Genomic DNA, 126,056 nt, shown 5'->3' on the forward strand with positions numbered 1-126,056 from the left:
GGGAAAGTCCACACGAGGTCAGACAAGCACGTGTGGGGAGGTGAGTGCGTCCGTGCTTGAGGTTGAAGCAATAACGGCCCATTCCTGACGCTCTTTCTGCCCCTGCCAGTCTCTGCTTCTGTGGTTCGAGCAGAGGAGTCTGGGCATTTGTCCAACCACTGCCGCTGTGGGTGCGGGGAGTGTTTCTGGGGGTGCTGTGGGACGGGCTACTCATTCTACAACCCTCCAACTCAGCCCATTTCTCAGTCTCCATAGAGTATTACAGTGTTTTATTTTCTAAAACACAAGATGAACAGTCAGTGACAAAACCAGCATCTCATTGTCCAGGGCTTGAGGGGGAAAGAAAGTGCAATTCAACATATTGACACTTTATTGGTTAAGAGGATGCTTCTGAGCCAATCAAATCGTCTCCCATTGACTGTTGCTGGGGAAAGCTAGTCACTGCCCAAAGCCTTGGCCAGCTGACAGCAAGGGAAGTCACCAGTTGTCAAAACCTCAGAAAAGGGGGGGAGGGGCCCCGCCTTGGGAACAACTTCCCCAGAGAGGACCCTCCCCGGAGGCCTCGGTGCCGCCTTTGGAGGGAAAGGCCGGGCGGGAGGTAGATTTCAGTCTCCCACAGCCTGGATGGCCAGCAGCAGGCCCTGCAAACGCTGTAAAATACAACACACGTGACACACATGTCCAACTACATACAGACACACTAGCACATTATCTTGATAACATAAATGAAAATAAGCTTTGAGCTGAAACCGGTTTGGCTCAGTGGATAGAGCGTCGGCCTGCAGAGTGAAAGATCCCAGGTTCGATTCCGGTCAAGGGCATGTACCTTGGTTGCGGGCACATCCCCAGTAGGGGGTGTGCAGGAGGCAGCTGGTCGATGTCTCTCTTTCTCATTGGTGTTTCTAACTCTCTATCCCTCTCTCTTCCTCTCTGTAAAAAATCAATAAAAAAATATATTTTAAAAAAAGAAAATAAGCTTTGAGAAGCAGGACATATGAGAATTTTGACCTGAAAGTGGGTCTGAGGAAAATATATTTATTGACATAATTTCCTAAGTAGAATGGACTGTTTATCCCACTTATTTGTTCAACAGATACGCCATTGGTTACAGAGTGAAGTCAAATCATACTGTCACAGCATCTGGAAAGGGTGCAGGTTTTTGGAGTCAGACTGAATCCAAGCTTTGATGTGATCTTAAGTTGCTCCATCTTGGTGAGCCTCAGTTTCTCCAATGTAAAATGGGTCTATTGCCTGCCTTAAGGAGAAGTCAGACTTCAGAACATACAATGGGAATGCATGGCCCTGTGTTTGGCTTCTAGGAAGTGTCCTGCCTTGGGATTCCCTTCCCCTCCAATCTCTCTTTCCCTGGCCCCTCCCACTCCTGTATTAGCATGAGGAACAACAATTATACCAACTCTCAGGTCTGACCTGCGAGGAGGATGGCTATTTTGTAGAATGTGTGTCCAAAGGTCTGGGTTCTATTCAGGGAAGACCTGGTCCCTGTCCTGAGTTCACAGTCTGGGAGCGGAGTTAGGTGGGACCTGTGTGGTGGGTATGTGATAGAGCTTCCCCCAGTCCCCCCTGTGCTTCCCCCCCCCCCACACACACACACACACGGAGGGGGCACAGTGCACTCCTGCTACAGTGTTGCCTCCACTTCCCGAGTGATGCTGGCACTGGGCTTCTGGAGAGAAGGGGAGCTGGAGGAAGGAAGCAGTCTCATGGGCTCAGCTCCTAGTTTCTCTGTCCCACAAAGCCAGCGTGACATGAGAGCAGGCTCAAAGCTGGAGGTGAACTGATGCGCTGAGCAGGCCCCATCCGGGCGGAGATATTGGCGGACACAGTTGTAGACTTTGAAGTGTGCACCCACGCGTGCTCCTGCTCCATCCCCTCGCCGCTGATTTTCCTTGAGAAATGGAATAGAGATTTAACTTATTTTAGGATTGTTATTTGCTTTATTTTATTGTTTAAAGTATTACAAATAGTAGTACATATGTCTCCTTTTTCCCCCCCCATTGAACCTCCCCCGGCCTCCCCTATCCCCTGGCACATGCTGCTACACCCCTCCCCCCCTTATTTTAAATTACCGTAGTTTGCTACTACAAGGCTGGGTTTCTTCTACTGCGTTGGCATCTGTCATGAGGTGTCATGGGGCCTGGGATTTATTCAAAACATAGAAAGGCAGGAGGCTGTGGTGGACACCGGCACATTAGAATAGAAATGTTCAGAACGTGGCGGCTCGGCGATGAGAAGTCCTGGTGAAATGCAGTGGAGAGGAAGTTCTTGGAAAGAGGACGTAGGGCAGGTGTTGGAAGGTGGCAGTAGAGAGGGAGGACGGGAGGTGACAGGCAGCTTTACAGGAACAGCAATGATCTACGTCATCCTTTCCATGACACCGGCTCCTTAGAACCAGGCTCTGCCCTGGTCGGTGTGGCTCGGGTGGACAGAGTGTCGGCCTGTGGACTGAAGGGCCCCAGGTTTGATTCCAGTGAAGGGCACATGCCTGGGTTGTGGGCTCGATCCCCAGGAGGGTGTGTTCAGGAGGCAGCCGATTAATTATTCTCTCTCATTATTGATGTTTCTCTCTTTCTCCTTCTCTCCTCTCTGAAATCAATAAAAATATACTTAAAAAACATAAAGCGAAGTGAAGAAAAGGCGGTCCTGTATTTCCAAGACCTATTTCAGATTTAAAAACAAACAACCCCCCCCTCAAATAAAACAGGAGACTTTGGCTAGAAATAAATGATAAAGACTTATGTAAGGGTGTAGTACTGGAGTTTGCAAAGTAGAAACAATACCCAGAATGTTCCAAAGGAGAAAGAAAAGTTCAGAGTTCTTATAGTGAAAAGTACACTCTTGAGAAGAACCAGCCCCGTGCTCAGTCTCTTCACTGCTCTGGTGGCAGTCCTCCGCGTGACCAGTGTCTGGACCGATAGGGTCAGGGAGCTCGGGTAAGCAAACGTGAGCATTCTTTTTTTAATCCTTCAGGGATAATCAGAGGGCTACCTGAAGGTTTGATGTATAAACAGGCATTTTTGCAGGACTGGAAATTCAGACACAGGCTAGTTAGAACGAGAGTAGAGTCATTTCCTCATGCCTCAGTCTACCTGACTAGTAATTTAGCACCTCTGCCCTCTGGTCTCACTAATAACACCTTACGTTGCATAAGCTTCATCTCACTTAGTTTTCTACAGGAACCTCCTAAGTGGGGTCTCTGCTTCCAATTGCAAGCTTCCTAAAGTTCTGACCTTTGGCTGCCCGTCACAGCACTTCAATGGCTTCCTCCCGTCCTCAGGATAAAACCCAACTCCTGTAATGTGGTTTATGGAGTCTTTTGTTGTCTGGTATCTACTTACCAGCCAGTCTCACATCTCACTATTCTCTTCACTCTGTTGTCCAGCTTTACTGATCCATTTTTAATTTCTCCAATTCTTAATTTCTCCCTCATTTCCAGGCTTTTGCCCTTATGGTTTCCTCTGCTCAGAAGACTATTCATCTGTTAGAAGATCTTTTCAGAAAAAGGTAAAATTCTGACTCACACTAAGAAAAAATTATTTTGATACTTATTAAAATAGTAAAGAAGCCAAAACCGGTTTGGTTCAGTGGATAGAGCATCAGTCTGTGGACTGGGGGGTCCCAGGTTCAATTCTGGTCAAGGGAATGTACATTGGTTGCGGGCACATCCCCGGTGGGGGGTGTGCAGGAAGCAGCTGGTCAATGTTTCTCTCTCATCGATGTTTCTAGCTCTCTATCCCTTTCCCTTCCTCTCTGTAAAAAATCAATAAAATATATTAAAAAAAACAAAATAGTGAAGAAGACTTCATTCAAGATTATTGCAATCTGAGAGAGATTGGGCTCAACTCTGAATATAGTATGGACAAGTGGGTATGTATAGCCAATGAGCAGAACTAGAGGGCCAGCAGATAGAAAATTACACTGAGGGTAGGAAGAATCTTGCTTACCAGACATAAGATTTTTGTTAAAGGCAGGCCAGGCTGATCAGATATTAATATTGACAGGATTCTTGGAAAGTGGCTAGAGGCCTGAGAATGAGGCCTATTTGAAAAGACGGTTCAGACAAGTGGGGGGCCCAAGCCTGTCTGAAGTTTGGTCACATTCTTGTCAGCACACATATACAAATGAACACGTGTTAAAGGTTCTATGTAACTCATTGAGGAATAGGAAGACGTCACAATTGGTTCAAAAGGAAATCTAAAGAGCAGGCTTACAGGTCAGGCATACAGAGATGAATATGAAAGTGGAGCAAAAGCTGTTTTTTACAATGTGGGGAGTCCTGTGTTATTTGAACCTCTCGCAGAGAGGGCAGAATTTGCCAGTCCATCAGCTGCGCCCAGAGCTGTAAACAGTCCCACGGAGAGCCTTCTACGCAGATGGCTGTGCTGTGGACAAGCTCCTGGCTCCCATTCGCCATCACTGCTCCGAGAATACTCGGTCCTCAGCGCGAAACTCTGCTCCAAAGCAACGAGGCGCCAAGAGCAGAGGGTCACCAAACAGACTGCCTGTCAGCAGAGCGACCTTTCACCCCAAGATCCAGAGAACATGTCACAGCCCTCCACCCACACTGCTTCCTTCTTTGATAGCAACAGTTCCCACTCCCAGGCCTGCATTGATGGGGGGGGGGGGGGGGGCTCTTGATTAAAAATTTGGTCTACATGATAAGATCTACTCTGGAGAGGATCCAAGATGGCTGCTCGGGTAGACACCTAACCGCAGCAGCACACAACAATTTCAATGGAATACAACTAAAATGTAGAGTGGACATCGCCCAGAGCTACAGGTAGTCAACTGACTGAAAATTCTACAACAAGAAGGAAAGAGAAAACCAGAAGGAAAATCAGAGGAGCTGAAAAAAAGCCTAAGGTACGGAGACATGCTGTGCACTCGCACGAACGCACCCGCGGAGAGGTCGCAGCCAGAGAGGAGGAGAGGGCTGGATGCTGCCTGGCGATCCCTAGCAGGAAGGAAATAAAACCCCCAGCCTGGGCTGAACCCCCGAACTGGCGGCGCTGAGCCCCAGTTATGGGCCAGACCCTGGGGACCCAGGTTCCGGCAGGGGGAGACGGGGCTGTGAGGAGGAATCCCAGGCGAGCAGCGAAAAGCAGGGCCCCCGGAGTCGCATGCACATTGTGCGCAGAGGACTGAATGTTGACTCTGATGCTGGATTACCCTAGCTGGAAGGAACAGGGCCTCCGGCTGAGCCTCAGTCCGGACTGCTCTGAACCCCAGTTCTGGGCCAATCCCTGGGGACCCAGGCTCAAACAGAGGGAGACGGGGCTGTGAGGTGGAGTCCTGGGAGAGCGGCGAAAGACCGAGCTCCCGGAGTCCCGCACATTGCTTGCAAGGGAAGGAATGTTGACTCTGATGTGGGATTGCCCTGGACTCTGGAGGGAAGGAAACAGGAGCCCGGGCTGTGTTGGGCCCCAGTTTCGACTGCTCTGAACCCCAGTCCTGGACCAGACCCTGGGGACCCAGGCTCGAGCAGGGGGAGACAGGGCTGTGAGGCGGAATCCCAGGGGAGTGGCGAAAAGTGGAGCCCCCAGAGTCGTGCACACTGCTTGCAGAGGACAGTCTGTTGACTCTGATCCTAGACTCCCCTAGCGGGAAGGAGAGAAAAAAGCTCTAGACTGGAGGAATGCGACAGGGAGCAGGAGCCCCTGCCGGACACCGGCCTGCCGGGCACCGGCAGAGAGCCGGGCGACGGAGTCCCCGGGGGGGGGGGGAGGGGGTGCCCCTGAGCCTTCAACCTCTGAGCGCAGGCAAAGGAGCCAAGGCCATGGGCTGCTTCCTGGGCGGGGCCGACCCCGGCAACAGGCTGGAGCAGTGCGGGAGTCCGCGGAGAACAAAGGGGTGCCACAGGCCAACCTGCTGAGCTCCCAGGACAAGGAGGAAGAAACCAAAGAAGTTCTCAATGTGAAGAAATCAAGTGAGAGCAAAAGATAGTAAAATTACTTAAGAAAGAATACAAAGAAGATCTTGAAAAATCAAAGACTAAGTCAGAACTCAACTCACCAGCCAACATTGCAACATATATGCGTTTAAAAAAAAAAAAAAAAAAAAAAGGACAGAATGTTGGAACAGCGGTGGCCAGGCCTAGAGTGCCCAGGCACAAGGCAGTGGCAACCGGGCCCGGAGCAGCAACGGCCAGGCCCCAGAGCAGCAGCAGCCAGAACCAGAGCAACAACAGCCAGCACTGGAGCAGCCAGACCTGGGGCAGTGGAAGCCAGGCCTGAGGCAGAGGCAGCCAAGCCCAGGGTGGCCAGTCCAGGAACACCCAGACCCGGAGTGGCCAGGCCTGGAGAAGCCGGGCCCAGAGCAGCCGGGTTGGGAGCAGCCAGGCCCAGAACAGCAGTAGCCAAGCCCGGAGCATCCAGGCTGGGAGCGGCCAGACTCGGAGCGGCCGGGCCCGGGGCAGCCAGGCCCGGAGCAGCCGGGTCTGGTGTGGCCAGGCCCGGAGCAGCGGCTGCCAGGCTGGGAGCGGCCAGGCCCGGAGCAGCCGGGTCTTGTGCGGCCAGGCCCGGAGCAGCGGTTGCCAGGCTGGGAGCAACCAGGCCCGGAGCAGCCGGGTCTGGTGCGGCCAGGCCTGGAGCAGCGGCTGCCAGGCTGGGAGCGGCCAGGCCCAGAGCAACAGCTGCCAGGCTGGGAGCGGCCAGGCCCGGAGCAGCAGCTGCCAGGCTGGGAGCGGCCAGGCCTGGAGCAGCAGCTTCCAGGCTGGGAACGGCCGGGCCCGGAGCAGCTGGGCCCAGAGCAGCTGGGTCGGGTGCGGCCAGGCCCGGAGCAGCAGCAGCCAAGTCCAGAGCAACTAGGTCGGGAGCGGCAGTGACCAGACCCAGAGCAGCTGGTTGTAGAACGAACCAGAGCTACAGAGGCCAGGCCCGGAGCAGCCAGGCCCGGAACAGCTCGCTTCTCGCCTGCCCCTACCCCACGGCTGCCTCTCAGACATGGCTGGAAACTTTTGTGGGAACTTGAGGGTCTGCTGAATCAAGTGATGAAGGCTTAGATCTGGATGTGTTGAGTTAGTATAGGGCTGGGGTGTTGATCTGTGAGTGCCTTGGGTGGGGCCTGGATGAGGCTGGTTGACCTATTTGGAAATGTCTTTTTTTTTAAAAAAATATTTTTTTATATATTTTATTGATTTTTTACAGAGAGGAAGTGAGAGAGATAGAGAGCTAGAAACGTTGATGAGAGAGTAACATCGACCAGCTGCCTCTTGCACACCCCCCACAGGGGATATGCCCGCAACCAAGGTACATGCCCTTGACCGGAATCGAACCCTGGACCTTTCAGTCCGCAGACCGACGCTCTACCACTGAGCCAAACCGGCTTCAGCTGGAAATGTCTTTTGTGTGAAATGTATCATTGGGCATGTGGAGGTATTATTGATATGAGAAAATGCTAAGTAACTGATTTACTATCTGAAAAGGGATTTACTATCAGGGAAAGGGAGGGAGGAAGAGACTGAACATAAACTGCACCTATGGATGAGGATAATGGGGGATGGGGAGGGGGCGGAGGGTGGGGTGGGAACCTGGTGGAGGGGGGAAGAAATGAGGAACCTTTGTAATAATATGAACAATAAAGATTGATTTTAAAAAAAAATTTGGTCTATATGGAGCAACAAAAATTTTCATAGAATGCAAAAATAGTATTGTAATATATTTTTTAAAATTTTAACATAAGTACAATTTACAAATATAATAAAAAAATTATGAAAATTATGTATAGTATTATTTTATTTGGCATATTTCTCATTTGAGTGAATTTTTTTTAGTAGATTGCTGTCGTTTAAAAGGTCATGAAATTTTTCACAAGAATTTGTTAAATTATATTTCACACATAAAATGGCTTTTAATTGTAACGTAAGTCGTTAAGTGTCACTTTCAAGGCCGGCACTAGACTTTTTGCCGCTACTATAAAATATAAAGTACTGTCCGCTAAATTCAAGAAAATTTATGTATTTATGAAATAAGTAAATAAATTACTTATCTAAATTATCTGAATAGCTGATTTGTAATGACATCACTTTTTTAGCTTACTAGCATGCAGTATGATGTGTATCGTTTGAGAGACAATAACAAAATGTTTTCGTCGTTGTGAACTTTGATTAGCAGTTCTCGATAATCAGTTCTCAAGAATTGTTATTATTAAAGTTTAACATTATAAAATTAACAAAAATAATATAAAACTCATCCTGCACATGGCCGTCAAAAAAGTATATTCCCTTCCCGTTCTCCTGCCGTTCCTTAGTTTGTGGTGCATTCTTTTCAAAAATCGGGACTTTTTAAAACGTCGAGGGACGAGGACCAAATTGTTAAAAATCGGGACTGTTCCGCCAAAAGCGGGACGTCTGGTCACCTTACACTAAAACTTGCGCCAGGTAGCAGGGGCGCCACTGAGAGCCGCAGGGCCCGCCTCTGGGCCTGGCTGCGGGTTTCCAAGGCTAAAGGGTGGGGGACGCAATGCTCCAGGCGCGGTCACCCCGGGAACCGCCCGCCCCGGGCGCGGCCCCGCCCCGGCGCGGCCCCGCCCCGGGCGCGGCCCCGCCCCCGCCAGCATCCAAGATGGCGGCAGAGGCGCCTGCCCGGCTGTCAGGCCGGCGGTGACCACGGGAAGCCGCAGAGCAGGTACGGGCCGAGGAGGTAGGGACGAGAGGCCCGCATGAACGTGCGGCGATCGGGAGGATGAGAAGTTTGGAGCAAAGGCTGCAGACAAACTCGAGCGGAGCGGGTCCCGGGCGGAGTGTGGACCGGCCGGGCGGGCGCACCAGTAAGGCAGGGCTCGTGCAGGAGTTCGGGTGGGAGGGGTGCCCACAGGCACTGGGTGGTAACGCTGGAGGCACAGGGTGGTAACCACACCCTCCGGGGAAGCTAGTCCGAGTGCTGCCCCGCGTTTCCTCCCGCCCGCGGAGCCGGGAAAGGAGGCTGGGACGCCCCCTCCCCCCGCGCCTGGGCGTGTGCTTGCAGCTCCCAGGTGGTCACGCTCCCTGCACCTGCGGACCTAGTTCCCAGGCACGTGAAGAGCGGAAAGTAGCCCGTTTCCTGCTCCGCCCTGTTCTCTAGAGACCACTCCACAGAGCCGTCCCTGCTGCTTCACCCCCTGGCGGACATACTGTCTCCATTAGCGGCCCTGTCCCCACTCCCCGAACAGGTTGGTTCTGTTGGGTGCGGGATGGGTGAGCGTGGAATGGACACTCCAGGGTCTCCAGTGGGAGAAGCCAGCATCTTCCCTCACGTCCCCTGCTGGAAACCCGCTTCGGCCCTTCTGCGCCTCTCCGCGGGCGGCCAGTTCATCCTTGCCCCCTTGTGTTCCAGCTGGTCCCAGGAGCTCCGCTGGCCTGCCGCCCTCTGCGACATTTCCAGTTTTAGATAATGCATCACATCTCTGCTCCCCCGGGACCCCCAGGGCCCCCATGATCTGGAAGAAGACAGCTTGAACCTAGGTGAGTCTCTTCCTCTGAACTGGAAGCGAGGTTCTCCAGAGACTCCTCTGCAACGGACCTGAGGGTGAGGACTGAGAGCAGTGCAGGAGCGGGTAGGAGAGCTGGAGGAGAGTGAGACCTGGGCTGGGAAAGGTGGTGGGGCTGTTCGTGGCAACAGCCTGTCTCTTCCCCATGAGGACTGCACACCCGTGTGTTCCCTCGCGTGACCAGCTCCTCTGTGTGTTTTCCCTCTTCACCCCACCGCCATCCCTACATGATGCTCTCTGCTGCTGTGCTGCCCCTGCCTGCCCAGAGCTCTCCTCTCTCCTCACAGACCTCAGCCCAGGATGTTGCGGCGGCTGCTGGAGCGGCCCTGCACGCTGGCCCTGCTGGTGGGCTCCCAGCTGGCCGTCATGATGTACCTGTCGCTGGGGGGCTTCCGAAGTCTCAGTGCCCTGTTTGGCCGAGAGCAGGGGCCCACATTTGACTATTCTCATCCCCACGATGTCTACAGTAACCTCAGCCACCTGTCAGGGGCCCCTGCTGTGGCCCCGGGTGGCCCTCTGGCTCCTCAAGGTCTGCCGTACTGTCCAGAACGGTCTCCTTTCTTAGGTGAGTGCAGAAGGAAGGTGAAGGTGAGGGGAAGGCCAGGAGGGTTTGAGGGTCAAGAGTAGGACTTAGAACAGAAGGCTGATGTCTTTGGAAAGTGGGCTGAGGTTGAGATGGACTTGGAGTTTGGATTGGGCTCTGGAGTTGAGTCAGAGCTTTCTGTGGCCTGCTCTCGGACAGGCCTCTTCCTGCCTCTGGTTAGGAAGTGCCTCCTTTGTGGATGCGCCCTGATGTAGGTCACTGGTTGGAAGCCCATCTGTTCTCTCCAACCCCTAACGGCAGCTTCCACCCCTGTGAAGGAGTCTTGAGACCTACACTGAGAAGGTAGGCTCCGCCAGGAGCCTGCTCCTTCCAGGTGTGGCGAAGCTGTCCCAGCGATGGGAGCTCAGGCTTGTGCGTGTTCTGCATGAGTCCTCCGGGGTTGTGGAGCCACAAACTAGAGTGCCAGGGGCAAAGGTGGTCCTGATCTCCGGTGTCCTTCTTTGCCCTCTGATCCTCTAACCCGTGACTGTCATTTCTTCCAACAGTGGGTCCCGTGTCTGTGTCCTTCAACCCAGTGCCCTCGCTGGCAGAGATTGTGGAGAGGAACCCCCGGGTGGAAGCAGGGGGCCGGTACCGCCCCGCAGGGTGTGAACCCCGCTCCCGGACAGCTGTCATTGTGCCGCACCGGGGCCGGGAGCACCACCTGCGCCTGCTGCTCTACCACCTGCACCCCTTCCTGCAGCGCCAGCAGCTTGCTTACGGCATCTACGTCATCCACCAGGTACCCTCCCCCACGGAAGCCTCACGTCAGTGCCACTCCACTTGCATAGTGGTCCCGAGGACCTTTAGAGGGTTTGGCTGGTGAAAGTGGGAAATCCCTGGCTCTGCTGGCCATGCTCGCTGCCGGGTGTTCCTGGTCCCACACACTGCCAGGACTTTCCTTTGTTACGTTTTGAATTGTGCCAATTTGGAATCGGACAGATTTGGGCTAAAATTTTAGTTCTGCCATTTGTTCCATATGTGACCGTAAGCAAGACACTTAACCTCCTGCAATGAGACGAGGGGTGACTGATAAGACACCCATTCACATGGTTGCTGGTTGTCAGATTTAATGCTGAACAGCAGCATGTAAGTATCAGGCACACACTGTTGCTCAAAATACTTTTTGTTGAGTGAAATTTTTAGATCGTCTTTCTCTTCATTCTCTTTGCCCCCCATCCCACTTTGATTTCTTTAAAAAAAAAAAAAAAAAAAAAATATATATATATATATATATATATATATATATATATATATATTTCATTGATTTTTTTACAGAGAGGAAGGGAAAGAGATAGTTAGAAACATCGATGAGAGTCATCGACTAGCTGCCTCCTGCACACCCCCTAACTGGGGATGTGCCCGCAACCAAGGTACATGCCCTTGACCGGAATCGAACCCGGGACCCTTCAGTCTGCAGCCAACGCTCTATCCACTGAGCCAAACCGGTTTCGGCTAGGGCCCTCTTTTTACTTTTATGCTTCAGTGCCTCTCCATGCCACAGTCAGTCAGGCCCTCCGCACTCTTTCAGGCTGGAAACGGAACTTTCAACCGGGCAAAGCTGCTGAACGTGGGGGTCCGGGAGGCCCTGCGTGACGAAGAGTGGGACTGCCTGTTCCTGCATGACGTGGACCTCCTGCCGGAGAACGACCACAATCTGTACGTGTGCGATCCCCGCGGGCCCCGGCACGTGGCTGTTGCCATGAACAAGTTTGGATACAGGTAGAGGCATTAGAGGATGCTAGGAAGCAGGCGAACTGAGGGGATTGTGGTAGGGATGTATACCAGAAGACCTGTGGAACCCAAGGATCTTTCTCTCCCCAGCCTCCCATACCCCCAGTACTTTGGAGGGGTCTCAGCGCTCACTCCCGACCAGTACCTGAAGATGAACGGCTTCCCTAACGAATACTGGGGCTGGGGTGGTGAGGATGATGACATTGCTACCAGGTCAGCCCTGCCTTTCCCCAGCCTGCATCCCCGCCCTCTGGGGCCCCCCTGGCTGTAGCCCGTTAGCACTAACCTTTGCACCCAAAACCTGCACTGTGCCATGCCTCTCCTGTCTTCTGCCCTCCCTTCCCCCACTGTCACCCGCAGCCTCCTAGATCAACAGGTGGCAGTATTCTGGGACCCCCGAGCAGAAAGGGGCCACTTCCTGTGTGGCCAGGGAGGAGGCACTCAGGACCAAGAATCACTCTGTTTCTGTGGAACATGTGACCTTCAGTCTCAGCTGACCCAATTTCCTACCTGTGATTTGAGCATTTGGGCTTTGATATACGGATCCATTGCCTCCTCGCCCTGGAGTCCTGAATGGCATCTCTGAATTCTTCTTAAGTGTGAAGCGCCCAGCAGTTTCTAAATGTGCGCTTCCCAGGCCCCCTCCGCGTCCTGCTCCTGTGTTAGAGGTGGGGCTGGGCTCTGTTCAGGTCCTGGTTCCACCCTGCACATTAGAGGGGGCAGGGCAAAGGAGGCCGAGCAGCTCAGCCTGACTTCTAAGGAAGAATTGCTGGGCTTGACCTGCAACTCCGACCTGTCCTGCACGTCAGACATAGAGGCTGCTCAGCGTGCCCTTCCCGCCGGAGAGCAGCTCCCGGACCGTTAGGGAGCAAGCAGGGAGGTGTTGACAGAGCGGCCAGATTCCGAAAGGCCCAGGGCACGGGTGCAAGGCCCTGAGGGCTTGTGTTCTCTTCAGCCATCTCCTCCTTCCCATTTGACTCTCTCCCTGCCAGTCTGGCACTAACGAGAAACAGTCCGCTCTCTGCCTGACTGCAGTAGTGTTCCCTTCCTGCTGGCCCGGGCTCCCCTTGTGCACCCCAGCTGTTCCCACCAAGATCCCTCCCTCTTCCCACAGGGTGCGGCTGGCCGGCATGAAGATCTCTCGCCCCCCCACGTCTGTGGGACACTATAAGATGGTGAAGCACCGAGGGGACAAGGGCAACGAGGAAAACCCACACAGGTAGGCAGGGGGGCTGCTGGGCAGTGGGACGGGGCCCTCCGGTTCTGTACTCGAGTCAGAGAACCCCCACAGGCCCCTCGATTCCTGGCTGTTCTTCCTGGGTCTTAGTCTCTAACCTCTAACCCTCAGATTTGACCTCCTGATCCGTACCCAGAATTCCTGGACACAAGATGGGATGAACTCACTGACATACCGATTGCTGGCTCGAGAGTTGGGCCCTCTTTATACCAATGTCACAGCAGACATTGGAACTGACCCCCGGGGTCCCCGGATTCCCTCTGGCCCCCGTTACCCCCCTGGCTCCTCCCAGGCATTCCGCCAAGAGATGCTGCAGCGCAGGCCGCCAGCCAGGCTGGGCCCTCTGCCTACTGCCAACCACACAGCCCCACACGGCCCACACTGACGCCTCCTTCCTGCCTACCTTTAGTCATGAAACTGATCCAGAGGGGTCTGCTCTCCCTCCCTCAGCTCCCCACTGCTCTCAGAGGACTGGGGCACCACTTACGCTGTGCTGGGCCAGGGCCTCTCCCTGCTGGACTGGAGTTGGGCTCCTCTAGACCTGGGGGCCCTTTGTAGGGCGCCTGCCAGGATTATGACTGTGAATCTCTGATGTCATGATTGTATGTGGTGACTCCTGGGAGCGCTGCTCCTGCAATGGGAGCAGGGCTGGACCCCAAGTCCCTTCCTCTTCCATGGAAAGAAGAGTGCCCCAGCTTCTCCGGGACCTCTGTGAATATTTATTCTATTTATGGTCCCCAGGATGTGAGCCCTTCCCTGGACACTTTCTGCCAGGGCTGGAGCAGCCCCTCTTCTGGCTCTGGCTCTGGCTCAGGGGGCTGGATTTTGATATATTTTCTAATAAAGGACTCAGTCTCGCCTTTGCTCCTGCTTTCTGCACCTCAGGCACCCTTTGCCTGTCTCTGTACCTCCTTCTTCCCCATGCCCATGACAGGACATCAGACCGAGCCAATCTCCCACAACTTTTATTTTCCCGGTGAGTCCCAGCCAGCAGGGACAGCAAGGTGAGGTGTGGAGATCATGGGTCAAGTTCTAAGCCCAGGGCCCGGGCTGCTGCCTGGCGCCCACTCTCTATACAGTCATTGACAGCCACTCCGTCATAGGAGGCTCCAGCCAGGGTCAGGGGCAGCCTGTGAACAGCCAGGAAGTGGGCAGCTGACTCTGCAGAGGACAAGGAGCATCAGCGGGCCGGAGCTCCTGGCTCCCCTCAGCCCAGCTGGTCCCCAACTCACCCAGTTTCCTCCAGTGGCCGAGTGTATACTGAGGGATGCAGTGCTGCAGAGAGGAGATAAAAGAAGTTTATTTCTGACGTCACAAGCCTTGGTGGACATTGACAGAAATGCCAGGTCCTGCCTTTGATGCCTCCAGTGGGAGCTGAGGGCACCCGTCCGCTCACCCTGTGCAGATGGACCAGACAGTGACTCGGGGGCTCTTTCAGTCCTAACTGTGTGGCAGCTGCTTCCTGTGCCTGCTGCTGGAACAGCTCCTGAGAAAAGGCACAGCCCCTGGCCTCCAGCGCCTGTAACCAGGAACCTCCCAGCATCACCTGGGAGAGAAGGGAGTCCTGACCTCACTGGGCACACAGGAGCCCTCTGGACACCCAACTAAGCAAAGCTGCCTCCTCACAGTCACTCTGAGGCCAGGGGGGCTCCCGTCCTGCTCAGGAAAGGCAACCGAGTCGTACACAATCCCCAGGACGCCTGGATCTTCTGAGGATGGCACCAGATGTCCAAATCCCTGAGGAAGGAGGTGGTCAGGGGGAGGACTCCACGGGGCCCTCGCCTCCCCTTCCCGTGTCACACCTGCACTGGCAGCTGGGCTCCTTGGTACTGCAGGTTCACCACGGCCACAGACACAGCCCGGATGGTGCCCAGGATGCGCGCGAGAGGTGTGGCCTCGGCGGGGAGCAGCTTGCTGAGCACTAGGGGAGCCGGCAGAGGCTGCTCAGAAGGCCTTCCCTCACAATTCCACCCACCCTTCTTGGGACTAGCCTTCCCCAGGATGCGCAATTGGCACATGGTATGGTCCTACTGGCCCAGAAACCACAGCCTGCCTCACCCTGGATGGGGAAGGGAGGTGGCTACCTGAAGCTGGAAGAGCACTAATCACGTGGTCGGCCTCCAGGCAGCTGTCCCCCAGAGACACCTGAGTAGGAGCACATTTGAAACATGGGAATTTTGCCTCAGCTTCCTGGGCGCACACGTGGCAGGAGAGCCTGGTAGTTGGCACAGAAATCACCCCCTTAGTCAGGGAGGGGGGCCAGACAGCCAGTGTGTCCATGCTGAGCTGTTCAGTGGAGCTGTCTACCCACAGACTTGGAACAAAGGGTCTCGGAGGAAGGTCCACAAATAAGGCCCACATTTAAACAGCTTCTAGGGCAGGAAACGAGCAGCTCCAGTCTGCCAGCCTGGGCTTGGTTAAAACATTTAGGCAAGCCCTGGCCAGGTAGCTCTTTTGGTTGGAGCATCATCCCCATGTGTCAAGTTGTGGGCTCCATCCTGGGTCACAGCACATACAAGAACCAACAAATGAATGCATAAATAAGAGGAACAACTAATCGATGTTTCTCTCCATCCCTCCTCTAAAGTCAATAAATGAAAGTCAGCTTAAAAAACACAACAGAACATTTAGGCAAAGATGGAAACTACCACACAGGCTCATTGCACTCCACGGGGCACTCCTACCTTCCAGCGTCCCGCCTGGAGGCTGAGCCCACAGGCCGGGTGGCCTCTGAGAACAGTAACCCCCCTCTCGGTGAGGTGGGTGGTAAGTGCCTGGGGCAGCATCTCCAGCCCTCCTCGGAGTGACCACTGGCTCCAGCGTTCAGCTCGGGCCTGGCGAATGAGTGCCGAGTCTGGCTGTGAGCTCTGCCCTGCAGAGGAGAGGAAGGAGAGGAAGGAGAGAAGCAGCATGACAGCCCTTCCGGCCTCCAGCCCGCGAGCCTCGCCCCTCACCTGTCCCCAGCAGCAGCCCCAGTAACACGGAGCGATGGGCTTGCTCGGCTTGAAAGAGGCTGGGAAAGCAGGACCGCACGCTGAGCTCCCGGCTGCTGCCTGCGAACACTCCGCGGCAGAGACTGTCCGCGGCCAGAGCCGCCACCTGCGGTGAGAGGGCACTGAGTGGCCAGGGGTCGGCGCCCTGGTTTTCACTGTCCTGCTGAGCTGCCCCGGGGCAGCCGGGCTTGGGCTCCGAAGCAGCCCACCATCAGAAGGGGGAGAGGGTCCTGGAGGCACCCGCCCTCCAAAGTTGAGTTTGAAATGACAAAGAGACACTCCCAGGGACATGGGGGGCGGGCAGGCCTCCGGGCAGCGGCACCTCCGGTCCCAGGCGGCGCTCGGCAAAGCTGTGCACCGTCTCGTCAGGGTCTCTGCTCTGCGGGGCGGTCAGGTCCCTCAGCCCGGCCCAAAGCAGAGGCTTGGAGAAGGGAGGTGACGGGCGGAGCAGCCCCCTGCGGGAGGCACGGGGTGAGGGGCAGGGAGGGCGCTCACTCCCATCCGCTGGGGCGGGGGCGGGCGTCACCTGAGGCCGGCCGGCAGCGCGTGCAGGGCCCCGCCCGCGTACAGGAACCGGTTGCGGGCAGCCGGGTGGTCTCCTCGGACAGGTAGCACTTCTGAGGCCAAGCCCAGCTCAGACACCTGCTCCCCGAACGTCCCCGGGGGGAGAAACGAAGAACCGACCACCAGATAGGCATCCCCCCTGCCCTCTGGAGGACCGCTCTTCTCCGGGCACCCCACAGCCTCACCAGGAGCAGAGTCCGGGCTCCCCGCGCCCCCGCGGGCCGAATTCCTCGGGGCCCGAGTTCGAAGACGGCGCCGCCGGGCCCTCGCACGGAGCGGATCCAGCCTCCCAGGCGCTCGCCGCCCTCCACCAGCACCACCTGGAGCGGGACTGGCACTGTGGCCGCGGCCTCCGACGCCGGGGGAAGGGGGCTGGGCCGGCCACGGACCAGGGGATCAGGGGCTGCCTCCGCGCCGGGCGCTCACCTTGGGGGCTGTGGGGGCGCGGCTCAGGTGGTAGCTGGCGACCAAGCCGCTGATGCCTCCGCCCAGCACGACCACGGTCCGGCCCATCGGGAGCTGAGGAGAAGGGCGGCACGGAGGGCTGACCGGCTCCCTCTGCAGCGTCGGACCGCGCTCCCCGCCCCGGCCACTGCTTTGCAGGAAACTGAGGCAGGGTCCGCGGACACGGTGGTGGGAGCGCGAGGCCCCGTTTGGGGCACAGACTCACCCAAGAGACGCACGAGAGGAAGTGAGGGGACCTCGGGGGTGCAGGCCCGAGGCTTCCCGCCCGCGCCCCGCGGGAAGATACGGCCACACCCGTGCTATCGGCGCGCCCCACTCAGCGCGGGTCGCAACCGGCGCGGCCCCCGAGCGCCCCGCCCCCACGGCCCGGCTCTGAAGGTCGCGCCTGCGCAGCAGCCCGCTTCCCATTGGCGGCCGAGGGGTGACGCTGGCCAATGGAAACCCCGCTGGGCAGCGCCGGCGCCGGGCCCGGGCGGAGCGGGCGTGGCAGCGCGAGGTCCGGCCGCGGAGGAGCCTGGAGGCGGCCCCGCGCACCTGCGCTGCGGGAAGTGGCTGGGGGCGCGGGGCAGCCGGGGGACGCGGCTCGGTAAACAGCTCCTGACGGTAGCGGCAGCCGGGCCTGCGGGAGCGAGGGCCTCGGGCAACGCACCCCGCGTTTGTCACCCCGGTGCGGGGGGCTGGGGCCTCGAGGGGCCGCCCCTTCGCCCGTACCAGTCTCAGGTTTGCCTTCCCTCTTTGGGCCCCACGCGCCCACGAAGATCCTGCCCCGCGAAAGTACAAACAAGGACATCCTCTTTTCTTAATAAATTTATTCACAAAAAGTGAGATTGTAGTCCGGGGCTGTACACGGGCGGGGCCTGGGAGCTCTGTACAGGGGGCTGGGACACAAGGGGCTCTCCAGGTGGAAGGGTACTTTTTAATAATAAAAAAAAAAGGGAGCTACAGTCACCCTCCGCCTCCCCATGAAAAAGACACAAAAATAGACGTCTGTGAGGTAAGGGGAGCTGGGCTTGGGGTGACGGCTTCACAGGCAGCGGGGCGGCTCCGGCGCCAGCTGGTAGAAGAGCACGTAGCCCTCGCTGGACGCCACCTGGTTCTCACTGACCGGAGAGACCCTGGGGAAGGGGGCGGGAGGGCTCTCATTCCCGCACGTCCTTCTGGCCACAGGGTCGCCCTTGGCCTCGGGAGGGAAGGGATGCAGACCTCCAGCCACACAGGAAGGAACAGCCCGGAGGGGACCAGGAGCCTGTCTCACCGAGAGTCGTTGTAGACGTGCCAGCCCGTCTGGCAGCGGCACAGGGCGGTGTAGTGGCCGTAGTGGACGCTGCCCGAGTGGTTGCACAGGGCGTACAGCTGGTAGACGGGGCTTCCTGCGGAGGCAGAGGCCGGGGTAGCTGCTCGCCGCCAGCCGGCCGGCGCCTGCGCCCCCTTCTGGCCTTCCCAGGGCCTTCCCAGCACTCACCGGCTTGGTCGCTGGCAAAGTCCCCCAGGCTCAGGCGCTGCAGCGGGAAGTCCACACCCACGGAGCTTTTCTTGATGGAGCCTCGGGAGGCGGAAAAGCGATTCAGATCTAAGCTCTGGTTAAGGAGCAGTGAGAGGGGGTGGGGGTGGGGGCTCCGAGGGGACTGAGGTCTTGAATGCTGTCCACTCCCCTCCCCCAAGGAATACCGGGAGCATGGCAGGCAAGGTGTTTTCCTAAGGAAATTCAATTGCCAAGTATCCAGCCTCTGCAAACATGGGGAATGAGAAAAAGAATGGATGGAAGAAATAGAATATGAAGATTAGGATACGAAGTACGAGGATTCGGGGGAATCTCTGTACTGTCAACTTTTTGGTACTTCGGGTTTTCTGCTGACATCGGTCACACACCTGAATAAATATCAAATAATGTTAGATTGTTATGCTCCTCACCTCTAGTGGCTTTTCCAATACTCTGGCCACATACAATTTACTCCTCCCGTTAATTCTGTATCCTCTGGGCCCCTCTTTGCCCCAAGCACTAGGACTTACCTGAGACCAATAGAAACCCAGACATACATTATTCCCCATAGTAAGGTATCATGCAACCCCTGTATCCCATATGGAACACACACACACACACACACACACACCCCCCCCGTCCTCAATGTTACCACATCCCGTTTGAACCCCACATACTGGGGCATTTTCCGACTCTAGCTCTTCTTCCTTGGTGAAGAGGTTGAAGCAGTCCCGCAGAGACACTTTGCCCCCAGCAAATCCTTTCTGGAGGGAAAGGGGAATGAAGGGACAGCATGTTCTACATTCCCTTTCCCAACTCTTCTTAACCAATCCAGGCTTCATGTCTCCTCCACAGACCCGAAGGGCTCCCCCCAACTCTGGGGGCAGCTAGGATTGGGCCTCCAAACCCATGTCCCATCCACCCCTGGAATCCTCTGAAATCCCACCTTAGGGATGGGCAGGGACAGGTCACAAAAAACCTCGAAGGTCGTGGAGCGATACCCACAGGCCTGGCACTTGAGACAACTTTTCAACTGGCCCACAAACAGGTCTAGACAAGCAGAGGCAGGAGAAAGTCACTGGGAGAGGCCAGGGTGCTTGCTAGGATTCTACTCTTTCCACCCCTTTGCCTGACCTTCCTTCCCAATCACCAACACTCCTAACAAGCCCCTCACCCCTTTCCCATGTTTTTATCACCCAGCTTGTTCCCACAGCCCTTGCTAGTATCATGTTCTTTCTCCCGGCTTCCAGGTCCCCCACCCCCTCGCGGACTTATTTCCCTGTTGCTGTGCCCTGTTCCATACCCACAATCTTGCTGTCCTCTCGCTCCAGGTAACGCTTCCACATTAGGTTGGCCCGGTCATTGTCACTACCACAGAAGGGAAATGGGAAGCACCCCTGAGAGCAGGAAAAGTGGGCGCCCAGACACCCCTGAAACGATCCAGAGCCCTGTGCCCTACCCATACCTCCACTTCTCTACATTTCAAGGAAGAGGACTTTCTGGGGAAAGCCAAGAGGAGAGGAAAGTAAAGGGATGCAGACAAAAAAGAACATGCTGTCTCCCTCCCCCGCTTCAGGCTCTTTAGTGCCTTGTTGTAAAGTACCTCTCCCTCCTCCTCCATGGGGACATCCCAGCACTGCTCTGCCTCCGTGCGCTCCAGCCCCCGCTCTGCACTGCTTCTAACCCATTTCTAGGCCATGCGTTTCCTGGACCCTACACCTCAGCCGTGACTAGCTCTGTTCTGTGAAGGAAGTGCGCTACTGGTAAACCACTGGGGAGAAAGGGGCGTGGGAGCAATCCTACCTTAGGTCAGGTTCTTCTGGCAGAGCCCCTCCACAGAGGGGCGGAGAGGGAGCCGGACTACTGGCCCGGACTGGGGGAGCCCGGCGGCCCCGGCGGTTGATTTCAAGGTGTAGCCGCTCCATGAGGAGCTTCAGAAACTCCTGGGCATCCTGCTGGCTACAGCCAAAGAGTATGAGCAACTGGTCCCCTAGTCCACAGACACTGTCCCCTGCCCGCACGGGCCCCACTTCCTGGATTAAGAACACCTCAAGGCTCAGGACAATGCTGCCAGGACCCCTGCTTGGTCCTATCCCCAGACACGGCCAGAGAGAAATCCCACACCCTCCAGCTCTCCCACCTGTATCCAGAGAAGGAGGGCACGTATTTCTGGAAGACAGCTCGGAATCGAGTAGGATTTACTGCTTCACAAGAGTCAGGGTGCCACAGGGCCCCAATCACATCTGCAAAGGCTATTGGGAGGGAGTGGGGAAGGGAGACACAGGTTAGAAGAGGCAAGCAGGAGGCTGAGGCAGAACAGCCTTTACACAGTGGTACCAGGAAGATACAACTGCCAGACTGGAGGCTGGGGCGGCATTGGCAGTTGGACCTGCAAGGGGTTGGGGGGAAGAGGATGTGAAAGGCAGCAGGGACAGGAGTTATTGCCCCACCTTCAGTGAGCTCTTGGGCTCGGCTCCCTCCAGGCACCTCTTGCCGGAAGTCCCTTCGCAGGCAGAAGTCCCGGAGAGGCCGAGTGCTGCTCAAACACTGCAGCACGGCGTTCAGGAAGCACTAGGGAGCAGCAGAGACACTGCCATTATCTCTCCAGACCAGGCCCAGGGAACCTAGAGTTGCAGTGCCCCTCCCCCCAGCCAGCACATCCCGCCCTGCACACTCCCCATTTCTGTGAGGGAGGAAGGGCAGGAGAATGGCTCTCACCGTGTTCCCCAGATTTCGGAGGCCAACATGACCAGAGCCCAGAAGCAGTGTGTGATGAGCCTGGAAGGTCAGAGTGAGTCAGCAGGTTTCCACATAGCCCACGTGACCCTCTAACCTTTCAACGGCATGTTGCTTTTAGCTGCCCATTGCTTTTACCCCCCTCTCATACCTCACCCCAAACTCTACCCTCTTTCCCTCTGGGTATGAGGGTCTCCCTACCTCACTGGACATGAGCAGTAAGCCCATCACAGGTGTGTGCACCACAGGCTGAGCCATGCCAGTCCCACTGTTCTCCACTTGTTCCTCTGCCCAGCTAATTGGCAAAGTAGCTCAGGGGCCCAAGCACTGGCATGGTTGCCCAGCTGCTCCCCACCCCCACCTTGTTGTGTCCAAAGTCTCCTCCTGCCCCCATGGCCCCTCCTGAACCCTCTCCTGATGGCTTCAAATGCAATAAGCCTAGCTCACTTGCTCAAGAAATGGGCGACCACACTAGCTCAGATTCCTGAGCCCGCCCCTCCTCACCTCCAGAGATTAATTAGGCCTAGGCAGTGTCCTAGGAGAGAAGGCAAGGGAGATAGGGGCCTGGGGGACCTAAAGGGAATGCCAAATGGCTGGGATAAATCCCTGGGGACTGAAGTTGTGCACCATGTGGGGGAGTGACAGACAACCCCAAAAGATAAGGAAGGGAGAGTACAGTCCAAATGCTGCAATGAGGGGCTAAGAAAGGAACTTGGGACAGGGGGGTAGGAAAGCCATGTGATTATGATGGCAAGAAAGCTGGAGGGACATGGGAATGGAAGGCCACATGTGCTGACAAATCCTCACCATCTTGTCATCGGAGTAGAAAGGCTTGGAGGGCCGGGCAGATACCACGCGGAAAGTGCCATGGGAGGTAGGGGGCTCTGTCCGTATGCTGAGCAAGGTGGGGGGCCCAGGAAAGCCCCCAAGGCGGCGGAGAGAGGTGCTACGTCTCAAAGTGGGTGGCTCAGGCCGGAGCGCCAAGCGGCTCAACGCAGCCCCTAGCTCTCCAGCGCCTCGATGCCCTCCCAAGGCAATCCCCATTGGACGCAAGTCCCCACTGCTCACAGACTTGGACCGGGCTAGGTTGGTCCTGATTGGGAGAGGCAGAGCCACAGCTGGGGGTGGTGAGCCAGGCAGGGGAACTCCATGATCTGCCCGAAGGGGGCCTCTGGGACGAGGGCCTGAGGTCCGTGTCCGTCCCAGCTCCAGTTTCTTGAGCCGTTCCTCAGGTGGACCTGGCCGGGGAGGCAGAGGCCGTAACATGGGGTTCGGCCCAGGGGCTGGGTTTCGACGCTCCTTACTGCGAGCCCGGGGGGCAAATGGTAGTTTGGATCCCACTCGGGGCTGGACATTGACAGATGGCTCTCGGGTCCGGCCCAGGCGGTGCTCAGAGGCCTGGGGCATTGTGGTCACCACAGATAGGACCTGGGAGAAGAGAGGGGCAGCATATGAATATGGACGGAGGGGGAACCTAAGCTACCATACATAGAAGCTTCTAGGTGCGCTGAGGGCGGAAGCGAGTTGTCCTATCCGTCACTGTATCTCAGTACCTCACAGAGTAAATGCATAGAGAGTTGCAGTGCCCCTTCCCCCAGCCACTATACGGCACACTGGAACCTCAGTTCTTGAACTTAATTCCTCTGGAAAGCTGTTGGAGAAGTGATTTGTTAGAAAACCGAATCATTTGTTCCCATCAGAAAGAATGTAAATTGAATTAATCCGCTCCAAACCCCCAAATGATTATGTTTTAACCTTTCTTACTAGTATATACAGTACATGTCTAATCTATAAATAAGCACTTCTTTTCTTAAATTTATCAAAACACCCTCTATTAGCCTTAAACAAATTTTTCATATATCACTGCCTCTAAAGTGCTACACTGCTTTTCTTTTATACAAATTTTTCTACCTATTCAATTGCCTGTGATTGTTATTATGAGCACTTTCACACCCTTAGCAACATTAGCACTTTCTGTTTTAAAAATGTGCTAATCACAAAAGCATTCTTTCCTTTGCTGCCTGAGAGATGCTTTTTGTCAGGTAGCGGTATCAGCATGAAAGGGTTGTCAGGTCCAAAACTGAAGTTTTTGGTCGACAACCCAGACTTTTTTCTGTGACAACTTGGTTGAGAACCAAACTGTTGGAGAGGGGAGGCGTCGGAGAAGTGAGTGTGGCTGTATTCATTGAGTATAAATGAATGGGTGACAGCAGCCCACGGCTTTGACTCCATTCCTCACTAGCTTCCTGCAGAAACAGCTTTCCTGAGGCTGCCGCAGCCCTCTCTCTGGGATCACTGCACCTGCGGCTGACAAGCCTCACACCGCGGAGGCAGGCGGGAGGTGCCCGGCCCCTTGGGCGCTCGGGCCAATGGGGTGGGTGCAAGGACAACAGCCCGGAACACAGCTTCCCACCCTCAGCCCCTGCCCCTCCCAACTCAATGGTGACTTGCGACGCTCTCCCTCCCCCACCCTCGAGCTCCAACGTGGTGTCAGGCTCAGGGGTCGCGACGGAAGGCGGGCGGGCAGGCCTTCCGGACCCCGGGTCGCCTCGCTCGCCCGGCGGCAGGGCTTCCCGGGTCCACCCCCCTTGAGGGCAGGAGGGCCGAGGCCGTGATTGGCTCCGGAGCCCGGGGCTGTATCCCCCACGGCCCAGGACACGGCCCCTGCAGCCCGTCCTCCCAGGCCCGCCGTCCCCTGCGGTGGAGGCGTCCTCCCAGGTCCGGGGCATCCCCCCCACACCGGCCGTAACGCCGCGGCCCGTACCTGTCCCCGGGGTGCGGCGGGGGAGCCCCGCCGGGGCCAAGCCCCAGCTCAGGGCTGCCCCCCCCGACCCCTGCGCAGCACCCCCGCAGGCCCAGCTGCAACTTCAGGCGCAGCTGCCGCCCAGGTCGCTACCGTCGCCCGGGCCGCCGCCATCTTTGTTGGTCCCGCCGCACCGGCTTCAGCGTCGCTCACGGCGCCTGCGCAGCCGCACTCCGACTGCGCGCCTGCTTCCTCAGCGCTTGCGCGACCCAGCCCCCCGACACCATGGCAACGCAGCCAACTTTAGGAGCCGGTTGCCAGCCTTGCCCAGAATTGTCTTTACACCGTCACTGCCATCCACGTCCATGAAGTATGGGGTCCCGTCACCTCATTCTGTGGCCCACAGACATGTGGGTTTGACAACGGGAGCGTGGCCCGGAGGCGCAGGGAGGATTCAGCGGCAGGCATGGGAAGGTGTCTGCGGGTGGGGAAGGCTGGCTGCTGTGAAGAGCCACCAATGAGAACCACAGGCCGCGGAGGAAGCAGCTTTTATTGATGAGTTATCTCCGAAAATCAAAAGACCATGTACCCACTTTCCGTCACCTGCTGTCCTTCAGGACCTCACATTGCTCCCCCTGGGGAGGGGGCATAAGTGGCCTTTTGGTATTCCAAAGCCCCAGGCTTCCCCCTCCCTGCTAGACATTCAGAGCAATACTGTTTGTTGGTTTTTTCAGCAATACCTGCTGCAGCTACTTAATAACAGTTGTGGGTGAAAGAGTGTGAGGGAAGCACTGGATGAGTAAGGGACACACAGGAAAAAGGATTGTAGCCTCTCAAAGGTCCCCTGTCCAGCATCAGTGGCTTGATCCTTCAGATGCACTTCTCTTTATGCTGAATAACACCTTTCTGAATCAGATCGGGGATTTCCACTGCCAGCCAGGGACCCAGCTGTAATACAAGGGAGACTTGTGAGCTTACTGCCACTGAGGCAGTGCATCTTGTTCTATCAGAAGCTCTTTCCTAGAGAGATTCTAGGGGAGCACACCCAAGGGAAAACATTGTTATTCCTTGTTTATTCTCAGTTACTTTCCCTTTTTAAATTTCTATTGATTTTTTAGAGCGAGAGAGGAAGAGAGGGGACGGGAGAGGGAGGGAGAAGCAAATAACCCAAACTTACCCCCAGAGCCATAAGATGAGCCAGTCCAAACTTGGGCACGTTCCTGGCCCACAAAGGCTTAAAGTGATCAGTCAGACATATTTTGCCACCCCTGTGAGAGGGACAGAGGGAAGAAGGTGTTGACATGCAAGGTTTACCATGAAACATAGCAGCCTCTTGGGAGCACAAGGCTACCAGTGATCCAATTTGGAACAAGGTCAGCTGAGTGCAGTGCGTAGGCTTGGCAGAGGGCGGCCTAGAGCCCCCCTAGGCCAGCAGGCTCTGGGAAAATGCCGCCTCCCCAAGTTCCTCCCAAGCCCGTTTTTGACCCTTTCCCATCTCCTATTCAGTCCTACCTGTACATCTTGGCTGTTTTTCCATCCAGTTCAGGAACTGCAATTTCTGGCGCAGTAGTGGGATATGTGATAGGAATCTAGAGGAATTATAAAGGAAAATCAGCATATACAGAAACTATTGTTACCTCACATACATTTCTCAGGTGAACTGACATGTTTGGCAAACTCCCAAGCAGCATGTGCAAACCAGAATTCTGGATTTGCAGATGAGTAAATAACTTATGCTTGCTTCAAATCTCAGTTTTTCCCTCCCATTGGAAATTTTCTTTGGTCCTTTCAAGAAATGTTAGCTTGTTAACCTCCATATTTCCCACACCATCATACTCACTTCAAACTCGATGTCAAACTCATATTTGAGGAGATCATGGATGTACCAGCATTTTCCAAACCACCTATAACAAAGACCAAACCTCAGTCCAATTTGACCATTCTTCTCTTACTCCAGGGACATCTTCTTGGTTTAGGTGACAGCCTGGGAGACTCATGGGATAGGACTTGGGAAGCTATGGAGCTTGGGAGTGGACAGCCAATATGAAGCAGGGATGGCCCGGCAGTGAGCTTTGAGATACTAAAATGCTAAAACCATGTAAGATTCCCACCCCAATACCCCCCCAAGAGGGTCTGCCTACCGAGTCCCTTCCTTGTTGGACTCCAGTCGGAACCAATCAGTGTCTGCATTCTTGTTGTTCTCCACATACTAAAAGCAGAGAATTAGGTCTTTGAGGCGGAAGTTGAGGCCAAGGGCAGTCCCCCTTCCCTCAAAAGAAAATTATGTGACTACTTTCTTTCTTAGTACATTTGCCCAGTTTTCCTGACATAAGCAAAAACAAAGTCACACTGGTAAGCTGGGGACTAACAATTGTCCAGAGCAGAGAATGCTTGGGATCTATTAACTTTAGCAAAAAGATCTGGTGACACCACCTGAGTTCTCACTTCTGACAGTTTCTGCCCCCAGCCCACAACTTGTTTAATGGGGTCTTCCCTCCCTAGAGGACATTATATGGCCCTGGTTTTGATTAGCACCCACATGCTGATGGACTTCCAAATCTTTATCTTTAATCCAAGTGTTTTCTCCAGCTTCAGACTCCAGTTTCCAACTATATATTTTTGCCTTCGTTTCACAGGTACCTCAGGCTCAGCTTTTGCTTTTGTTCCTTCTGACCTGATCCCCACATCAGCATTCACTGTCACTTAAGCTAGAAACCTGGAATTGTCCTTTTTTTAAAAAAAAGAAATATTTTTTATTGATTTCAGGAAGGAAGGGAGAGGGAGAGGGAGAGGGAAGAGGGAAGAGGGAAGAGGGAAGAGGGAAGAGGGAAGACGGAAGAGGGAAGAGGGAGGGAGGGAGGGAGGGAGGGAGGAAGGGAGGAAGGGAGGGAGGGAGGGAGGGAGAGAGAGGAGGGAGGGAGGAAGGGAGAGGAGGGAGGGAGGAAAGGAGAGAGAGAGAGAGAGAGAGAGAGAGAGAGAGAGAGAGAGAGAGAGGAGAAAGAGAGAAGAAAAAGAGAGAAACGTCAATCATAAGAGAGAATCATCAATTGGCTGCCTTCTGCATGCACCCCACTGGGGATTAAGCCTGAAACCTGGGCATATGCCCTGACCAGGAATAGAGCCATGACCTCCTGGTTCATAGGTCCATGCTCACCGAGCCGCACCAGCCGGGCTGGAATAATGCTTGACTCTCCCTCTCCTTTAGTCCAGCAACAGTTCACATGTCCTGCTGGTTTTACCTTCAGAATGTTCTTCAAATCTACCCCTCCCCTCTATTCTCACTATAACTAACTGCAGAGTTTAGACTTTAGAGCATCAACTTTCTTTTGCCTGGATTCATCACAGACTCCTAACTTGTCTCCTTCAATTTTATCCCTGTCAATTCCATTTTCATCTCTATTGCTACTATGATTGATCTAAACTCAAATCTGACCAGAATATTCTTTAATGAAAATCTTTTAAAGGAATCCCAGTCTCCAAGATAAAATTCGAGTGCTCAGACCTATCTCTCAAGCCTTGCCCACCACTCCATGCTACACATTTGATGCTGTAGCAACTCTGAACTAGTTGTGTTTCTTATACACATCACGGAGTTGCTAGCTTCCATGCCTGTGTCTTCTGCCCCCTTTGCCGTGAAAGCCCTCCTCCCACCCTCGCCTTGTGTCGGGCTGACTCGTGTTTACCCGTTAAGTCTCAGTTCAAGCACCGCCTCTTCCAGGGAGCCTGCCCTAACCCACACTGGATTAGCTACCTCACCTGCTTCAGAACATTCTAGCAGTTTCTCGGCCCCCCTCTCCCTTTCTCCACTTAATGTCTCTTAATTGATCTCAGAGAGGAAGGGAGAAAAACATCAATGATGAGAGAGAATCATTGACTGGCTGCCTCCTGCACCCCCCACTGGGGATCAGCCCTTGACCGGAATGGAACCCGAGACCCTTCAGTCCGCAGGCCGAGCTCCATCCACTGAGCCACACCGGCCAGAGCTAATGTGTCTTAATAGCCCGTGCCCGTAATAACCCGTGCCCATCTACCTCGGCTCGGCCCGCCTTATTGGGCTTCGGGACCCCTCCCCAGAGAGGAGCGCACAGCAGGGCTTCCAGCGAACCCCGCCCGGCGGAGGGACCGGCGCCGCGCTCCTCCCAGAGCCCCGGCTGGTCGCTGACGCCGAGCTCGGCTTCGCGGTTCTGCAACGGCCACGTTTTGACTTTTCGGCCCTAACGTGCTCGCCCCTCAGGAGTGAGCGGGCGGAGGATCGCGGGGCCCGGGCCGCCCCTCAGCCCGGACCCGGGAGCCGAGCGACACGCCACTTCCGAGGCAGCCCCGCAGGACGCGCGCTTCCGGCTCTCCACGCGAGGCTCTTCCGCCTGCTCCCCATTCCCCGCCCGCCTAACCCGCGTTTCTCCACTTTCTGTGAATTTGGGGGTTCAACTTTAGGACCGGAAATGGCTTCCACACGGAGCCTATTTCCGAGCACATGCGACACCACAGCGCTTCCCGGGCCGCACTCACCCGGATGAGAGACTGATATTCCTCCTTGAGGCGCTGCACCCACAGCTCCCGGTCCCGAGGTCCGGCGTTCGTCTTCAGCACTGGGATCTCAGACACGACACGCCGGGTGGCCTCGTCCGCCATCTTGAACAAGGGCGAAGGAGAAACGCGGAAGCGGTTTGGCTGTCGTGTACTTTCAGGGCGCCGCCATCTTTACTGCGGGAAGAGGGGGAGTCGGGCGGCCTCAACGCTTCCTTGAACGCGATCTTTATTTCCTAGGAGCTGGAGAGTCCTACGGGAAGAACAGGTGGAAACAGTTTGTTCCCTACTGGATATGGAGCCAGTCAGTTAAAAAACACCCCAACCCTCCAGACTGCCCAAGCCTGGCTTCCGCTCCTGCTCAGAGAAGCCGCCTGGAAGCTCCCGCCCCCCGGAGCTGGAGAGGGGCGCGTTCACGTTCCTCCCAGGCGGTCCGGGCTCAGGCCGCGCTTTCTTCCTAACACTCCCCTGCGCGGGTTTCCGCGTCCAAAAGCTTCCTTATCTCCCAGGTGACCAGCCTGAGGGTGCAGCGCCAAAGAGGGCATCCCAGAGGAGGTTACTGAACCAGCAATTATCGCAAACCTTGGAGTCTCTGCCCAAAGAATTAACACAGCTGGACTAGGGGATTATAGTAAGTGCTAAGGAGCTGAGAGGTCAGAAAGACGTGTTTAGTCTAGCATAGACCTTTTTTTTTTTTTTTTTTTTTTGGGGGGGGGGTTGGGGGTAGGGGTGTCTGGAATTGTCCCCTCTAAGAAAGAAGCATGTCTCTATCTCTAGTACGTGGCACACAGTAGGTACCTAGTAATCCTTTTGCAGAATTTTGAATCTTCCAGTAGGTTTTTAAACCTAAATTCATTAATTTTGGCTTTATTTACTGTTTACTCCGTTAATTTTTCCAGTTTGTAGCAATAATATGGGATCAGATTATTTTTTATTTTTGAAGATATATTTTTATTGGATTCAGAGAGAGAGGAAGAGAGAGGGGGAGAGAGAAACATAAATGATGAGGATCATTGATCGCTGCCTCCTGTACATCCCCTACTGGGGATCTGTGACCTAGTTCATAGGTCCAAGGTCAACCACTGAGCAACATCCCAAGGGCTGGGATCAGATTCTATTCATCATCAAATTCTATAGTCAATCGACAAATGTGATAAGTATATGTAATTTTAAAAAATATATAGTTTTATTGATTTCAGAGAGGAAAGGAGAGGGAAAAGAGAAACATCAATGATCAGAAAGAATTATTGATCAGCAGCCTCCTTCACACCCCCTCCTAGGGACCACACCCACAACCCAGGCATGTGCCCTTGGCTGTAACCAAACCCGGGACCCTTCAGTCCAGAGGCTGACTGCTCTATCCACTGAGCCAAACCAACTAGGGCTTCCTTCCCCCCCGCCCCCCCAAATTTTCACCACACTGTTGCCCCTGTCCATGGGCTATGCATATAAGTCTATAAGTTCTTTGGTTTATCTCTCCTCCTCCCCCACTCCCACATCAAATCATGTCAATCTGTTACATGCCTCCATACTTTAGGTTATATATTAATTTCTAATGGCTGAAAACTCCAGTACAATACTATATAATAAAAATAATATGCAAAGTGACCATATCTCCGCTATATCCACAAGTCACAACATGAGCCAATCAAGAGTGAGTATGTAAATTAACCCAACCAAGATGGCTGTGGCTACTGAGAGAGCAGGAGGCTTGGGTTTCCCCTGGCAATGGAGGAAGCCAAGCTTTCCACCCTTCCTGGTGGGCCCAGGCCTACACTCAAGGCTACAAAGTTTCAATTATAGAAGATAAAATAAACCCCAGATACCAGGGTCTCCACTTGGGTCGATGGGGGTGGGGTGGGAAGGGAGAGAGATTGGCCAGCCTGCAAACTACCACAGGCTCCTTGCCTGGCTGTCCCACATCCCCAAAGGAACCCCCACCCTGATCCAGGACACCCTTCAGGGCAAACCAGCTGGCCCCTACCCATGCACCAGGCCTCTATCCTATCTAATAAAAGAGTAATATGCAGATTGACCATCACTCCAACACACAAGCTGGCTGCCCCTATGTGGTCAAAGATGACTGCCCCCATGTGGACACAAGATGGCCACCATAAGATGGCCAGCAGGGCAGAGTAATTGGGAGGGACCAGGTCTGCAAAGGAGGGTAGTTGTGGGTGATCAGGCCAGCAGGAGAAGACAGTTGGAAGGGACAAGGCCTGCAAGGGAGGGCAGTTATAGGCGATCAAGGCTGCAGGGGAAAGCAGTTAGGGGTGACCACGATAGCAGAGGAGGGAAGTTTGGGGTGACTGGGCCTGCAGGGAAGGGCAGTTGGGGGGGACACAGGGCTGCAAAGGAGAGCAGTTGGGAGGACTAGGTCTGCAGGGGAGGGCACTTAGAGGTAACCAAGCCTGCAGGGGAGGGCAGTTAGGGGTGACCAGACTTGCGGGAAGGGTGGTTAGGGGCAATTGGGCTGTCAGGGGAGTGGTTAGGAGGTGATCAGGCTGGCAGGCGAAGCAGTAAGGGGCAATCAAGAAGGCAGGCAGGCGAGTAGTTGGGAGCCAGCAATTCTGGATTGTGAGAGGGATTTCCCAAATTGGAGAGGGTGCAGGCTGGGTTGAGACACACCTCTCCGTGCACAAATTTTGTGCACCAGGCCTTTAGTGTTGAATAAAGAATGACAACAGACATCCTGTCTTGTTCTGATTTTCAGGGGAAAACATTGTCTTCCTTCATTAAGTATAAGTTCCTAAGTTCCAAGGGCCATTCCTCTGTTTCTGTAACTTGTTTCCTGAGCCAGGCTCACTTTTTTATTTATTTATTTAATAAATCTTTATTGTTCATATTATTACAAATGTTCCTCATTTTTCCCCCCTCCATTGCTCCCCTCCACCAGGTTCCCACCCCTCCCTCTGCCCTTTCCCTACCTCCCACTGTCCTCATCCATAGGTGCAGTTTTTGTTTAGGCTCTTCCTGCACCTCCCACTCCCCTTTTCCCCGAGAATAATCAGTCCACTCCCCTTCCATACCTCTGATTCTATTATATTCAACATTTAATATTGTTCATCAGATTTTTTAATTCCCTTGGCTTTTAGTTTTACTTGTTGATAGTTAAGTATTTGTTGAACATAATTTTTTTTAATATATTTTATTGATTTTGTACAGAGAGGAAGGGAGAGAGATAGAGAGTTAGAAACATCGATGAGAGAGAGTCATCGATCAGCTGCCTCTTGCACACCCCCTACTGGGGATATGCCCGCAACCAAGGTACATGCCCTTGACTGGAATCGAACCCGGGACCCTTCAGTCCCCAAGCTGACGCTCTATCCATTGAGCCAAACCGGTCTCGGCAGTTGAACATAATTTTTATCTATATCTTCTTCCTCTTCCTAAAGAACCCCTTTCAGCAATTCATATAATTCTGGTTTGGCAGTGATGAACTCCTTTAGCTTTTTTTTATTTTATTTATGAAGCTCTTTATCTGGCCTTCGATTCTGAGTGATAGCTTTGCTGGGTAGAGTATTTTTGGCTGTAGGTTCTTGCTATTCATCACCTTGAATATTTCTTGCCATTCCCGTCTGGCCTGCATGGTTTCTGTTGAGAAATCAGCTGACAATCGTATAGGTGTTCCTTTATAGGTAACTACCTGCTTTGCTCTTGCTGCTTTTAATATTCTCTCTTTGTCTTTGCTCTTGGAATTTTAATTATGTTGTGTCTTGGTGTGGTCCTCTTTGGGTTCCTTTTCTTTGGGGTTCTGTGCACTTCCTGGACTTGTAAGTCTATTTCTTTCCCCAGTTGGGGGAAGTTTTCTGTCACTATTTCTTCTGGTATTCTTTTGGTATCTTGCTTTCTCTCTTCTTCTGGGACCCCCATAATTCTGATGTTGGTTTGTTTGAAATTGTCCCAGAGGTTTCTTACACTATCTTCAACTTTCTGGATTTTCTTATCTTCTTGTTTCTGTGGAGGAGTGTCCTCTGGCTCTTTGTGTTTCAAATCTTTGACTTGATTCTTGTGATCTGCCATTCTGTTTTTAGGACTCTGTATAATATTTTTTTATTTCAGACAATATATATTCTTTATTTCTAGTTGATCCCTTTTCATATCCTCATAGGTCTCGTTTATTTTATCGGCCTTTTCTAGGAAATTCTTGAAAAACCTTAAAACCGTGGTTTTGAACTCTATATCCAGTCGCTTCTTGTCCTCCATTTCTTTTGTTTGTGATTTGTTTTCTTGTCTCAGCATTTTCACAGCTTCCCTGAGTTGGTAGGGTGGCTTTGTGTGCTAAGGTGTCCTATATGGTTCAGTGGGTCAGCCTCCCAGTTACCTGAGGTGGACAGTCTTGGTGTAGCCCTTTGTGGGCTGTTTGTGCAGTCTTGTTGTTAAGCCTTGCTTGTTGTTGGTATCACTGGGAAGCGTTGATTTTCAAGCCAATTGGCTATGAGGATCAGAAGTGTCTCAGCTAGGAGGGTTTCTGTATTCCATTTAAATAGGGCGGAGTCTTGGGGTGGCACAGCAAAGCTTTGATGAACCCCCAAGATTGGTTGCAGGCATGCACACCTCTTTGGTATAGGCGCAGACAAGCTTTGGATTTCTGTCTGTCCCTCCCTTAGGAGAGTCCTATTTGCGGCGAACAAACGAGAAATCTAGCCACTGGAAGGGCTTCTGTGTTCCGCTTGGATGGGGCAGAGTCTCGGGGTGGTGCAAACAAACTTTATTCAGCCCCTCCCTTTGAGGGTCTGGTTTCTGAGTCCCGCAGTAATGGCCGCTGGCTTCACACACCTCCGAGAGATCTTGCCCACTGCCTGACACTCTGGCCTCTCCCTGTCTGGGGCCATCTATCAGTGCAATAGGGTGGTTCTGTTTTCCTCCCAAACAAGAAAGCTAGCCGCGCATTAGCTGTCCACCCTCTCCACGCACCAGGAGTAAGCTGGGATAGAACTCAGCCCACCCTCTCCGTGCTCCTCAAGCAAACCAGCAGCAAAGTCGTGTGGCTGCCTTTTCGCACACACGCAGTTCTCCACACCTTCACAGTTCCTGAGGTTCAGCGTGCCTTCTCTCTCCTTCCCAGATGGTAGAGCCTCCTCTCAGGCAGCCGTCCGGCACTTCAGGGCGATGTTCCCCCTGTTTTCCAGTTCTAAATTCAAATTTGTTGTGGTAGGCTGCATTCAGGTGTCTACCCTATGCTGCCATCTTGGTTTCTCCCAGGCTCACTTCCATCTTTATAACTATCTAAATAAAACCTGTCCTTTAAAATTATAAAATTATGTGTGTGTGTGTGTGTGTGTGTGTGTGTGTATGTGTGTGTTTATTAATTTCAAAGAGGAAGGGAGAGGGAGAAAGAGAGCAACATCAGTTATAAATCTTTGATCAGCTGCCTCCTGCACATCTATTCTGTGAATCCAGCCTTCAAATGAACTGGGCATGTGCCCTGACCAGGAATAAAATCATGACCTCCTGGTTTATAGATCAATGCTCAAGCACTGGGCCATGCATGCTGGACTCAACATTCCTTATAATATATGTGCATATGTGTGTGTGTGTGTGTGTATATATATATATATATATATATATATATATATATATATATATTAATAAATATAATATATATATATTATATCTTAATAAAATAAATCTATTACCAGATTGCAGATATAAAATAATTAACCACTTACATGCAATAAGCATTAATATTTCAATAAAAAGATTTAAAATAGAATATTACTGTAACTGTACTAACAATATATCACAAAAGTTGTAAGAAATATTAAAAAAAAACTGCAAATAACAGGATTACCTATTATATTCTAAACTATTCTTTTCCTATGGGTTTGAGTTTATGTTAGGTATTCATTATATTCCACAAAAGAGTGAGATCAAGTGATATTTATCTTTCTCCAACTGACTCATTTCACCTAGGATAATGCTCTCCAGGTTGATCCATGGTATTTTAAATGGTAAGAGTTTCTTCTTTTTTATAGCAGCGTAGTATTCCATTGTGTAGCTATACCACAGTTTTTTAATCCACTCATCTGCTGATGGGCACTTAGGCTGTTTCCAAATCTTTGATATTGTAAATTGTGCTGCTATGAACATAGGGGTGCATATATCCTTTCTGATTGATATTTCTGATTCCTTAGGATATATTCCTAGAAGTGGAATTATTAGGTCGATGGGAGTTCCATTTTTAGTTTTTTTTTTTTTGGAAACTACATACTGTTGTTCTCCAGAGTGGTTGTACAGTCTGCATTCCCGCGAGCAAGGCAAGGGGATTCCTTTTTCTCTGCATCCTCACCCTCACATCTTGATTTGTTGATGATAGCCATTCTGATAGGTATGAGATGGTACCTCCTTGTCATTTTGATTTGAGTCTCTTAGATGATTAATGACTTTGAGCATGTTTCCATATGTCTCTTGGCCTTCTGTATGTCCTCTTTTGAAAAGTGTCTATTTAGGTCATTTGCCCATTGTTTTTTATTGGATTGTTTATTGTAGGAAGCAGTTATAGGGTTAAGCCTTGGACTGACCTGCTGGCAAAGTCACAAACAAGTCCCAACTTGGAGGGCACAGCCCTCTAAGCATAATTAAGCTTGATCTTGTAACTGCTCCCTAGATCTTTCCTGGGTAGCTAATGGGCTTTGGGAGGTGCAGCAAGTGCGGCCAAAACAAGTGTAACTTACAAGAACATTGTAAATTACTGTTTACCCCCGATTATAAATAAAGCATTAGTCTGGATCTGTTCTGTGACCTTAGCAAGGTGCAGAAGATCCACTTAGACCCAGCTCATTCTCTGTCTTCTTCATCCTTCACCGGCCCTCCCTCAGGCTTGCTGAACTCTTGGCTGTGCTGGCGCAGCACAGTTTATCTTCCTTTTTTTAAGTTGAATGAGTTCCCTGGAAATGTTGGAGATTAAACCCTTATCAGTGATAACATTGGCAAATATCTTCTCCCATGCAGTGGGCTTTCTTCTTGTTGTGTGTATTTATTTATTTATTTATTTATTTATTTAATATTTTATTGATTTTCCACAGAGAGGTAGAGGGATAGAGAGTTAGAAACATTGATGAGAGAGAAACATAGGTCAGCTGCCTCTTGCCTCCTGCACACCCCCTACTGGGGATGTGCCTGAAACCAAGGTACATACTGGAATCGAACCTGGGACCTTTCAGTCCACAGGCCAACAATCTATCCACTGAGCCAAACTGTTTTCAGCTGTTTATTTTTTAAAAATACACACACACACGCGCGCAAATTATCCCCTTAACATTTATTTTGATGTAATTCCATTTGTTTTCTCGTTAGGAGCTGTACTGGTAGAGATATTTCTATAACATATGTCTGATATTTTGCTGCCTATGGATTTTTCTAAGATTTTTATGGTTTCCAATCTTATGTTTAAGTTCTTTATCCATTTTGAGTTTATTTTTGTGTATGGTGTAAGTTGGTGTTCTAGTTTCATTTTTTTTTTTTAAATATATTTTATTGATTTTTTACAGAGAAGAGGAGAGAGGGATAGAGAGCTAGAAACATCGATGAGAGAGAAACATCGATCAGCTGCCTCTTGCACACCCCCTACTGGGGATGTGCCGGCAACCAAGGTACATGCCCTTGACCGGAATCGAACCTGGGACCTTTCAGTCCGCAGACCGACGCTCTACCACTGAGCCAAACCGGTTTCGGCTCTAGTTTCATTTTTTTAAAAAATATATTTTATTGATTTTTCACAGAGAGGAAGAAGAGAGGGACAAAGAGTTAGAAACATCGATGAGAGAGAAACATCGATCAGCCGCCTCTTGCACACCCCCCACTGGGGATGTGCCCGCAACCCAGATACATGCCCTTGACCAGAATCGAACCTGGGACCCTTGAGTCCGCAGGCCGACGCTCTATCCATTGAGCCAAACTGGTCTTGGCTCTATTTTCATTTTTGTGTATGCATGCATTTGTCCAATGTTCCCAACACCATTTATTGAAGAGCCTGTCTTGACTCCATTGTATGCTCTTGCTTCATTTGTCTCCTATTAATTGAACATAATGGCTTGGGTCAATTTCTGGGTTCTCTATTCTGTTCCATTGATCCATATATCTGTTCTTGTGCCAGGCAGTTTTGAAAACAGTGGACTTGTAATATAGCTTTATATCTGGTATTGTGATCCTTCCACCATTATTCTTTCTCAGGATTGCTGCGGCTATCAGGATCTTTTATTTATTCCATAGGAATTTTTGGAGAGTTTGTTCTCTGTGAAATATTCCATTGGTATCTTTATGGGGATTACATTGAATCTATAGATTGCTTTGTGAAGTATGGACATCTTAATAATGTTGATTCTATGAATCCATGAACACAGTATATTCTTATTTGTTTATGTCTTCCTATATCTTTTTCAATGTCTTATAGTTTTCCAAATGCAAGTCTTTTATCTCCTTAAGTTTATTCCTAGGTATTTTTTTGTTGCAATGGTAAATGGGACTTTTTTTTTTTTAGTTTCTCTTTCTGTGAGTTCATTATTGGTGTATAAAAAACCCCATAGATTTCTGAGTGTTAACTTTGAATCCTGCTACATTGCTGAATTCATTTATTAAGTCTAGTGGTTTTCTGATGGAGTCTTTGGGGTTTTCTATGTACAATATCACGCCATCTGCAAATACTGACAGTTTTATTTTTTCTTTTCCAATTTGGATGCCTTTTATTTCTTCTTTTTGTCTGATCTCTATGGCTAGCACTTCTAGTACTATGCCGAACAGGAGTGGTGAAAATGGGCATCCCTGTCATTTTCCTGTTTTCAGGGGAAATGGTTTTAGTTTTTCCCATTTAGTATGATGTTGGCTGTAGGTTTGTCATATATGGCCTTTATTATGTTGAGATATGCCCCCTCTATTCTCACTTTGCTGAGAGTTTTTATCAAAAATGGGTGTTGGATTTTGTCAAATGCTTTTTCTATGTCTATTGATATGATATCATATGATATGATAGATCATTAATGTATTGTCAGGTGACTTATCATTAATATGATAAATCATTAATCTATTGTCATGTGATTTTTGCCTTTCAGTTTGTTTATGTCAGGGGTCCTCAAACTTTTTAAAGTGAGGGCCAGATCACGGTCCCTCAGAGAGCTGGAGGGCCGGACTATATGAACTACTAATTCCTACTGTAACACCTCGGCTGCGCTCACTGCCCAAAAAACCTGGCGGGCTGGATCAGACTCCTCTGTGGGCCGCATGTGGCCCGCGGGCCGTAGTTTGAAGACCCCTGGTTTATGTGATATATCATATTTATTGATTTGAAAATATTGTACCCGCTTTGCATCCCTGGAATAAATCACGCTTGATCATGGTGTAAGATCTTTTTAATATATTGCTGGATACAATTTGCTAACATTTTGTTGAGGATATTAGCATCTAGGTATATTCATCAGGAATAAGGGCCTGTTGTTATTATTATTATTATTATTATTATTATTATGGTAGTGTCTTTATCTGGTTTTAGAATTAGGGTAATGCTGGCCTCATAAAAAGAGTTTGGAAGTGTTCCTCCTCCTTGGATTTTCTAAAATAGTTTGAGGAATATAGGTGTTAGTTCTTTGAAAGTTTGGTAAAACTCTGTGAACCCTCGAGACCTGGGATTTGTTTGGTGAGAGTTTTTTGATTACAGCTTTTATTTAATCAGTTGTTATTGGCATATTCAGTTTTTCTGATTCTTCCTGATTCTGTTTTGGGAGATTGTATATTTCTAGGAATTTGTCTATTTCATCCACATTGTCCAGTTTGTTGGCATATAGTTGTTCATGGTATTTTCTTACATTCGTTTGTATGTCTGTGGTGTCAGTGGTTACTCCTCCACTTTCATATCTCATTTTGTTTGGTTCCCCACTCTTTGTTTCTTGATGATTCTGGCTAATGGTTTATCAATTTTGTTTATCCTTTCAAAGGACCTGCTTTGGTTTCATTGATTTTTTTTTTGTCTTTATGTTATTTATTTTTGCTCTAATCTTTATTATTACCCTCCTTGTACTTACTATGGGCTTTTTTTGTTGTTCTCTTTCTAATTTTTTATGTTGTAGAGTTAAATAATTTATTACTGATTTCCTTTGTTTTTTGAGGTATGCCAGTAGTGCTATGAACTTCCCTCTCAGGAGTGCTTTTGCTCTCAAACCTGGGACCTTTCATTCTGCAGGCTGACGCTCTATCCACTGAGCCAAACCAGTTTCGGCTCTAGTTTTTTTATATACACTGAGTGGCCAGATTATGATGATCTCCGAACACATAATAATCTGTCCCAAAGATTTGGGGGTTTTGTGTTTATTTTCATTTGTTTCTAGGAACTTTTTAATTTCTTTCTTGATCTCATTGGTAATCCATTCACTGTTTAATAACATGGTATTTAGCTTCCATGTGTTTGAATGTTTTGAGGAGTTTTTACTTTAGTTGATTTCTAATTCATTCCACTGTGATCTGAAAAGATACTTCATATGATTTCAATCTTCTTAAACTTATAGAGACTTGTTTTGTTTCCTAACATGTGGTCTATCTTTATGAATGATCCAAGTGCACTTGAGAACATATATTCTACTGTGTTGCGGTGAAATGTTCTATAAATGTAAATCAAATCCATCTGATCCCATGTGTCTGTGTCTCTGTTTCCTCAAGCTTTAGTCTGGAAGATCAATCCAGTGAAGCCAGAGGGGTGTTAAAGTCCCCTTCTATGACTGTATTGTTGTCAATCTCTCCCTTTAAGTCCTCTAGTTTTATATATATGTATTTAATTGATTTCTTACAGAGGAAGGGAAAGGGATAGTTAGTAACATCGATTAGAGAGAAACATCAATCAGCTGCCTCCTGCAAACCCCCTACTGGGGATGTGCCCAAAACCAAGGTACATGCCCTTGACCAGAATCAAACTTGGGACCTTTCAGTCTGCAGGCTGACGCTCTATCCACTGAGCCAAACCAGTTTCGGCTCTAGTTTTTTTATATACACTGAGTGGCCAGATTATGATGATCTCTGAACACATAATAATCTGGCCACTCAGTGTATAACCTACATAATAAAAGGCTAATATGCAAATTGTACCCTCGACCAGGAGTTAGACCAGCAGGCAGCTGGCCAACTACCCATGTACCCTCGCCCTATTTAGGCTGGCCAGACCCCACCCATACACAAATTCATTCACCAGGCCTCTAACACACACACACACACACATACTCAGAGGCCCGATGCATGAAATTTGTGGACGTTTGTTTGGTGTGTATCTGTGTGTCCCTCAGCCCAGCCTGCACCCTCCCCAATCTGGGACCCCTTGAGGGATGTCCAACTGACAGTTTAGGCCCAAACCCAGTATGATCAGGCCTAAACAGGCAGTTGGACATCCCTTTCACAATCCAGGACTGCTGACTCCCAACTGCTTGCCTGCCTGCCTTCCTGATTGCCCCTAACCGCTTCTGCCTGCCAGCCTTATTGCCCCTAACTGCCCTCCCCTGCAGGCCTGGTCCCCCCCAGCTGCTCTCTCCTGTAGGCCTGGGTCCCCCAAACTGCCCTTTCCTGCAGGCCTGGTCACCCCCAACCTCCCTCCTCTGCCAGTGTGGTTACCACTGACTGCCCTCCCCTGCAGGCTTGATTGCCCCCAACTGCCCTCCCTTCCAGGCCTTGTCCCTCCCAACTGCCCTCCCCTGCTGGCCTGATTGCCCACAACTACCCTCCTTTGCATACCTTGTCCTCTCCTGCTGGCCATCTTGTGGAGTGACAATTTGCATATTGCTCTTTTATTAGGTAAGATAGAAGCCTGGTGCATGGGTGTGGGTTGGTTTGCCCTAAAGGGTGTGGGTTCCTTTAAGGAGTGGGATGGCCTGGGTGAGGGGTCTGTGGTGGTTTGCAGGCCAGCCATGCCCCTCAGCTACTCAAGTGGAGGCCCTGGTATCTGGGATTTATTTATCTTCTATAATTGAAACTGTGCAGCCTTAAGTGGAGGCTAGGGCAGGCCAGGGCGGGTGGAAAGCTTGGCTTCCTCCATTCCCGGAGAAACCCAGGCCTCCTGCTTGCTCAGCGGACACAGCCATTATGGGGGGATTTATTTATCTTCTATCATTGAAACTTTGTAGCCTGGAGTGTAGTTCATGACCAGCTAGGGTGTATGGGAAGCTTGGCTTCCTGCATCTCAGGGGAAACCTAAGCCTCCTGTTCTCTCCAGCTCCATGGCTGCCGAAATTTTTGTTGGTATTTATTTATCGTCTATAATTGAAACTTTGTAGCCTTAAATGTAGTCCACAGCTGGCTAGGGTGTATGGGAAGCTTGGCTTCCTCTATTGCCAGGGAAACACAAGCCTCATGCTAACTCTGTGGCCGTAGCCATCTTTGCTGGGTTAATTTGCATACCCGCTCCTAATTGGCTGGTGGGTATAGTGGAGGTACAGTAAATTTGCATATTGCTCTTATATTAGATAGGATAGAATGGCCAGATTATTATGATTTCTGGCCAGATTATTATGCTTTCTGAAAGCATAATAATCTGGCCACTCGGTGTATTTAGGTGCTCCTATATTGGGTACATACATGTTTCCCTTTGGTATTATGTAGTGACTTGTTAAAAATATATATTTTATTTATTTATTTATTTATTTATTTATTTATTTTTACAGAGAGGGAGAGGGATAGAGCCAGAAACATTGACCAGCTGCCTCTTGCACCCCCCCCACTGGGGATGTGCCTGCAACCTATGTACATGCCCCTGACCAGAATCAAACCCGGGAAACCTCAGTCTGCAGACCAAAGCTCCATTCACTTTCAGCATGAAGTGACTTTTTTTTTTTTTTTTTTAATGTAGTGATATTTGTTGTCTCTTGTGATGGCCTTCATTTTAAAGTCTATTTTATCAGATATGAGTATTGCTACTCCAGCTTTTTCTTCCTTCCATTTGCATTAAATAATTTTCCCACCTCTTCACACTCTTTTGTTTTGAGGTAGGTCTCTTGTAGATAGCATAAAGTTGGGTCATGTTTTTCTATTAATTCAGCTACCCAACACCTTTTGCTTGGAGCATTTAGTCCATTTACATTTACGATTATTGATTGGCAGTTATTTATTGCCATTTAAATTCTGTATATCTAGGTTTCTATTTCTTCTTCTGATTACAGTAATCCCTTTAGCATTTCTTATAATGCTTACTTGGTGGTGATATACTTCTTTAGACTTTTTTTTTTTTTTTTTGGTTTGGGAAGCTCTTTATTTGACCATCTATTTTGAATACCTTATTGGATATAGTAATCTTGTTCTCAGATCCTTGGTTTCCATTACATTGAGTACTTCATGTCATTCCCTCTGGCCTGTGGAGTTTCTGATGAGAAATCAGGTGTCAGCCTTAATGGAGCTCCTTTGTTGGTAACTGTGAGGAAGCACAGTACTTGCTTGGAAAGTCTGTAAGGAGGATTCTCTGAAAGTTTGGAGGTCTCTAGGGGGACTTTGCCAAGGGCAACAGATCCTGCCTTGACTTTTGCAAATAAGTCTGAGCCCTCAGGTGTTTTGCTGGAAATCTTTTATGTTTAGAATTTACCTTGCTTAAAGGACACTACAGATGTATGTGTTTTTTCAAGGATACTTACCCTGCTGATAGTATCTAAGTTAATTTTAGTTCAAGCTATGGTTACAATAAAAGCCTAAGTAGGCAGGCAAAAAGGGATGTCTGAATTTTTTAACCATGCCACCTCTTAACTCACTCTTTCACAGAAACATGTCAGAGTAATAATTTATCCACCACTCAGGGTCTGATGGTCCGCTCCTACAGGGTTTTTTTTTCGTTTTTGTTTTTTTTTCTCTTGCTGGCTTTAGGATTCTCTCTTCTTCAATTTTTTGCCTTTTAATTATGATGTGTCTGAGCATGGATTTATTTGGGTTCTTGCCACTTTAACTTGACATTTTTAATTTTTTAAAATAAGATTAAGGATATTTTCTGCCATTATTTCTTTAAATATCTTCTCTATGCCTGTCTCCCTATCAGCCTCTTCTGGCACACTTGCTATTCTAATATTGTTACGTTTCAAGTTGTCCCACAGCTCCCTTAAGTTGTCCTCCTGTTTTGTTTTGAATATATATTTTGTTGATTTTTTTCAGGGAGGAAGGAAGGATAGAAATATTGATGAGAGAGAAACATCAACTCCCACCGGGCATGTGCCAACAACCAAGATAGATGCCCTTGACTGGAATCTAACTTGTGACCCTTCAGTCTGCAGGCTGATACCCTATCCACTATGCCAAACTGGCCAGGGCTGTCCTCCTATTTTTAAATTAATTTTCTGATTGAGATTTTCAACCCTGTCTTCTAATTCACTGATTGAATCCTCATCTTCTCCTAATCTGCTCTGTATTCCTTCCAATGTGTTGTCATTTTTTATCTCAGACTGTTCTTTTTCATAGTTACTGTATCTTTTTCCATGCTGTTGAGCATCTTTACCATCATTACTCTGAACTCTGTTTCAGATAAATTTCTAATCTCTACTTCATTTATCTCTTATTCTGGAGAATTCCTTTTTCTCTTTTTAATAAAAGCCCCAAAGAATAGGAAAAGTTTTCAAATATATTTTATTGATTTTTTACAGAGAGGAAGGGAGAGGGATAGAGTTGGAAACATCAACGAGAAACATGGATAAGCTGCCTCCTGCCTACCCCCACTGTGGATATGTCTGCAACCAAGGTAGATGCCCTTGACCGGAATTGAATCTGGGACCCTTTTATTTTTATTTTTTTATTTTCACCTAGACTTTATTCACAGATATTTGAAAAGGTGTGTTTGGAGAAAGCATGCAGCCCATCATATGATTGTCCACTTATTTTTATCCAGGCTTGCGTAATGTCTATAAATATCATCAAACAGCTTTGAAAAAGCAAGTACTAGTACTACATATGAAAAACATCAATGGGTTCTTTATTAAAGAAGTAAGGGAGCTGCCCTGGTTGGGTAGCTCAATTGGTTGGACTGGGACCCTTTTGTCCAGTTAGATGCTCTATCCACTGAGCCAAACCAGGTAGGGTCAGCAAACTGTGGCTCGTGAGCCACATGCGGCTCTTTGGCCCCTTGAGTGTGGTTCTTCCACAAAATACCATGTGTGGGCGCGCATGTACAGTGCGATTGAAACTGGCCCACGCACAGAAGTCAGTTTTCGGCTCTCAAAAGAAATTTCAATTGTATTGTTGATATTTGGCTCTGTTGACTAATGCGATTGCTGACCACTGGGTTCAGGCACCTGGAGAATTCTCCAGTTCTTTCATTTGGGGAGTTTTGTCTAATTTTGGCTTTCTGTTTGGATTTGTGACTGTATTAGATAGATCCTCTACACCCCTCAATCTCTAGTGCAGGACAGTGTCAAAGGCTGTTTCTGACTAATTAGATCAGGCAAAGACTCAAAGCCTCCAGTGTCTGCCTGTTTACAGATAAAATTGACTAGAATCCCCCCCCCCCCCAGAATTGGGCAGTTGCTTCTGCCTGGAGGTTGTTATTTTTAATCTCTTAAGTGGCCTCAGGGTAAGGTGTTTTCTAATAGGGTATATGAAATATCTTTCCTGCCCCCCCCCCCAGGCAAATGTCTATTTGTTCATCAGTTTATAACGTACTTTATTATCTATAAATGAGATCATGTGGTGTTTTTCTTTCATTGGTTGGCTTATTTCACTCAGCATGATGTTCTCCAGTTCCATCCAGGTTGCTGCAAATGATAAGAATTCCTTCTGGAGGAAAAAATGTCCTCCACTGCATGAGGGAATGACTTAGCCCAGGAAACTTGGGGTGTCTGCCTTCTGAGCTCTATCCCTTGAGTCTCCAGTATTGGTTCCTGCTCTCACAACTCCAGCCCACTTCACCTTCCCTCTGCCAGAGCACAAGTGATGGATAGTTCCACAGGGAATTTTGTACATTGGCCCTTTAACAGAGTGCCTGCATTTTCAGCTATTACTCTCTGGCAGACAGCACCCTGCTGGTTTTCATACCAGATGTTATGTGGATACCCTCTTGTTTTTGGTGTTCTCTGCTGGGGCCCATCTTGGGGATTAGATCCCGGAGTTGTCAGTGGCAACCCCTAAGCTGAGATCTCTCTCCAGGACTTTAGATACTGTCTGTTGGAGCCCAGCCAGCCCTTTTTCACCTCTGCCCCTTCTACCAGTCTCCATGAGGGCTTCACTTTCAGTCCTCGGGTGTCAGGGTTCTCTACTGAATTTTTTCTTTCTTTTTATTTTCCCTCACTTTTTTTTTTAATTAAGGTATTATATGTGTACATATCTTACCATTGCCTTCCCCCTCCCAGACATGCCCTCCCTCCCCAAAGTTTTGCGTCCATTGGTTATACTTATATGTATGCATAAAGTCCTTCGGTTGATCTCTTATCTCCTCCATATCTCCCTACCCTCCCTGCTGTTAATTGACAGTCTGTTTGTTGCTTTACTGTCTGTGTATCTATCTTTTTGTTCATCAGTTTATAACGTACTTTATTATCTATAAATGAGATCATGTGGTGTTTTTCTTTCATTGGTTGGCTTATTTCACTCAGCATGATGTTCTCCAGTTCCATCCAGGTTGCTGCAAATGATAAGAATTCCTTCTTTTTTATGGCAGCACAGTTTTCCATTCTGTCGATGTACCATAGTTTTCTGATCCACTCATCTGCTGACAGGCATCTAGGCTGTTACCAAATCCTAGCTATTGTAAATTGTGCTGCTATGAACATAGGGATGCATATTTCCTTTCTGATTGGTGTTTCTGTTTTTTTAGGATATATTCCTAGGAGTGGGATTAATGGGATGAATGGGAGTTCCATTTTCAGTTTTTTTGAGGAAACTCCATACTATTCTCCACAGTGGCTGCACTAGTCTGCATTCCCACCAGCAGTGCAGGAGGGTTCCTTTTTCTCCGCATCCTTGCCAACACTTGTCGTTTGTTGATGATAGTCATTCTGACAGGTGTGAGATGGTACCGCGTTGTTTTGATTTGCTTCTCTCGGATTATTAGTGACTTTGAGCATTTTTTCATGTGCCTCTTGGCCGGCCACCTGTCTTCTTTTGAAAAGATTCTATTTAGGTCCATTGCCCATTTTTTTTTATTGGAACATTTATCTTCCTTTTATTAAGTTGTATAAACTGTCTGTAGATGTTGGAGATTAAACCTTTATCAGTGATAACATTTGCAAACAGGATGTTTTTTCTGTATTTCAGTTGTAATACTAGTTTGTTTCTGGGAGCATGTCTGTGTAGCATCCACTTACTCTATCACCATTTTTAATCAACTGTCCTTTATCATTTGAAAAAAACACACAAAACTATACATTCCCCCATATGTTTCAACACATATTTTTAGTATTATTTAGTTCTAAAAATATATATATAAATCTTTATTGTTCAGATTACAGGTGCTTCCCCCCGCCCCCATAGCTCCCCTTCACCTGATTCCCCACCCCACCCTATGCCCTTACACCCTGCCACTGTCTTCATCCATAGGTGTAAGATTTTTGTCCAATCTCTTCCCTCACCCCTCAAACCCCTTCCCCTGAGAATTGTCAGTCCAGTCCCTTTGTATGTCCCTGATTCTATTATATTCACCAGTACATTCTGATCTTTAGATTTTTTATTCACTTGATTTTAAAATATATTTTATTGATTTTTTACAGAGAGGAAGGGAGAGAGATAGAGAGCTAGAAACGTCAATGAGAGAGAAACATCGACCAGCTGCCTCTTGCACACTCCCTACTGGGGATGTGCCCACAACCAATGTACATGCCCTTGACCGGAATCGAACCTGGGATCTTTCAGTCCGTAGACCGACGCTCTACCACTGAGCTAAACTGGCTTTGCTTTCACTTGATTTTTAGATTCACTTGTTGGTAGGTATCTATTTGATGTCTTTTTGTTGTTCATAGTTTTTACCTTTGCCTTAACCATTTTCTTCTTCTTCCTCTTCTTAAAGAATACCCTTCAGCATTTCATGTAATCCTGGTTTGATGGTGATGTACTCCTTTAGCTTTTTCTTGTCTGTGAAGCTCTTTATCTGACCTTCAATTCTGAATGATAGCTTTGTTGGGTAGAGTAATCTTGGTTGTAGATTCTTGCTCTTCATCACTTTGAGTATTTCTTGCCACTCCCTTCTGGCCTGCATAGTTTCTGTTCAGAAACCAGCTGACAGTCATATGGGTACTCCCTTGTAGGTAACTGTTTTTCTTTTGTTGCTTTCAAGATTCTCTCTTTTGTCTTTTGCCCTTGGCACTTTATGATGTGTCTTGGTGTGGTCCTCTTTTGGTTCCTCTTGTTTGGGGTTCTGTGTGCTTCCTGGACTTGTAAGTGTATTCCTTTCACCAGGTAGACAAAGTTTTCTGCCATTATTTCTTACAATAGGCCTTCAGTATCCTGCTCTCTCTTACTTCTGGCACCCAAAAAATCCTGATGTTGGTACGCTTAAAGCCATCCCAGAGGCTCCTTACACTATCCTCACACTTTTGGATTCTTCTTTCTGACTCTCTGGTTGGCTGTTTTTTGTTTTCTCATCTTCCAGATCTTTGGTTTTACTCTTGGAGTATGTTGATCTACAGTTGAGTTTCTATATATTATTTCAGACAGGGTATGCTTAATTTCTAACTGGTCCTTTTCCATTTTTTTTTTGTATTCTCATTAAGGTCCCTGAAGGTCTCTTCAAGTTTCTCAGTGGTTTTTAGAGTAACCTTATAAATGTGATTCTGAACTCTGTGTTGTCTAGTAGTTTACTTTCCTCTCTCTCCCCCATTTGTGACATGCTTCTATGTCTCCGCATTTTGGTTGCCTGCCTGTGTTGATGGAGTGGCTGTGTGTGGTCGGTGACCTATAGGGACCATAGCTCAGCTACCGCAATCACCAGAGGTGGTTGGTCTTAGCACACCCCTTTGTGGGCTGAGTGCAAAGTCTTAGTTTAGTTAAGCCTTGATTGCTGTGGTACACTGGGAGGAATTGACCTCCAGGCCTATTGGCTGTGTCTATAATGGAAGAACTACACAGGGCCAGCTGTGTCTATAATGGAAGAACTACTGTGCTGCAGACATGCTGGTGCAGGCCTTGTTTCAGTGGGGCTTTGGTGCTCACTGAGCCTGTCTCCCAAATGTGTCACTTATGGATGTGAGGTGCTGAAATCTGGTGTCTCACACTGACCACCAGGTACACTGGCTTCTGGATCTCCAATGGGGTGCAGTTCAGCTACTGTCTGAGGCCACCCTGCAGGAGCTACAGCGAGAACCACAGTCCTCTCCTCCCTGCTTGGAGCTTGGAGGCTTTGGAGCTGTCTGTACCAGGTTACAAGTTTGCTAGGTCAAACTGCAATAGAGGACATTCATATGCAAAAGCCGCTGCTTAGAGCTTGGGTGTGTTTGTTGATTGTGCAGGGCGGAGTCTCAGAGCATCACTAGGCTAGGGCGTGGCAAACAGCAAAGACTGCCAGTCGGCAGTTTCTGCCTCTCTGACCAAGTCCCTGTGTCTCGTGCCCCGGCACAACAATTATTCTTTTTTTTTTTTGTAATAATTCTACCCCAACCAGTAAAGTTTCTTTCTTTTTAAAAAAAAATATTTTATTGATTTTTTACAAAGAAGAAGAGAGAGGGACAGAGAGTTAGAAACATCGATGAGAGAGAAACATCGATCAGCTGCCTCTCCTGCACAGCCTCCATTGGAGATGCGCCCGTAACCAAGGTAGATGCTCTTGACTGGAATCGAATCTGAGACCCTTCAGTCTGCAGACCGATGCTCTACCCACTGAGCCAAACCAGTTTCGGCTAGATCTAATTATTTTTAAAATCCATTGTGATTTCTTTGGGGGAGGGTTATTCAGAAGTGTATTTCATAAATTCTTCTTTTTTTTTTTTTAAATATATTTTATTGATCTTTCACGGAGAGGAAGGGAGAGAGCCAGAGAGCCAGAAACGTCAATGAGAGAGAAACATCGACCAGCTGCCTCCTGCACACCCCCCACCGGGATGTGCCCGCAACCAACGCACATGCCCCTGACCGGAATTGAACCCGGGACCCCTCAGTCCGCAGACCGACGCTCCACCACTGAGCCAAACCGGCTTCAGCTAAATTCTTTTTTTTTTTCTTTTTCTTTTTTCTTTTTTTTTTTTTTTTTTTAATATATTTTATTATTGATTTACAGGGAGGAAGGGAGAGGGTCAGAGAGCCAGCAACATCGATTACAGAGAAACAATGACCAGCTGCCTTCTGCACACCCCCTACTGGGGATGTGCCCGCAACCAATGTACATGCCCTTGACTGGAATCGAACCTGGAACCTTTCCGTCCACAGTCCGATGCTCTATCCACTGAGCCAAACTGGTTTTGGCTCATAAATTTTTAATATAAAGACTTTTGAGTTACCTTTTGTTACTAATTTCTAGATTAAGTACAATGAGGGTAAAAAACATACTGTATAATTTCAGTCTTTTGAAATTTGTTGAAACTTGCTTTATAGCTCAATATGGCCTATTTAAAAAATGTTCTAAGTGTGCTTGAAAATAATTTCTAGTTTGCAGTAGTTGAGTATAGTGGAGTATATATGCTTCCTGAATTCAATTTGCTGCTCATATTACTTTTTTTTTTTTATATCTTTACTGATTTATTTTGGTGGGAGGCGGGATCTATTGGTTCTGAGAGACATATGCTCTGTCATGGAATAAAAGCGTGTTAAACCTCCTGTTAAAATGATGAATTTGGGAGGATCCAAGATGTCTGCACAGGTAAACACCTAACCACAACCGCACACAACAATTTCAATAAAATACAACTAAAATATAAAATGGACATTACCCAGAACTACAGGAAAGTCGACTGACTGGAAATTCTACAACGAGAAACAAGGAGAAAACCAGAAGGAAGAGCGGAGGAGCTGTAAAAGCCTAAGGTACGGAGACACGCTGTGCGCGCAGAGAGGACGGAGCCGGAGAGAACGGAGCCGCAGAGGACGGGGCAGCTGAGTGCCTGGCTGGCGTTCCCTAACAGGAAGGAGATTAAAGCTCCGGACTGTGCTGAACCCCAGACCCGACAGCGCTGAACCACAGTTCTAGGCCAGACCCTTGCTCAAACAGGAGCTTGGGCTGTGAGGTGGAATCCCAGGGGAGCTGCGAAAGGCAGAGCCCCCGGTGGCGCGCAAATTGCGCGCAGAGGACGGACTGTTGACTCTGCTGCTAGATTGCCCTAGCGGGAAGGAGACAAAAGCTCCGGACTGAGCTGAGCCCCAGTTCCGACTGCTCTGAACTCCAGTTCTAGGCCAGACCCCGGGGACCCAGGCTCATACAGAGGGAGACTAGGTTGTAAGGCGGAAACTGGGGAGAGCGGCGAAAGGCAGGGCCCTTTGCCACGTTGCGCGCAGAGAAGGGACGGTTGGCTGTGCCGCGGGATTGCCCTGGTGGGAAGGAGACAAAACTCCAGACTACTCTGAACCCCAGTTCTGGGCTCATTGGGGGAGAGACTAGACTGTTTGGTAGCAGGTGAAACTCGAGGGCACCTCACTCCCAGAGGTGCTTGCAGAAACACTGCGACTCAGGAGCCGCATAGGGCGTGGCTGATGGAAACCAAGGCTGTAGGCTCCACCCTGAAACTCCGCCCCATCCAGGCAGAACACAGAGACTTTTAAGGCTACCAACTCAGGGAAGCTGCGAAAATGCCAAGACAACGAAATAAATCACAAACGAAAGAAATGGAGGATAAAGAGTTCAAAACCACACTTATAAGGTTATTCAATAATCTCCTAGAAAAGGCCAATAAAATAAACGAGACATATGAGGATATGAAAAGGGATCAACTAGAAATAATAAGGGATCAACAAGAAATAATAAGGGATCAAGAAGAAATAAAGAATACATTGTCTGAAATAAAAAAATATTACACAGAGTTCTAAAAACAGAATGGAAGATCGCAAGAATCAAGTCAAAGATTTGGAACATAAAGAGCCTGAAGACACTCCTCCGCAGAAGCAAGAAGGCAAGAGAATCCAGAAAGTTGAAGATAATGTAAGAAAACTCTGGGACAACTTCAAGCAAACCAACATCAGAATTATGGGGGTCCCAGAAGATGAGAGAGCGCAAGATATCGAAAACATACTAAAAGAAATAGTGACAGAAAACCTCCCCCACCTGGTGGAAGAATTAGAAGTCCAGGAAGCGCACAGAACTCCAAACAAAAGGAATCCAAAGAGGACCACACCAAGACAAATCATAATGAAAATTCCAAGAGCAAAAGACAGAGAATTTTTTTAATATATTTTATTGACTTTGAACAGAGAGGAAGGGAGAGAGAGAGTTAAAAACATCAATGAGAGAGAGTCATCAATCAGCCGCCTCTTGCACACCTCCTACTGTGGATATGCCCGCAACCAAGGTACATGCCCTTGACCGGAATCGAACCCGGGACCCTTCAGTCCCCAAGCCGACACTCTATCCATTGAGCCAAACCGGTTTCAGCAAAGAGAGAATATTAAAAACAGCAAGAGAAAAGCAGGTAGCTACTTATAAAGGGGCACCTATTCGATTGTCAGCTGATTTCTCAACAGAAACCATGCAGGCCAGACGGGAATGGCAAGAAATATTCAAGGTGATGAATAGTAATAACCTACAGCCAAAAATATTAGGTCTAGTAATAATTAATGTCATTTTCTAATACTTTTTAAAATCGAATTTATTTAAACAATACAACAAAATTTAATCAACAATATAGTTGCCGTTGTTTTCTACTACTTGTGCCCAACTCTCAGGAAGCATTTTAATCCCTCTGTTGTAAAATTCTTGTGATTTTGATTCAAAAAATTCGGTCAATGCATTTTTGAGGCATTCTTCATTATTAAATTTTTTTCCAAGAAGAAAGTTTTGCAAAGAACGAAACAAATGGTAATCGGAAGGGGCAATATCAGGAGAATATGCAGGTTGAGGGAGAACTTCCCATTCCAACTGGCGCAATTTTTCAGCAGTGATTCTTGCAGTATGCGGTCGTGCATTATCGTGGTGAAGAATTACGCCCTTCCGATTAATCAGCGCAGGTTCTTTTTCTCTTAAAGCTTGGGCTAACCTTTCCAATTGGGCACTATACACTGCACTTGTAATGGTTTGGTTAGATGGTAAAAGTTCATAATGAAGAATTCCTTTAAAATTCCACCAAACACACAACATCACTTTTTTCGCATGCAAGTCAGGTTTTGGCATGGGCTGCGGAGCCTCATTTTTGTCCAACCATTGAGGCTGCCTTTTCAAATTAACATACAGCACCCATCCTTCATCTCCGGTAACAATTTGCTCTAAAAACGGCAAACGGTTTTGACGAGAGAGGAGCGAACTGCAAATTGTGACTCTTTGATTACGGTTGTTGTCGGTCAACTCATGAGGAACCCATTTTCCAAACTTTTGGACTTTGCCAAGTGCACGCAATTGATTGGAAATTGTTTTTTGTGAACAATTTAAAGTTGTCGCAAGCTCTTGTTGGGTAATTTGAGGATTTTGCACCAAAAGACCTTGAAGAGCTTCTTGATCAAAATTGGACACACGGCCTCGACCACTCTTGTCATCTAACGAAAAATTTCCCTCGCGAAATTTCTCAAACCAACGCTGGCATTTTCTGGCGCTAACTGCATCTTGACCAAGAGCACTACAGATGTTTTTTGCAGCCTCACTTGCTTTTCTTCCTAATTGGAACTCGTAAAGCATGCAGTGCCGAATATGCTCTTCATCCGCCATCTTCTTAGCCCTAGTTTTCCAACAAAAACCAAACCAAACACAAACTTTTTCAAGCAAAACTTGTTAATTGCACTTCACACATTCTGTAGATACCACGTGTTTGAAGGTTATGTCAATACAAGTCAACGCCAAGCAAGATTTTAAATGAATGTTTAAAAACGACATTAATTATTACTAGACCCGATACTCTACCCAGCAAAGCTATCACTCATAATCGAAGGCCAGATAAAGAGCTTCACCAATAAAAAAATGCTAAAGGAGTTCATCACCACCAAACCAGAATTATATGAATTACTGAAGGGGGTTCTTTTGAAAGATAAAGTAAATAAAGATAAAAACTATGAACAACAGAGAATCCAAGATGGCTGCTCGGGTGGGCACCTAGCCGCAGCCGCGCGCAACAATTTCAATAGAATACAGCTAAAATATAGGATGGACATTGCCCAGAACTACAGGAAAGTCAACTGACTGGAAATTCTACAACGAGAAGCAAGGAGAAAACCAGAAGGAAGCACGGAGGAGCTGTGGAAGCCCAAGGTGCGGAGACACGTGGCGCGCGTGGCGAGTACGGAGCCGGAGAGGAGGGAGGCCGAGTGCCTGGCTGGCGTTCCCTAGCGGGAAGGAGATAAACACTCCGACTGTGCTGGGCCCCCAACTGCTCTGAACCCCCATTCTAGGCCAGACCCTGGGGACCCAGGCTCATCCAGAGGGAGCTGGGCTGTAAGGCAGTACTCGGGGAAGCAGCGAAAGGAGGTCCCAGAGGCGCGCACACAGCGCGCAGAGAAGGGCCGGCCGGCTGTGCCGTAGGACTGCCCTGGCGGGAAGGAGACAGGCTCCAGACTGCTCTGAACGCCACCTCCAACTCCACTTCCAACTGAACTGAACCCCAGTTTCGGGCCCATTGCGGGAGAGCTTACACTGTTTGGTAGCAGGCGAAAATCGAGGGCACCTTTCTCTCAGAGGTGCTTACAACAAGTACTGAAGGACCCTGAGTCTCAGGAGTCGCATAGGGCGGGGCTGACGGAAGCCAAGGCTGTAGGCTCCACCCTGAAACCCCGCCCCCATCAGGAAAGCTGCCTGCGAAAATGCCTAAACCAAATAGATCACAAACGAAAGAAATGGAGGACAAAAAGAGACTGGATATAGAGTTCAAAACCACACTTATAGGGTTTTTCAAGAGACTCCTAGAAAAGGCCGATAAAATAAATGAGACCTATGAGGATATGAAAAGGGATCAACAAGAAATGCTAAGGGATCAACAAGAAATAAAGAATACATTGTCTGAAATAAAAAATATTCTACAGAGTCCTAAAAACAGAATAGAAGATCGCAAGAATCAAGTCAAAGATTTGGAACATAAAGAGCCAGAAGACACTCCTCTGCAGAAGCTAGAAGGCAAGAGAATCCAGAAAATTGAAGATAATGTAAGAAACCTCTGGGACAACTTCAAACGATCCAACATCAGAATCATGGGGGTCCCAGAAGATGAGAGAGAGCAAGATATCGAAAACATACTGAAAGAAATAGTGACAGAAAACTTCCCCCACCTGGGGAAAGAATTGGACTTACAAGTCCAGGAAGCACACAGAACTCCAAATAAGAGGAATCCAAAGAGGACCACACCAAGACAAATCATAATTAAGATTCCAAGAGCAAAGGACAAAGAGAGAATATTAAAAGCAGCAAGAGCTAAGCAGGTGGTTACCTATAAAGGAGCACCTATACGATTGTCAGCTGATTTCTCAACAGAAACCATGCAGGCCAGACGGGAATGGCAAGAAATATTCAGGGTGATGAACAGCAAGAACCTACAGCCAAAAATACTCTACCCAGCAAAGCTATCACTCAGAATTGAAGGTCAGATAAAGAGCTTCACTAATAAAAAAAAGCTAAAGGAGTTCATCACCACCAAACCAGAATTATATGAATTGCTGAAGGGGGTTCTTTCAGAAGAGAAAGTAAATAAAGATAAAAATTATGAACAACAAATACGTAACTATCAACAAGTGAATCTAAAAACCAAGGAAATTAAAAAAAAAATCTGATGAACAATATTAACTGTTGAATATAATAGAATCAGAGGTATGGAAGGGGAGTGAACTGATGATTCTTGGGGAAAAGGAGAGAGGGGAATGTGGGAAGAGACTGAACATAAACTGTGCACCTATGGATGAGGACAATGGGGAGTGGGGAAAGGGCAGAGGGTGGGGTGGGAAGGGGGGGGAAAGGAACACTTGTAATAATATGAACAATAAAAATTTATTAAAAAAAAATAAAAATAAAATAAAAATAAAATAAAATTAAAAAAAAAAAACTATGAACAACAAATATGTAACTATCAACAAGTGAATCTAAAAACAAAAAAAAAATTTTTTTTTAAATCTGATGAACAATATTAAATGTTGAATATAATAGAATCAGAGGTATGGAAGGGGAGTGAACTGACGATTCTCGGGGAAAAGGGGAGATGGGGGTGTGGGAAGAGACTGAACATAAACTGTGCACCTATGGATGAGGATAATGATGGGTGGGGAAAGGGCAGAGGGAGGGGTGGGAACCTGGTGGAGAGGAGCAACGGAGGGGGGGGAAAAGAGAAACATCTGTAATAATATGAACAATAAAGATTTATAAAAAAAATAAATAAATAAAAAGAAAATGATGAATTTGTCAATTTTTTTGTACTTCTGTTCTATGTAATTTGAATTTATATTCAAATTATATCATATCAATGCATATCAATTTAACTCCATGTCAAATTGAACTTTTTCATATAGAGTGCTATTTATAGTACTGCTTTGCACCTTTGTGTGATATAATTTTCATTTGGCTTATGTTTGCATAATATATCTTTTTCCATTCTTTCACTTCCAATCTCTTTGTACCCTTACGTTTTAGGTAACTCCCAGTATCTTTTCTTAGTCATGAGTGGTTGTTAAAATTCCCAAGATTTAAAAATATATTCATTTATTCATTTATTGCACTAGTCAGTTTGGTTCAGTGGATAGTGTTGGCCTGTGGATTGAAGGGTCCCAGGTTAGGTTCTGGTCAAGGGCACATCTGCGGATTGGTGGCCTGGGCCTCCTCTGCAGGACAATCATGTGATTGATCATGCCCAGAGAGAGGCCCTGCCCACCTGACATAGTCTGATGGTCAGTGGCCTGGGCCTCCCTTGCAGGGTGATGATGGGGCGATGGCTGGGCCCCCACCAATTGCATCGCACTCACCTTGGCTAGCCTGGTGCGAGTGGCTGTTATAGTTTGTTTGTTTTTTTAAATATATTTTATTGATTTTTTACCGAGAGGAAGAGAGAGAATCATCGACCAGCTGCCTCTTGCACACCCCCTACTGGGGATGCGCCCGCAACCAAGGTACATGCCCTTGACCGGAATCGAACCCGGAACCTTTCAGTCCACAGGCCGACACTCTATCCACTGAGCCAAACCGGTTTTGGCTAGTTTGGTTTTTTTGAAGGTCATTCTGCTGTTTAGCCATTTGGTCAATTTGCATTTTACACTTTTATTATTCTAGATACAAAAGCTCAGCGACTGTTATGGCAGAACAACCAGTTGTTATGACATGCTCTGACCACCAGGGGGCAGATGCTCAATGCAGAATCTGGGCTGATGGCTAACACAGCTGCAACACTTGATCTTCTCCCACCTCCGGCAGGTGCAATCTTCGGCAAACATACTGCAATCCCTACACCAGGTGGTGGTGGTATAGCAGGAATGACCACAGATCAGCCGCTCAGGCTCCTAGAACTCTCCCTTTGGACCCTACAGTGCACTGCACCCCTTACCTACTGCCCTGAGTCTCCATATGCAGGCTCGGGGAAAAACCCACAGAGGTGCTTCACACACATAGTGCCGCGGCTGGCCCCTGTCTGTAGAGCGAATGCCGGTGAAGTCCAGCCCCGTGACTGACACCCACATGTGTCTACGGTTGAGCCCTTCCCAACTTCCACCTACCACCTGGCTCTGGCCCCATCTGGAAAGGTCGGCGTCCTAGCACTGAATACCTGCTCCTGGACCCTGCAGAGCGCTGGCCAGCTCCAGTGGATTGAGGGCACCAAGAGGTGCTGGCCTGACCTTTTTGGTTCAGGCAGTTCCACACTTGGGCTGGGAGTTGCGTGAAAAATCACCCCTCTACACCCTCCAGGTACAATCTGCCACGAACAAAAGCAGCATGGAACATTCATGCATGATCAGACTACCTTTACACCAGCCCCCCTGGAACTCTCCCTCGGGCAGCAGGGCCATCTTTCACCCCTTACCTATTGCTGTGTTCCTTTGGATGCGGAACTGAAATGCAAAGAACTCATCTTACCCAGGACATGATTGGCTTCTCCCTCCTTCCTTCCTACCACTCCCAGCTGCCACTTCCAAGCTGGACCGGTCCCCACTTCCGGAGCGAGTCCCAGAAAAAGTGAGAAAATCCCAATCCTATGTGCAGGTCTCCCGTGTGTGTGTGTGGCTGAGCCATCGTGCTGTTCCCAGGCCTGGCCGGCATCCAGGCTCCCACATTCCCCCCACGGTGCTGTGTGCTGACACCTGGTGTCAAGGATGCCCACAGCTCAGCCAGTACTTGCCAGAGGCACATTCCTATAGGCCTACAGGTACTCTCATCAGGGAACAGATGCGGTGTGAATACTCATAGAAACTAGGATTAGCCTGATATTGCTGCTGGGCTCCTGGAACTCTGCCTCAGGCAACGAGATCAAATTTCTTCCCTTACCAATTGCGCTGAGCTACAGAGGAAGGCAGCAATATAAAAGTGGCCACAAGGTGGCGACTGACCATTGGGGTAAAAGTCAGAGAGATGGATCTGAAGAGTGGGGACGTGGGCAAGAGAGCACCCTGCTTTCCAAGATTCCCAACTTTGTACAGTTCACCTTGGAGTGTCTCCAAGCAGTGGAAAGCATCCAGCACAGCCCAAGGTGTCTACTGGGGACCTCCCGGCCAGCAAGGCAGGACCCTAGCTGCAGAAGAGACATTTGGAAATATTTTTTTTCAGGGAGGACAGACTCCCCACACAACTTCCTGGTGGCTCACAGGGATGGGGAAGCTCCTCAACACATAGGCCCAAGTTTCCGATTTCCTTTCAATATGCACAGATCCATCCACCCGGCCACTAGTATATACAGGTTTTTCTATATGCACTGTAAACCTACTTTTGCCCCACCCTGTACCTTGTGCCTTCCCATTCACTCAATTCACTTCTATCTGGTTTCTAACCCACCTTGTCTCTGAAACAGATTTCTCCAAAATTACTAAATGACTTCGTTGTTGCAAAATCTAGTGGACTTATTTTAGTGGCATCTTACCTGATATTATGTTTAACCCTTTGACCAGCTTCCTTGATACTTCAGTCCTGGTTTCCTTCTTTCTCGTCCTTGCCCTTTCTCAGGATGCTCTTTTTGGCTTCCTTATCTCATGGCTTCAGCAACCATCTTGATTCACACACACACCCATCCAATCTTTCTGCTGTGTTCCAGGCCCACATAATCTCATATCCCATTGTCTAATAGATATCCCACAGGTACCTAAAACTCCTTCTCTCCTCCAAAACAACAAATGGCATCATTTTTTCTAAATGTCCAAGTCAGAACATTGGACAATATCTTTAGTCCTCCCTCTGCCGCAGAGCCATTTCCCATCTCTTTTTTCCCATCTGCATGTTCCCTTCCTGGACAGACAACAGCTTCCAAAAGTCCCCGCGGCCCATTGTCCCACTGCACTAGTATGTCTCTGAAATGCTAATGGAACTGCTTACACCTCTGCTCCCACTCTTCAAAGCCTATCCTGTGCTCCGAGGATGAAATCAACCAATTTTCAAGGCCTTTGTAAATCGGGCCCCAATCTCACAGACCACCGCAGGCCGACCAGGCCACCTCCTCCTTCCCAACCATCCAAGGCTCGGCTCGGGCGACACTTCCTTCGGGAGCAGGTGCTCAAAAAGGCAAATGATCACAAAGAACTCTGAGGGAACCTGAGCAGCGCTCGGGGCAGCGGGCCCAGGTTCCCCCAACGTCCGGGTTAACAGGAAGCTCAGAGCAAAGGTCAAGTCCAGGTCGTGACCCTTCCCCCGCGAGCGACAACCGCCTCCTATTCCGCCTTAATGCGTCACGGCCGCCGGCCAGCCAGCCTCGGGGCGGGCCTCGGAGCCGACCCCTCCCGGGCGCCCGCACGCCGGAGCGCGCCCCCTCCCGCGGCAGCCCCGAGGCCGCAGGAACCGCCGCGGCCCGGCTGCCCCAAAGCAAGATGGCCGCCCGCCCCGCGCCCCGCGCCGTGAAGCCGCGCCGCCCGCGGAGGCCGCGCCAGGCTGCCCTCACCTGGCATGGCCACTCAGCTCGCGCCCAACCGCGGGCCTGACGCCGCCGCGAGCCGGCCCGCAGCCGGCCAGGTTCCGGAGGCGCCGCTCCGGACGCAGCCTCTCCCCAGCCCCGCCCGCCGCGCCGCTCCGCTCCCCTCCCCCGGTCCCACGCCCGCCGCGGCGGCAGGAGCCCGGATGCGGCGCCGGGAGACGGCGCGGGGAGCGGCGCGGATGGATCCAACATGGCGGCGCCGAGCCTGAGTCTGGGGTGAGGCGGCGGGCGGCGGGATGGGGAGGGGGCTCCGGCTGGCCGGGCGGGGCCGGGCGGGGCCGCGGAGGGCCGGGAAGGGAAGTGGGGAGGCGGGGGCGACGCCGGCCGGGCCGGACGGGACCCGCGGCCAGGTGGGGGAGGGGCGCGGCCGAGGGGCGTGCGGGGGGCGGCGGGCGGGGGCGAGGCGCCCGCGGGGCGGGGGGCCGGGCGGGCGGGGTGCGGTCCCGCCGGCCGCGGGGTGGGGGCGGCGGGGCCGCGGGGGCCGCGGGGGCAGGAGGGCGGGATTCGGGGCGGTGTGAGACGTGGGGCGGGGGTCGGGCCGGGACGTTCTGAGGGCTGGGCAGGGTTAGATTGGAGGCGGGGGCCCCGAGTTTATTGGGGCGGACCGGCGGGAATGGAGGTGTGGGGACTGGAGGGCCTGTCGGAGGGCCGAGGTAACCAGGAAAGTTTGGGCGGGCGGCGGGCGGGGCGGCTGGCTGCGTGGAGCGGAGGTCGGGGCTGCCCGTGCGGAGGGGCGGCCGAGCCGGGCGCACCAGTCGCGGCAGCTCGGGGGCCGGGCCTGCAGCCTGCGGCGCTCAGGTGCCGGGAGCCTGGAGTTGGCGGAGGGTGCGCCGGGCTTAGTCTCAAAGTTCCCGGCTCACTTTCTCCGCGTGCCCGGGCAGACACGAAGGGAGACGGGAGCGGTGGGCGTCGGAGCTCTGTTGGCGGCGCGAGGGGAGGGACCGGCGTGCCGGGGAGCCTGGTGCCGAGCTGCGGGCCCGGGGTCTGAGGCAGGGGACAGAACCCAGGATGGCGTCTGGAAACCAGGCTTCTTCAGTTACTGCTGTAGCTTCCAGAGCTTCCGTGTGCTGTCTGGGTGCTGGGAGGGAGGATCAGTATTTAGAGAGAAATGTCCCTGGTGAGGTGCCGGCGTCTGAGTGGGTGCTGCCCAGTGGTGCTGCCCGGTGGGTGCTTTGCTGTGTGCGGGGGCCCGGGAGGGTCGGGAGGTCGTTCTGGGCTGATGAGGGACGTGATGGATGCGAAGTGCCTCTGGCTGTAGGACTCTCCCCGTTCTCGCTACAGATGGAAGCTAACGTTAATATTGTATCACAATTAGGTGAGCCTCATGGGACTGGGGAATTCAGGTGAGAATGTGTCAAAGGATAATAGGCTTTCCTACAAGTTGTTGAACTTGGGACCTTTCTTGGCATGAGCTATTGAGTCTGGAAGTGTTTGGAGTTCTTTTGTATGTGAATTGGCTGTTGGAGAGGTAGTGAAGCTTGGTGACTTTGTTAGGTGAGTTTTCTTATTTAGCTTGGAGGGGGTCATTTCCACCAAAATGGCTGTAGGTATTTTTACAATTAACGCCTTGAGTCTTTGAGGTTTCAAAATAAAGCTTGAAAATTGACTCTCTCTCCCCCATATTTGTTTTTGTGTTGTTGCTGGCTTTGACCTTCTGCTAGGGAGACCCCTGGGAAACGAAGTCTCGGGCAGAGGTAAGCCTGGCTTTTTACTGCATTCAGACGTTGGAAGGGAATGGAGATGGCATGAGAACTGCATCGCTGGTGGGGTCAAGGACAGGTAAAATGATTCTGCCCTCCCACACCGAGTGCATATGGTCTGTTTTGGTAACTGGATATAAATAGGAGAGAAAGGAGAAATTAGGTGTGTTGGGGCAAGTCCCCAGCTTTGTTTTTATCTAGCCTTCTGGTTAGCGCAGGAGAAACTTTTTAATCATGTGGAACAGTGCACTAAGCACCACGTCTGCTAAATGGTGCCCTCGGAAGGTTGCTGAGGCACCTTCTGTGCTCACTCTTCCTCTAGTTGTGCAGGACATCATTTTTTAGTTTTTCACCTAACTGCTTCCTGTGGGCTTCTGGGAGAGTCACATACCTTCAGTTTTGTGACAGTACAGTTGTCATCCTTTATTGGGATGAGGCTTGACTTTGCTTGGAAGTAGAAACCTCATAGAGAACCACCAGTCAAGAGGGGATCCAGGGGGTCCTTGGCTGGCTTGGACCTCCCTAAGGAGAACAAACTACAACTCTAAGAAATGCAGCAATTCATAAGAACCAAGTATTACTTTGGGGAAACTATAGGGGGGGACTCATATGTTAGGATCTCAAATGTGGTATCTAGTGTTATTTCAGGCACCGAGACTCGGGAGTTCCTGCTCACCTTCTGTTCTCCTCACTCCAGTGTCTTCACCTAGGTTCTCTGTAACTTACCGAGTGCCCTTGCTTCATTGCCACAGAAGGCTGAGTGTGTTTTGGATTAAGAGGAAGTTGGCCATGTTCTTTTAATGCTGAAGTTAGATAGATTCTTGGAACTCCTGTTAGATTGCTGAGTGAGGGAACTTACCATTCTAGAGCAGTGGTCGGCAAAGTCAATCAACAGAGCCAAATATCTACAGTACAACGATTGAAATTTCTTTTGAGAGCTAAATTTTTTAAACTTAAACTTCTTCTAACACCACTTCTTCAAAATAGACTCGCCCAGGCCGTGGTATTTTGTGGAAGAGCCACACTCAAGGGGTCAAAGAGCCGCATGTGGCTCAGAGCCGCAGTTTGCCGATGGTCCTAATTGATCATTAAGTGGGGGGAGCTGCCTGTTACCCAGCCTCCTGACATTTCTCCCAAGGACATGGCCATGGGAAACTTAGGCCTCTTCTCCATTTTGCTTCATTAAATGAGTCTGACCAGCAGCCTTTTAGGACTTTAAGGATAGCTGTGGGGGGTAAGTGCGGGGTCTTTTGTGTCTGCCTTGCACAGGATGGAATTTCTCTTATCTTCACAGAGGTCTGGATTGAACTAGGTCAAAAAGAGACCTCTCAGATGGGGCAGAGGGAGTACAACCCTCCCACCTGCTGTTCACCTGAATGGCAACAGCAGGTGGTAGAGATCGAGGCGGAGTGAGATAGAACTCTGAGTGCCAGTGGACTTAGGAATTAAGAGTCTGCCTGCCTGGCTTTCCTTTTCTTCTGGAATACTGTTTAATGGGTTTGGGTCAGAGGGACCAGTGGCTTTCTTCTCCAGATCTAGGGTGGAAAGTGACCTGCTGTTATCATGCCCCCTATAGGGAGGGTCTCATTCCCAGCACTGTTGACATTTTGGGCCAGGTAATTCTTGGTAATGGGGGACTCTCCTGTGCACTGTAGTTGCTTAACGGCATCCATGACCCTCTATTCACTCCTTGCCAGTAACACTCCCTTATTCCACCATATGACAATCTAAAATGTCTCCAAATATTTCTAAATGCCCCGGGGGGGGGGGGGGCGGGAATCGCCCCCGATTTAGAACCACTGACTTTGAAACTCTGATAATTTTAGAGACCTTAAATGATGTTGGAATGTAGAACTGAAAAGTGGCTATTTTCCCCTCAAATGTAAGGAGTTAACCCTCAGATCATTGAGGTCTATTATAGAATTGTATCCATTGATGAATAATTAGGACCACAGTGCTTTCCTATATTCTGCCTAATATTCCGGTAGCCTGTTATGTGGGACAGTATTTCTTCATTTCCTAAGGTTTAAGTCAGGACACTGAGTTAGGGAGCTCTGGAGCAACCTGGCCTTTTGATTGGTTGAATGTGAAACCTGTCCACCTGCTTTTCTGGGCTCATCATGGTCAGCAGGTGGCCACAGGGACCAGGTGGGATAGAGAACAAAGTTGTAGGGGTTTTGAGGCGGCTTGGCTTTTCCATGTTGCCTGGTATAAGCAAGAAGATGTTTTCATTCTGTCTCCTCCTGTACCTAGAGACTGCATCAGGTAAAACAAGAGAGGAAGAGACACGGGAATGTGGTCTGTAGGTGAATAGCTATTTTCCCAGCTGTTTCCCATGCTTCAGGTGGGGTATCTCCTAAGTGGATATGGGCTGTATTTCCTGTCCACATATCAGATCCCAAGGTTTGGGGCTAAGTGATTTCAGCATTGACTTCCCTTTTCTTAAGTGGGTGAGTCTCTGTGCTTCTAGTTTAGGATTACTGAGGCAGAGAGATCCAGCTTCTGCTTGCTCTTTAGTTTTCTGAGAACTCATCAGTTTGGCTGTTCTGAAGCAGTTTATTTTTTATTTTTTTAAAATATATCTTATTGATTTTTTACAGAGAGGAAGAGAGAGGGATAGAGAGTTAGAAACATCGATGAGAGAGAATCATCAATCAGCTACCTCTTGCACACCCCCCACTGGGGATGTGCCCGCAACCAAGGTACATGCCCTTGACCGGAATTGAACCCGGGACCTTTCAGTCTGCCGGCTGACACTCTATCCATTGAGCCAAACCAGTTTCGGCAAGAAGCAGTTTGTTTGTTTATTTATTTATTCACTAATTATTTTTTTAATATATTTTATTGATTTTGTACAGAGAGGAAGGGAGAGAGATAGTTAGAAACATCGATGAGAGAGAGTCATCGATCAGCTGCCTCTTGCACACCCCCTACTGGGGATATGCCCGCAACCAAGGTACATGCCCTTGACCGGAATCGAACCCGGGACCCTTCAGTCCCCAAGCCGACGCTCTATCCATTGAGCCAAACCGGTTTCGGCAGCAGCAGCAGTTTATTTTTTAATGCTAAAGGCCTGATGCACGAAATTCATGCAAGAGTAGGCCCCTCCCTCCCCCCCCAGTTGCCAGCACCAACTTTCTTCTGGCACTGGGGACCTGGCTTTGTCTGGAAGATCATTGATCATTTGGAGGGACGCCTGCTCTATTTAGCATATTATGCTTTTACTATTAAAAAAAAAAAAAATATATATATATATATATATATATATATACACACACACACACACACACACACACACACACACACCTTGTTTCCCCGAAAATAAGACAGTGTCTTATATTAATTTTTTCTCCCAAAGTTGCACTAGGTCTTATTTTCAGGGGATGTCTTATCTTTCCATGCGCTAGGTCTTATTTTCGGAGGATGTCTTATTTTCGGGGAAACTTGGTATATATATATATATATATATATATATATATATATCTTAAAATTTTTTTATTTATTTTGGAGAGGAAGAGATAGAAACATCTATGATGAAAAAGAAACATTGATCGCTGCCTCCTGCATGCCTTCTACTGGGGATTGAGCCCACAACCTAGACATGTGCCCTTGACTGGAATTGAACCTGGAACCCTTCAGTCTGCAGGCCAACGCTTTATCCACTGAGCCACACCAGCTAGGACTTACTCTGTTTCTTAACCTAGACTATGTTTCTTGCTCTATGGAATGGACAGACCCACTTATCTTGCTGGCAAGCGGGTGCTGTGGATTGGGTAGTTCTCAGTGTAGGGAGGCTATAGCTGCTAGCTAGAATACATGCATGGTAACTGACTTGCATGTATCTGTTTTTAATGAGGTCTTCTCCCTCTTGGACTTATTTGAGTTTGTTTCTTAATGGGTATTGCTTGTGATGATCTCTTGGAGATGAAGTTTAATCTGTGTGCCAGACTCTATCCATTGCTAGGTATTGGAGATATAAAGATGAATATAACTTAGTCCCTCTACATGAGTTGCTGAAGATCTGATGCTATATACCGTATTTTCCGGCATATAAGATGACACTGTGTTCTAGTAAAAAGCCTTCTCAGATTGGCCAGAGTCAGAGAGGCGTTCTATTAAAAAAAGAACTGGTATTGCCTCGAAAGTGGGGGGTAGTCTTATACAGCGAATATAGGCCTAAACCTATGTTTTAACTGTAAAAATTAGGGGGTCGTCTTATACGCCGGAAAAGGAAAATACGGTAATAAAAGCCTAATATGCAAATCAACAGAATGGAGGAACAATCAGTCGCTATGATGCGCACTGACCACCAGGGGGCAGACAACGCTGGTGCTGCCCACAGGCCTCAGGCCAGCCAAGGCGGGTGCCAGCACGCTCCCCTCTCACCCTCCTTCCACCAATTGCCCCACTGATCACCCCACAAATTGGCCCTGATTGCTGGTTAGGCCTAGGGACCCTACCCATTCATGAATTTTGTGTACAGGGCCTCTGGTGGGATAGTAAGTGCACAGATAATCCTAGTACACTCTGATAAATGGCTTACAGGAACATGAAGTGTTCCAGGGAGCACAGAAGAGGACTATCCCATCATGAGGTGTAGGGACTAAATTTAAAGATGGCATCTGAGCTGACTTTTTTCTTTTGAGTTGACTGTTAAAGGGTGAGTAGGAGTTAGCCATCTGAGAAAGGTCGGTGACGGGAGTGGAATAGGAAGGAAGGTACAGAGAAGTGAAGTATATGTATGTAAACTATAACAAACTAATATTGTTAGAGAATGAAAAGTGAATTCTGCGGCCTGGTCAGTGTGGCTTAGTGGTTGAGCTTCTATAGCACATGCCTGGGTTTTGGGCTAGATTTCCAATAAGGGGTGTGCAGGAGGCAGCCAATCAATGATTTCTCTCATTACTGATGTTTCTGTCTGTCTCTCCCTCTCCATTCCTCTCTGAAATCAGTAAAAATATATTTAAAATAAGAGAGGCTGTTGCAGGAGTCCATGTGAGAGGTTATTGGGGCCTGAACCAGGGCAGTGCAAGTGGAAAGGTTAGGCAGATTTAAGACATACTTAGAAGTAGCATCAACAGCCAAAACCGGTTTGGCTCAGTGGATAGAGCGTCAGTCTGCGGACTGAAAGGTCCCGGGTTCAATTCCGGTCAAGGGCATGTACCTTGGTTGCAGGCACATCTCCGGTAGGGGGTGTGCAGGAGGCGGCTGGTCGATGTTTCTCTCTCATTGACGTTTCTAGCTCTCTATCTCTCTCCCCTCCTCTCTGTAAAAAAATCAGTAAAATATATTAAAAAAAAAAAAAAAAAAAAAAAAAAAAAGAAGAAGTAGCATCAACAGGAGTGCATAATGATGGGGTGGTTGGAGGTTTTGGTCAGAAGGGGGTAATGAGTGTGAGCAACTAGAGTGGAGATGAACGCTGTTTGACCTGAAGACTGGTTGTTGGCTGAGTCCTTGACATTACCCAGGATGATGGAGGAACTTTCTGAGTCAAATGCCAAACTAAAGAAAGAGTAGGGCTGTCACTGGTCATTCACAGGGGGTTGGTAAATGACAGTCAGGTTGGAAGACAGCATATCCAAATGGCGTCTGAACATCAAGGGGGCACAGGTAGAATAGGAGATTACAAGAGTGCTCAACATAGGAGCTTAATAATGTTTCCGGGTTTAAGTCCATGAATTTTACTGAATATTATTCATTAACCTTTCAAGCAGTTATACTTCTGGGCTTGGTTGGATTATAGGAAACCTATAGATACATTTATGGAAAGATGAGTCCAGGCTAGGATGCTTATTTCTTTTCTTTTTAAAAATATATTTTTATTGATTTCAGAGAGGAAGAGAGAGCAAGATACATACATCAATGAGGAGAGAGAATCATGGATCAGCTGCCTCCTGTATGCCCCACACCAGGGATTGAGCCTGTATCCCCAGGCATGTGCCTTGACCGGGAATCAAACTGTGACCTCCTAGTTCATAGGTCTACATTCCAACACTGAGCTATGGAGGGGCGAGGATGCTTATTTCTTTGAATCTCTTTCACAACGATTTACAAAGTTATTTCAGTTGTATTATCTCATTGGATTCTTAATGAGTCTGAGTAGTAGGCAGAATTGGAAATAGTTCTCACTCTAAAAATTTTCAGTTTCTTACTATTCCTAAGTTCATCTGCTACAGTTTCCTTATTAAAGAGTGAATTCTCTACTTCTGCTCAATTTTGAAATGAACTGATTAGGGGGGAGCACAAAGAACCAAGAATAGTATTTTGGAGGCGGGGTGGGGGAGTGGGATACAATTAGGGTGATAGCTAATAGCTACTCCTGCTGGGTAACACCAAGATGGCGTAGAATATTCTCACCCAGGCGAAGTGACTCTAGTTCTCCAATAGAATCTTGGACTTAGGGCACCATCTGTTGTATGTGGAGCTCTAGGCTTTATCTATAATAACAAAAGCATAATGTGCTAATTAGACCTTTGGATGTCCTTCTCGACAAAGCTGCGATGGCTGTAGGAAGGCAGCCGGGAGGCTGCAGAAGGGAGCGGGCCTAAGCCTGCAGAAGTACATCCCAAGGGCTCCTGGACTGTGAGGGGGCAGGCCGGGCTGAGGGACGACCCCCCACCCATGTTTGAATTTTCGTGCACTGGGTGACTAGTTTTTAAATAAACCTTTACTAAGCACTACACTGCCAGGCATTGTTAGCACTGGGAATGTAGGAATGAATAGGACCAGTTTTTGCCACTGATGGGCTCACAGGGTCTTTTGTGTCCTTATAGTGTAGTGGCGATCGCAGCTGCCAAGCAGGGATTCTGGGAAGCATTGCGCACCTGAGCCCCCAGCATGGCGGGGCTAAAGCGACGGGCAAGCCAGGTGTGGCCGGAAGAGCACGGCGAGCAGGAGCACGGGCTGTACAGCCTGCACCGCATGTTTGACATCGTGGGCACCCACCTGACACACAGAGATGTGCGCGTTCTTTCCTTCCTCTTTGTCGATGTCATTGATGACCATGAGCGTGGCCTCATCCGAAATGGACGTGACTTCTTATTGGCGCTTGAGCGCCAGGGCCGCTGTGATGAGACGAACTTCCGCCAAGTGCTGCAGCTGCTGCGCATCATTACTCGCCACGACCTGCTGCCCTACGTCACCCTCAAGAGGAGGAGGGCTGGTGAGGGCACGGGGCTGGGGACTTAGGCGTTGGGCTGGAGGCCCAGCGGGAGGCGGCAGTGGCTCTGGGGGTGTCCAGGACTGTTATGAGGCCTGTTGAAGGGTTAGATCAGGAGAAGGAAGGAGTACATCTTCCCAATGACTCCCTCTCCCCCTACAGTGTGCCCTGACCTTGTAGACAAGTATCTGGAGGAGACATCGATTCGCTACGTGACCCCCAGAGCCCTCAGTGATCCAGAACCAAGGCCTCCCCAGCCCCCTAAAACAGGTGAGTGGGTATTAAATCCCCTAGTGTCCCTTCTCAAGAGGACACCAAACCCCTCATGGCCACACCTTAATGAAAGGACCCTGCCCTCCTACATAAACACATAAAAATGAGGTGAGGCAGCCCTGGCTGGTGTGGCTCAGTGGATAGAACGTTGGCTTGCGGACTGAAGGGTCCTGGGTTGATTCCAGCCAAGGGTTGGGTTATGGGCTACTTTTTAAAAAATGAGGTGAAGCATTGTCGTGTCCCCTGGGTCCTGTGATTGTTGCCACATGTCCTTGTAGGTCACATTGTGGATACTGCGTTTCCTGCTAAGTCTGTATGATTCTTTCCCACAGAAGTGTCTGAGCATTTACCCTACTGTTTCCTCCCCTTTCTCCTGGTCAGTGCCTCCTCACTATCCTGTGGTATGCTGCCCCACTTCAGGCCCTCAGATGTGTAGCAAGAGGCCAGCTCGAGGGAGAGCCACACTTGGGAGCCAGCGAAAACGCCGAAAGTCAGTGACACCAGATCCTAAGGAAAAGCAGACGTGTGGTGAGAAGTTCAAGGGTCCCAGAGGGACACTCAGCAGTGCCAGGCTTCCGTTGGTGCTGTTGCAGAGGGAGGTTTGAGTGGTGGCCCTGGGGGTTGAGAATTCCTCTGTCTTGGTGGCAGAGCACTTGTCAGCTCTTTGTAGTTAACACCAGATCAGAGGGAAGGGTCATGACCTCTGTGCTGTAGGAGGAACCACATCCTGGTATCATGGTAGCGTGAGAATGACTGCCTACTAACCAGGAAAAAACGTCCCAGAAACAAGGTGCTACCTGAGGGGTGGGATACTGTGACCTGGGCATGGCCTGGGTAAGGGAGCCCCCTGCATCAGGGCGCTCAGGAGCCTGGAGAAGAGCGGGGGGACCTGTCAGGTGATGTTCCCACTTTGCTCCTCTGCTGCTGTTTTCATCTTTCTCATAAACTCATCCTCACGGCACCTCTCTTCCCTGCAGACATCAGGCTGCGGGTCCGGGCCGAGTACTGCCAGCACGAGACTGCTCTGCAGGGCAACGTCTTCTCCAACAAGCAGGACCCACTGGAGCGCCAGTTTGAGCGCTTTAACCAGGCCAACACCATCCTCAAGTCCCGGGACCTGGGCTCCATCATCTGTGACATCAAGTTCTCTGAGCTCACCTACCTCGACGCATTCTGGCGCGACTACATCAACGGCTCGCTCCTGGAGGCACTGAAAGGCGTCTTCATCACAGACTCCCTTAAGCAGGCTGTGGGCCACGAAGCCATCAAGCTGCTGGTGAACGTGGACGAGGAGGACTACGAGCTGGGCCGACAGAAACTCCTGAGGAACTTGATGCTGCAGGCCTTGCCCTGACCTTCCCTCTGGGGACTGGGCCCATCACTCACCTCTGGAGCGTACATACTGTCCTGGGGTTTTTTTTCTCTCCCCTTCCAACCAATCACACCCCTACCTTTTTTTTTTTTTTTTTTTTTTTTTAAGGAAAAGACAAAGGAAAATGGAAGTGGTGTCTCCCACCCCTCCCTACACCCATGTGCCTGGGCTTCCCCGTTTCCCTTTCCACTCACCCCCCCATGTGTCTGCAGCCACCTTTACTACTGAGCCGTGAGACAGGTGTGTAGGGAGAAGCAGTCTGTAGGACAGTCTGAGGGACTGAGGGAACACTGCGTCCGGGTGCGTTGAGGGGCTGTCAGTGCTTCTGGCTTTATGGGGCTCTTACATTTTGTCTGAAAAACCAAAGGGCTGTGAGTAAGGGAGCTGTGTTGTGTGGAAGGTGAGACTCTGAAGTGTATTTTGGAAATTAATCACCACCCTCTCCCAAATTATAGACTTTTTTAAAAAGAAACTGTGGCCCTTTCAACTCTTCTCCTGTCCTCTGGTGCTGATCCTCTGCCTGGTTTCTTCCATTTCATTGCTGAAACCTGCGTGGTATGGCTCCTCTCCCCTCCCACCCCCCCGCCCCTGCCCCCACCCTTGCCCCCCCCGGGGAGGGGGGTGTCTGTCCCTCTTCAAGGGAAACTAGGAGAGGACTAGGTCAGTCCCATCAGCCCTCCCAGCTGTGGTGTGTGCACAGCACGGGGGACACACACACACACACACACACTTCCATGTGTGCTGTGAGTGAACATAAGATGCCCCGAGCCCTTCCCCTTTGCTTGCTGATGGCTTGGGCAAAAGGGCATTACAGGTCCTTCCCTGTCCTCCACCCCTCCCTCGGAGCACGGGGCTGGGACATGCACTGAGTGTTGCACTTTTATCTGGGTAGGAGCTTGTTGAATGAGCCAGGAGGCTTAGAACCGGAGCCGAGTCCAGCTGGACCAGGAAAGGGAGGGGTCCATCTGTGAAGGGAAGCACCGCAGGTGGAATCCGCCGCAACCAGTCACCACCTCCCCTTTCAGCTCCCAAAGGAGATGTCCAGACACACTTTATGATGATATTTTTCTCAATGCCAGTGCTACTCAGCCCTCAGCATAACTTTAGTTTTCATGAAATAAACAGTATATGAAATTCCACATTTTTGAAACTGAAATCTGAGCTCAGGTGAGTTTCTTCTTTCCCAAGAAGCTAAGCATATATTCCTTCAACAGTCAAGGTTCCCCAAGGGAGGGGGAGGTGCACCTGGTCCTGCCTCAAAGTAACAGCAACACCAGCTCACAGTGGGTCTCAACTCACAGAAGTCGGAAGTCCTAAGACAGTGGGTGACCCAGGTGGCCATAGAGGTCAGGCCTGCGGTGCTGGAACACAGGCAGATGTTGGCGCAGCTGTCGCAGGTAACTGAGGTCAATCCGGGCAAGGCAGAGGCCTGGTCCCTCCGAGCAGCGGGCCACCACTGTTCCCCAGGGGTCCACCACCATGCTGTGGCCATAACTCGCTCTCTGCTCGTGGTGGCGTCCACACTGGGCTGCAGCTACTACATAGCACTGGGTCTCAATGGCGCGGGCCCGCAGCAGCACCTGCGGGGAGAAGTGTGGCAGCTGGCGGGGAGCAGCAGGCCAGCCGACCACTGATCATTCTGAAATTGGCTAGAAATGACTTAGGATTAACTATTCCTTAACATACAGAGTTAGGCAATAATTTGGGGAATGAATTTTCTCACTGGGTGGAAAGGGGGAGAAAGTCTAACTGGCAGGGCCGAGGGAATGAGTGAAGTTAAAGGAAAACCTGCATGTTCTGAAGAGGTCCTCTTACCTCCCAGTGGGCTGGGCCTGTTACGCTTCCAAAAGCCGAAGGATATGTAAGTATCTCTGCTCCAGCCTGAGCCAATGCCAGAGAGAGTTCAGGGAACCGCATGTCGTAGCAGATAGCCAGACCGAGCTGGGATAAAAAGAGTGTCCCATCTCTGTTCCTGTCCCCTCCCTCCCTCATCCCTCCCCTCCCCCTCCACAGCTCCCACCTGGCCTGCTGGTGTGCTGACAGGTGACTCCAGACTGGGCCCAGGCATGGTCGAGTTACTTTCATGCATAGGCCCCTGCCCTGGAATCTCCACGTCACACAGATGTGTCTTCCTGTAAGTGGTCACTACGGATCCTAGGGTAAGCGGGAGAAGGAATATTGGTGCTGGTGCCCAAGAAGCCCACCTTAGGAGCATCCCTTGACCAAGGAAACAGTTGGGAAGACCCAATTCTGGAGAATCTTTGTCTAGGTAGAAGAGCCTGGGAAGAGGCAAGCCAAAGAGCTGTGAAGTCTCACCCTTGCTGTTCAGAAGCACATGACAATTGTAGATTTTCTGAGTCTGCTCCCAGTCTTGGCCACGTTCGTGGAAACCACCCAAGGACAGCCAGAGTCCACATTCCCTGTGGGGAGTGGACTCTGGCACTCTTTCCAAGGCTCCACCCTCACATCTGGCAATCCAGAGACAATGCCCAGCAAAGCAGTGACACCCCGTCCCCCTTTCCTGATACCTGGCAAGCTGGGCATATTCTCCCAAAAGGTCCCCGCCCAGTGGCTCAGACAGGCGCAGCGTCTCTGCAGGGTCCCGGGCAATGAAGTCAAAAGCCTCAGGTAGGAAAGCCAGGCAAGCACCCAGTCTGGCAGCCTCTCGAACCAGGTCAGCACAAGCTTTAAAGTTCTGCTGCTTGTCTGGCGTTGATGTGACCTGGCACACAGCCACCAGGGGCAGTTCCCAGGAGGAAGAGGAGACAGCCATGGCCCTGGGCCTGTGAATGGTGCAGGCAGAACTCAGAGTTCCCAGCATGGGGAGACCCAAGTTCAAGGAGAAAGGGTTTCCTTTGTTTCTGCTCTCACAGGCACCATGACCTACCCATCAAATGGCGGTGGGTGGTTGGCACCCCACTGTTCCACCGCCATTCATTTCACACACATTTATTGAGCACCTACTACGTGTCAGGCACAGAGGATACAAAACGTGTTACCTGGGCTGAGCACAAAGTACTGAGAATCGCGGTACCCGCAGACCAGGGAACAGCAGGGACAGGAGGTGGTGAGGCCTGACCACGATGCCGAGCCTGAGGAAGATGAGAAATGGCACAGCCCTTCCCTAAGGAGCACACTTCCAGGATTCCCTGCCTTCTCGTCACACTGTGAGGCTGAACGAGCGCCCTGCGGTGAGAGGCCCCAAGTCTAATTAGGGGCGACAGGGGAGAAAATGGAGGCAACCTCCACTTTCCGCAGCCTCGCCTTACCCGAGGCCCTGTCCTCTGCCAGCGCTTCCGCAGCTCCAAGTCTCCTCCCAGAAACTTCCCGCTCCCCCTCTTTACCCGCACCGGACAATGAGGGGCTCCCACCCGACGCACCCCGCACCCTCTCCACTCAGCCGCCCTCCCGCCTCCCCAGGGCGGCGGCTCTGGAGCAAGGGCAGCGCCGCAGGTGGAAGTCGCCGCGGCCGGCGGCCGGGGAGCAGGTCCTACATGGAGGTTCCGCCAGAATCTCCCGCAGGATACACACGGAGAGCGGCCTGGAGGCGGAGGCGCCAAGGCGAGTAGGCGGGACCCGCTGCCGGAAGTGACGCACGGCGCTGCACTGCGCGCCGGAAGCCCCGCAGGCGGCGAAGATGGCGGAGAGCAGCGGTCGCCTGGGCAAAGGCAGCGGGAGCGGCACGGGGAAGGGGGCGGTGTCGGCCGATCAGGTGAGGAGCCCGCGGCCCAGAGGAGGCGCGAGCACCGGCCCGCGGCCGGCTCCCCCAGGCCCCGCGCGGGGGAGGGTCCTGGCGCCGCCGCGGGAGCCCCGAGGGCCGAGCGGGCGGTTGGGAGGTGAAAGCCACGCCCCCGGGGTGCTCCGAGCTGCGGGTCTGGGGTTTGCCCAGGTCTGACGGGGCCCGGACCTCACTCCCACCTCTCCGCCCCGCGGGAGCGGGTGACTGGCTGGAGCGGGGCTGCCGCCCCGAAAGGAGGTGACAGGCCGGCGCCGCGCAGCCACGCGACACACACCGAGCACTGGTGTTTCCTCGCATTTTGATTTGAGGTCACTGTTAGATTGAACTTCTTTAGAAACTAATCCGAGTTTGCATTTACCCCCCAGTGCCTAACATGGGGAAACATTTTATAAATTAATCAGAAAGCCCTTTGTGGCTTGGACACCATGGTTCGCTAACCATGGCTAGTGTTTAACAGAGATGGGAAGAAATCTACATAAGAGAAAGGAGAACAACTAAACAATAGCTCTTTTAATTACAGACGCATTTACCAGCTATTCGTTGGACAATTACTCAGGACTTTTTAAATGTCCCTTGCCATCAAAGAGTGCTAGTCATAAGGTATATAAAACGGTAACATGAGGCAGAAGAGGTATCAAGTGCTAAAGGTTTGAGGAGGGAGGAAGAGACAATGCATGCAGAGTGTTTTGCACAGTGACTGGGATCCAGTGTGTGCTTAATAAAGGCTAGTTACTTTGTTTTCTAGAAGAGAGAATCCTTCAGCTCAATTCTAAAAGATGAGAGAAGTTAGTCAAGCAAAGAAGGAAGTGGAGGGTTTCTAGGTGGAGTGAGCAGTGTATTTAAAAGGACAAAGGCACGTGGCTATAAGGAAAGATGAAATAGTGTCACAATAACATGGATGGACCTTGAGAACATGATGTGAAGTGATATAAGTCTAACAAAGCTAAGAGCTATATGACTTAACTCATGTGGAATATACAGTAAAACTGAAACTCATGAACACAAACAGCAGTGTGGTGACTGCCAGAGGAGTTGGGGGGGGGAAGAGGTTCTAATATGAGGGGACAGAAGAAGATTTGACTTTGGGTGGCGGGCACATGGTCCCATATACAGGTTTTGTACATTAGTAATCCACACATGAAACCTGTATGTTCATGCTGACTAAGGTCACCCCAATTAAAAAAAAGAAGTACGAAGGCATGAGACTGCCTGACATGCTTGGGATGCAGATAGACTTAAATTTTGGAATGAACTACAAGACTTGGATGTGGAGGAAAAGGGATAAAAGTAATCTAGATGTTTCTGTCTTTGATGGATGCTGGTGCCATTGGGACTATAGGAAGATGGACAAGTCGATGGGGAGAAAATTAGTTTATTTTAGAATTTTAGGTTTGAGCCGAAACCGGTTTGGCTCAGTGGATAGAGCGTCAGCCTGCGGACTGAAAGATCCCAGGTTCCATTCTGGTCAAGAGCATTTGCCTTGGCTGCGGGCACATCCCCAGTAGGGGGTGTGCAAGAGGCAGCTGATCGATGTCTCTCTCTCATCGATGTTTCTAACTCTATCTCTCTCTCTTCCTCTCTGTAAAAAATCAATAAAATATATATTTTTTAAAAATTTAGGTTTGAGTTTCTTGTGAGACATCCAGGTAGAGACATTTAATAAGTGGTTAGATTTATAAATCTTGAGTTACAGAAAGAAATCTGAGTTGGAGCTATAAGTTAAGAGAATTATGAGCTCATGGCTGGTAGACAAAGCCATGAAATCATCTGAGGTTTGCACAGAAAGTGAAAAAAGAAGCAAACAGTGGTGGAGAAAAAGAATCCCTTGAAAGAAACTGAGGGGTTGTGGTAACTGAATGTTTGACTGTTCTTGCTTAACACTCCCTGGGCTGTATATTCCAGAGAGCACACCAGGTGAAAAAATAAGATCTGTCGTTGCTGTGACTTTAAGCCATATGTGTCCCTTACAAACATCTGGAAGCAAGCACTTATTCTGTCCTCTGTGAATCTCTGCCATTTGCAGTGAGCTGTGTTGTTCTTTTATGGGTAAGGACAATCGAGTTTCAGAAGCTTTTGTTAACATACCCAAAGTCAGTGACTTGAAGAGCAGAACTTTTAGTTTAGGGACTTCAGAATCCGACAGACTTTAATTTCTTCACTTATACCATGATCGTATCAGATATTTAGCTGACCCTGAGGACTGAATTGACTTGAAAGGGAAAATATAGATCTACAGGAAGTGCACAGGCTGTTAGTTTAATTAAATCATGAAGTATAAGAGAATCCAAGATGGCTGCACAGGTAAACACCTAGCCGCAGCCACACACAACAATTTCAATAAAATACAACTAAAATATAAAATGGACATTACCCAGAACTACAGGAAAGTCGACTGACTGGAAATTCTACAACGAGAAGCAAGGAGAAAACCAGAAAGAAGAGCGGAGGAGCTGTAAAAGCCTAAGGTACGGAGACACGCTGTGCGCGCAGAGAGGACAGAACCGGAGAGGAGGGAGGCTGAGTTCCCTAGTTGGAAGGAGATAAAAGCTCCGACTGTGCTGGGCCCCAGTTTTGACTGCTCTGAACCCCAGTTCTAGGCCAGACCCCCGGGACTTAGGCTCATCCATAGGGAGCTGGGCTATAAGGCGGAATCCCGGGGGAGCGGCGAAAGGAGGTCCCAGAGGCGCGCACATTGCGCGCAGAGAAGGGACGGTTGGCTGTGCCATGGGATTGCCCTGGCGGGAAGGAGACGGGCTCCAGACTGGTACAACTGAACTGAACCCCAGTTGGGGGAGAGCCTAGACTGTTTGGTAGCAGGCAAAAATCGAGGGCATCTTTCTCTCAGAGGTGCTTGCATCAAGTACTGAAGGACCCTGGGGATTACTGAGACTCAGGAACCGCATAGGGCATAGCTGACGGAAGCCAAGGCTGTAGGCTTCACCCTGAAACCCCGCCCCATCAGGGAAGCTGCAAAAATGCCGAGACAAGGAAATAGATCACAAATGAAAGAAATGGAGGACAAAAAGCGACTGGATATAGAGTTCAAATCTATGCTTATAAGGTTTTTCAAGGATTTCCTAGAAAAGATGGATAAGACCTATGAGGATATGAAAAGGGATCAACTAGAATTAATAAGGAATCAACAAGAAATGATAAGGGATCAACAAGAAATAAAGAATACATTGACTGAAATAAAAAATATTATACAGAGTCCTAAAAACAGAATGGAAGATCGCAAGAATGAAGTCAAAGAGTTGGAACATAAAGAGCCTGAAGACACTCTTCCACAGAAGCTAGAAGGCAAGAGAATCCTGAAAATTGAAGATAATGTAAGAAACCTCTGGGACAACTTCAAGCAAACCAACATCAGAATTATGGGGGTCCCAGAAGATGAGAGAGAGCAAGATATCGAAAACATACTGAAAGGAATAGTGACAGAAAACTTCCCCCACCTGGTGAAAGAATTAGACTTACAAGTCCAGGAAGCACACAGAACTCCAAACAAAAGGAATCCAAAGAGGACCACACCAAGACAAATCATAATGAAAATTCCAAGAGCAAAAGACAAAGAGAGAATATTAAAAGCAGCAAGAGCAAAGCAGGTAGTTACCTATAAAGGAGCATCTATACGATTGTCAGCTGATTTCTCAACAGAAACCATGCAGGCCAGATGGGAAAGGCAAGAAATATTCAAGGTGATGAATAGTAAGAACCTACAGCCAAAGATAATCTACCCAGCAAAGCTATCACTCAGAATTGGAGGCCAGATAAAGAGCTTCACTAATAAAAAAAAAAAGCTAAAGGAGTTCACCACCAAACCAGAATTATATGAATTGCTGAAAGGGGTTCTTTCGGAAGAGAAAGTAAATAAAGATAAAAACTATGAACAACAAATATGTAACTATCAACAAGTGATTCTAAAAACCAAGGAAATTTTTAAAAAATCTGATGAACAATATTAACTTGAATATAATAGAATCAGAGGTATGGAAGGGGAGTGAACTGACGATTCTTGGGGAAAAGGGGAGAGGGGAATGTGGGAAGAGACTGAACATAAATTGCACCTATGGATGAGGACAATGGGGGGTGGGGAAAGGGCAGAGGGTGGGGTGGGAACCTGATGGAGGAGAGCAATGGGGGGGGGGGCATTTGTAATAGTATGAACAATAAAAATTTATTTTAAAATAAATAAATCATGAAGTATAATTTAGGAGATACTAGAAAGTAACTTGAATCTCTTCATGGCAAATTTTTTGGGAGTTTAAAAAAAATACATATTTTTAAAATTGTTTTCAGAGACAGGAAGGGAGAGGGAGAGATAGAAACACACCGATGAGAGAGCAACATTTGATCAGCTGCCTCTGCACACCTGATATTGGGGATCAAGTCTACAACCCGGGGGTGTGCCCTGACCAGGAATTGAACTGTGACCTCTTGGTTCATGGGTCAGTGCTCAATCAGTGAGCCACACTGACCAGGGCAATTTGGGACTTTTTTTTTTTTTTAATTTAATAAATCTTTATTGTTCAGATTATTACAATTGTTCCTTTTTTCCCCCTCCAGGTTCCTACCTCACCCTCTGCCCTTCCCCCCTCCTCGTCCTCATCCATAGGTGTATAATATTTGTTCAGTCTCTTCTTGCATCCCCCACTCCCCTTTCCCCCAGAATCGTCAGTCCACTCCCTTTCTATACCCCTGATTCTATTATATTCACCAGTTAATACTGTTCACCAGGTTTTTTATTCCCTTGGTTTTTAGATTCACTTGATAGTTATGTATTTGTTGTTCATAATTTTTATCTTTACCTTCTTTCTCTTCTTGAAGAATACCTTTCAGTATTTCATATAATTCTGGTTTGATGGTGATGTACTCCTTTAGCTTTTTTTTTATTTGTGAAGCTTTTTATCTGGCCTTCAATTCTGAATGATAGCTTTGCTGCATAGAGTAATATTGGTTGTAGGTTCTCGCTATTCATCATTTTGAATATTTCTTGCCATTCCTGTCTGGCCTGCATAGTTTCTGTTGAGAAATCAGCTGACAATCGTATGGGTACTCCCTTGTAGGTAACTAACTGCTTTTCTCTTGCTGCTTTTAATATTTTCTCTTTGTCTTTTGCTCTTGGAATTTTAATTATGATGTGTCTTGGTGTGGTCCTCTTTGGATTCCTCTTCTTTGGGGTTCTGTGTGCTTCCTGGACTTGTAAGTCTATTTCTTTTACCAGGTGGGGGAAGTTTTCTGACATTACTTCTTCAAATAGGTTTTCAGTATCTTGCTCTCTCTCATCTTCTGGGACCCTCATAATTCTGATGTTGGTACCCTTGAAGTTGTCCCAGAGGCTTCTTACACTATCTTCAACTTTTTGTATTCTATTTGCTTTTCCGGAGGAGTGTTTTTTGCTTCTTGGTATTCCAAATCTTTCACTTGATTCTTGTGATCCTCAAGTCTGCTTTTTGGTCTCTTTATAATATTTATTTCAGTCAATGTATGCTTAATTTCTAGTTGATCCCTTTTCATATCCTCAAAGGTCTCGTTTAATTTATCGGCCTTTTCTAGGAAATTCTTGAAAAACCTTCTAACTGTGGTTTTGAACTCTATATCCATTTTTTTTGCTTTCCTTTATTTCCTTCATTTGTGGTCTGCCTCTTTGTCTCTGCATTTTCGCTGCTTCCCTGAGTTGATGGAGTGGCTTTGTGTGCTAGGTGTCCTGGCAGGGCCCAGTAGCTCAGCTTCCCCAGTTACCTGAGGTGGACACTCTTGGTTCAGCCCTTTGTGAGCTGTGTGTGCAGTCTTGTTGTAGTTAAGCCTTGTTTGTTGTTAGTATCACTGGGGAGAGTTGATTTCCAAGCCAATTGGGTGTGAGGATCAGCAGTGTCTCTGCTAGGAGGGCTTCTGTGCTCAGCCTGGATGGGGTAGAGCAGGGGTCCTCAAACTTTTTAAAGTGGGGGCCAGATCACGGTCCCTCAGAGAGCTGGAGGGCCGGACTATATGAACTACTAATTCCTACTGTAACACCTCGGCTGCGCTCACTGCCCAAAAAACCTGGCGGGCAGGATCAGACTCCTCTGCGGGCCGCAGTTTGAAGACCCCTGTGGTAGAGTCTCAGGGTGGCGCAGACAGCCTTGGTTTCCCCGTCAGCCCCACCCTAAGAGGGCCCTGTTCTCTGAGTCCCGGGGCAATGGCTGCTGGCCGCCCGCACCTCTGAGAGAAGACTGCCCTCGAGTTTTGCCTTCTGCCGGACAGTCCAATTTCTCCCTGACCAGAGCTAGATATCAGTGCAATAGGGAGATTTTGTTTTCCTCCCCAACAAGAAAGCTAGCTGCACGTTAGCTGCCCGCCCTCTGTGTGTGCCACGAGTAAACCAGCAGCGTATTCAGCCACCCGCCCTTCTCACTCTCACAGATCTCCGCACCTCCACAGCTCCTGAGGCTCAGCGTCCTTTTCTCTTTTTCTAGTTGGTAGAGCTTCCAGTCAGCTAGCTTTCTGGTGGTTCTGGACGATGTCTGCTCTGTTTTCCAGTTGTAATTTCAAAATTGTTGTGGTAGGCTACATTTAGGTGTTTACCTTATGCTGCCATCTTGGTTTCTCCGGATTTTTTTTAATATAAACAGTAGGGGAATCACAGGATATATTATTCTATTGAAAATGTAGAAAATACAGAAAAAGTACAAAATAATAAATTACCCATGATCTTGCTATTCTTAATCTTTTGGAGTATATTCTTTGAGAGGCCTTTCCCCTTCTTAATGGTTTTGTGTATGTGTGTGTAGAAAGGGAAGAATGTGTATTTCACATATTTATCCTCACCCAGGGATATATATTTATTGATTTTAGGGGGGGGGGGGACACATCAGTATAAGAAAGTTCAGATAACTAGTTCACCCAAAGGACAACAAGGTGTCTTAGCTCTAATTGACTTTTGTATCTGCTCATCTCTATCCAAAACCTACTTCCCGTGGAGAAACTAGCACAGAACAGGTCACTGCCCTGGGGTCAGGAAACAAGGCCCTATGATTAGTAGCTGCCTTCCCCCCCATCCCTCCAAGAACCCCACTGTGTTAAGGAGAGGCAGTTCCCCAATGGGAGGGCAGACCCAGGCAGGACCTAGTCATTACAAAGCCTTTCCTGACTCCCCTTTACCTGCAAGTCTACACTCCTCTCTCTGTAGATCAATGTTTCCCAAACTTCTCTCATGATGAGAATCACCTGGTGGAGTTGTTAAAACACAGATTCCTGAATCCCAACTAAGAAGTGCTAAACTAGAATTTTTGGGAACATATAGGTAAAATTGTATACTTAACTAGTGCTCTAAGACAGATGTTATATACAGAGCACTAAGTTAGGTATGCAATTTTACCTATATGTTCTCAAAAATTCTAGTTTAGCACTTCTTAGTTGGGATTCAGGAATCTGTGTTTTAACAACTCCACCAGGTGATTCTCATCATGAGAGAAGGTTGGGAAACACTGCTGTAGATGATCCAGTAGCTTTGCACCCCACCCTAGTTTATAGTTGCAACTCCTCACCAGCTGTTACTGCAAGGTGAACCAGCAGGTGTCACACATTAGGCACACAGGAAGTATTGGGTGAATGTAATTCTAGCAGACCTAAGTTAGCAATTGCAAACATGTGTCCTCTCATTTTCCAAGGTCGGTGTCCTCCACTGCATCTTTGTAACGCTTTTGATAATATGTTGTGTCTTGACCCTATGCCATTTCCACTGCCTCCTCTCTAACTTACGTCTCTCACCTTAGGTGATTGCTGGCTTCAACCGCCTTCGGCAGGAACAGCGGGGCCTAGCATCCAAGGCAGCCGAGCTGGAGATGGAGCTGAATGAGCACAGGTGAGGCCGCTGGGGGGCTGGGCTTCTGTGGGGAGGGCTGCAGGAGCAGGACCTGCATTCTGAGACCCTGTGTTGTTCTGCCCCAGCCTCGTAATCGATACGCTTAAGGAGGTGGATGAAACCCGCAAGTGCTTCCGCATGGTTGGAGGGGTGCTGGTGGAGCGCACTGTCAAAGAGGTGCTGCCTGCCTTGGAGAACAACAAGGAGCAGGTGAGCGAGTCAAGGAGAGCTCTGGGCAACCACGGGAGAGGGAAGAGGAGGGCAGGGATTGAGGGGATTGGTGGCAGGAAGTCTGAGTAGCCTCTTAGCTTCCGCTCTCCATGCTACACTAGGTCCAACTCATAGACGAGAGGCTGTATGCCTCTGTTCCTGGCTGATTTGGGGAGGAGAGGTGGTGAGAGCAGTGTTTCCATGGATACCTGCGTCCAAATCAACTGGAGGACTAATTTGAAACACAGCTTCCTAGACCCTGTCCTGGTTCAGAACCTTTGGAGCTGGGGCCCATGAAGTGGCATTTTAAAAACAAGCACTGGCCGAAACCGGTTTGGCTCAGTGGTAGAGCGTCAGTCTGCGGACTGAAGGGTCCCGGGTTCGATTCCGGTCAAGGGCATGTACCTTGGTTGTGGGCACATCCCCGGTGGGGGGTGTGCAAGAGGCAGCTGATCGATGATTCTCTCTCATCGATGTTTCTAACTCTCTATTCCTCTCTCTTCCTCTCTGTAAAAAATCAATAAAATATATATATTTTTTTAAATGGCACTGTGGTCCTCATTATAAAAACCTTGAAATTGTTAAAAAAAAAAATAATAATTATTATTATTATTTTAAAATAAAATAAGCACTGGCTGGTTGGCTCAGTAAATCGAGCATCAGCCTGCAACTAAAGGGTCCTGGATTCGACTCCAGTCAAGGGCACATGCCTGGGTTTTGGGCTTGGTCCCCAGTGAGGGGCTTGCAAGAGGCAGCCTATCAATGATTCCCTGTCATCATTGATGTCTCTCTCTCTCTTCCTCTCTGAAATCAATAGAAATATATTAGGAAAAAAACAAGCAGTCTATGGGACCCTTGTGTCTGCTAGGGTTTATGAAACCTCATGTTTGAGAAGCAATAGTTTTAGTGTCTGGCTCTACTTTACTACCTGGTTAAAGGTGCGAATAGAGGGGTCATGTCGTCTTCACTTCCCTAGCCCATACCAGGGTGGGGATGGAAATCCTGAGTACTGTCTGTCCCTTGCCTTCTAGATACAGAAGATCATTGAGACACTGACTCAGCAGCTTCAGGCAAAGGGAAAAGAATTAAATGAATTCCGGGAAAAGCACAATATTCGACTCATGGGCGAAGATGAGAAGCCAGCCAAGGAGAACTCAGAAGGAGCGGGGGCGAAGGCCAGCTCCGCTGGAGTGTTGGTCTCCTAGGGACCAAGGTCTTTGCATTTTTTCCTACCTGACTCCTACTTCCAGTTTCTCATTGTTATTTCCTCCGCTGTTATAATATTTTTTGTTAATTAAATGTTTTAGTCAGAATGCGTATCTAGCCTGAAGCTTTCTTTCCACTGGAGGGATGGGATTTGCATGGGGCAGGGAGGAGCATGTGACTGTGTCCCATCAGGTTAATGGCCACAGTATCAGAGGGCCCATGCTTCATCCTTTGCCTTGCATACACAGATGTCTCTACCATTTTTGTGTTTTTTGTTAATTCTCACCTAAGGGTATTTCTTCCCATTGATATTTTTAGAGAGTGGAAGGGAAGGGCGGGGGTGGGGGGATGGGGGTGATGGGGGAACACACATCAGTTAGTTGCCTCCCTAACTTGACCGGACTGGTGCTGGGGGCCAAAACTGTAACCCTCAGTATGTGCCCCAGATTGGGAATCAACCCCTTTGTGTGCAGGGCCAACACTGACCACTGAGCACACTGGCCAAGACAGATGTGTCTACTTACTGCCCTCCACCCCAAAAGATTCAGAGACAAATGTTGGCTGTTAGATGGAAATTTAATAAGCATTTGAAAAAGAAACAGACTATCAAATTACAGCGGGGAGGGTAGGGAGATAAGAGATCAACCCGAGGACTTGTATGCATGCATGTAAGCATAACCAATGGGTGAAAACTTCTGGGAAGGGAGGGCATGTATGCGAGTGGGGCTGGGGTGGGAATTGGTAAGGTATGTACACATATTATACCTTAATAAAAAAAAGGAGGAGGAAAAAGCATTTGACAGGCAGGTAGCTCTGGTGATAATGCTGTAAGAGTTTACGATAAAGCGGCCTGGCAGCGTGTCTTGGCACCGCTCTTTAGAGAAAGAGGTCCAGGGTGCACAGTTGTGGACTGGCTGTCCTGCCGTCCTCCCCAAAACCCCCAACCAGGTACAGCTGGTCATTCCAAAGGCAGGTCCGGTGGCCCACGCGTTTCAGTGTGCGGTCTGCACAGGGGAAGTGGAACCACAGGGAAGGAGCCCTGCCTGTGGGGTGAGGCAGAGGTGGCGGTTATGGGGAGGTAGCAGTTGGTCACTCAGGGGCTTAAACCAAAGGTTCGCCCCTTTTTCCCTCCTCACTTGATCTCTGGTTTTTCAAAATTTAATATTCTGTGTTCCTTTAACTTGTCAACTAATTCTTCCTTCTCCCTCCTCCATCACTACCCCTTTCTCTGCTCTTCAGGTTCTCCTGTCTTCCGACCTTTCCCCTCAACCAGTCATTGAATGTGCTCTCACGGGCATCGTAGATGTAGAGGTCGTTGCAGATGGTGTCTCTAGCTCTGGTCAGAGTCTCTCCACCAAACAGCACAGCAAAGGGCCCGACCACAGAGCATGAATGATGCCGGAGGCCCCGAGGCCCATGCCGGGACCCCTGCCCGCTGCTCACGAGCTTTGATAGCTGTTCCGTTAAAAGGGGGGCAGCAGGCGCTTCCTCCTTGGGGAGAAAGAAGGGACTGTCTGGAGGGGTTTGAGCACCATTGTAACTGCCTCCCACCCTAAGCAAGGCCTGAGTAGTACCCGGATCTCCCCGTGGCGCCAGTGCCCGGCTACTTCCGGTTCGGCTGAGTCGCAACCTCCAAAGAGCAGCAGCTGGTGACCCGGGCGGGGCCCGGGCGTGGGGAGCAGGGCGGCGCAGTGCCCGGAGCGGGAGGCGGAGCGGTAGCTTTCTTCCCTGTAGCTGAGAGCGCGCACTCGGTCGGCGACCCGGTGGGGGTTTCCGGAAACTAAGCTGCCTTCCCCACCCCCTTTGCCAAGGGTCAGAAGGGGCCTGGGGCGGAGGGCCATGCTGGCAGGGCCAGGTCATCCCAGCGGCCCGGGGGAGGCTGCCGGGCGGCGTCCGCAGAGCGGGGCGCAGGGCGGCCGGGCCGGGCCCGGGGGCCATACCGGTAGGTGCGGGCGCCGGGGTCCAGCCTCAGCGTGTAGATGCTTCCGTAGCGACGCTGAGTGCGGGTCCCCCCTTCCCGGCCGGCCACCCGCAGCTCTCGGTCCGAGAGGCGGGTGCAGGTGTGGCTGCTGAGGCCGGCGGGGGCGCAGCTGCCGGGCGCCGCGGCCCACGCCTCCCACTCGCCGCGCTCGGCGTCCAGGGCGGCCACGGCGGCCAGGCGGCGCGCCCCGTCCCAGCCGCCCACGGCGCACAGCCAGCGCCCGCCCAGCGCCGCCGCGTCGTGGTGGCTGCGCCGCGGGCCGCCCCGCGCCCCCGCCCGCACGGCCGGCCCTGCCGGGTCCAGGACCACCGTGTCGGCGCTCGGCTCGGCCGCGCCCCCGGCCAGCAGGCCCCCCACCAGGTAGAGGCGGCCCCGCAGTTCGGTGCACGAGTGGAAGGCCCGCGCCAGGAGCGCGTCCCGGGCCACCGGCCGCCAGGTCCAGCGCGAGCCCCCCGCCCCGCCCGGGGGCGCCGCCGCCATGGCCCGCGGGAGAGGCGTCGCGGCGGTCGGGTCCCAGCTCCCCGGCGCCTCTCCCCGCGTCGCCCAGCAACGCCGCCGCCGCCCAGGGCCGGGCGAGGAGCGCCGGCGGAGCGCTGGGACCGGAAACCCTGGGAGGCGGCGCCCCCTCGGCCGGAAGCCCCGCCTGGTCTCCGCGGCGCCTCCTGGCGGCCCCCGCGGGCGGAGCGGGCGGGGGCTCGCCGCTGGGGGGCAGCAAACCTCCCTCTTCGGACTGCGGTCCCCGCGGCCTTGGAGACCAGGTCAGGCCACGCGAGGATGAGGCTGCTAGGCCCCAGGATGCAGCCGTGGTCGGCAAACTGCGGCTCTTTGGCCCCTTGAGTGTGGCTCTTCCACAAAATACCACGGCCTGGGCGAGTCTATTTTGAAGAAGTGACGTTAGAAGTGTAAGTTTAAAAAATGTGGCTCTCAGAATAAATTTCCACTGTTGTGCTGTTGATATTTGGCTCTGTTGATGAATGAGTTTGCCGACCACTGGAAGGGCAGGGGTTCCTCCTGATGCGATCCAGGTGGAGCTGCCCGGACTTGGGAGCTGGATGGGGCGAGTGGGGTGGTTCGAGGGAACACACCCCTGCCCTCCCTGGTCTCCTTTAATTCAGGCAGATCCCCAGCGGCGTCTCACCCGTCCCCCCAGGACCCAGGGGAGAACGGAGAGGTCCAGATCCACGCGGCTAGTTTCAGCGGCAGCAGGAACGCAGACATTGTCCGGACACAGCTGGGAGGGAGCAGCGGGGCGTGTCCTGGCTGCGCAGTCCGGGCAGCGATGCCTGTGCAGTTGCTCTGGGTTCTGCTTATCGCTGGACTCCATTCAGAGGCCTCGGCAGGGCTGCCCTGGGATTGGACAGCACAGCAGGCTCTGCCCCCCTGCTCTCCATCAGGGCAGGAGGGGTCAGGTATGTTCAGGAAGGCACAGGCGAAGCCTGGGAGGTTGCAGGGACCTGTCCCCCACGCTTACTTTAAAGCTGAGACTCAATAAGAGCTTTGAAAGTCTCTGCCCACCCAACTATTGCTTTCCCTGATTCTGATATGGAGGATTCTGTCTTCCCAGCTCTTGTTAAAAGCCTCTAAGCAATCCCTAACTTCTAATGTCCTTGGCTAAAGTGTGAGAGCCAGTCCTTTCCCTAAGGCTGTGCCTGGGTAACCTCCCCACAGCTGGCTTCAGCTCGTCCCAGTCCTCGGACTTAGCAGGGGAGATGCCTGGAGGAGGGTCATTTTGCTTAAGTTTTATGGGCTTGTAATGCCCATTTGGGGCTCTTACTTTAGCTTAAATCTGGCTGTTCTTTCTGCTGGACTCACTTCCTGCCTCTCCTGGACAGAACAGGGACTCCCGCACCCAGGGGGGGCCTTCCACTCCTCCCCAGGCCCCTCTAACTCTGTCTGCACAGCTGGCCTCTCACTTGGGCCAGGAGCCCGAACCTCACTCACTCCTGGGTTTTGCACTTCCTTTGAGGTGGCATCCAGACACTGCAACTCAGATTTTACTAGTAGAGGAGGCAGGGAGGAAATCCAGGTAATAATAATAATAATAATTTTAAAAAATCAAATAAAAAAAGGCCAAAAAAAGAGAGAGAAGGGAAACAAGCCAATCTGGCCTGGCCTGCATAGCTCAGGGGTTGAGCATCATCCTATGAACCAGAAGGTCGTGCTTGGTCAGGGCACAGGCCCAAGTAGCAGGCTCGATTCCCATTGAAGAGTGTGCAGGAGGCAACCGATTAGTGATTCTCATCACCGATGTTTCTCTCTCTCCCTTCCAGTCTGAAATCAATTAAAAAAAAAAGAAAAGAAGCAGGACGTGTATGTCACATCCCTCCACCTCAGGGCAGCCTCTCTGAGGTCCTGACAGTGCAACAGACCAAAGGGCATTGAGAAAGGGCTGGGGGCGGGGGGGGGGAGCGAGGTTCTTCCTGCCCTGGACCTGCTCTCACTGCTGATGGTACCCAGGCGTGGGCTGGGCCGGTCATCCTGAAAATGTAATCCTGGTAGGACCCTCAAACTGACCTGTTTGGACAAGCAAGGCTCCTGCAGCCCAGCTTCTCAGACTGAGTCTGGGTCTGTCCTCGCCCCAAATGTGTCTCCTGGGTGCAACCCTTCACAAAGTGCTCAGTCTGGTTTCTTCTTGCCTTAACCCTGTCTTCTGACTGACCCATCCTGGTTCTCAGCATCATCAGTTCACACAGCTGACAGTGGACCCGCGGGTGTCAGTCACACTCTGGAGATCCCCAAGTTCTCTCCGCCTTTGTCTCCCAGGCTCCCCCATATTCCTGTCCTTTCTGTGGGTCTTTCTCTGTTCTGGACCCTTCTACACCCCCTGCAGCTCATTCTGGCCAGGCGACAGCTGGCCTCATGCCTTCACGCCTCCACTCAGCTCAGCCAGAAAGAGGACGTGGACAAACAGAAGGACAGAGGAATGACAGCAAGGGCCAGGTCTTAAGCCCTCCCCTGAGACGTGCTGCCAGGAGCAGCCTCTCGGGGAGAAATTGGTGAGTTACAAAATAGTGGTGAGATGGATAAGGATGGGAGAGAACTTGAGTTTTTGAGGGACTTGGTGATATTGAATAAGAAACCGGTGTGGCTCAGTAGATAGAGCGTCAGTCTGCGGACTGAAAGGTCCTAGGTTCGATTCTGGTCAAGGGCATATACATTGGTTACAGGCACATCCCCAGAGGGGGGCATGCAGGAGGCAGCTGATTGATGTTTCTAGCTCTCTGTCCCTCTCCCTTCCTCTCTGTGAAAAATCAATAATAATATATATATATATATATATATATATATATATATATATATATATATATATATATATATATATTTTTTTTTTTTTTTTTTTTTTTTAAGTATCACTGGGCCCCTATTGAGTGGTCAAAATTTGAGGGCAGAATCTGGCTGGCGTGGCTCAGTGGGTGAGCACTGACCCATGAACCAGGAGGTCAAGGTGCAATTCCTGATCAGAGCACATGCCTGAGCTGTGGGCTCAATCCCCAGTGTGGGGCGTGCAAGATGCAGCGGATCAATGATTCCCTCATCATTGACTTTTCTCTCTCTCTCTTCTTCTCTGAAATCAATTTTAAAATGTATTTTTAAAAACATAAAATACTGAGGGCGGAGAGGGAAGTGCCTGAGTGCCCCCAGCAGTGTAAGTACTCAGAACCCGCCTTCCGGCTTTCTGTGTTGGCGGTTCATCTGTCTCAGCTGCTCAGTCTGAACGACCCTGTGGCTGATGCTGTGCACCTCGGTCTCTGTCTCTGGTCCCCGGCCTCGCTGTGCCTTGAGGTCTGTCTTTTCCCACGTCCACGCCCGTGGCTCTCTGCGTCTGCCTGCTCTCTGTCTCTGTGACGCTGAACAGAACCAGCCTCTGACTGCCCTGCCAAGAGCTTTGGAATGTCCCAGGAGCAGCCACTTATTTATTTTTAATTTTTATTTATTGATTAAAGTATTACATGTGTATCCTTATTGCCCCATTGCCCCCCCACACATGCACATACTCATGCCCTCACCCCTGGTGTCTGAGCCCATTGGTCATTTAAAAAAATATATTTTTTATTGATTTTTTACAGAGAGGGATAGAGAGTTAGAAATACTGATGAGAGAGAATCATTGATTAGCTGCCTCTTACACCCCCTTTACTGGGGATGTGCCCGAAACCATGATACATGCCCTTGACCAGAATCGAACCCGGGACCTTTCAGTCCGCAGCCAACGCTCTACCACTGAGCCAAACCGGTTTTGCCCATGGATCATTTTTTTTTTTTTTTTTTTTTCAGAGAAAGAAAGGGATAGAAAGACAGAAACATCAATGATGAGAGAGAATCATGGATCAGCTGCCTCCTGCACACACACACACACACATACACACACACCCCCGGAATCAAGCCTCAACCCGGGCCTGTGCCCTGATTGGTAATCGAACTTTGACCTCCTATTCATAGGTTGAGCTCCGCCAGCGACATATCCACTGCCACCAATCGCAGGACCCACCCACCTTTGCTCTTACCTTCTCCTCATGGGGGGGTCTGTTGCTGACACCATGTGGAAGATTCCACGGGGCTCCTCTTCTTATCCTACTCCAGCCAGGACCTGTTTCTCCTCTTTCCAGAATCTTCTGAAAGTGCTAGCCCCCCAGAGGCACAGGACAAAGAATCCAGCATCTTCTGAGCCTGTACTTATGGAAGGCGGGTGCCCTGCTGAGAGTGACCTGGGGTTCTGCACACAACCCCCGCTCCGGTGGGGCCCCGCCCCCTGAGCAACAGGGGGCTGCGCTGGGGGACAGGCTGGGGGCAGCAGCAGAGGCGCATCCGTGAGAAACGGGCGACCCTGAGCTGGCAGAGCCGCTGCGGCGAGGGGAGCGGTGCTCCGTGGAGGGGGTGGGGCTGGAGCCCTGCTTTCCGCGGCCCCCCCCCCCCCCGCGACAGGAGCGCCCTAGGGAGGAGCAAGAGGGTGGCCTGGGGATGGAGGCAAGCCCTCCCCCGCTCCCCGCAGCACCAGCACCAGCCCTGCCTGAGCAGAGGGGGAGCCAGGAAGGGGGGCTGCGGGACCCGGCCCGCCGCAGCCGCTCTGCCGCCCTCACCTCCACCTCACCCAGAGCCAGCGCCCTCAGCCCGACTCCCTCCCACCGGGCTCACCAGACAGACCAGCTGCCCCACCCGCCTCCACCGCCCACCGGCCTGACCCTCACTGTCCCCCGCTCTCCGCCCGCCCGCCCGCCCCAGCCGCCTGACTCACTTCCAAGTCCACGTTCACAAGCAGACATTGCAGCCCAGCCCGCTCCAACCGGTTTGGCTCCGTGTGCCGCCGCGACGGACGCCGGGGCGGTCGGTGGCACCTGCAGGCGATGGGCACCGAGGACGGGCAGCTCACCGGCGTGAGGGGCGGCCGGGGCCCGGAGCTGTTCTGCTTGCGTGTCCGTCTGCGGGGGGGCTCCTGGGCAGGCCTCGGGCGGCACGGTGTGATGCCCACGCTGCCCGCGGGCGGGACTCTGGTGCCCGGCCCGGCCGCACGCAGGGCCCGCTCAGCAGGTGCTTGTGATGAGATGCCGCTGTGGCCTGCTTGTCCCCATTCTTAGGACCCAGAATGTGTTGTGTGTGTGTGGGGGGGGGGGGGGGGGGGCGGTGAGGCATGAGGGCATGGGGTGGTGAGGAAGGAAGTGCGCACCCAGGAGACCAGGCCTGGCCTGAAGGCCCTCCCAGCCACCTCTCTCAGCTGCTTCATCTCAGGCAGGGGGCAGAGGCCTGAGGGGCACTGGGTCCAGCTTGGGGGTGGGGGCTCCCAGGGAGGCCGAGGAGGGGACGAGAGAGTCCCTCCCCCCGCCGGACACCCCTAGCCTCGGGCCCACCCACCCTGGCCTCATACCAGCTGGCAGTACACCGTCTATGGCACCTTATGGACTTGGGGTGACTGGCTGGCAGCACTGTGGGGTGATGCTGAATACGGAAGCTGACAAGACACGGCCTGGTACTGCCTGTGATCAGACTGCTTTCCACCCAGGCCTCTGTTTCCCTGCGGCTCCCAGGCCCGGAGGTGAGTCCGTGGGAAGGAAAAGGCTCCCCTGCAGCCAGGCAGCAGGGCCCACGTCCGACCAGGACCATCACAGCACAGGTGCCCTCCGTCCCCACCCCCATCCGCCCCGGCTCCTCAGCGTCAGGGCGGGGCTGCTCTCGGCCCTCACCCCAACCCCAGCCTGGGTCCTGAGGCTGGAAGGGGCTCACGAGGGGGCTGTGGGGAGAAATGGAGTTTGGGGTCCAGCCTGGCCCTTATTGCCCTTGAAGAAGGGGTCACAGCCACGGTCATTGCTGAGAGGGATCGAGAGCGAGGTCGAGGTCACATGACACCCCTTCTTTCCTGGTCCATGCCGTTAACAAAGATGCACTCAGTCCCCTGCAAGCGGCCGGCTGTCCCGCGTGGACGCAGACAAGGTTGTGACGCAAACCTGACTTCCAAGGAGCTCACAGACGCAGCCCCGCCCGCCCCTCACGGCGCACACGAAGGCTTCAATGCCACTTGACGGGAAGCTGCAGCGGAGCCGGGAGGAAGGCGCACAGACCACGGGCATGGCCAGGCTGCACTCAGGCCTAGCCGGAGCAGGAGGCGCGCACGCCGAGGCGGTGCTGAGAGGCGGACGTGTGCCTTGTCCAGAGGGAGGGGTAAATGGCAGCATGACCCTGGCGATGAGGGGAAGGGAGCCTGCATGTCGGACACCAGGCCAGGTCAAGAAGGGGTGGCGCTGAGAAGCCTGGGCGAATCCCTTGGCCAATCTCTCGCATCATCTCCTACATATGGGGGGGCAGGGGCTCACTTTAGTTCCTTCTTAGGAGTCTTTGCAGGAGCTCCCTACCTCAGGGGGAAGATGTCCGAGCAAACACCCCCTCCAGCACCTCCCCTCTCCCCTCCCGCCTTCTCCTCGGAGGGATGGGGGATGGGCAGGTACTGTCCTTGGTTCTGCCTCCCCTGATGCTGAGCCTCGGAGACCGGACCGCTGGCAGGTGTGGATGCTCAGGCGCCTCCCGCTGCGGGGCCTTGCCCTGCTCCTGCCGCCTCTCTCTCCAGCCACCGGCGCCGCCCCCTCTGCTCGCCTCTCTTCAGGGCCCTGCGTGCTGCCAGGTGAAGCCTCGAGCTGAGGGTGGGATCCAAAGGCCTCCCCTCCCTCCCCACCCTCCCTCCCCAGCGCCCATTAGCCGGGCCAGGGGGCGCGGCTGCAGCCCGTGTGCCAGGCCCGGCCCCCAGACGCACCTGTTCTGACCTGCTGAGCAGGTTCCCAGTTTCTGCCTGAGCTGTTGGCCGCGGCGTGGGAAGCAGCTCTGGGGGAGCTCGGAGCTCCCATCACGGCTTCTGGGGGGGGCAGCTGCCGCCGGGTGCAGGACGGGCCGGTCCCCTAGGGGAGCCCCAGGAGGACGGGCAGGTGTGCCAGGGCCCGGACCTGTGACCCTCCCGCCCCGGCCAGCGCCCTTTCCAGCCCCCGAGCTGGAGCCCCGGGAGCGCCCGGCGGCACCTGAGGAACGCGGGGCAGCTCTGCGTGGGACCCATGCCCCTGGCCCGGGGAGCCGACATGCGGGGGCCTGAGGCCTGGCTGCCGCTGCTGCTCCTGGCGTCACTGGCAGGTAGGCCTCCCGTAGCCACAGTGCCCCCTTCTGAGCCACCAGTGCCCCCTCCCCCGCGAGGCCTGACTGAGGACCCACCCTCTCCCACCAGCTGCCGGCCTGCCCCAGGGGAGCAGGGGAGCTCATCCCCACGGCCCCCTCCTGCTGAGGCCTGGAGGAGAGGATGAGGGCCGGGGTAGGGTGGGCCGGGGCCCTTCCACCAGGTCCGGGAGGAGCCCTCACCTCCCTGCTGAGCTGGGAACTGCTGATGGTGCGAGGCTGACTCAGGGGTGAGCTGGTTCTAGTCATGGGTGTGGGGAGCTGATGCCCCGAGAGGGACAGGGTTCTTTCTCCTTCTCTCCCCGAGCCCAGGACCAGGCGCTGGAGGGGCGATGGCCCCTCTCCCCCTGGACACAGTCAGATGCCAGTGTGGTGACCATGTGACTGCTCAGATGAGTTGGGGGCTAGGAGGTGCCTTCCAGCCAGGTGTGGTTCCCTTTGCTCATTCCTGTCCCCACTTCCTCGCGGAGACTGTCTGATGTATGAAGCCGATGGGAATGACAGGAGCTTCGGACGGGATAGGACCCCATGGGATCGCGTGGGCCATGAGTAACCGAGACACCCTTCCCTTTGGGACTCGGGGACCTGCCTGCCCAGGCCCAGGAGCAGCCACAACCTGGTGGTCCAGCAGGGTCCTTGTTTCCGCACCTGCCTGGATGGCCCTGCCTCCCCCCACCCCCCTGGCTGTCAGGGCAGCGAGCCTGGCTGTGTGTGTGGGGGCTGCTCTCCTTCTACCTGAAGATGGAGGGGTCTTGGCCCAGCCTCCAATCATAGGGCACTGAGCTTCTACCCCCACCGCCCCTCCCCCCCGGTTCCCTTCTCCAAAGAGCCCTCTCACTCGCTCAGGCCCAGAAGGTGGGGCCGGGTGGCTTGGCAGCCACTTGCCTGCAGGACCTGCCCACACCTCGAGGATGGGGCAGGATCAGAGAGGTCGCAGCTCCAACTCCCTCACTGCCCAGAGGGAAACTGACTCCCTCAGGGTTAGAACTAGGCCGTCCTGAACGAGACCCTCCCTGCCCCCTTCCATGACCCAGAGCTTGTTCTAAGAGAAGCCCAGGGAGGGCTTCTAGTGAGGGCGGCCTGACAGACGGACAGGGGACGTGCCAATGGTGGGAAGCAGCCTGGCTTCAGGACACCAGGCTGGTGCCCAGGGAGCTGCTGGCGCTGCTGTCGCCACCGCTGGCCAAAGGCTCGGGCCGAGAGGCAGACCTCAGGCTCCAGCGGAGCGTCAGCTGCCCCCGTGGCCCCCATAGTACAGGCTTCTCTGTGTTTGGGTTCCTTCTCAGAAGCTGCCGAGTTTCTCTCTCTGAAAGCCTTGAGTTCTGGCCTGTTTCTGCTCTTAATCTGTTAGGTGGCCTTGGGCAACTCAGAAAGTCTTAGGAGACCCAGAGTGGCCATGTCTGTGGCCCTCCGGCCCCGAGGCCCCTGGCAGAGTGAATGGTCGCAGAGGGGTGCTGGGTGCGGGAGGCAGGCAGTCTGGCTGTGGTGATAAAAGGGGGCCCCTCTGGGTGGGACCAAGGCTGGCTTCACCCCACACTGCCCCCGCCCATTAGTGCCCCCCTGCAGGCCCCACGGCCTGCCCCACCCTGGCCGAGGAGGAGGCTGGGGAGGCGCCTGCACCAAGGCTCTTTGTTTCTCTTTAATGAGATGAGTTTCCGGGTGAGATCCCCTCCCTCCTCCCTCCCCACCTCCTGCCCTGGGCCGGAGGGCCCCAGGTCGCCAGACACCCTGTAGTAAGTAGATCCTCTTCCCAGCTGGGTCTAGCCCCAGGGCGTCGCAGGCCAGGGGTGGGTCTCCATTTCTGCCCTCCAGGGGAGGACCAGCTTTTGTCTGAGGTTAGCTTCCGAGAAAGGGAGGCACATCCCTGCTTCTCTCCTCCCGTCAGGGGCAGCCCTCTCCAGCAGGATCTTCCCAAACCCCAGGAGGCCAGCAAGAGGCTGTTTCCCACCCACGGGGGGGGGGGGGGGGACCCCCAGGGCCTCAGTCCTACCCGGTGCCACCGAGATGGTGGGAGGGGCTCATGGCACAGTTCATGGGCCAGCCACCAGACTGCGGCCTCGGGGCGCTGGGGCCTGGGAAAGTGGAGCGTTAAGCCTCCTGAGGGAGAAGGCCTGGCTCTCTGGCCTCTCCAATGAGCCCTCCGAACCAGGTCTCCGCAGGAAGGAGGGTGCGGCCGGGAGCAGAGTCGGGAGGGAGCCCAGAGGCTGGACCTGGGAACAGAATACAAATGGAAGGTGACGTTGGGAACTGGGGCCACAGCCCTGGAGGAGGGTGCCAGGTGGGACCCCTCAGCTGGCCGTGGCCTCTGGCCTGGCCTTTCCCATAGTTCTCTGCCCCTCCCCCCACTCACCTCAAATTGGTGTGTGCTGGGAGCTGAGGTGAGGCTGGGATTTGGGTGGGGCAGAGCTGGCCACACTTGGAGAGTGGCTGGCAGGATGGGGGGTGGGTGGTGGCTAGGATCTCAGGAGTTTGGGAGAAGCTGAATTCTGGGTCTCCCACCCACAGTGTGGCTGTTTTGGTGACTCAGCCAGGCTCAGACTGGCTCCGGGGGGTTTAGGGGACTTATCTGAGCGGGAGCTGTGTCTGGGCTGAGCGGGCTGCCTCCAGGCCTGCCCTGCCTCATTGTTGTCATCGCAGCTCCTCTCCTGCTGTGGCCCCCTCCCCAGACGCTAATCGGTGGGCGGGCGCTGTGCCCAGGTTGCTAAGCTGGGGGCTTAGGACAGTGGGAGGGAAGGAGGGAGGCAGGTGAAGCAGAGGGAGAAGCTCCTGGTTTTGCTCCAAGGCCAAGGCTGCCCAGGGGGGAGGAGCAGGGCTTCAGGGCCCCCTTCCAGGTCCTTTCTCCCCAATCTCCTGGTGGCTTCACTCTCTGTGGAGGCTGCGGTGGTGCTGGGGGCGCATGCTGGTGTGGGGGGCGTGGGGCAGGGTTAACTAGGCCGAGACCCTGGATGGCTGGGGCCCTCCCTCAGCTCCGGGCGGCATCCTCCTCCCACCAGCCACACCGGACCACCGGCACCCACCCGGCACCCACCCGGGCCAGAGCCAGGGCTGCTTGGGTGGTGGCAGCAGGCGTTCCCAGGGAGAGGCCTCCTCAGGCCACAGGTGCGGGGGCCCTGGGAGGGGCTGGGGGAGGAGTGGGGGTCCTGGGGACAAGGGTGGAGAGAGCGCTCAGCTCGTTCTGTTGGGGAGCCCGTGATGGCAGCTGCCCAGGGCTTCCCGAGGGACAGGACTTCACCTCTGGGCCCTCCGCCTGAGGGGACTCCCCTCGGTGAGGTGGGAGGGCGACCGGGCGACCTTCCAGATGGACCAGCCACACGCCACAGACCACGCACCACTGACTGGGCAGCCGAGACAGGGAGGCATGCAGGCACCAGGGGAGCCACAGCCGAACATTCGCCAACACAGTGGGACAGGAGTGTGAGACGCGGGCACATGCACACCCCGTACGCTGCTCTTCGGATGCAGACAAGCACATACACTCACTGAAGGCAAGGCGTGAACACGAGTGAGTGACCCCTTCGTGCAAGGAGGCAGCCTCCCGTGCGTGTGAACTGGCACCAGGAGCAACCAGGCCTCACCCAGAGTGGCACGTCCAGATCCACAGGCTCTCACTCCTCTCCTGGTCCTCCCCCCCTCCGGTGCTCCTGGGGCTGGAGGGAGAGGCCCCTCAGGAAGATCCTCCCTCCCCAGAGACCCTCTCTGGGGGCAGCCTCAGTTCCCCTCTGGGGCACAGGCCAGGCCTCACGCCCAGGAAGTCGGGACAAAAGCTCTGGGTGGGAGCAGCCAGGCCTGGAGGAGCTGTCTGGGAGCTGGTGGCGTGGGGCCTGGCCGGGGTGGGGAGGCCGAGGGCAGGGATCTCGTTGGGCCAGTTGGGCCTGTTCTTTCCCTTGCGCAAGGTGGTGGCTGCTGGCGGCTGTGGCTGAATCACCAAGGCTCCTGACCAGAGTCCTGGGCTCATGGAGGCGGCTGGGAGGGTCGGAGGGAGGAGTGCAACCAGCAGAGGCTGCGAGACAGACCCGAGCAATGCGCAGCAGGAGGGTGGCGGGGCTGGCCTGGCCACGGGGTGCCCACAGTGACCTCACCGGGCAGGCGGCTCTGGTGACGCCATCATGCTGATGCCAGGGAGGCGCTGCGGGAGAAAGGAGGCTGCTGGGCTGGTGGCTGGGCTCTGGGTCCACTGGAGCCCAGTCCCTCCACTGAGGACTGGACTGCGGACGGCGGGGCTGTGGGAGCACCGAGGGCTTGCCTGTCTCCCTGGGTCCTGGGCAGGCTTGGGCTGGTCCCTGGGGAGTGTGGGTCTTGGACACACAGTAGGGATGAAGGATTGGGCTCAGGCATGTGCTGGGGACGCGCTGCCTGTTGTGCTGTATGAGTGACCTTCGGGGAATGTGGGTGATCAGTGGGGAGCGGGTCAGATGGTTGCGATGTGGCCTCGGAGTCGTCTCGGGAGTCTGTGGAAGGGCTCCGTGCCCGGCTGGAGCACCGGCCCCTGCGGCCTGCGGACGGCGGTGCTGGGCGCAGAGCCCTGCCCTCCTGTGTTAGGGGCCATGCTGGGAGGGGTGAAGGCGGCAGCTGGACTCCCAGGCTGGGCTGGGTGGGACCAACATCAGCTCAGGCAGCTCAGGGCCCTGGCATCCAGCCCTGCAGGTCTGTCCCGTCCCTTCCAGGCGCTCCCAGCTGCCAGCAGCACCCCTTCCGCCCCTCCCTCTGCCCGCTCGGCTCTGCCTGCGGTACCCTCAGATCCCCTGTAGTTGGGCTTCTGTCTCCCCCCATGCTTGTCCTCCACTGCCCCCCCCCTTTTAAAAATACTTTTATTGATTTCAGAGAAGAAGGGAGAGAGAGAGAGAGATAGAAACATCAATGATGGGAGAGAATCATGGATCGGCTGCCTCCTGCACGCCCCTCACTGGAGATCAAACCTGCAACCCTGGCCTGTGGGCCAACTTGGAATCGGTTCATGGATCGATGCTCAACCACTGAGCCACAGCGGCCGGGCCTCCACCCCTTTCTTTTTTCCTTTGCAGTGAACCCAGCTAACCAGTCTGTCCTGCCTGCACCCCAAGGTTGCCATGCACACCCCTTCCTGCCTAGCCCAGCCAGACTGCTGGTTCCTCAGGGTCCACCCTCCCACCTCCTGCCTGTCTCTTGTCTGTTCACTCGCCACTAATCCAGCCATCGGTGACCATGGCTTGAGTGTCAATCATGAGCAGGAATTCAGCCCACGGGCCCCCAGAAGAAGCACTGAGTCAGAACCCCCGTCTCCACACGCGACATGAGGCCCAGGTTCTGCTCCGCGGGCGAGGCCGCGCGGGGGAGCGGGCGCCGCAGGAAGGGGCTTCGAGGGTCTGAGCCCCTCTCCCGCCCCTTCCCGGCAGCCGTGCCTCCCGCTCCGGTGCGGCTCCCGCTTCCCCTGCCTCTCGGGCCCCGCTCCCTCTGGACCCACCCGAACCCCTCTGCCCAGGGCGGGAGGCCCGCGCGGCTGGGCTCCAACCACGGCCTCAGACGCCCCGGCCTCGCCCGCCTCCCCGCCCGCCCGGGTCGCGCACAGCCCGGCTGCCTCCTCCGGGCCGCTCGCCTCCCGCCTGGTCCCGGGCCGGTTTCTCGGCCGCCCCGTCCCAGACGCCCGACCGACCTCACCTGAGCCTCGGCCTCGGCCTTCCCGTCTCAGCGACAGGCCGGCGGGCCCCCCTTCCCCCTCCCTGGAAGCCGGTCGCCCGGCTCCAAGCGGGAACCCCGCCTCCTGGGCGGACCGCCCCCCGCGGCTCCCACCCCCGGGGCCCCTGAAAGCCGTCTTCCGGGCGCAGGCCAGCCCGGCCGGCTGTGCGCCCCGAGGGCAGAGCCCCCTCCCCGCGGCCGCACCTCCGCCGCGGGCCGGTCACTCCCTCCCGTGCCTCGGTTTCCCCCGGGGACAGGGACGGCGCCGGGGAGCGGCCCCAGTGCTTCGCCAGGACCTCCGCCGCGGCCGCCGAGCCCCGCCCGCACCCCTAACCCGCTGCCTCTGTGCCCGCAGGCCGCTGCCCGGCGGGCGAGCTGGAGGCCCCGGAGCTGGTGACGGTGGTGCTGGGCCAGGACGCGCGGCTGCCCTGCCTCTACCGCGGGGGCCCCGGCGAGCAGGTGGCGCAGGTGGCCTGGGCGCGCGCCGCCGCGGGCGAGGGCGCCCGGGAGCTGGCGCTGCTGCACGCGCAGTACGGGCTGCACGTGGGCCCCGCCTACGAGGGCCGCGTGGAGCGGCCGCCCGCGCGCGGCCCCCCGGACGGCCCCCTGGACGGCGCGGTGCTGCTGCGCAACGCGGTGCAGGCGGACGAGGGCGAGTACGAGTGCCGCGTGAGCACCTTCCCGGCCGGCAGCTTCCAGGCGCGGCTGCGGCTCCGCGTGCTCGGTGAGCGGGCCCGGGGCGGAGCCTGCGGGGGGGGGGGGGGTTCAGGGAGCCTGGGAGGGGCCCGGGAGCGGGGCGGGGACCTGGGGGGGGCCGGGAGACCCCGAGGGCCGGTCCTGCAGGGGGCCGGAAGCGTGGCCTGCAACCCACCCCGCTCCTAAACCCAGAGTGACCCGCGCCTTGGTTCCACCGGCTCAGCCGCGGGAGAAGCCATTTAACGCCAGTTCTTCCTCCCAGTGACCTGAAACCTCCCTCAGTTTCTTTCGGGCGACAGGGCCCAGCCAGCTCTCACCTGCACCTGACTCTCAGCCCCCTAGCCCCAGCGCCCTCGGTGGCCCGGTTCCTGCCCAGCCCGCGGGTCCTGGCCCTCCGAGGGCAGTCAGCCGGTGCCTCCTTCTGGCCCGCCCCCTGGGTCTCACCGAGGTGCCCCCAGGCACTGGTCAGAGCCCCTCGGACCTGGGCTCCACGTGGGGCCCAGGAGTGGGCAGGCAGGCCCAGGGGGCAGGTGCCATCAGGACCAGGGTTATGTCTCCCTCGCCTGGACCTCAGTGAGGGTGGTCAGAGGCCAGAGGGACCCTGTGAGTCACCGCTTTCCCGTTGGCGCTCATGGTCGGCGGAAGCCCCAAACCTAAGGTCAAGTCTTTTCCACCCTGGTTCAGGCTGCTAATGGTATGAAGGTGGAAAGGGTCTTTGTCATCTCCCTTCACTCACCAGCTTTGTAGGAAAATATGAGTGTGACCTCGGCTTGAGCACCTAAGAGCCGGGGTCTGGGACGAACCCTCTTCCGCCCTGAGCCTCGACTTCCTCCGATGGCCCAGCCGTAGCTGTCACTTCATGGCTTGTTGGCGGGACTGATGAGATTCTGTCTGTAAAGTGTTTAGCATAATGCTTGGTGCCTATTACTATTATACCCATGTTATCTTTAATTAGTTCGTTGTTTTTATTAAAAAATAACCCATGCTCATTGTAAAAAGTACAAACAATGGACAGGTATAGTCGGGTGAGATTCTGCCACTCACCTGGCATCCTTACCGGTAAAACAAGAGAACAGGGACTGGAACTGGGCAGCCGTGGAAAAGGGACTGGGATGGGGCCGGCCTCCTGACGGGGTGCAGACCTTGACCCCTGTCCCTCACCTGCAGTGCCTCCCCTGCCCTCACTGAATCCTGGTCCAGCGCTGGAAGAGGGCCAGGGCCTGACACTGGCCGCCTCCTGCACAGCTGAGGGCAGCCCGGCCCCCAACGTGACCTGGGACACAGAGGTCAAGGGCACCATGTCCAGCCGCGCCTTTGAGCACTCCCGCTCGGCAGCTGTCACGTCCGAGTTCCGCCTGGTGCCCAGCCGCAGCATGAACGGGCGGCCCCTCACCTGCGTGGTGTCCCACCCCGGCCTGCTCCAGGACCAGAGGCTCACCCACACCCTGCACGTGGCCTGTGAGTGCTGGGGTCGTGGGGGGCCCCATGGCTTCGAGGGGCGGTGAGACCCTGAGAACCTGAGCCCACAGTCAGGCCAGCCGGGTCCTGTGGCTGAGGTGAGGTCTGGGGGGAGCCACCCAGATGACCTCAGGCCTCTGACGTAGAAGGGCGGTTGGGAGAATCACGCGCGAACTGGGAGCTGAACTGGGGTGTCCAGGCGGGGATCCGAGCTGGCACCAGCTGCTGTTCGGCCTCCTCCCTTACTTCCTCCGCCGCAGAAGGAAAGTGATACCCGCTCAGGCTCCCGTGGAACTAGGAGCCCGGCGTGCAGGGCAGCTCAGGCTCAGGGCAGGGGTGCGCAGGGCAGCCGGGTGGCAGTGGGTGCGGGGCCCTGAGGGAAGAGGACGTTTCTGACTCAGCTGACCCAGCATGTGGCCCAGCGTGGCTCCTCAGCAGATGCTCGTTAGGGAAATGAATGGCATGTAGGTGGTTTAGCTTCCCAAGAATCCGGGAGCAGAACCAGTACGGCTCTGCGGGACATCCTGGGGAGGGCTTGGAGGAAGTGACCCATGGGTATGCTGAGGCACTTAGGGGCTCCTTGCCCTGTACCCCAGAGAGGAGTGGGGGCTCGGCTGGCACAGTGAGGAGGAAGGAGAAGGCAGGGGAGGCTCTTCCAGGTAGGTGGAGCCTGGGATGGGCCCTTGAAGGAACAGCAAGATCAAAGCTGTTTTTCCCCTCCACCTTCCGTTCCAGACCTTGCAGAGGCCTCTGTGCGGGGCCTGGAAGACCAAAAGCTGTGGCAGACCGGCAGGGAAGGCGCCACGCTCAAGTGTCTGAGTGAGGGGCAGCCCCCGCCCACCTACAACTGGACACGGTGAGGGCCTGGCCTGGGGAGGGCTTCTCTGAGGCCAGCATGTGCTCACGAGGGGCTGGGACGACATATTTTGAGCCCCGGGTACATGGGGCACAGCTCCTCCATGGAAGCACAGCCATGTCCCCAAGCGGCCGGCTGGCCGGGATCATCTGAGGGAACCAGCAGTGAAGACCTTGGCTTTCCCTAGCTTTTACATGACCACGTGCTCACACACTAATACTGTGTATGTTTACAAAAGTTCCTAAAGAGGGTAAGACAACACGGCACAGGTGATCGTCACTGCTGTTAACCAACGCCCTGTGGCCCCGGTGGTGCCCATCCCATGTGTCCCCACCCGCCGCTCCCCGCAGGAGTGCTGGGCTTTCTCCGGGGTCTGAGGTCCAGGGCTGCGGGTGTGTGTGTGTGTGTGTGTGTGTGTGTATGTGTAAGGCCAGGGTGCCCGAGGCCCTGCCCTCCTGTGCTCGGCGCGGGGGGGTGGGGCGCCAGTCACTTTTTCCGAGTCGTCTGAGCCCAGATGGTAATGAAGTGTCCTGTTGTGTGGACAGACTTCATGCCAGGGTGCCTGGTGCCCAGGCTGGTGATGTGCTGCCGTGGGAGCCTGTGGGATGGCATGCGCGTGTGGCGGGCGCCCGGGTCAGGCTGAGCAGCAGGGAGGAGGGCCTCTGCCTGGACCTGCCGGGGTGGGAGGGGCACCGTGGGAACAGCCTGCGGCTCTGGGTGACGACATGGGGGCGGGAGGGGAGCGAGGCCTGGACACGTCGGTGGTGCCGCCGCAGCCGGCCCGCGGCCCCATCAGCTCCCTGTCCTCAGGCTGGACGGGCCTCTGCCGAGCGGGGTGCGTGCGGACGGGGACACCCTGGGCTTCCCCCCGCTGACGGCTGAGCACAGCGGCGTCTACGTCTGCCGCGTGAGCAATGACCTCTCCTGGCGGGAGTCCCAGGTCACCGTGGAGGTGCTGGGTGAGCTCGGGGAGCCGGGGCGGCCGGGGCTGGGCGGAGGGCGGCTCCGTGGGGACCTCCGGCGCGGGAGCTTGCTCGCTCAGGCAGCCTGTCTCCAGCAGACCCGGAGGCGGCCTCGGGGAAGCAGGTGGACCTGGTGTCGGCCTCCGTGGTGGTGGTGGGAGTGATCGCCGGGCTCCTGCTCTGCCTCCTGGTGGTGGTGGTGGTGCTGATGTCACGATACCATCGGCGCAAGGCCCAGCAGATGACCCAGAAGTAGTGAGTACTGGCCGCTCCTGGGGACAGAAGGGGCTGGCAGCGGTGGGGGGACCGAGGAGAGGAAGTGGGGGTGGGCTTCTGGGGCTCAGGGTCTGGGCCTCGGCTGGATGTGGAGGACCTCACTGCCGGTGTGAGGGTTGGATCCACATGCCAGGTGTCACCACGCACACGCACACGCACACGCACACGCACACGCACATGCATGCGCCACAGCCGTCAGGCATACTTGTAGGGACAGCACATCACCAGGGCCCGTCTCCCAGAGGCCGGCCGGGGCTCCCTGTGGAAGCCGCCCTGCCCCCTCCTGACAAAGGGGTGTCCTTCCCAGTGAGGAGGAGCTGACCCTGACCAGGGAGAACTCCATCCGCAGGCTGCATTCCCACCACTCGGACCCCAGGAGCCAGGTGGGTGCCCCTCTGCCCAGGAGCACAGTCCTCCGTCCGGCTGGCCACTGACTCACAGCTGGGCTGGGCTGGGCCCCGGGGTCATGGCTGCTCCATCCCCTGGGTGCTCCTGTCCCCCAGGTCCTTGGGAAGCCCGCCAGCAGGGATCCTGGGGGGTGGCGACGCACGAGGGTGTGGCATCAGGAGAGACTGGGCTGTGGGCTGGGGGAGTGGTCGTCAGGGAGGAGCTGGTGGAAGACAGAGGTGGAGGCGAGCCCTGGCCTGACTGCTCCCGTGTCTGGGCCCTGCAGCCGGAGGAGAGTGTAGGGCTGAGAGCCGAGGGCCACCCTGATAGTCTCAAGGACAACAGTAGCTGCTCTGTGATGGTGAGGCCCAGCCCCCCCGCATCCCCACCACTCTCCTCAGGCTCCTGTCCTGTTCCCAGGGCGGGTCATGGCCCCTCCCTGCCCCTCAGCCTGGCTCAGGCAGCCCTACCCTGCCCCCTGCTCCACCTTCGGCTGCATTTCCGTCCCCACCCCCTGCACTTGCTCCCAGCTTCTCCCTCATGCCCAGTACCTCTGAGACAGCCATGACCCCTGACCCCTGTTTATACTTGGCCTACAACCCACCTTGCCCCCCGCCCCACTAGGGTATGGCTGCCCTGTCTTGGTTCCTGACATGCCCTCTGCCCTTGGCCTCCAGAGTGAAGAGCCCGAAGGCCGCAGCTACTCCACGCTGACCACCGTGCGGGAGATCGAGACCCAGACAGAGCTGCTGGCGCCCAGTCCCGGCTGCGAGCGGGCAGCAGGGGAGGACTGCGACGAGGGCATCAAGCAGGCCATGAGCCACTTCGTTCAGGAGAATGGGACGCTGCGGGCCAAGCCCACAGGCAATGGCATCTACATCAACGGGCGGGGCCACCTGGTCTGACCCAGGCCCACCTCCCACCGCCCAGCGCCTGCTCCCTCTGCTGACCGAGGACTTCAGCTCATCTCATCCCTCAACCCCCGACTGTTCCCCTTTTCCTCCAGCCCTGTGTCTGATACCCAGATGGCTGGATAGGTTGAGTCCCTGCTGTGTGTGCAGGTCAGTGTGTGTGTGTGTGTGCGCGTGTGTGCGCGCGCATGTCTGTGCTGTGTGTCACGCCATCTGTCAGGATTCAGTGCCCGGTGCTGTTGTGTCCAGTTCCCCGGGCATCTGCATGGAGTTGTGTGCCTGCATGCATTCCACCTGCAAACACAGGTGTTTTCTCAGACCCCAGAGCAGTATTATAATAATGCAGAGGCTGGAGGCTGCGGGCACTTCCAGGTGTGCGGGCACAGCTGGAGCTGGGATCTGGCTCCTGGTCAGAGGGGGCTCCCAGCCCCGGAGGTCCTCAGAGGCTCCAGCTGGCACAGGAAGCCCTCTGCCCTCTAGTGGCTGGGCCTGCTGCTCGCACGTGTTTCTTTAAGGACCAGCCTGAGTCCCAGAGTGAGAGGAAGACTGGAAACAAGCTTTCACTCACACGACATTCTCCTTCCCCGAAGGGAGGCCTCAGCACAGACCGCCCGGGATAGCCAGGGGCCTCTGGGGGAGCCTGGAGCCAGTGGGTCTGCAGGTGGGAGTGGCCGTGGCCCCGGAGGCAGGGTCGGCCCTCTGTCTCCTGAGCCCCTCTGCTTTCTTCATTGTGGTTCAGTGGCCTGTGGACCTGGGGGGCTGTTGGGACTTGGTGATGAGGGTTCCTGTTCAGTTGTTGTTGGGGAGAGAGGGTGGGGGTTCAGGGGATGCAAAGGGGCTGCTGGGGGCCTGACTGGCTCCTTCCCCTGGGATCCTGGGGCCACCACCTCGGCTTTTCTGGTCCCTTTCTGCTGGGTCCACTCACACAACCAACCAGAGCACCCAGGGGACGGAGCAGCCACGAGCCCCAGGCTCAGCCCAGCCACCACTCAGGCCTGCAATGCGGGTTCCTGGTCACAGGAGAGACTGGCCCTGTTCCCCGCCAGCCCAGAACTTTGGATCTGGGACCCCAGTGTGTACATTCTATGTAAATATGTTCATATTTGTACATAAATAAACATGATACCTGTTTGTCTTGTTCCTTTCTTGCCTCCCACCCCCACCCCAGGTGTGTAAGCCTGGACCCTGCTGTCCCTCAGCCTGCCCTGTGGGACCGGGGCAGCAGGGCTGCGGTCGGTAGCACAGACAGAGGAGCCAGACCGCAGAGGAGTTCCCCGGAGGCTCGAGCTGGGAGGGCTTCAGGTCCCCGTGGGAACGGCCGCGGGTGGGCCTGGCCCTCCCTCCTGCGTGTGCTGGGCACAGCTCCTCGCTGCCTCGAGGGGGCCGGCCTCGGGTCTCTACCTGGGACCCAGTATCCTTGGCTCTAAGTGCCAGTCACCTGCTCACGCCCCGGCCGCACACACACCCAGGGCTCTGACATCACCTCCCGCGACCAATGGGCCAAGCCCAGCAACGTGTGAGGATGTGAGTGTCAGCTACCTCCCCCACCCCGCCCTGTGGTTGCAAAGATGCTCTAACAGGAAGCGGGTTTGGGGCGCTGCGCTGCTTCCTGCCCTCCCAGGGCCGAGCAGGCTGAGGGCGAGTGCCAGGTCGGCCACGAGACAGTTTTGTGTCAGGGTCCCGGCAGCTTCCTCTTCCCCGCCACTTCCTAGGCCCGAGCCCCAGGGCAGGAGCTGCTGCCGTCGCCCAGGCCACCCTCCACCCCCAATTCTGAGCCCTGCCCCGGCCAGGGCCACGCCCGCGGGCTGGCTAGGACTTTTGTGAGGAACCCATAGGCCAAAGGTTTTGGGGGACGGCGGTGGCTGGGCCAGAGTCCTGGGCTGCAGCCATGAAGTCTCGGCAGAAAGGCAAGAAGAAGGGCGGCTCGAAGGAGCGGGTGTTCGGGTGTGACCTGCAGGACCACCTGCGGCTCTCGGGCCAGGAGGGTAAGGCGGGGCACGGCCGCAGCGGGAAGAGGTGCGCGCAGGGAGGGGCTGGGTGCCCCCAGAAGGCGAGGGGCCGGCGAGGCAGGAAGCTTCGTGAGGAAGGCAGGGCCTCTGGGGGCAATGGCGGGTCCTTGGGTCTGAATGGAGGGATGGACAAGGGCTGGGAGAGTCCGAGGAGGCACTCGGGTGGGTCCTGGTGAGGAGAGGGCCCTCCCTGCCTGGCTGGGCCCCAGCGAGGTTCCCGGGGGGAAAGCCCCCGTTCTCTGGGGTCCTCCTGGTCCCTTTGTGCAAAGGGGAGGGCAGGGGAGGCCGTGGACATGGGGATGCCAGAGAACAAGGCAGCCTGGGGCCTGGTCTGAAGACGGGGTGAAGGGCAGAGGAGGGGGTGGGGACTGTCCCAGAACTTGCCAGCCGCCTCTTCCTGAGGGCCTCGGGGGCCTGGGGACCGCAGGACGGGGACAGCCGGCTCCTCTGCTCCCAGGAGCAGCTGCATTTCTCAGTGTGATTGGAATGGAGCAGGAGTCCCGGCCCCCCTCCCGCCCGCCCTGTTTTTGGCAGGTCCAGCTCCACCCAGAGAAGGCCCCCCCAATCTGTCGTTTCCTCTTTGCCCTTCTCTGCTCGGCGCTGTGGCCCCTGCAGTGCAGGGAGGGCCCTGGTTCCTCTGGCTTCCTGCTCAGGGCCCGCCCGCGTCCCAGACACCTTCTTCCCCTTTTCTCCCGGAGGCCTCGTCCCCAGCGCGGCCTGGGTGCCGTGGGGCCCACGGAGGAGGCAGAGCAGCGGCAGCCGCCTGGGCCTCTCTCCCCGGCGGGCTGCCAGGGAACGGCCAGCCCTCCGGCAGGGTTTGTCTGGAGGAGGCTCTGGGCCCAGGGCCCGTGCGACCGGCTGACCATCCTCCCCCGGTTCTCTGCAAGCCCAGTGCTGCCACCTCCTGGCGCCACCCTCCCCCTCCCCCCACATCGAACACCACCCCCTCCAGCGCAGACCCCAGGCCGGCCTCTGTCTGTGTTGTCAGCGGGTAGGAGCCTGTCCTCCAGAAGGACAACATCTGGGTGCTGGGTCGGATCTCGGCGCCTCCGGAGGGTGAGGGGCGGCCCCGCCCCACAGGACCCCCTGAGCCCTCGGGAGGCGCCATTCGGCACCAGAGTGGCCGCAAGGCTGGGCCAGGCCCTGCACAGAGAGTGGGAGTGAGGGGGAGACACCTGGTGGGGGCTGCTCCAGCCCAAGACCCCACAGAAAGGAAGCTCCCGTGGGGCCAGCACTGCTCCTTTCCCCAGTGACACTCGCTCGGCCTCTCCGCCATCCCTCCCGCCATCCTTCTGCCATCCCTCCTGCCACCCGTCCCCGTCCAACTGCTCCACTGCTCCCAGCTGTTTGCTCTGGGGTCTCCCTTCCCAGCCCTCTGTTTACCCAGCTTTCTTTTACGTTTTCACTGATTTTAGAGAGAGAGGAAGGAGAGGGATAAAAGTAGAAACAGCTGAAACCGGTGTGGCTCAGCGGTAGTGCGTCGGTCTGCGGACTGAAAGGTCCCAGGTTCGATTCCGGTCAAGGGCATGTACGTTGGTTGTGGGCACATCCCCGGTAGGGGGTGTGCAAGAGGCAGCTGGTGGATGTTTCTCTCTCTTCAACGTTTCTAGCTCTCTATCTCTCTCTCTTTCTCTCTGTAAAAAAAAATCAATAAAATATATTTAAAAAAAGAAAAAAGAAAAGTAGAAACAGATCTGCTGCCTCCTGCACACCCCCAACTGGGGATCGGGGATGGAGCCTGCAACCCAGACATGTGCCCTGACTGGGAATTTAACTGTGACCTCCTGGTTCATGGGTTGACAGTCAACCGCTGAGCCACACAGTGGGCCCCATCTCCATCTCTGACACCTCACTCAGCTTTCTGACGCTCCGGCCTCCTCCACGCCTGTCCCTCCCTTCTCCGGGATTTGTGCCTCTGACCTCCTCACCCCCTCCATCTGTCCAACCCTGACCTCTCTTCCCCCTCCTCCTTGACCCATTTCCTCAGTGGCTCTGACTCCCGGGCTCCCACACGCCTTCCCACAGGGCCTCTGGCACGCACAGTGGACAGAGGACGGGGGTGGGGGGTGGGGGGGTCTGTCTGTTGGCCGTGGCTCCTGTGACACAGTCCCTGGGTGCGGGGCGGCCACCGATGCTGGTGCCGCATCAGGAACCGCCCGTCACTGCGCTCAGTGAGGGCCGTTGCCCCGGCACAGGTGCAGGGGGGAGATGTTGGGAGCAGGCACAGGTGCGGGGCGGGTTGGGAGTGGGCACAGGTGCAGGGGGGGAGATGTTGGGAGCGGGCACAGGTGTGGGGGGGGTGGGAGCGGGCACAGATGCAGGTGGTTGGGAGCGGGCACAGGTGCGGGGGGGAGGTTGGGAGCGGGCACAGGTGCAGGGGGGAGGTTGGGAGCGGGCACAGGTGCAGGGGGGAGATGTTGGCAGCGGGCACAGGTGCGGGGGGGGGGTTGGGAGTGGGCACAGGTGCAGGGGGGAGATGTTGGGAGCGGGCACAGGTGTGGGGGGGAGATGTTGGCAGCGGGCACAGGTGTGGGGGGGAGATGTTGGCAGCGGGCACAGGTGTGGGGGGGTTGGGAGCGGGCACAGACGCAGGTGTTTGGGAGCGGGCACAGGTGTGGGGAGGTTGGGAGTGGGCACAGGTGTGTGGGGAGGTGGGAGTGGGCACAGATGCAGGTGGTTGGGAGCGGGCACAGGTGCGGGGGGGGAGGTTGGGAGTGGGCACAGGTGCAGGGGGGAGATGTTGGCAGGGGGCACAGGTGCAGGGGGGGAGATGTTGGGAGCGGGCACAAGTGCAGGGGGGAGGGTTGGGAGTGGGCACAGGTGCAGGGGGGAAGATGTTGGCAGCGGGCACAGGTGTGGGGGGGTTGGGAGCGGGCACAGGTGTGGGGGGGTTGGGAGCGGGCACAGGTGTGAGGGGGTTGGGAGCAGGCACAGGTGCGGGGGGGGGTCGAGAGCGGGCACAGATGTGGGGGGGTTGGGAGTGGGCACAGGTGTGGGGGTGTTGGGAGTAGGCACAGGTGTGGGGGTGTTGGGAGCGGGCACAGGTGTGGGGGATGGGGTTGGGAGCGGGCAGAGCCAGGAGGGTGGGGGCGGGCACAGGTGTGTGGGGGGTTGGGAGTGGGCACAGGTGCGGGGGTGGGGGAGGTTGGGAGCAGGCAGAGCCAGGAGGGCGGGGGCGGGCGAGGCCTCTGAGCTCCGCTCTCCTGGCCATGCAGCAGCACTGGCACAGCCGCACGCACCCCACAGGCCGTCTCGCCCACCTGCTCCTGGCCTGGCTGAAGGGCCGCGGCCACGGTGCAGACACCAGGGCTTTACAATGGTGCACTGTGGGTTGCGAGCTCCTTCCTTGTGTGCTACTCACTCACCTGCACAAAGAGCTGCTGGCCGACCTCCGAAGCACAGTTAGAGAAGAGCAGGGACTGAGGGGTGAGCCGAGGGGCCGGAGAGGAAGGCTTCTCAGCCCCACGTGGGGGCGGCCCGGGCGGCCTGGGGGTGCGTGGGGCACACGGTCAGGCTCCTGAAGCCCCGAAGGAGGGACAGGGCGGGGCAGCTAATGCACTCAGTGCCCAGCACCGATGATCACAGCTGAGCGTCAATGAGCATGTACTGAGCATGTGCCATGTGTCCACCCTGTGCTGTCTGGGGGGTGACTGCTGTCCAAAGGGACAGACCAGGACGGGCCTCACAGGTGCGGTACGTGCGCAGGCCGGCGTGGGCGCGGGGAGCCGGCTGGCACTGGAGGCAGGGTTGGAGGTGGCTGGAGAGCGGAGTTCACAGGCAGAGCCAGAGGGGAGGGCGTTTCCAGGAGAGGGAGTAATATGGTGGAACAAGGGAGGACATGATCCCGAGCCTGTTCCGAGCGCAGCCATGGTCTGACGGAAGGGACCTGACGGAAGCCTGCTGGCGCTGAGGCTGAGGTGGCAGCTGGACCCGATTGTGAGGGTCTTACCTGTCACCTGAATAGTTCATATTTCATTCCGTGTCTGTCAGGTGAGCAATGTGTTACGCCCAGACTTCGTGATCCCCAAGGACCACCAGGGAGCCGAGTCCGATGCAGTAAACAAAAGCGCCTCTTCCATGCTAGCATGGGCTCTGTCCCACTCTCGCCGACAGCATGGCGGAAGAGCGCGAATTTCACCAAGCCCGGGTTCTACTCCGGTGGTGATGTCACTGCTTTGGCTGACCCCGATTGGTTGGGTGAGGGCTAGGGTCGTTACACAAAATGGAGGATAGCTCCACCCTGCCCCACAGTGGAGTCTGGAGTTTATCCTCGCCCCGCCCTGCCCTCTCACAGTGAAGACTGGGGTGGAGCAGGGTGTGTCTATAACAAAGGATTTGAAGCAGGGAATTGTGGGGTTTTGAGGGTTTTCCATCTGGGAGACACAGGTCACGTAACAGGAGGAATAGCACGGTGGGTCCCCGGAGCGTTTGTCCTTAGGAAGCTTCGGTCACAGGGGCTTGAGGCATGGCCGCTCTTGGAGCTCACGGAGTTTAGTCCTGGCTCTCCCTGGGCGATACTGGGTACTCGCTAGTCCTTTGATCCTCAGCTTTCCTATCTGTAAAATGGGGACTAGCTCCACAGTGCATGCATACAGGAGCTTCTCTCCTGCACTGACAGGTTTGAAGGCCTGTCACTGTTGTGTGACTTCCTGCGACAGCGGTGATATCCCAGCAGCCCTGTCCCATGTGGTTGGGACGCAGAGTATAGGCTGGCCTTGGAAGATTTATAGCACACTTTCAAACAGATTGCTAACCCTTTAGAAGTCTAGAGTAGCAAGCAGTCATTGCAGAGAGAGAAACTTCAGTTCCATAAAGTCAGAACTTCCCCATAGGAGCGGCTCCCCCTGGGTTACGCTGAGGCTCTGCCCCTGGGCAGACAGGTGGGGGAGGTGGGGCAGTTGGGGGAGAATCTTCTTGACAAGTTTTATTCCATGGGCACTGCCCTGGGCTGCCCGCCCTCCCAGAGGCTGCCCTCTGACCTGCGACGGCTTCTGTGTCTGCCCTGCGCCCAGTGCCCCAGGTGCTGAGGAGCTGCGCGGAGTTTGTGGAGGAGTATGGCGTGGTGGACGGCATCTACCGCCTCTCGGGGGTCTCCTCCAACATCCAGAAGCTCCGGTAAGTCAGGCCTGGGGGCGGAGGACACAGACCAGGCCCCGCATCAGGGAGAGGCTCCAGGAGAGCCTGCGTAGGAGAGGCTGAGACCAGCGCTCCCTGGCCCAGCTAGCATGTGCACAGACTCACACTCTCTCACATGCACACTGAGCGTTGTGGTTTTTAAAATATATTTTTATTGATGTCAGAGGGGAAGGGAGAGGGAGAGAGATGCAAACATCGATGATGGGAGAATCACTGATCGGCTGCCTCCTGCACGTCCCCACTGGGGATCGAGCCCTTGCCCTGGGCATGTGCCCTGCCTGGGAATCAAACCGTGTCCTCCTGGTTCATATGCTGGCTTGGATATATCTACATTAAAAACAAAACAAAAAAACAACTCAGTGGTGCCTGGCCACTGTGGCTCAAGGGGTTGAGCATCGACCTATGAAGCAGGAGGTCACGATAAGATTCCTGGTCAGGGCACATGGCTGGGTTGCAGGGTTGCTGGCTTGTTTCCCAGGAGGCAGCCAATCAATGATTCTCTCTCATTGATGTTTCTCTTTCTCCCTCTCCCTTCCTCTCTGAAATCAATTAAAAATATTTTTTAAAACATTGGTATAATTCTCCTACCATTGCCGAAACCGGTTTGGCTCAGTGGTAGAGCGTCGGTCTGCGGACTGAAAGGTCCCAGGTTTGATTCCGGTCAAGGGCATGTACCTTGGTTGCTAGCACATCCCCAGTAGGGGGTGTGCAAGAGGCAGCTGGTCGATGTTTCTCTCTCATTGACGTTTCTGGCTCTCTATCTCTCTCCCTTCCTCTCTGTAAAAAATCAATAAAATATATATTTTTTAAAAAAGAATAAAATCCCTAGGGATAAATTAAAAAAAAAATTCTCCTACCATGAAATACACCACATAAAGATTCACATTTAAGCTCTAGCTGGTTTGGCTCAATGGATAGAGTGTAGGCCTATGGACTGAAGGGTCCTGGGTTCGATTCTGGCACATGCCTGGCTTGTGGGCTCAATCCCCAGTGGGGGGCATGAAGGAGGCAGCTAATCAATGATCCTCTCTCATCATTGATGTGTCTATCTGTCTCTTCCTTCCTCTCTGAGATCAATAAGAACACATATTACAAAAATAAAAGGAAGATGCCCGTTACAGTGGTTGTTACCTGCTCACAGGCTGCGAGCCGTGACTCTCAGTTCAGAGCATCTTCTCTCACTCCACAGCACAGCCACTGCCACTGTCTGAACGGGTTTTCCTATTTGGCCCATTTCACAGAAATGGATCATATAACTGTGAATGTTTGTGTGTGTGTTTTTCAGTTGGCCTGTTTTCAAAGTCCATGTGTGTTGTTGCATGTACTGGCACTTCATTCCCTTTGATGGCTGAATGACATTCCGTGGTGTGGCTCGACTACACGGAGTTTATTCTCTCATCAGTTAATGGCTCTTTGGGCTGCTTCTGCCTACTGGCTGTTAGGATAATGGTGCAGAGACACTCATGTACATATGTACGTTGACATATGCTTGCAGTTCCTGTGTGTGCATACAGGTGTGGGATTGTGGGTCATGTGGAAAGTCTATGTTGAACTTTTAAAGGAGCCACCAAACTGTTCCCGCAGCAGCTGCATCGTTTCACATTCCCAGGAGGGTCCCCAGTGCCCGCCGTCACCCTGTCCTTCGGCGCCGCCTCAGTGGCTGTGACTGCATTTCATCTGCGCTAGCATCTCTGACAGCCGGTGACGTGGCACCTCTTGTGTCTTCTCTGAGAAATGTCTGTTCAAGGCTTCTGTCCATGTTAAGTTGGTTTGTCTCTTTTGAATTGAAAGAGTTCTTTATATTCTGGACACTCATTCAATGTCAGACACTCCTTCAGTCTGACTTGCAAGCCCCGTCCTGTGGCCTCGTCACCTCTCGGCAGTGCCCTTTGATGAGCACTAGTTTGTAATCTTTTTTAAAATCCTCATCCAAGGAAAGAGGATATTTTTTTCTATTGATTTTTAGAGAGTGGAAGGGTGGGGATGGGGCAGAGAGAGAAACATCAACGTGAGAGAGACACATTGATGTGGATTGGTTGCCTCCCACACACACCTTGACTGGGGGCGGGGGTGGGAGGGCGGGCAAGGATTGAACCTGCCACCCAGGTACATGCCCTTGACTGGGAATCAAACCTGCAACCCTTTGGCCCAGCCATCATGGCTCAATGGTTGAGAGCCGAACTATGAACCAGGAGGTCATGGTTTGATTCCCAGTGTGAGGCATGCAAGAGGCAGCCAATCAATAACTCTTTTTCATCACTGATGTTTCTTCTCTCCCCTTCTCCCCTCCTCTCTGAAATCAATAAAAATACACTAAAACAACAACCACCACAATAAAACCCGTGACCCTCTGGTGCCAGGCCTATTCTCTGACCATCGAGCCACGCCAATCAGGGCTCAGAAGTGTGCAATTTTGATGTTCAATTTATTTTTCCGTGGGTTGCCTGTGCTTTTGGTGCCATACCCAAGATTATGAAGATTTACACGTACCTTTTCATGTAAGGTTACACTCACCCACCTTTCCATCTCTGTACCCAGATACAGCCCCCGCCCTTCCCACATCGTTATGCCTGCAGCCACATCCCCGCTGTGGACCTGTCCACGCCCTGAGCCGCTTATTCTCACAACTGCCCCGTGCGGTGACCGGCACGCCCAGGTCCTCCTTCCAAGTCTCACACATGTTGCCCCTCACCTCTGTCTGAAGCCATCCCTCAGCTCCCCCATTTCTCGGCTGCACTTCTGACCACTCTGCCCCTTCCCCAGGCAGGAGTTTGAGGTGGAGCGGAAGCCAGACCTACGGCGAGATGTTTACCTCCAAGACATCCACTGCGTGTCCTCACTGTGCAAGGCCTATTTCAGAGAACTACCCGACCCCCTCCTCACGTACCGCCTCTATGACAAGTTTGCTGTGAGTGAGAGGCTGGATGCCAGAGAGGGCTGAGGGGGGTGTCCTGGTTTGTTTGTTGAGCAACAGGACCTGGAGACCCTGACAGCAAAGTGTGCCTCGGCCACCCCAGCTAAACCGCCGAGGCTGGGCACCACGGGGGGTTATCCCGGGACCAGGGCCCACAGAGGACTCTAGGCACAGTGGCAGTGGGTTGTTTAAGGTCACAAGACTATTAAGAGGCACAGCCAAGATCCTGCTGCAGGTCTGTGGGTCCTGGCTCCGAGCTCTCCCTGCTGCCTGTGCATCTGGGCTAGGCTGGCGTGGGCAGCACAGCTGTTTCTCAGTTTGCCTCAGAGCTCTGGCAGGAAGCACAGCAAGCTGGGCCACTGACCCGCTCTGGAACCTTCCTCCATCAGGAGGCAGTGGCGGTGCAGCTGGAACCTGAGCGCTTGATCAAGATCCTAGAGGTGCTTCGAGAACTCCCCACCCCAAACTACAGGTGCGCAGGCTCCTCCCCACACCCAGCCCTGCCCGCACCCCCAGTCCTTCCAGGGGCCAGTCCTACACCTGCCTCCGATCCCTGACCCTGGCCCTGGCCCCTCTGCAGGACCCTGGAGTTCCTCATGCGCCACTTGGTGCACATGGCCTCCCTCAGCGCCCAGACCAACATGCACGCCCGCAACCTGGCCATCGTGTGGGCCCCCAACCTGCTGAGGTGCGTGCTCCTGGGAGCGGCGTGGGGACCCGGCAGCGCAGGAGGGGGCGGTGCGGGGGGCTGCAGTGGGACTGGTCCCCGAGCCGGTGGAGTACAGAAAGACTCAGCGTTGCCCCGAGTCGGGTGCGGCTCAGCCCGTGGACACTGCCTCTGAGCTCGCCCAGCCTGGTCCTGCAGGGGCTGAGCCATGCCTGCCTCCTGGGCCTGGAGCACGGCCCCGGCCGCGCTCTGCGGGAGGGAGGCTGCCGGGGCAGGCTGCGCCGAGCTCATGACCAGGAGCTCAGGCCCTGGTGGGCGCGGAAAGCAGAGAGGAGTTCAGAGGGTGCCTCGGGCTTCCTGGAGGAAGTGGCTTTGAGCTGGAACCCTGTGGGAGGAGGTGGAGATGGGCCGAGGGCGCATAGAAAAGTGTGAGGGACTTTTAGGAAGGATTCAGGTCAGGAGTTCCCGCTCAGCGGTGAGAACCACTCCCCTCCGCTCAGGTCCAAGGACATCGAGGCCTCGGGCTTCAACGGGACAGCAGCCTTCATGGAGGTGCGTGTGCAGTCCATCGTGGTGGAGTTCATCCTCACGCATGTGGACCAGCTCTTTGGGGACACCGCCCTCTCTGGTGAGTGTCCTCCAGCCCAGCATGACACCGCATCCAGGGAGTCCCGGCAGAGCTGCAGGGCCTCGGAGGTCACTGGGTCAGTCTCCCACTTTGCAGATGAGAAAACTGAGGCTCATGGCGAAGGCCTGGAGTTGCAGGCACAGCCGGTGTGAGCAGATGCTTCTGCTCTCTGCCGGCAGCACCGTCTCTTGCTCACCGCCATTAGCCTGGCTCTAAGACTAGTGGCTACTGCTTGTTGGCCTCCCTCCCCCACAGGCCAGTGTCCTGGGACCTCTGGCCCCCTTTGTCCCTGGGACTCACCCCCTGCCCTTGAGGAGCTTGACCAGGGCCTCCAGGGCCATCCTAGCCAGGGAGCAGGCAGCTGAGATGGAGCTGGTGCCCGGAGCCCTCACTTCTGTTCTTGGTGGCGACTCCCCTCCCTTCCCAGGTGGGGAGCTGGAGAGTGGATGGCGGTCCCTCCCTGGGCTCCGGGCGTCCAGCAGTCCCGAGGACTTTATGCCCAGGTCGCTGCCCTACCACCTGCCCAGCGTCCTGCAGGCTGGCGATGGCCCCCCGCAGCTCCGGCCCTATCACACCATCATTGAGATCACAGAGCACAAGTAAGGCTCCCTCCCGCCCTCCTCCGCCCGGCCGCCAGGCCATCCCTGACCTCTCCACTCCCTCCAGGAGGAAGGGCTCTTTGAAGGTCAGGAAGTGGAGATCAATCTTCAATCTGGGTCGCTCTGGCCACGAGACCAAGAGGAAATTCCCACGGGGGGCTGAGGACAGGGGTAAGTTTGGGGTGAGGTAGGGGGCCTTCTGGTGTGGGAGTGCCCGGCCTAGGCCCTACACACCCTGTCTTGCAGAGGACAAATCTGACAAGGGGACCCTGCGGCCAGCCAAGAGCATGGACTCCCTGAGCGCCGTGGCCGGGGCTGGTGACGGTGAGTGCCCGCGTGCCGTGGGTGCGGGCTGTGGGGCTGCATGGGCCTTGGCATCTGTGTGTGGAACCACCTCTGTGAGGGTGACAGTGTTATGAACAAGACCATCGTGTGCACTTGTGCGCGTGTACTCCCTCATTTCACAAACAGCTACTATTGCTGCACCACCAAACGCAGTATTACATGCCAGCCACGATGCTGGCTGCCTGGCTTACAGCAGTCTCCTAATCCAGGGCGTGTTCACAGGAGCACAAGCAGACGCTGTGGCGTGTGGGGCGACCTGTGACCTCTGGGTGTGGGCGTGCGGTCGTGGCGGGGGAAGCGGGCGGTGCCTGCAGGCTGTCCTCCGAGGCTGTGGGATGAGGAGGCGCTGTGCGGGGCCAGTGCTGAGGCTGGTGCCCTCTCCGCAGAGGCAGAGGCAGAGGCAGAAGCAGAGGCAGAGGCACTGCGGGCCCCCAGCAGCCCCCGGGCGCCTGAGAGCTTGGAGGATGACCCTACAGAGGCAGCAGAAGGTGAACCGGAGCCCGAGGCAGGGGCCCCAGGCAGCACCAGCTCTGAGCCAGGAACACCGCGCACTGGGCGGTCAGCGGTCCGTGCTGGGGGCGGCAGCCGGGCAGAGCGCTGTGCCGGCGTCCACATCTCAGACCCGTACAACGTCAACCTCCCGCTGCACATCACCTCCATCCTCAGCGTGCCTCCCAACATCATCTCCAACGTCTCCTTGACCAGGCTCACCCGCGGTCTTGAGTGCCCTGCCCTGCAGCCCCGGCCGAGCCCCGCCTCTGGCCCCTGCCCGGGCCCTGGGCCTCCAGGTGAGGATGGGGGACCGGGAGTGGGGGCTAGGCCCTGCAGCTGGAGGTCTGATGCTGGGGCGGTGGGGGGGGAAGGCCTCAGAGGCCTTGGTCTTTGGGTGGTCGCCTTCACCTGCCCTCGGTTCAAGGTGGGGGGAATCCAGTCCTTCATATGAAATCTATGGCGAGAGGGTCTCTCCTCCACCCGAGGGTAGGGTCGTGGTGGGACACAGGCAGGGTCACTAAGGACAGAAAGCACTGAGTCATAGCGTTAGTGCTGACGGACGGCTAACTCTACTGACGGCCATTCTGTGCCAAATGCCACATGAAGGGCGTGTGGTGCCGGTGGCCAGGCCTGCTGGCTCCGCGTGGTGCAGCGGCTGCTTCAGGGCAGGGGAGAGGGGGTCTGAGCTTTGCTCTGAGCTCATTCAGTGTCGGGCAGGGGCGAAGGCTGTGGCTGTGGAGTCTGTGTGGGACCAATGTCTTCCACCCAGTGGTCTCGGCAGCCTGTTCCATCTCTGAGTCTCAGGTCCCTCACGTGTAACATGGAGACCACACCCTTGTGTGGCCATGTGCTTTGCAGGGAAACAGATGAGGTGCATGTGCTTGGCACCTGGGAGGCACCCAGTGCAAGCGGCTCTGAGCTGATGGGTTGGAACGCTGGTCTGAGGGTCAGCATTCCAACCCATCAGGGCTGGGGGCCTACAGCAGCGCTGGAAAGGCCACCCTAGAGGGGTCTGGGCTGGTCTTGACCTTTGTGTTCCTGGGCCACCTCTTCCAACAGAGAAGTCCGAGGCGAGTCCAGCCCCAGGCCCCCTGGCCGACTCCGGCCCAGCAGCCTTGGTCGCTGCCCTAGAGGACTGCCTGTCCCAAGAGGTGCAAGATTCCTTCTCCTTCCTGGAGGACTCCAGCAGCTCAGAGCCTGAGTGGGTAGGGGCGGAGGACGGGGAGGCGGCCGCGGCAGGAGCGGCAGGAGCGGCAGCAGCCTTCTCTCCTGGGGAGGACGACCCTGGGATGGGCTATCTGGAGGAGCTGCTGGGAGCTGGGCCTCAGGTAAGGAGGAGCCTGTTGGGTTGGGTAGTGAGGACTCCTGAGGAAAGACAGGACCCGGGTCCTCAGCCACTGCTGTGCCCACAGGTGGAGGAGTTTTCCGTGGAGCCGCCCCTGGATGAGCTGTCTCTGGAGGAGGCGCAGTTTGTCCTGGCTCCCAGCTGCTGTTCCCCGGACTCCATGGGGCCGGGGCCTGAGGCAGAGGACAATGGGGAAGAAGTCTTCCTGAGTGCCTATGATGACCTAAGTCCTCTTCTGGGGCCTAAACCCCTGGCCTGGGAGGGTCCGGGACAGGCTGAGGGGGTGCGAGACAAGGAGATGGAGCCTGGCAGCAGATGGGACGTCAGGGAGGAGGCTGAGGGAAGTCCAGAGAACAAGGTGGAGGCTGGAGAGGCAGGTGAAGAAGGCGGGGAAGCGGAGGTGAGCCAAGAGCTGACGGTCAGTTTGAGGGAAGGAAGTGGGGAGGAGACAGAGGCCAAGGAAGGTAAGAGCATGGAGGAAGCTGAGGGTGTGGAGCAAACAGGAGGGCCAGGTAAAGACGAGAAGAAAGTAAAGCCTGAAAGACGGGGAGAGGCTGAGGAAGGAGAGGGCGCCCAGGTGGACGCTGGAAGGGACCCAGAGCAGGGGGCCCAGGAAGTGCAAGCTGCTGGGGAGAGCTGGGATGCTGTCCACACCCAAGCGGCTGGGGAAGGCGGAGAGGGTGAGGATCATGTCAAAGGGCAGAGGGAGAACAGAGACCAGGATGGCAGAGAAGACCAAGGGGATGGTGAAGACAGCGCAGAAGCAGCCCAAGGAGCAGCAGAGGCCAGCAGGGAGCGGGAGAGTGGGGATGGAGAGGCGGAGGGAGTGCAGGGGGCTGGAAACCATCAAGAAGGGGGCTTCCTCCTTGGAGGGGCGCATGTAGTGTCCCTAGAGGCTGATGATGCCAAAGAGGGCAGTGCCCAGGCCTCTGAGACCCAACAGGCAGCCCCGCAGCCCCCCCGGCCAGAGGAGATGGAGCCTGAGGGGCAGCCCAGTCCAGAGGGCTGCCATCTGTGCCCCTGTCCCCTCAGCTCGGCTGGCAGCGTGGGCATGCGCCTGGCCTCCACCCAGGTTCAGGTCCAACAGGTCCGCTCTGTGCCGGTGGTGCCCCCTAAGCCACAATTTGCCAAGATGCCCAGTGTAATGTGTAGTAAGATCCACGTGGCACCGGCAAACCCCTGCCCAAGGCCTGGTCGGCTGGATGGGACTCCTGGGGAAAGGGCTCGGGGCTCCGGAGCCTCTCGGTCCTCTTGGAGGAACGGAGGCAGTCTTTCCTTTGATGCTGCTGTGGCCCTGGCCAGGGACCGCCAGCGAACTGAGGCGCTGGGGGTGTGGCGGACCCAGACCTGTGCCGGGAGTGAGGACTACAGCCTCATCCCCAGAACCTCTCCCTGTAGCATGCTCCCTGCCCTTTCCCCTCGGCCCCTCAGCTGCCTAGAGCTCCCACCTGAAGGCACAGAAGGGTCTGAACCCCGGAGCCGGTTTAGTCTACCCCCCAGAGAGCCCCAGCCTCTTCAGCCCCTCTTGCCCCCACAGCGCCGATCATATGCATTTGAAACGCAGGAGGACCCTGGCAGAGGTGAGGGACTATGATTAGGACCAGAGCACAGGGGACAGGAAGTTGTCTTCAGCCTCTGGGTTCCCTGCCTAGCTGTCTCCTGCAGCCTGAGCAGCCGGGCCCCCTCTTTAGGCTTTGGCCCTCCGACTTCTCTGACCGGGGAAGGCAGTCTGTCTGGTTGGTTTACCTAAACTTGTCTCAGGCACAAGCACCTGCCCCTGAGGAGACTCCGAGGAGGCCCAGAGCCTGTTCCTAGGAGGGGGTGAGGTCACTGCCCAAGGCAGGCAGGCACCCAGAGGCTCGCCTGGGGAGTGAAGGCGGGAGGCGGGGCCAGGGCGGAGGCTGCTCGCGAGCACTCCAGGGCTGTCCGGTTCCGGTTCCGTTCTACGGCCCGAGGCCCGCTCTGCCCGGGTCAGGACAGGCCCGGTGGCTTTGGAGACCGTGTCCGGGAAGGTCTGGCTCCTCCAGCTCCCCGCGTCGGCTTCCGTCGCCTTAAGGAACTGCGTCTCCTCCAGACTTCCTGCCTAGGATCTTCCGGGAGGGATGGCGCCCGCGACGGGTCCCCTCCGCGGGCCGAGCTTGGAATAAAGCATGTCTCACCGGCGGCGCGGTCTCGTTATTGGCTGGAGCCTGGGAGGCAGGGCGCGCCTCCCCGTTTGGCCCGCCCAGCCTGTGTCTGTTGGCGCTCGGGCCTGGTTCCAGCAACGCGCGGAGCCGGAGCTGGGCAGGCGGAGCGAAGAGAAGCTGACATTTGCGTCAGCGCCGGGGCCCCGCGTTCCCGGCCGGCTCCGAGAGGCGGGCCCTGCGCTTGCGGCTGGAACCCGCGGCCGCAGGCCCGGTCTGCGCAGCTCCCTCCGCCGACTTCGCGCTCCCCGAGTCCACCGGGGGGCCGACTGCGAAGAGGAGGGTCGGGGTCGCTCTCGGGGGAACCGCCTCACACACCGGAAGCCGCGGGTCCCGAGCGAGAGTCGGCGGGCGCCACCCCCGAGGTGTGCAGCGAGGAAGTGCGCCCCAGGCGCCGCCCAAAACGCTCCGGGGCGGGCCCTGAGGCCAAGTGGCCTTCCCAGCCCTTACCAAAGATGGCGCCGCCGGGCGCCGTCACTCCCTCCCTCCCGGAACTAAACAGGAAGGCCCGGTCCGTCAGGAAGGGAAAGCGCCCAGGCTTTCGACGCCGCGCTTCAGGGATCTTTCCAGCCTCCTGGAGGCGGCGCGGCAGACAGAGCCGCTCAGAGGCGGGGCGGGCCGGGCCGGGCCGCGGGGCACTTCCGCCCCGCACCAGCATGGCCGCCGCCGGGCGCGCATGCGCAGCCGCCCATGGAGCCCCGAAGACGGAGATCCCTGTCCCCGGGAGTCGGCGTCTGAGGCGGGTGAGTGCAGGACGGGCCGGGGCTGGAGGCGGGCTGCGCCGGCAGGAACGGCAGCCTCGACCGCGTACCGTGTCCCGGGCGGGGAGGCTGGAGGAAGCCTTTGCTAGGGGAGGGGCCGCGCCGGTTCTGTCTCCGGCTGCACGTCCCGCCTCCGCGCCGGGCCGAGCGCCGCGCTGTGTCCGCTGCGGGCGCCGCCGCCCGCGCTCCGTCGCCTTCCCTTTGTGCCCCCCGAGCAGCGCCCTGCCGCCGCCCCGCCCCGCGGGCCTCCCGCCTAGCGCGCGCGCCGCCGGCCGGGAAATGCTTCCGGACGCCCGGGAGGCGCGGTGACCAGGCCGGGCCCTCGGAGGCCGTCCTCGCCGCTGCGGCGCCCGGCGCTGCCCGCGCGGCCCGGGCGGCAGGTGGGTGGTCCCGGCCGCCGAGCCTCCCCGCGGGGACCGCGGCCTCTGTGCAGCGCAGCCTCCTCTGACGGTTACGCTTTCAGTTCCCCCTTTGGAGAACACTTTCCTTGGGTCCGGGTTTTCCAAGGCTCGTCGCTGAAAATTTTCCTTGGATGGGAAAGGTTTGGGGGACCCACTGGTAGATTTACCAAAAAGTTTCCCTTTGGCGCCGGGATTACTTCATTGCTTTGCCCTGTGTGTCTGTCTGGAGCTGTCTGTCTGCTCGGCGCGCTGTTTCCTGCCCCCCCCCCCCCCCCCCCCCACGTCGGGCACCTCGGGGTGTCTCTTCCCTTAAGAGCCCGGCCTGGAGTTGCCCAGCCTCCTTGGATTTGGAGTTGTCTGGCAACATTTTGGCAACGGTGTCGTTCTGTGCTTTGTGGTGGAGAGGATACACTTGTGCTTTTGGGTCTTCAGCAAACATGTCCATCTGGACACCAGAACAAGAGCCTGTCACTGTAACGGGCCTCAAAGGCCAAGTCTGGTGTTTATGGTTCTTTGGGAGGGTTTTCCCATGCAATGGGCTTCTGGTTTCGCCTTCCTGGATTCCTGGATCTGAGAACAGAAATTTGTTGGCACTGGGTTCAGCGTGTGGCTGAGCAGTTGGAAGAGGCTTCAGCCTCAGTGGTCCTGTGGTTTTATGTTTTTTAAAAATGTTTTTATTGACTTATTTATTTATTTATTTATTTTTATTTTTTTGAGGAGAGAGGAATAGAGAAATAGAAACAGCGATGAGAGGAACATCATCAATTGGTTGCCTCCTGCACACTCCCAAATGCGGATCCAGCCTGCAACCTGGGCCTGTGCCCTGAACAGGAATCAACCCGCAACCTTTTGGTCCAGGGTTAGTCAGCCCTGTGGGTTTTGAAGATGGTGTTCTAATCAGTGCTCTTCCTGATCCCCGTGCCATTGCAGATCACAGAGCTGTGATCCTCATCTGTCTCCCTCCGTGTGATTATTCCTCTCCTGCTGGAGGTGAGGGGGCCCACTGCTCAGCATCAGGATAGAGGAAACGGATTGTCCCCTGCAGAAATGGGGTTATGTTCCTGGCTGTGTCTTCTTGGAGCCTAAGTTTTAATATAGGAGCTGTTCAGTTTCCTAGGGTCACTGCAAACTCCTGATTTCTGCCAGGACTTAACACTCAGGCAGGAGATTCAAAGACTTCCGAAGAAGGGCCCGTTCTTTGGATGTGCTGCTCACAGAGAGATGAAGGGGTGAGTGAGATGAGGTGGGTGTGTGGTGGGTGTGGGATGGGAGAATGTGCTGGCTCTGGAGTCAGGCAAACCCGCTCAGGTCCCATCTCCTGAAGCACTTGTGGCTGTGACTTGGTTTTCTGTCTGTGAAATGCAAGCACTCCTGCCTGCCTCTTAGTGCTGTTCTCAGCATTGGGTGGGTGCTGCCTGCTCAGTGCTAGCTCAGTGTCTGTGTCCATCACAAACAGCAAATTCCAGGCTAGCCTAGGGTCTGTTGGGAATGCCAGTGAGCTTTCCATGGACTTCCTCCCTTTTCCTAACCCTTGGCCCCTTCACAAACAGGCAGCAGAAAACAGCTGAGACGGAAGAGGGGACAGTGCAGATCCAGGAAGGTGAGTGGTAGAAAGAGAAGTGAGCTGGGACAAGAGCCCATCATGGCCTCTCCCACCCTGTGGGCTGTCTGTGCACCTTTCCTCTGATGGCAGGCGAGTGAAATGGGGAGAAAGGCAACACAGATTCTTCTTGATCCTTGAATCCAGGTGCTGTGGCAACTGGGGAGGACCCGACCAGTGTGGCTATTGCCAGCATCCAGTCATCTGCCACCTTCCCCGACCCCAACGTCAAGTACGTCTTCCGAGCTGAGAATGGGGGCCAGGTAAAGGAGGGCAGGTGCCGCAGGTGCCACCTGGGCGGGCAGAGGGAGGTCATGGAGCCTGTCATGTGGAGACCTGGCTTGGAGGATGAGGTGACGATGTGGGCTGTTGGGGGTTGGGTTTGGAAGAGAGGTAGGTATGGAGTAGAGCTACTTTGAAACCTCCATATGGGGATAGACGGGGAGCGGTTGGCTTGTGTCTCTGAAGGCCTCTGGGGGCCTGTCTAGGAGACACTTTGTGAGGGGCCTGGAGCCCTAGCGCTTACTCTCTTGTCCTCTCTCCTCCTTCCCCTTCCGCCCTGCTTCTAGGTGATGTACAGGGTGATCCAGGTGTCCGAGGGGCAGCTGGACGGCCAGACCGAGGGGACGGGTGCCATCAGTGGCTACCCTGCCGCTCAGTCCATGACCCAGGTATGGGAGGGGAGGGGCTGGAACTCTTTTGAGGGGGATGAGGCAGGGAAGGGGTGCGGTGGTGAGGCATCTTGCTCCCTGTCCCCAGGCACTCTAGACTCTCCCCATTTCCCTCAGGGTTAGCAGCAGCAGAGAGTTCCCTGGGGAGGGTCTGATGGTCACTGGACTCTGTCCTCTTGGTTTCCTTCAGGCGGTGATCCAGGGTGCGTTCACCAGCGACGAGGCAGCTGACACAGAGGGGACGGCCGCTGAGACACACTATGCTTATTTCCCTGGCGCTGCTGTGGGCGACGGGGCGGGGACCGCGGCCGGGAGTGCAGCCGCTGTTGTCACCACCCAGGGCTCGGAGGCCCTGCTGGGACAGGCCACCCCTCCTGGCACCGGTGAGATGCTGTGTGAAGCGCGGGCTGCAGGGTAGGGTGGGCAGTGGGACATGCTGGCTCAGCGGGCAGTGGTCCCTGATTGCTAGGCAGCAGGGAATGTGGGACCACCCCTCAGCAGGAGGAAATTTGCCCTTTTTAATTATTTGTTTTGTTTATTGTCTTTCTTTCCTTGTCCTTTTTATGTTTACTTATTTTAAAAATACATTTTTATTGATTTCAGAGAGGAAGGGAGAGGGAGAGAGACAGAAGAGAGAGAAATATCAATGATGAGAGAGAATCATTGATTGGCTGCCACCTGCATGCCCCTTCCTGAGAATTGAGCCCAAAACCCAGGCATGTGCCCTGACCTGGAATTAAACTGATCTCATGGTTTATAGATTAACGCTCAACCACTGACCCACACTGGCTGGCAGAAGTTTGCCATTTTTAGAGGAGGGTCTCAGGGCCTTGGCCTCAGAGCTTGCTGAGGTTCTTAGTTCCATGCGCTGACGCCCTACCCAAACCCTCCCAGGTCAGTTCTTCGTGATGATGTCACCACAAGAAGTGCTGCAAGGAGGAAGCCAGCGCTCCATTGCCCCCAGGACCCATCCTTACTCCCCGTGAGTAACCTGTTCCCTTGTTACTACGAGTGCCAGGTCTTGTGTGATTACCTGCCCAAGTGCCAATCTGACTTTTTACCTTCATCACTTGGCTGCCCCGGGCTCCGTGGTCAGGAAGTCAGAAGCTCCCCGGACGACTCGGGATGAGAAACGCAGGGCTCAGCATAATGAAGGTGGGTGCGGCCGGGGCGGTGCTGGGAGCTGTCTGGTGGGATTGGACAGCGGCCGTGTGAGGGGAAAGTCGGGCGCTTCCTGGGCCTGTGGGAGTGTGGGCTGTCACCTTGTCCTCACTGTTCCCGCAGTGGAGCGGCGCCGCCGGGACAAGATCAACAACTGGATCGTGCAGCTGTCCAAGATCATCCCCGACTGCTCCATGGAGAGCACCAAGTCCGGCCAGGTCAGGCCCGGCGGGCCGGTCCCGGGCTGCACGCAGAGTCGCCTTCTCTTCTGGGGTTCTTGGGGGAAAGTGAGGCGGAGAGTGTGCGCTGCTTTGGGAAGTATCTCCTAGCCCAGCCCGCATTCTGTTGGCTTTCCCTGCAGAGTAAAGGTGGGATTCTCTCCAAAGCCTGTGATTATATCCAGGAGCTGCGGCAGAGCAACCACCGGTTGTCTGAGGAGCTGCAAGGGCTGGACCAGCTGCAACTGGACAATGAAGTGCTTCGCCAGCAGGTCAGCTTCCTGTCCCAGGGAGCCCTCTCGGACCCCGAAGCCGCTGAGCCCCGTTGGGACCCTGTACTTCACTTTCCATAGACAGGCTTCGCCTCCCCTTCACCAGCGGAGGTCGGAGTCAGCACAGGGACCATTCCCTTTCTGCTCCTGCAGGTGGAGGACCTCAAGAACAAGAATCTGCTGCTGCGCGCCCAGCTGCGGCACCATGGCGTGGAGGTGGTCATCAAGAGCGACAGCAGCTGACGGCTCCCTGCGGCGGAGCGGCAGGAAGTCTGGAGCAGTGGCTCCTGGGCCGTGCCTGCCCTGCCCTGCCCACTTCTGGCACGAGACTGGGAGGCTCAGAGGGTGTGTCAGGCAGCAGCCTGCAGGGTGTGAACACGGAAGGGCACTGGCGGACAGCCCGGTGCACACCCGGTGTCCGTGCTGGATGCTGGACACACCCAGTGGGCCTGCCTGGTGTCTGCTGATGAGACCTGGCTGCCCCGGACCCGGTTCCCCCTTTACCTGAGGATGCCAGGGGACAGGCTTCAGCGAGACGTGCGGGAAGGAGCAGTGGCGCTGCCCCAGGAGAAGGTGGGGCAGCGGCTGAGACTTGTGCAGATGTCCAGGGAGAACCACAGGCAGGGCCCACGTGGGCCTTCTCCCTTGTGGGGACGGTTCCCCCTTTTTCTTTTTTTTCCGAGATAAAGTGTTCAGAGCCGCGATGGACTCCCGTCTGTTCTTGGTGGGCCCCAGGGCGGACGGAGGGACACACCGCTTGGATCAGTGCGGCTCGGGCGGGGCCTGGGGTGGGTGCTGCTTGCTCAGGAGTCTGGCGCAGTCTGGGCAGATCCGCGGGTTTCTAGGGCAGGTGCTTGGGGGCGGGGCGGGAGGCGGTGCCTCGCTTCCGGTTCCAGTCTGCTCTCGGAGGGCGGAAGCGGGCTGGCGGGCGGGCGCCTGCCTTGGCAGCAGGGGTCCTGGGGCCGCGTTGTGGCGGGTCGTTGTGCCCTGGACCCGGGAGCGCGTGGGAAGAGGGAGAAGGGGGAGGGCTGCAGGAAGGGGCTTCTCGCGGGGCGGTCCCCAGGCTTCCGATCGCCCCGCCCCCACAGTGCCCAGTCTGGCTCCCGGACCCCTGCTCGCTGCTGGCCAAGGGCCTGACCAAGGGCCGGGCCGGCTTGTGGATGTGAGGTCTGGGGAGGAAGTGGCCGCGGGAACCATCCCCGGGCGCTCAGCATCCCGGTACAAGATTTGGAGGGGGCCCTGCCGGTTGTGGATCAGGGGGGTTCTCAGCTAGGAGGTGCGGGAGGCCTAGCACGAGGTCCTGAATTCCCGCCCCGCCCCCAGCCTCCCGGAAAGGTGGAGTCCTGGTGGGGGAGCCGGCCCTCCCAGGTGGGTGACCTGGTGGGAAAGGGCTACACCTCCTCCCCAGGCCAGATCCTGGCTGGCTGGGACGTATCTTACCCTCGAGGTTGGGGTGGTGCCACAAGGGGCTCTTTTGGGGTTCCTTGGGGGCCCAGTCCTCCAGGCCCAGCCTCTGAACCTGAGGTTGCCAGCCGCCAGCCCCCCACCCCCTCTGTCCGGACCCCCTTTCAGGGTCTGAGTTGGGAAGTGCCTGCAGACGGACCCTCCGCGGAGAAGCTGGGCTGGAGCTGCGGCCTCCTTTCTTCTGTCAGAGGGGGGCTGGCAGGCCTCGCAATGGCCCTGGGGCTTGGAGTCAGAGGGTCTGGGGGAGGTGGGGTGTGCT

General features: G+C 54.0%; 11 protein-coding genes across 53 annotated transcripts; 6 read left to right on the top strand and 5 right to left on the bottom strand.

The window, feature by feature from the left end:
• The first annotated feature begins 8,535 nt into the window (after positions 1 to 8,535).
• B4GALT3 (beta-1,4-galactosyltransferase 3) lies at positions 8,536 to 13,900 on the top strand. Of its 3 annotated transcripts, none has more exons than XM_084867250.1 (9): positions 8,536 to 8,642; positions 9,078 to 9,165; positions 9,330 to 9,457; positions 9,752 to 10,048; positions 10,573 to 10,808; positions 11,598 to 11,788; positions 11,891 to 12,013; positions 12,915 to 13,019; positions 13,149 to 13,900. In XM_084867250.1, exons 4-9 carry the CDS (start codon positions 9,784 to 9,786, stop codon positions 13,420 to 13,422), a joined length of 1,194 nt encoding a protein of 397 aa, XP_084723376.1. In that variant the 5' UTR covers positions 8,536 to 8,642; positions 9,078 to 9,165; positions 9,330 to 9,457; positions 9,752 to 9,783; the 3' UTR covers positions 13,423 to 13,900. The 3 variants fall into 3 exon arrangements, with proteins under 3 accessions (XP_084723376.1, XP_084723374.1, XP_084723375.1); XM_084867248.1 differs by having other exon boundaries at positions 9,771 to 10,048; XM_084867249.1 differs by having other exon boundaries at positions 8,559 to 8,784; positions 9,771 to 10,048.
• Positions 13,901 to 13,986: 86 nt separating this feature from the next.
• Positions 13,987 to 17,437, bottom strand: PPOX (protoporphyrinogen oxidase). 4 transcript variants are annotated; one of them, XM_084867241.1, is made up of 13 exons: positions 17,265 to 17,437; positions 17,021 to 17,113; positions 16,780 to 16,914; positions 16,557 to 16,672; positions 16,353 to 16,485; positions 15,992 to 16,136; positions 15,722 to 15,909; positions 15,122 to 15,182; positions 14,840 to 14,958; positions 14,664 to 14,774; positions 14,434 to 14,583; positions 14,270 to 14,312; positions 13,987 to 14,198 (listed from the first exon to the last, which is right to left on the bottom strand). In XM_084867241.1, the coding sequence occupies exons 2-13, from the start codon at positions 17,105 to 17,107 to the stop codon at positions 14,056 to 14,058; spliced, it is 1,431 nt and encodes a 476-aa protein (XP_084723367.1). In that variant the 5' UTR covers positions 17,108 to 17,113; positions 17,265 to 17,437; the 3' UTR covers positions 13,987 to 14,055. The 4 variants fall into 4 exon arrangements, with proteins under 4 accessions (XP_084723367.1, XP_084723369.1, XP_084723368.1 ...); XM_084867243.1 differs by lacking the exon at positions 16,780 to 16,914; XM_084867242.1 differs by lacking the exon at positions 17,265 to 17,437 and having other exon boundaries at positions 17,021 to 17,257.
• A 416-nt stretch (positions 17,438 to 17,853) lies between these two features.
• Positions 17,854 to 24,412, bottom strand: USP21 (ubiquitin specific peptidase 21). Of its 3 annotated transcripts, none has more exons than XM_084867211.1 (13): positions 24,040 to 24,412; positions 22,083 to 22,703; positions 21,258 to 21,317; positions 20,990 to 21,110; positions 20,680 to 20,791; positions 20,343 to 20,498; positions 19,843 to 19,907; positions 19,486 to 19,589; positions 19,217 to 19,303; positions 18,728 to 18,786; positions 18,522 to 18,602; positions 18,315 to 18,429; positions 17,854 to 18,174 (listed from the first exon to the last, which is right to left on the bottom strand). In XM_084867211.1, the coding sequence occupies exons 2-13, from the start codon at positions 22,680 to 22,682 to the stop codon at positions 18,157 to 18,159; spliced, it is 1,578 nt and encodes a 525-aa protein (XP_084723337.1). In that variant the 5' UTR covers positions 22,683 to 22,703; positions 24,040 to 24,412; the 3' UTR covers positions 17,854 to 18,156. The 3 variants fall into 3 exon arrangements, with proteins under 3 accessions (XP_084723337.1, XP_084723336.1, XP_084723338.1); XM_084867210.1 differs by lacking the exon at positions 18,728 to 18,786 and adding an exon at positions 18,850 to 18,928 and having other exon boundaries at positions 18,522 to 18,629; XM_084867212.1 differs by lacking the exons at positions 17,854 to 18,174; positions 18,315 to 18,429 and having other exon boundaries at positions 18,728 to 18,928.
• A 138-nt stretch (positions 24,413 to 24,550) lies between these two features.
• Positions 24,551 to 58,714, bottom strand: UFC1 (ubiquitin-fold modifier conjugating enzyme 1). 2 transcript variants are annotated; one of them, XM_084867265.1, is made up of 7 exons: positions 58,578 to 58,714; positions 28,528 to 28,798; positions 26,160 to 26,227; positions 25,859 to 25,922; positions 25,531 to 25,607; positions 25,196 to 25,286; positions 24,551 to 24,966 (listed from the first exon to the last, which is right to left on the bottom strand). In XM_084867265.1, exons 2-7 carry the CDS (start codon positions 28,648 to 28,650, stop codon positions 24,889 to 24,891), a joined length of 501 nt encoding a protein of 166 aa, XP_084723391.1. In that variant the 5' UTR covers positions 28,651 to 28,798; positions 58,578 to 58,714; the 3' UTR covers positions 24,551 to 24,888. The 2 variants fall into 2 exon arrangements, with proteins under 2 accessions (XP_084723391.1, XP_084723392.1); XM_084867266.1 differs by lacking the exon at positions 58,578 to 58,714 and adding an exon at positions 57,570 to 58,254.
• On the top strand, positions 49,403 to 82,222 carry PFDN2 (prefoldin subunit 2). 3 transcript variants are annotated; one of them, XM_084867269.1, is made up of 4 exons: positions 49,403 to 49,425; positions 80,605 to 80,693; positions 80,780 to 80,903; positions 81,935 to 82,222. In XM_084867269.1, the coding sequence occupies exons 2-4, from the start codon at positions 80,674 to 80,676 to the stop codon at positions 82,106 to 82,108; spliced, it is 318 nt and encodes a 105-aa protein (XP_084723395.1). In that variant the 5' UTR covers positions 49,403 to 49,425; positions 80,605 to 80,673; the 3' UTR covers positions 82,109 to 82,222. The 3 variants fall into 3 exon arrangements, with proteins under 3 accessions (XP_084723395.1, XP_084723393.1, XP_084723394.1); XM_084867267.1 differs by lacking the exon at positions 49,403 to 49,425 and adding an exon at positions 72,705 to 72,826; XM_084867268.1 differs by lacking the exon at positions 49,403 to 49,425 and adding an exon at positions 74,462 to 75,318.
• On the top strand, positions 58,686 to 69,219 carry DEDD (death effector domain containing). Of its 4 annotated transcripts, none has more exons than XM_084867261.1 (6): positions 58,689 to 58,826; positions 60,272 to 60,389; positions 67,084 to 67,472; positions 67,632 to 67,739; positions 68,124 to 68,270; positions 68,720 to 69,219. In XM_084867261.1, the coding sequence occupies exons 3-6, from the start codon at positions 67,148 to 67,150 to the stop codon at positions 69,094 to 69,096; spliced, it is 957 nt and encodes a 318-aa protein (XP_084723387.1). In that variant the 5' UTR covers positions 58,689 to 58,826; positions 60,272 to 60,389; positions 67,084 to 67,147; the 3' UTR covers positions 69,097 to 69,219. The 4 variants fall into 4 exon arrangements, with proteins under 4 accessions (XP_084723385.1, XP_084723387.1, XP_084723386.1 ...); XM_084867260.1 differs by having other exon boundaries at positions 60,272 to 60,304; XM_084867259.1 differs by lacking the exon at positions 60,272 to 60,389 and having other exon boundaries at positions 58,686 to 58,826.
• Positions 70,166 to 72,716, bottom strand: NIT1 (nitrilase 1). 4 transcript variants are annotated; one of them, XM_084867255.1, is made up of 7 exons: positions 72,609 to 72,716; positions 72,114 to 72,206; positions 71,643 to 71,897; positions 71,431 to 71,534; positions 71,135 to 71,268; positions 70,930 to 71,055; positions 70,166 to 70,694 (listed from the first exon to the last, which is right to left on the bottom strand). In XM_084867255.1, coding segments are annotated over exons 1-7 (981 nt in total). In that variant the 5' UTR covers positions 72,611 to 72,716; the 3' UTR covers positions 70,166 to 70,427. The 4 variants fall into 4 exon arrangements, with proteins under 4 accessions (XP_084723381.1, XP_084723382.1, XP_084723384.1 ...); XM_084867256.1 differs by having other exon boundaries at positions 72,495 to 72,666; XM_084867258.1 differs by having other exon boundaries at positions 72,384 to 72,656.
• Positions 82,223 to 82,666: 444 nt separating the features above from the next.
• On the bottom strand, positions 82,667 to 84,686 carry KLHDC9 (kelch domain containing 9). Its single transcript, XM_084867254.1, has 4 exons — positions 84,050 to 84,686; positions 83,684 to 83,843; positions 83,402 to 83,600; positions 82,667 to 83,152 (listed from the first exon to the last, which is right to left on the bottom strand). Exons 1-4 carry the CDS (start codon positions 84,568 to 84,570, stop codon positions 82,986 to 82,988), a joined length of 1,047 nt encoding a protein of 348 aa, XP_084723380.1. The 5' UTR covers positions 84,571 to 84,686; the 3' UTR covers positions 82,667 to 82,985.
• A 6,698-nt stretch (positions 84,687 to 91,384) lies between these two features.
• On the top strand, positions 91,385 to 104,062 carry NECTIN4 (nectin cell adhesion molecule 4). Of its 3 annotated transcripts, none has more exons than XM_084867215.1 (9): positions 91,385 to 91,694; positions 97,741 to 98,109; positions 99,249 to 99,539; positions 100,275 to 100,395; positions 101,206 to 101,354; positions 101,453 to 101,612; positions 101,941 to 102,016; positions 102,307 to 102,381; positions 102,698 to 104,062. In XM_084867215.1, the coding sequence occupies exons 1-9, from the start codon at positions 91,619 to 91,621 to the stop codon at positions 102,923 to 102,925; spliced, it is 1,545 nt and encodes a 514-aa protein (XP_084723341.1). In that variant the 5' UTR covers positions 91,385 to 91,618; the 3' UTR covers positions 102,926 to 104,062. The 3 variants fall into 3 exon arrangements, with proteins under 3 accessions (XP_084723341.1, XP_084723342.1, XP_084723343.1); XM_084867216.1 differs by having other exon boundaries at positions 101,456 to 101,612; XM_084867217.1 differs by lacking the exon at positions 102,307 to 102,381 and having other exon boundaries at positions 101,456 to 101,612; positions 102,698 to 104,056.
• A 464-nt stretch (positions 104,063 to 104,526) lies between these two features.
• On the top strand, positions 104,527 to 119,229 carry ARHGAP30 (Rho GTPase activating protein 30). Of its 4 annotated transcripts, XM_084867203.1 has the most exons (13): positions 104,527 to 104,916; positions 109,953 to 110,055; positions 112,615 to 112,732; positions 112,844 to 112,984; positions 113,380 to 113,462; positions 113,571 to 113,678; positions 114,158 to 114,285; positions 114,713 to 114,884; positions 114,952 to 115,055; positions 115,131 to 115,208; positions 115,616 to 116,017; positions 116,781 to 117,049; positions 117,134 to 119,229. In XM_084867203.1, the coding sequence occupies exons 1-13, from the start codon at positions 104,820 to 104,822 to the stop codon at positions 118,658 to 118,660; spliced, it is 3,330 nt and encodes a 1,109-aa protein (XP_084723329.1). In that variant the 5' UTR covers positions 104,527 to 104,819; the 3' UTR covers positions 118,661 to 119,229. The 4 variants fall into 4 exon arrangements, with proteins under 4 accessions (XP_084723329.1, XP_084723328.1, XP_084723331.1 ...); XM_084867202.1 differs by having other exon boundaries at positions 116,781 to 119,229; XM_084867205.1 differs by lacking the exon at positions 112,615 to 112,732 and having other exon boundaries at positions 104,528 to 104,916; positions 112,840 to 112,984.
• USF1 (upstream transcription factor 1) lies at positions 119,000 to 125,035 on the top strand. 22 transcript variants are annotated; one of them, XM_084867225.1, is made up of 12 exons: positions 119,819 to 119,992; positions 121,342 to 121,401; positions 121,521 to 121,640; positions 121,962 to 122,011; positions 122,159 to 122,243; positions 122,581 to 122,682; positions 122,873 to 123,065; positions 123,577 to 123,664; positions 123,779 to 123,837; positions 123,967 to 124,061; positions 124,205 to 124,333; positions 124,487 to 125,035. In XM_084867225.1, exons 6-12 carry the CDS (start codon positions 122,584 to 122,586, stop codon positions 124,574 to 124,576), a joined length of 753 nt encoding a protein of 250 aa, XP_084723351.1. In that variant the 5' UTR covers positions 119,819 to 119,992; positions 121,342 to 121,401; positions 121,521 to 121,640; positions 121,962 to 122,011; positions 122,159 to 122,243; positions 122,581 to 122,583; the 3' UTR covers positions 124,577 to 125,035. The 22 variants fall into 22 exon arrangements, with proteins under 22 accessions (XP_084723344.1, XP_084723361.1, XP_084723355.1 ...); XM_084867236.1 differs by having other exon boundaries at positions 119,825 to 119,992; positions 122,159 to 122,274; XM_084867220.1 differs by having other exon boundaries at positions 119,825 to 119,992; positions 121,558 to 121,640; positions 122,159 to 122,274.
• The last annotated feature ends 1,021 nt before the right edge of the window (positions 125,036 to 126,056 follow it).

The sequence above is a fragment of the Pipistrellus hanaki genome (genome assembly GCF_964339955.1).
Source record: "Pipistrellus hanaki genome assembly, chromosome: 18".
NCBI classification, from domain to species: domain Eukaryota; kingdom Metazoa; phylum Chordata; class Mammalia; order Chiroptera; family Vespertilionidae; genus Pipistrellus; species Pipistrellus hanaki.

What these genes read in the sequence shown, in the direction of transcription:
- PPOX (XM_084867241.1), bottom strand. Translation starts at nt 17,107, where the DNA reads ATGGGCCGGACCGTGGTCGTGCTGGGCGGAGGCATCAGCGGCTTGGTC. An exon ending in AGCGCCGCCTGGGACCGGAG is followed by an intron (nt 16,137 to 16,352) that starts GTGCCGCTGCCC and finishes CTCTCACCGCAG; the next exon opens with GTGGCGGCTCTGGCCGCGGA. An exon ending in TAGTGCTCTTCCAGCTTCAG is followed by an intron (nt 14,959 to 15,121) that starts GTAGCCACCTCC and finishes CGGCTCCCCTAG; the next exon opens with TGCTCAGCAAGCTGCTCCCC.
- USP21 (XM_084867210.1), bottom strand. Translation starts at nt 22,682, where the DNA reads ATGCCCCAGGCCTCTGAGCACCGCCTGGGCCGGACCCGAGAGCCATCT. An exon ending in TGTCCCTGCCCATCCCTAAG is followed by an intron (nt 19,304 to 19,485) that starts GTGGGATTTCAG and finishes CTTTCCCTCCAG; the next exon opens with AAAGGATTTGCTGGGGGCAA. An exon ending in TAGAGTCGGAAAATGCCCCA is followed by an intron (nt 18,929 to 19,216) that starts GTATGTGGGGTT and finishes ATATTTATTCAG; the next exon opens with GTGTGTGACCGATGTCAGCA.
- UFC1 (XM_084867265.1), bottom strand. Translation starts at nt 28,650, where the DNA reads ATGGCGGACGAGGCCACCCGGCGTGTCGTGTCTGAGATCCCAGTGCTG. An exon ending in AATATCAGTCTCTCATCCGG is followed by an intron (nt 26,228 to 28,527) that starts GTGAGTGCGGCC and finishes CTCTGCTTTTAG; the next exon opens with TATGTGGAGAACAACAAGAA. An exon ending in AAAACAGCCAAGATGTACAG is followed by an intron (nt 25,287 to 25,530) that starts GTAGGACTGAAT and finishes TCCCTCTCACAG; the next exon opens with GGGTGGCAAAATATGTCTGA.
- NECTIN4 (XM_084867215.1), top strand. Translation starts at nt 91,619, where the DNA reads ATGCCCCTGGCCCGGGGAGCCGACATGCGGGGGCCTGAGGCCTGGCTG. An exon ending in CCACACCCTGCACGTGGCCT is followed by an intron (nt 99,540 to 100,274) that starts GTGAGTGCTGGG and finishes CTTCCGTTCCAG; the next exon opens with ACCTTGCAGAGGCCTCTGTG. An exon ending in GGTCACCGTGGAGGTGCTGG is followed by an intron (nt 101,355 to 101,452) that starts GTGAGCTCGGGG and finishes GCCTGTCTCCAG; the next exon opens with CAGACCCGGAGGCGGCCTCG.
- KLHDC9 (XM_084867254.1), bottom strand. Translation starts at nt 84,570, where the DNA reads ATGGCGGCGGCGCCCCCGGGCGGGGCGGGGGGCTCGCGCTGGACCTGG. An exon ending in CCCGGCGCCCGCACCTACCG is followed by an intron (nt 83,844 to 84,049) that starts GTATGGCCCCCG and finishes GCGCGCTCTCAG; the next exon opens with CTACAGGGAAGAAAGCTACC. An exon ending in GGCGCCACGGGGAGATCCGG is followed by an intron (nt 83,601 to 83,683) that starts GTACTACTCAGG and finishes TTTCTCCCCAAG; the next exon opens with GAGGAAGCGCCTGCTGCCCC.
- NIT1 (XM_084867255.1), bottom strand. An exon ending in GTACTTTGTGCTCAGCCCAG is followed by an intron (nt 71,898 to 72,113) that starts GTAACACGTTTT and finishes CACCATTCACAG; the next exon opens with GCCCAGGGCCATGGCTGTCT. An exon ending in TGTGCTTCTGAACAGCAAGG is followed by an intron (nt 71,269 to 71,430) that starts GTGAGACTTCAC and finishes CGCTTACCCTAG; the next exon opens with GATCCGTAGTGACCACTTAC.
- ARHGAP30 (XM_084867202.1), top strand. Translation starts at nt 104,820, where the DNA reads ATGAAGTCTCGGCAGAAAGGCAAGAAGAAGGGCGGCTCGAAGGAGCGG. An exon ending in TCCAACATCCAGAAGCTCCG is followed by an intron (nt 110,056 to 112,614) that starts GTAAGTCAGGCC and finishes CTCTGTACCCAG; the next exon opens with ATACAGCCCCCGCCCTTCCC. An exon ending in CTCCCCACCCCAAACTACAG is followed by an intron (nt 113,463 to 113,570) that starts GTGCGCAGGCTC and finishes GCCCCTCTGCAG; the next exon opens with GACCCTGGAGTTCCTCATGC.
- DEDD (XM_084867259.1), top strand. Translation starts at nt 67,148, where the DNA reads ATGGCGGGGCTAAAGCGACGGGCAAGCCAGGTGTGGCCGGAAGAGCAC. An exon ending in CCTCAAGAGGAGGAGGGCTG is followed by an intron (nt 67,473 to 67,631) that starts GTGAGGGCACGG and finishes CTCCCCCTACAG; the next exon opens with TGTGCCCTGACCTTGTAGAC. An exon ending in TAAGGAAAAGCAGACGTGTG is followed by an intron (nt 68,271 to 68,719) that starts GTGAGAAGTTCA and finishes TCTTCCCTGCAG; the next exon opens with ACATCAGGCTGCGGGTCCGG.
- B4GALT3 (XM_084867250.1), top strand. Translation starts at nt 9,784, where the DNA reads ATGTTGCGGCGGCTGCTGGAGCGGCCCTGCACGCTGGCCCTGCTGGTG. An exon ending in ATGAACAAGTTTGGATACAG is followed by an intron (nt 11,789 to 11,890) that starts GTAGAGGCATTA and finishes TTCTCTCCCCAG; the next exon opens with CCTCCCATACCCCCAGTACT. An exon ending in AACGAGGAAAACCCACACAG is followed by an intron (nt 13,020 to 13,148) that starts GTAGGCAGGGGG and finishes TCTAACCCTCAG; the next exon opens with ATTTGACCTCCTGATCCGTA.
- USF1 (XM_084867218.1), top strand. Translation starts at nt 119,705, where the DNA reads ATGGCGCCGCCGGGCGCCGTCACTCCCTCCCTCCCGGAACTAAACAGG. An exon ending in GCTCACAGAGAGATGAAGGG is followed by an intron (nt 121,641 to 121,961) that starts GTGAGTGAGATG and finishes CTTCACAAACAG; the next exon opens with GCAGCAGAAAACAGCTGAGA. An exon ending in ATGAAGTGCTTCGCCAGCAG is followed by an intron (nt 124,334 to 124,486) that starts GTCAGCTTCCTG and finishes CTGCTCCTGCAG; the next exon opens with GTGGAGGACCTCAAGAACAA.
- PFDN2 (XM_084867267.1), top strand. Translation starts at nt 72,752, where the DNA reads ATGGCGGAGAGCAGCGGTCGCCTGGGCAAAGGCAGCGGGAGCGGCACG. An exon ending in GGGCGGTGTCGGCCGATCAG is followed by an intron (nt 72,827 to 80,604) that starts GTGAGGAGCCCG and finishes CTCTCACCTTAG; the next exon opens with GTGATTGCTGGCTTCAACCG. An exon ending in TGGAGAACAACAAGGAGCAG is followed by an intron (nt 80,904 to 81,934) that starts GTGAGCGAGTCA and finishes CTTGCCTTCTAG; the next exon opens with ATACAGAAGATCATTGAGAC.